We start from the raw sequence: 144179 nt of genomic DNA, 5'->3' as shown, positions 1-144179 counted from the left end.
GTACATAACCGTCCTGCCGATCGTACAAATAGGCAAACCATCGGCAAAATTGAGAATGATTTTACATTATTGGGTGATACTCGACAGATAGGACCAAATGAGAGTTTTGTCGCAGACTCGTAAGAATCGATTCGGTTCCGATCTGACCAACTTGGCCTGTCATACGGCATAACTTGGGCGATTTTACGCAAATATCTTGAAACCGTATAAAATACAGCTAGTCCAAGATTTGTACCTGGCCGATTCTCCAAAGTGTCATAATTTCAGCCGTCGGGCACCTGAAAAACTCGCCGAAGGCCCGCATATTGGGACCTGAATTTTTTTCAGCGATCAGGTCCATTCTTAGTTTAATGGCTATGTAAATATAGAAATTTCCATATTTGGGCTATAGATCATCCCGAAGCCATTCAAGAATTACCATTATATCCATTGAAAACAACTGTTTGGTGCGACTTATGGGCTGGAGGAATCGTCAGCCTATATTTCTTCAAAGACGCATATGGCGCCAATGTAAGAGTGGATGGCAAAATCTATCGGCTATTGCGTCATGATAAACTACTCTTTGATGCCGGATTCCGGCAAAATCTAAAACTTCTAAAGACGCAAAAATATTGTTCCAAGGGCTCAGCGTGGCCATCCTCCAGCTTCTGTAATGGTTTGGTGGCTGTGTCTTGTAAAGGTGTAACATCTCTTCATTTCTGCCAAAAATGAGTTAAGATCGGGGCAAAAGTGTACCAGGATATTGTCTTAGAAAGCGTGGTAAAGCAGTTGAGCAGAATTTTCTTCAATGAAATCAATGGAGAGCGTTGGATCTTCCAGCAAGATTCGGCTCCAGCCCATAAGGCAAACAAAAAATCCAGCAGTGACTAAAAACAACATTCCTGGGTTCATAGCTACAGAATATTGGCCATCCGGAATGTCAGAATTAGAGAACGTGGAAATTAGAGCACGCGATCTCCACAACATTTGTTTTCAACAAGACGGTGCTACTTGCCACACAAGGCGTGAAACAATGGATCTACTGCACCGTCGTTTCGATGAGCAATTTACCTCTTTCCCCTCAGGCCAGTCAGACCAGATTGGCCACCAAGACCGTGTGATATCACACCTTTGGACTTTTGTTTGTGGATGTATGCAAAATCTAAATACTTTGTGGATAAACCAGCTTCGATTAAGAAACCAACGTCAGTAAAATTCTCCATGCGATACCGATCGAAGTCTTCCAACGGGACAAAAATAGTGTTCGCGTCGAATTACGGCGCAGTTGCGGTCAACATTTGAAAGTGATTATCTTAAAAAAATAAATAAAATAAGTGTCATGAGTGGTGACAAGTTGCCCAAACAACTTGAATTTTAATTTTTTTTTCAACTTAAAATCCGATTCCTCTAAATTGATTACCCTTTATAAAGTGATGCAAAGTTAATAATTCAATATATTTTTGAATAGCTGTTTCAGTAAATTACAATGAGAAATGATTTTGAGTGACGGAAATCTGAACTATATTTTGACTTTAACGAGCTTCATTGCTTGTCGGTTTGTGTACTGGTACTTCACAAGTATCAAATCTGATTAACATACGACGCCTCCTTACAAAAATCATAAATTTTCCGATAGGATGATTCCTTTTGTGCCAACTTGTACATAGCTTTGCACGCTATTACAATTACCTGCAGCCGGCTCCCTAAGGAATATTCTCAGGGATTGAACAAGCGGCTTAATGAGGAGTTCTTGGTTCACAGCAGCATTTGCTGGTAAGGCTGGTTCTACGCTAAATTTTACGGTTTCTTCTATTTACTATCGCGTACATCCTTTCTTGGGTGCTCACCTGAGCTCATCTTCCAATTTGTGATATGCGCATTGCTGTTCTTCCTTAAATGGAGGGACTTACAGTTTTAAGCAAGCTCCGAGCGGCAGATGGAGTTGAATGCAGTTTTTTATGAGGAGCTTTTTCATGGCAGAAATACACTTGGAGGTATGTCATTGCCTACCGAGGGGTGAACGCCGTTAAAAAACTATTTTTCTATCAATTGGCGTTGAAGGGAAACCAAATAAAGAAGCCCAAACAGCCCCACCTAATAACGTAAAATACTCTGCAATCTGTAAAATCGGTATTCTGCGATGTTAACAAATCATTTTGAATTTGTATGCCATTCAGTTTATTCTTGTAGAAATGCGTTAAATTACCAATTTATGCAAAAGCAAACATACAATCGTGCCATTAACAAAACTTGTCTCTATCCAAAATGTTCAGTGCGTAATTGTGACTTACCAGTAACAGACGTGAAATCCCTGTAATGACTTCGCCACATGGGTCTGCAACAAGTAGTGTAAAAATAGTCATACGCTCACCAGTTCATTCGTCGACAAACTTGCTGTTGGCAACTGGCCAAGCGTTAATTGTCATTGCGTAGTGAGCTGCTGAAGTAGGAAGGTAAAATAAAGAAGAGGAGGACCGAGTAACCAACTTAGCAAGCAACTCAATTAAATAGCAAGTAAAGATAAGAAAACATTTTTTGTAAATACATTTATTTATGTAAGAGCATACTTCCGCCTCTTTTTTTCTTCTTGCTGAGCGCTAGGCCGACAGACACAGACGTATAGTCTGTGGAGGTCAACGGGACCACCCAAAAATTTTGCCATACCAGCGTGACGCGGTAGGAGCTGGGCAGCAACATGACAGGGCAGAAAAGGTATGAAAACAGCGAACACTTAAGATAGACTCGGAAATATTTATATACATTAAATGAAATGGATCACAAGCTGGGTATGCATATACGGCATGCAACCTCATGTTGTTTTGTCTTCCTTTGTGTGCCGTGCAGAAAAGAAAAGGCAAACAATCGAAAGGTGCATTTTGGCAACCAACTGGGTCGAAATAGTGGCAGTAACACGCATACATGCGTACGTATGCGTGTATGGGGAACGAAATAAGACATTAACACGGCACACACACGGTTTTTATAAGCAGTCTGTAAGTATGTATGTACGTAATGGGTGTGTGTGGGATAACAAAGTGGCAAATGCATTCATAAAGGTGATATAAGTGTTGGCTGTACTTATTGCCCTCGACACGTGAAATGATAACTTCTTTAGTGCAATTTCACAACCTTGAAAGCAAGGGAAATGCTGAATTGTCTAGAGTGACTCACTGAGTGTCTAGAGTGCCACTGAATGCTGATAGTTTGTGGAATCGTCACCCACGTGGCTGACAAATTACACAGGCCGATAGCCCTAGATGCTAGTTGTCTTACCACTGTAATGTAATTATTGATAATAATATTTCATATAAATAAATAAATAAATAAATACTTCTTATATGTATGCATTTTTTTTTTTGTTTGCTGTTTTTTTTCGGTAGTGGGTGATTATCGTCAACTGCGTCGAATGGTGTAGCCACTAACACAATCCCTCCTCCTCTTCTAGGGAGACTCCCTTCCTGGAATTACCTTGCATTACTTCGGGTTAGCGCCAGAACGGTGTCCATTAAATAGACCCTAGACATTGAAAATGAAATTTGAAAAGGTCGAGCCAAGAAGCACCAGCAGATTCGGTGGCTCCTAAAATACTCAGGTTAAAAAGTCCATTGTATTTAATGCTCTGAAAAGAGGGTAGATAGTCAAGGGGGGTAGGAGACAAGTATGAGAGAAAGAGATAGAAAAGAATAAAGACAGAGACAAAGGTAGTTAGTCCTGTGAGAATTTTGCAGATTCTTTGGCAAATCTGTAAATATCCTCCAGTTTTAGAGAACGAATATTACTCATTTTCACGACAACGCAACCCAAAACTCGTAGCCGCGCTCTAGGATATTCACAAAAGTTTTCAGTGCTATCCGCCTCCTCCAAGCACGACATGCGCATTGGGTCTTCAATGATTCCAATGGTGGTCATATGCTGACCCCATGGGTTGTGTTCTTTAATGATACCGACCATCAACCGAACGTCTTTCCTTCCAAGTTTTAGTAGAAAATTTGACAGTTTTCTGTTCGGAACATCGAAACATTCACCGGAATATCGCTCTTTATGTAAGTTGCATACATAATCGCTGATCCAATTCGTGATTCCTGCGGAGCTGATTCCGATATTGGCGCTGGTTCTTGTGAGGGAACCGCCGATCGACGGTTGGCCAATTCATCGGCAATTTCGTTTCCTTGAACACCGGAGTGTCCTGGAACCCATACAAGTGCAAGCCTGTTTTGTTTTGCGACAGAATTAAACTTCTTCTTACATTCTCGAACAATCTTTGAGGTTTGTTCTCCAGGGCCTTCCGTGCAGCCTGACTGTCACTGAAAACTCCAATATGTTTCCCGCTCCATCTTCTCTCGATTATCCATTTCTAAACACGCAAAAAATGTTGTGCCAAGGGTTCAGCGTGGCCACCGTGCAGTCTCCGTAATGGCGGGAGTGTGGGGAGTGCCTTGTAAAGGCGTTACATCTCTTCATTTCTGCGAAAAAGGGGTTAAGACCGAGGCAAAAGTGTACCAGGTGGATGTCTTAGAAGGTGTGGTAAAGCAGTTGAGCAGTACTTTCTTCAATGGAGAGCGTTGGATCTTCGAGCAAAATACCGCTTCAGCTCATAAGGCAAGAACCACCCAGCAGTGGGTAAAAAACAATATTCCTGTGTTCACAGGTGTGAAGATTCGCCGTCTGGAAGTCCAGATCTGAATCCATTGGACTACATTTTATGGTCAGAATTGGAAAATGTGGCTTGTTGAAGACCTCAAAGAAATTTGGAGAATCTCAAACAATCTAAAAGCCGGTAACTTTGCGCAAAGTGCAAAGAAAAAGCCGCAATGAGATGAGGCTCAGTTCCACCCCTTAACACTTAAAACTTTTTTATGGGTCTTAATCTAGAGTATATGAACCTTGAAGACAGGCGCTTAACCTCGGCGCTAGACATTACTCTCAACTACTTCAGTTTGGTAGCTCAAAGCCATAAAACTTGCTCTTGAACAAAAAGCGGTAAATCTTTTTTTTTGTTTGGGTTAATACTATAGCATTCTATCAGACTACCAAGCTACCCAAGGAGTATCTTACAGTGTCGCCAATCTCCTAATGAGATGGCCAAAGAATATCGTAGTATCTTATGCTGGTGGTTACAGGCCACAGATATATACCAGGGAACTGGAAAGCTGACCAACTTTCAAGAGAAAATACCTGTATGCCAAACATGAGTAATTTTGTGGTGTTACCTCTCGCAACTTGAAAGTTTCTCATTAAGGACGCACTAATCAGTTCTGTAAATCAAAGATGGATTAGCGTCAATACGTGTGAAATTGCTAGGCAAGCATGGCCAAGGCTAAATCTACGTCTGTCCAAGAGTATTATAAAATTGAGTAGACTTCAAATTAGGACCTTAGTAGAGGCCCTCAGGATATTGTCTCATAGGAAATCATGCAAGGAGATTAGGCGTTTACATGCATGACTTCTGTCGTAGCTGCAGGAATGAGGAGGAGTTGGAAACAATTCAATACCTGTTTTGCATATGCCCAGCTCTAGCGAGATGCAGGAACAGATATTTAAGATCCTACTTCTTAACGTATATAGATGATCTATACAATTTAAGTATCAACAACCTTTTACGCTTTGTCAAAAACTCTGGATGGTTCAATATGGAAAGGGAAATGTAGCCCAGACCCCGCGGCTCACAACGGACCCAATTCGTCCCAATTGTCGCTATGTGCGAAACGGCTGCCAAACCTATCCTATCCTAATACTCTATTTTCGGACTCAGCTATCGATTTAACATAGAAAACGGATAGTTTGGATCGTGCATCTTTTTGGCTTTAAACAGGTAGGGGAGAATTTTTCATTCTATTTCTCTTTTGTCTGAAAAAATATTGCCATTTGAAAATTTTTATTACATATATTTTTCTTCGAAACTTCAATACTATACGGGGCTTCAAATACTCGATCTCAAAAAATATGGCTTTACAAGTTTCGACTGCACTTTAAGTCTAGAAATAATACTTTTTCAATGTCTCCAACCTGTTTTTTCATTCTAAAAAACAGAGCACATCGATTTCCTTTCGACTTTCGAACAAGAAATTTCTATCAATTTACAACCGCCATTCGCATTAGTAGTGCCTATGGCCAACTTCAATCCCGGCGAGCAGCTCACAGCTGCTTTGGCGTAGCCCCAATTAAAGTATCATATCGGCGTAATTTGACGACAAATACCCACATTGCGGTCAGCCTCATTAAATATTTGAACGAATTATTGCACGCACTTTGTCATACATTTTAATTTCGCTCATTTATACTCGCCTGAGAACGAGTGCAATGTGGCAATGTGGCGGCTGCGATTTACCTGTCTTGCCGTGCCGCATGCTGCACGCTTCACACACTGTGTGGCAATCGAACAATGCATGTGGCATGGACCAGCACAATGTGGCTGTGGTATGTACGCATGCGAACGAGTACGAGTACAAGTTAATTCCAATTATTACTTTTTAGTTAAAAAAAGTAAATTATCTTCTGTTCGAAGACGTTGTTCTTTATTTGAACACTTTATTGGAACTGAACTTATTAATTAATTTTACAATAATGAAACTTAAGAGCTAAAGTGCAATTCAGCAATTTTATTTTTTTGTTTATTCTTATTTTCTATTTTGCAACAACCAGCTTTTAATATCAATTCCTGAATTGGCACAATTTTTATTGTTAATAATAACTTCCGTCGACTGGTAAACAATTCCCCAGAATCGACATAACTTCCGCCAACTGGCAAGAATTGGCACAATTTGTTTGCTGAGCTTGTAATATTAATTTAGCAATAACTCCCGTTAACTCTTCCACCCTTAAATGCGTTCGTCCACGAGCGCTCTAAAAGTAAGGTAGATTATGTAATCTTGCTGTTGATGTTGGACTAATGTCTTTTGGGGCTGGTATCTCTGTTTCGGGATTCACGATTACTGTGGTTAATAATTTTTTATTTTTTGCTTTCCTAATAGCCAAAAGTGTTAAACTAAGTGTAATAAGAAAAGCAATAAAGATAGTAGCATTAGATACCCATGTTTCTCTTCGTATTCTATGAATTATTTTTATGTTCTTTAAATGTAGTTCTTGAAGTGACTCTAGAGATAATAGGTTAAGTCTCTTCTCTTCTATTGGAGATTCTTGTATTATGGCGGGTATAGGCGTCATATAAGATGCTTCCAGATTCTTATATACTTTTTCGTTGATTTTTATTGTAGTGTTGTCAAATCTTATAAGGAAGGTTCCACTTAGCTCATATCTCATGGATTCTGTTCTTATAGTTTCGTTTACATTATTGAGAAGAATAAGTCCTTCTGATATTTCTTCAATGCGTTGAACATGGTGAATATTACTGGTTGTGCAAGTTGGTCTTTGATTAGCCATGATATTTTTAATACATTTATCTTTACTTAGATCTATAATTTGATTTCTTTTACAAATTTCAATTTTATTATATTTTAAGCAATTATTATTTATTGCATATATTTCGTTTTCACCTACAAACATTTGTTTAAAAGTTAAATTTATAATATAATCATTTTTAATGATTGGTTTTACAATAATATTATTATATAAAATAGGATTTGTCAAAGGAATTTTAATTATGTATAAGAGGTTTGTGTTATTACTTAATATATTAACATTTGCCAATTCTAAAGCTTCCTCTATATTGTTAAAGGGCATGTTTTCTTTTTTCAATTTTTCTATAGCAATAGTCATCTCTTCTTTATTTAATAGGAATGAATTTATAATGTTATTTTTAGCCCATTGTATGGCATACTTTATATTAACAATTGTTTCTTTTATCAATCTTACTTTATTTCTTAAAATTTCTATTTCTTCATTAATAAATGCTTCGTCCTTTCTTATTGCATTTGAAAAATCATTTACCAAGCCTGTAATGTTGTTCAGTCTGTTAGCGAAATCCGTATTTATTATCATTTGCTTCTCAGTATTGTCAGCTATTTCGTTTAGTGTCTTATAAATAAGTTCAGCGTCATCATGGTCGGGTGATCCTGCAATGAGCTTCCAAATTTTTCCTAAAGTATCTATTGATCTGACGTTCCTTTGTGGTGTCATGATCCTAAGAGTCGCCAACAGATCCAAGCTTTGATTTAGTTCAAGATACATGGTTGGATATAATGGATTTGTCTTTAAAATATTTTTATCGACGTATTTTTTTGTGTTATACAAACAGTCATAATATGATTCAAGATTAATTGGATGTATGAATTTAAAACTTCCGTCCTGAATTTTCCCGTAGCCGTTGGCTATAGTTACAACGTAGGAGTCAGTGTAGTTATGTATTTGAACCTCTGCTCTCAGCATTGGCAACAGAAATCTAAAAAGCCAAAATTAAAATATAAGTTTATTCTTTCTTTGCCTTTTGTCTATCCTAGCTCTTTATAAGATCTTTATGTACAATTCTGTTTGATTCTGTTAACACAGTACTTTTTCTGTTTTCTAAAACGATTTCCTCCTTATATCGAGGTGACAATTTCGTACCCAGTCTTCTATTGATCCTAACATATATTTTTTTGTCCTTTTGGATAATCTTTAAATGGTTTTCTGCTTTTGTTATGAACCCTAATATCTTTCTCTTGTTTTTTTACAATTGCCACTATATTCTCTCTCCTAGCTCTTTCATATTGCTCTGGACTAGTAGATACTCTTCTTCCAAAGAAAAGTTCGATTGGCTTTTTTCCCGTAGTGGAGTGAATGGTGTAGTTGTACTCATAGACTGCTCTATCTAACAATTCTTCAAAGTTTCTATGTTTTTTCTCTGTTTTTAAACAACGCATAATTTCTCCTAAGGTCGAATGGAAACGCTCCACCTGTCCGTTTACTGAACTCTTGTATGGTGGAGTTTTGTATATTAGTATGTTTAGTTGGTCTTCTAGCATAAATTGGATTGAATCGGAATTTAGTGATTTTTCGTTGTCTAGCACAACAATTCTAGGTACTCCAAAATTAAAAAGTATTTTCCTCAGTGGTTCCCGAATATCCCCGATTGATCTTGATTTTATGGGCGTTGCCTGAACATACTTTGTGAGTTTATCTATCGCAGTGAGTATAAAGTTTTTTTCGGTAGTCCAAATATCTACATGAAGTATTTCTCCCGCATATTGAGGAACTGGAGTTGGTGATATATTGAATTTATTAGGATGACGGTCATATTTGGCTTCTTTACATATTTTACACTGGCTTATTATTCTGTTAAGTTTTTCACTCATTTTTGGAAAGTAGAAAGTTTCTATCAGCTGCATTTTATTCTCCCTAGCATTACGGTGTGCTCTATTATGAACTCTGATTATCTCTTCTTCCTGCCTTTCAGTGTCAGTTAAATCTTCTACTTTTGTCTGCGTATGTCTGACCCTATACTTTAAAAAATGAAGTGGATATATCGCCTGAATTCTCCCCAGTATACCCTCACAAGTAAACAACCCGTTTACAATAGATGGATTAAGGTATTTCTTCAGGATCCTTACTAATTCATCATCTGTGAAATTTGGAGCTGTTATAATATGTCTATGGTATGTTGGAAATGGTAACTTAAATTGGTATTCATTTGACTGGCCTAAAAGAATTAAAATTTGATTCTTAAATGCGTTAATAGGGCATTCCACTGAAGGAATCAGGTTTTCGCCTGAACTTTCATCACTATGTACCGTGGCTGTTAAAACATTTACATCTGCATCCCTATTACATGGAGGCCTCGAAAGGGCATCTGCTACCACATTACCCTTTCCGGGTTTATAATGGAGTTCGTAGTTGTACTCCTCCAGTATTGCTTTCCAACGCTTCATTTTTGCGTTGTTATTTTTATTGCTTAAAGCGTACGTGAGAGGCTGATGATCGGTATATATGATTACCTTAGCGCGACCATACAAATAGTTCCTGAGCTGATTTAAAGACCAAATAATGGCCAACATTTCCCTTTCATTGGCCGCATAGTTTTCTTCGGTCTTATTGAGGGATCTTGAAATGAAAGTGATTGGCCTATTTTCCTGGCTAAGAACGGCTCCTATAGCGTAGCTAGACGCATCAGTTGTAAGTTCAAAAGTTTTATTAAAGTCTGGGAATGTCAAGATCACGTCCCTCGATGACAGTATAGCCTTCAGTTTATCAAAAGCTTCTCTTGCAGACATATCGAGTTCTATCTTTTTTTTGCTGGATTGGTTTCGGGACACACGACCCTCTTCCCCTCTTAAAAGGTTTGTCAGAGGTTTTGCTATTTTAGCATAATCCTTGACAAAACGGCGGTAATAACCGGACAAACCAAGAAAAGATCGAAGGTCTTTCAATGTATTGGGATAGGGAAAATTTACTATGGCCTCTACTTTTTTCGGGTTTGACTGTACCCCTTCCTGGGAAACGACAAATCCTAGAAATTCTACCTTGGTTTTAAAAAACTCACATTTGTCAAGCTGAACTTTCATGTTAGCTTGATGTAAGGTTTGAAAAATCTTATTGATATCACTGCTATGTTGATCCTCACTAGGGCTGAAAATGATTATGTCATCAATGTAGACATAACACCTAACTCCAATATGAGGGCGCAGAATTTCATCCAGTGCACGCTGAAATATTGCCGGTGCATTCTTGAGTCCAAATGGTAACCGAGTGAACTCGTATTTACCATTATTAATGGAGAATGCTGTTTTTTCTATATCCTTTGGCCGTAATGGTATTTGGTGAAAGCCACTTTTCAAATCTAACACTGTAAAATATTTACTTCTTCCCAATTGTGCTAGTACCTCATTGATTTCTGGTAAAGGGTATTTATCCGCTATGGTAATTGCATTTAACTTACGATAGTCGATGACCATACGAAATTTCTTTTCCCCACTAGCGTCAATTTTTTTTGGAACAATCCACACCGGTGAATTGTATGGGGATTTTGATGGCCTAATAATTCCATCTTCCAATAAAGCTCTCACCTGATCTTCTATTTCGTCTTTCAAGCCCATAGGATAAGGGTATGTCTTAGAGTAAATTGGGTCATCAGTCTTCGTCCGAATTTCTCCTATTATTTTTGTGGTATAAGTTAGTTTTTCGTCCGGAGTAGAAAAAAGATTAGCGTAAGTCGATACAGCTTTATTAAGCATGGCTTTTTGTCGTTGTGTCATGTGGTTAGTCCGAATTGAAGTCATATTAATGCTATCTGTTGGAAATTGTTTCAAAAAAATTTTCTTATCGTTTCCTAATTTCATATAGTTATGTTTGGTATAAATTATGGCGTCAAAGGTTTTGAGAGTGTCATTACCAAGGATGCCATGAAAAGTCCTTAGTTCTGGAAGTAAAAAAAACTTAATTGGTAAGTCCGTTCTTCCGAATAATGTGGCGTTCGTGTGAAATTTAATGTCTACTTTACCTGCAATTGAATTTGCATAAAAGTTTTTTTTGTTTGGAATGGGATTTTTTACAAGATCTGGTCGTATATAATTTTTGTTCGAGCCCGTATCGATTAGAATTTTAAGGATTTGTCCGTTGTCCCTCTTACACTCAAAATATGGAAGAGTGGACGAATTTAATCTAAAAAATGAATCTCGTCAACGTTGTCATAGTCGTAATCATGTAATGTTTGTTCGTGAGAAATGTCTTCTGTTGGTTCCTGGTAAATTTCGTCCGTGTCCTGCTTTTCCGTAGTATGGTCAATCTCGGCTCTTAAGTGAAAGTTTCTGCTTTGTTTCCGGGCTTCTGTATTCTGTAGTGGTGGTGGTCGTTTGCCAAGGAATCCATTGTTTGAAGGTCTGTTCATGTAATTAATATTTTTCGTCCTAATACTTTGGTCCACGTCCATGGGCTCAGGCCTTGGTGGTGGTTTCGGTGCAAAAGGTCGTGGTGGTATATAATTTTGATATTGGTTATATTTAGGAATAGCACCTTGATGCTGATAATTTCTCTGTCCTTGGTTGAACATATCTCTTTCTTGAATTGTATCTGGAATTCTATTAGGTCGAGGTGGCGATGGAATGTATGCCAACTCAGGATGAAAATTATTCTGATTTCGTAAAGCAGATTGATTTCGTGAAGAATAAGAAGGAAGTTGGTGTCGCGAAGAATATAGAGTAGATTGATTCCTTGAAGGAATGGTACTAAAGTTCCTATTTGATCTCAAGTTATGAGCATAATTTGTCCTAAAATTCTGGTTCTCTAACTTTAAACATAAATGCAAAGCATTGGGCAAATCTGTAGGTTCCTTTATTGCGAGAAGTCTTGGTAAATCGCCTTTTAGGCCTCGAACAAAGGTGTCCAAAGCTTTGTCCCTATACGTCTGAGTAAGTAGACACATAGATTCATGTCCTACATCCATTGAACTTATTTTATTTAATATCAAGGACAAATGATTATACACTCTTTGATAAAAATCTTGTATTGTTTCTGCACCTTGAATCAGAGAAGTCATCTGATATTCCAAAGTGCTGACGTCCCTCTTGTCTGCATAATGCATAGTAAGGCAACGTGAGATACTGTCCCAGTTGAGAGGTGTGTTATATGACTCAAGTATGGCGTCCGCATTGCCAATGACCTTATTCCTTATAGTATTCAATATGCCAAAATACTTTGGTGTACCCTTAAGATGTTGGTATATGCCTAGTATTCTATCAACAGATTTTCTCCAGGAACTGTATTCCCCTGGTTGACCAGAAAAGTCCCTAAGACATCTAACGACGTCTGGTATCTTATCCAAGTCACTCAAAGTTCCCCTGTGTTGAGGGTCAATCACTTGATCCTGATTAATTTGAGCAGCAGAAATCCTAGCCTGCTCCTGAAGAGTCTCAGTTATTATCCTCCTAATTTCTTGTTGTAATTCCGCCATATTAACTCCCTGATTCTGTGGCGCATTCAAGACAGCTGGCCTAACAAGGTTGTTTGGGTTTGACATTATTAAATTTAACAAGGACCTCACTATGTTCGTCAAAAAAAAATTTTTCCGTAAAAAAATGTTTTTGCAGAACTTATTTGTAATTTGTATGCGAATGAGTTAAAAGGTTTCTCGAACAGGCACAAATATACAAAACAACAAAACAAACGAGGCAAACAAACACATAAGAACTTCAATGAAAATAAATTTGCATGCTATTGATTGTAATCTTCTTGTAAATTTCAGTTATAAATTTTAATTTCTTTATTTTTGAATAATAACAAAAATTTTACTTCATATTAATATTTCGTTAATTAATTTTTTTAATTTTATAATATTCTTTTTTTTTTTAAATAACTTTATATATTTTATTTGTATTTATTATTTAATTTATATTCACTTTTATCAAAAAACAGTTTTTGAACTTATCTTTTTCTTTGTTTTAATTAATTTCTTCAATAATAATATTTTAATTCACTTTCTTTTTTTTTTCAAAAAACAACTTTTTAATTTTCTTTTCCTTTTTTTTTATATACTTAAATTTAAACTTACAATAACATCAGCATCGCGTTCTCCTAATTGGTGATTAGTTGGTGACTCCAGTTGTTCCTTTTTATCCCACGAACGGGTGACTCAGGCCTTCGGTACACACTTCACAAGAAAAGGACGGCGATGGGTTAGTGGTGTTGTTCTTTGGAACCCAGTCAGGAACAAATTTTTAAGTGTAGTCGGATGTAATGGCTCCTATGGAGGTTTTTATTTTACACACTCACTTTTTAATTTCTTTTTAAAAAATTACTATTTTTTTAATACGATTATCCTGCTGGGCCCCACGTTGGGCGCCAGTTAATTCCAATTATTACTTTTTAGTTAAAAAAAGTAAATTATCTTCTGTTCGAAGACGTTGTTCTTTATTTGAACACTTTATTGGAACTGAACTTATTAATTAATTTTACAATAATGAAACTTAAGAGCTAAAGTGCAATTCAGCAATTTTATTTTTTTGTTTATTCTTATTTTCTATTTTGCAACAACCAGCTTTTAATATCAATTCCTGAATTGGCACAATTTTTATTGTTAATAATAACTTCCGTCGACTGGTAAACAATTCCCCAGAATCGACATAACTTCCGCCAACTGGCAAGAATTGGCACAATTTGTTTGCTGAGCTTGTAATATTAATTTAGCAATAACTCCCGTTAACTTACATTAGCAATTACGCTCATTAAACTTAATTACCGCGCCAACCGAACTGTAGTCGCTGTGGCGAGCAAAACGCTCAGCTAACTCAACGAGGATATTGTGCGAAGGCGAATACATTGCGTAGGAAAAAAATAAAAGTACAAAAAAAAACACAGCCACCACCAATAAAGCAACAATGCGTACCGAGATGCAACTAAAACGGCGGCAATGTGTGTCGTTACAGCCGTGTGGTACGTGTGCTTGAGTTGCAGCTTGGCTATTGACAATAAGCGTAACAACTGCCCCTTGTTGGCTGGCTAGTGTCACCGAAGCAGCACCAGCAGATGCGTGCAACTGTTGAATGCAGTTAACATGTGGATGCCACAGCGCAACTGTGCCTCAGCGGATGCGCTGCAAAATGATGTGCGTTGATGTGCAATGTTGTTGTTTTTTGTGTTGCACAAATGAATTATTGCAGTCTCATTATGTGCGATGAGTTATGTTCGGCGCATTACATTTTCGTCAGTGCGTGTGTGTGGTTGTTGTAAAGCTATACTACCGGCGAGCTGATGCATTTGCGTTGTACGCATGCATAGCACTGCCAAGCACTGGTACTTACGAGTATCTACACACAAATATACGTACCCTGTAGAGCATGAGTAAATTTACAAATTTACAGCTTTAGCGGTGGAGCTCGGACATTTGTCGGTCGGTCGGTCGGTCGATCGGTTGGTCGCCTAAATCGGGCACTTAGCGCATGATTTACATTCCAAAAGACAGCAAATACGCCGCTCTGTTGCGGTATGCGTTGTTATGCGACGACTCCGAGCGATTGTCAGAGCTACAGCTACAGCTAAAGCTGCAACCGCAATCATCCTGAAGTCTTTGCTGTGGCGATAGTGGCAGCGAAACGCTTCCTCGCATAAATATCTCCTGCAATTACTCAGCAATAAATCGGTTGTAAGTCTTCTGGTCGGTTCGTCACTCGGTCGCTTTCAACGCGGCGTGGCCACTTTATGCCGATAGGCGCAAATGCACCATTCAGCCGCTATCTCTCCGCCTCTTCAATCGCCTGTTTGTCCGGCGGCGTTTGTCTGTCTAGTTGGTACAGTGAGTCAGGCGTGAAATATTTGTTTTTTAGATAAACTGATTTGTTATTTACATAAATCCGTAATTTGACTAGATAGTTTGCTTGAAACTCAACAGTTTACTTAAATTTAATTTTAGGTTAGGCCTTGTGACCTAAATTCATATTTACACAAAATCAAAAAATAATAATAATAATCATTTGCGCGTACCCTACTGTTGGGTGTTTGACCGAGCTCCTCCTCTTATTTGTGGCGTGCGTCTTGATGTTGTTCCACAAGTGGAGTGACCTGTAGTTTTAAACCGACTCTCAACGGCGAAAAATTTTTTAGGAGGAGCTTTTTTCAAGGTAGAAATACACTCGGATGCTTGCTATTACCTGCCGAGGGGTGCCGGCTATTAGAAAAAATCTGTTTCATGCACGGATATTCGAGCACAGACAAGCCCGAATGGTAGTCACCGACCATTGGGCTACTGCGGCCGCTGTCAATTTTTCCAAAAATTATGTTTGTCTTCATATTATTTGACCTGTGGCTATATTGAGTGCCCTGATCTACTCAAATAGATAAGTTTGAAAGTTCTAGAAGAGACTTGCGCATTCAATTGAAGTAAACTATTTTGTTCTTTGTGCCAATCTTTAGAATTCTCACCTGAAAATAACTTGCATTAAGTTTTTTAGCACATCAATCGCTTTTAAAATCTAATTTTCAATTAGTGTTTATTTTCCCAAAATGGAACGTCAGACGCTGCTTAATCGGTCAAGAAGAAACGTCTATATGCTATGCTAGTTCCTTTGATCACAGACCACTGTCTCATGGGTCGGCATGGTCAAAGATTCAACGTACCTCATTTCGACTATTTCAGAAGCTGCAAGAATGAGGAAGAAAAAGAGTAATATTTCCTGAATAGTACAGATGCCTTTAGGGATGTAAGTGCTAGTCAAATCAATGGGGTTGCACTTAAAACAAAGGAGTGGCAGGTAAACTGCTACTGTAGTATCGGGATGGATCGCTAACGGTCTAAGTGGGTTAGTTTAAAGACAGACTGCCTACCTACCTAACTACTTAGTGCTTAATTTAATTTAGTTTGTTATCTAGTCTGTAAGATGATTAATGTTATAGACTAAAGTAAATGAAATGAAATTCAGCTTATACTCAAGTTCAGTTTTTTGAGCAAAAGATGCGTTTTTCATGAAATAAAAAAAATTTTACAAACATTTCTTAACTCTTATTTAATAAGTGAGCTTGATCTCAAAGGCTGAGTTTAAGCTCAAATAGCTAAATACTTGAGAGTGGGTTAGAGAATTTTTATGCGCAAAAAGCACGATATGTCTCCGAATTTATTCAGATAGTACGTAAGTCGTTAGTGACAAATTGCGCAATGACTTGGTGGCCACCGAAAGTATGTTAAAAATTCAATACAGTGACATGGTCGGGGAATTATTAAAATATAAACAGGGTAGCGCAGAAGTGCAGTCATAGTGTGACTGTGTCACAATTTTTGCAAAATTATGTTTTAAGTTTTATATTGCAGATAGCAAGAAAATTAGCTTTAACTAATTTGACCGATTTCCGGATTGCTTTTTTATAATAGCGTGGATTTGGTTGATTTTTCGGGCCGACCCTCACTAAGTGCGCGAATAGCTAAGCTTTAGGGCTGAGCGTTAGGGCTGAGGAGGTAAAGGCATATAGAAGACTTTACGAGACCTTGTACGGACGCAACTGCAATGGTGAACGCAGGCATGACTCTCTTCGATATGTTGGTGAAAGAACGACCAAGAGTGTGCGTTCTAAAAGAGCAGGGATCCCTGCGATCATGAAAAGAGAGAAGTCTGAATCCTTACTAAAATGTCAGGAGAGTTGGAAAACTCCACAAAAGGAAGGTGTACCTATACGCTAATCCCAAACATCGATAAATGGTTAAATCGAAGTTATGGTGAGCTTAACTTCCACCTAACACAATTCCTGACAGTTCATGTTTGCTACCAGAAGTTCTTATCCCGCCTTAGGGATAAGCGTGTCTCGCTTTTATGTTCAGTATGCCATGAAGATGAAGATGCAAGGCATATGTTTTTTGTATACCCTCGATTTGCGTCTAGCAGAGGTGATTTAGCTGCACTATCAGAAAATCCGATGATACCAGAAAACATAGTCGAAATCATGATACCTCCAAAGTATGCATGGGATAAAATTTTATCGGGAAGCAGGGTAATCACCAATATGCAACATATATTAAAGCGTGCAGGCGTATACGAGGTCAGCGACGAGTTGAATAGATGATGCTTGTCAAAGAAATGGGCTCTTAAGTCGAAGTGTGACTTGTATGGTGGGGTGGACAGGCCCAACTTGAGTGGTTTTCTTCAGAAATAAATAAAACTGGCGCACGATTAAAGTACATGCAACTTTTGATGTGATGCACGTGAAGGGCAAGTGACGGTGAGTCTAGTGCTCAATCGCCTCCCGACGATTTACTTAACAATGCTTCCTCCTCATTAAAAAAAAAGTGGAGCGTTTTGTGTGTTGCAAGCGCTTATATTACTTGTTTGGCCGAGAAGTGACAAGGCAAGCAATTTGGGATTAGGGGGCGCTAATTGCGTTAAATGTTGTTGTAGGAAGCTGGATGTTCTCTAATAAAGGCCAAACCGTTTATGATCTTTCTAATATGCTCTGTTAAATCTGGTTCAATACACTCTTTCTATCGCGCCCTTTATCCAGTTTTTAGTTCAGTTCGCTTAGTTTTTGCATTCTTTAGTTCAAGTAGACGACCTTCAGGACGACTACGAAAGTGTTGGCACGAGTGTTTGACGTCTGGTTCCCGATCCTAATGACGCAATTATTATATTTTTATTTAAAAAATGGTAACATATTTTAATTTTTGTTTTTCGTGGAAAAAAACTGGGCCCAGTCCTACAAGGGTGTTTACTTTGCGCCCGATTGGAGGAAGAAAGAGAGGCCGACCAAGAAAGAGATGGCTTGATGACGTAGAATCAGACTTAAAAGCGATGAACGTTCGTAATTGGAGAAATGAGGCAAGAGAGAGACTGAATTGGAGAAGGATTGTTGATGAAGCTATGGTCCACTACAGACTGTGAAGCCAAGAGAGAGAGAGAGATGAAGAAGAAGTAGACATATTTGGGCCTTTTCACCGTTACAAAGCAATTACAAGAGGTAATCGCAGAGCTCTTGCCTGCTTTAGTTAGCAAAACTTTTGAAATGAAAATCAGTCATCTTAAATTTAGTTAAAAAAATTTAAATTCGCAACTTTTTTAACCACGCATTTGCCCATTTTGAACACTGCCTTGCAACAGCTTCACGTTATTGTTGCTGTTGACGCGAATGGTGATGACTTTGGTGATGTCGGCACCATTGTTAACTTGGCTGCTGCTGGGACTATATGCATGTGTGTGTGTGTGTACATTTAGAGCTACTCCTGTTGTTTTATATTAATACTGTGTTCGGATTGTTGTTTTTGTTGGCGGTTTTAGTATTGTGCAGCAGCCATTCGTTGCGCTGATGCGTCTGGGCGGTAATTTGTTAAAGCTTCTTTACTTTTCAACACTCCAGCCACATTGTGGTGGCGGTTGCGGCGGCGGCGGCATTTGCCACAGAGTCAGTGTTGGCGGTGAAGTGCTCGCCTTTCAGCGGCCGATGAAAAATATAAAAGACACGACAAGAACACCAACAGCTAGCGACTAGTCCGTGCAGTCCGCCGCCCGCCGTCCGCTGGCCGCAACTTAATTGCTGCTCTTGTCTGCAATTCCAGCGCCGTCGCTGCCACTGCTATTGTGTTGCCCTGCCGCTATTTGTGGCACATCGTTCAAGTGGCTGCTGGCCGTCGGTGTTGCTGCTTATGCGCCACCGATACTTTGCACATATTTATGATGAAGTATGTTGTTCCGCAAGATTCATTGAGTGCAACAGTTCGTGTCAACTTACAAATGCGGCCGCTGTGGCAATTGAAGCGGCAACTGCTTGCTATCTGTTTGAGCTGTGGCTGAGTGGCTTTTTTGCGCTGCTGCTGGTTGGCCTTTCCTTGTTTTTTTTTAATTTTAATTTTTTTTCTTTCTTAATGCACTGTTGTTGCTTTGTCTGTCGTAGCTGCCACAGTTTGAGGCATGGAGATCTCACTTTGCCCAAAGTCATTCATAATTTTGCGCCAAACTACCGCCACGGCTACGCTTGCGCTGTCGCTGTCGCTCATCAAGTGGGCGCGGCAAGGCGTGGAATAACGCGCGGCGCGGTGGCTTTGTGTGGCTTCTATAATGCGTGCACGTATACATAAATCGCTATGAGATTGAGTGCGAATGTGTTTATGCTTATGTTTGTGTGTGTGTCTGTGTGTGTGTAAGCATGCCTCGTTATACGCTGCATCATACGGTTCCTTGGGGCGGCAATTGGCAAATTGGAAAGGAACGACATGGAAAAGGAAAATGAAAGGCAAGGTATGAAAATCGTGTGCGAAATCGAGAGGCGGCTATAATCACCACTGGACGCTGTGCACCGGTATTTATTATACTCGTACGCATGTGTGTACATATGTGCGTATGTAGGTATGTACGTGTTGTGCATGGCAAATATAATACATGCCAATAGATGCATTAGCAGTGGCAAGTTGCATGCTTGGCGGTTGCAGGCGGCAGTTATATTGGCTGTGATGAAATGTGCATCATTCGTCAGTAATGTGGCGAAAGACAGTGAATGCCAAGAGAGTTTGCACACTGGTAGATGTTCATACAAATTGTGGCAAGTTTTCGATGTGGCAATACTAATACACACACACAAATGCACAATGCATATGTGAATGCATGAGCTGATGTGAGAATAAATTATGTTGTCAATGGATTAAAGTTGAAAATTTGGGTCGCTGATTGATTTAGTGTAGCCGTATGATTAATTATTTTGGCTTATTTCGGTGTCAAAAAGAAGAAAATGAATGCTTTAAATATTATACCATGTGTTGATTCGTTCCGGTCAAACCAGTTTGGTTTATAAGCTTCAGAAACCACTCAAATTTTTCATTCTTGATTTCAGTTTCATATACACAAATCGTACCCACGCACATAAATGCATATGTAAATGTTAGAATAGGAAAGTAGGTCGATGGGAATAAATATAGGGTGCCCCATTAAAAGCGGCTGTTTTGGTACTTGAAAAGAAATTCAAATTTTATGGCCACTGTTGTCACTGGTGGTCAAGAATTGTGCTAAAAATAATTGCCTTTTTATTTATTTAATATATGGAAAATAACAATAAATTATTATTTTACAAAAAAAAGGAGCACTAGCTTTCAGGGCTTACGGCTCACTGCTCTAATAAGATTATTTTCTTTACTACAATTCCCTTTTTAATAAATTATTTTTATTCAACACCACTTGCTCATGCCCGCCATCAACTAAGCAAATTTCAACATTGAATGTAAGAATGAATTCCCGAGTAGGCTGATGTGATTGACTATTAATTAATTGATATCCCTAAAATCCTTTGCCCTTTATTTACAATATAGCCATGAATAAAATCTAATGTATTCAAAATGAACATAAGGGGTTAGGGGTATCCAGAATTTTCACAAAATTTGATTCTTTTGTATTTTATTAAAGTATAATATCTTAAAAGTATTGAGTGAAAATTTCAAATGAATCCGACAAATACTTTTCGAGTTATTCAACAATTAACAAAGGGTGCTCGGGCGCTCCGGAGCGGACAGCAAAACTTTAAATGCATTTTTTTCAAAACTATGTTATTTGAACTGGTGATTACTCTAACTTAAGGGGTAGCCTGCTTTAGAGGCTTCAAAAAATCGATTTTTCGCGTTTTTCTTGGGAAGGAAAGAAATATTCGATTGAAACGAAACTTTCAGGTTTTATTGTTATATATTTTGCCGAGGCGTCTCCCAAAAAAATGTAATTTTAGTATAGTCTAGTAAAACCAAGAAAATTAAACGTGAGAAAAAAATCATTTTTTTCGGAAAACAAATTCACTTTAGATTGTTTAAAAAGTGAGCTAATCATAACTTGAATAGAAGAAAATTTAATTCCGAATACAATCAATGTTATCTCGTTTCGATAGCACATTTAGCTTTTTCTCTATCCTTCCCGCCAATTAGGAAAAATGGTAAAAAAAAACCCTTAAACTTTGAGCGATCCGGCCGCTCGTATACCTGCTCGACGCTTGCTCACAATTTCTTCTGTAACTCCGAAAATATTTTGAATTTGTTCTGAAGTTTTGAGGACCCATTTTTGGATAGTTTGGGAAGACATTTATGCAAAAAAAAAATTTGATTTTTTGAAGCCTCTAAAGCAGGCTCGCCCTTTAAAACCCACTTAGTAGATTTCAATAAAATTTATACTGCTTTTGAAAAACATAAAAAAAACTCGTCCCTGATCGAAGGATTATTTTTTAAAATTTCGATTTTCGAAAATTGAAAAAAAAAACTTTCCATCAGGCACAAAATTATTTATTAGGTAAACTAATTTCTCTTGTCCGATTGATTTTAGATGAATCTCCAAAAACTTGTGATGATTACCGCAAGGGAATTCAGAAGAAGCAGGCTCCACACAAACAGCGATAACTTTTACAATTATTCTTATTATTTTTAAATTTTGCTAAAGTCAAGTCGAAACATTTTTATTTTTGTAAAATAAAGTAACTGACTAGCAAAAAAAAATTTTTTTCGTTCCTCTGACTACCCCTAACCCCATAAGGCATCGACAAGATCCCTTCGCTTTACACTCGCTTGTCGAGTTCGTGGAAAAGAGTCTGACAGAAAAATAGTTTGCTTTGATAGCTTTTGCCATAGCGGGTGCTGCTGAAGATTTTGAAGTCGAATCTAATGTTGCTACTGTGATCGAGACTATACTTGTCGAAAGAAAGGTAATTGCAAGATTAGGCATCCAAATAATTAGCAGACAGGTCTGAAGAGGTGCTCTTCAGAGAGTGATCCTCTTCCCTCTCTTCTGAATTTTTGCAGTCAACCCTCTGCTGCTGACCCTAAAGAGAGTGAGTTGCCACGTCACAGCTTTCGCTGACGATTTAACAACCGCTATTAAAGTCAAGTATCCCAGCACACTCATAGATATTCTGCGCTCTAATATGGCTACGCTTAGTAATTGGACAGAGAGTAGAGGACTCGGAATAAGCCGTGGTAAAACTGAATTAATTCTCTTTACAAAAAAAACATAGAATGCCCACAGTCTCCCTCCTAATTTTCAAGGGCGTGGAGATTCCTTTGAAAGATAAACTTAAGTACTTAGAACTCATATTAGAACGGAAACTTACGTGGAAACCTAATATTAAGAATAAGTTTCAAAAGGCAAACATTGCATTGCACACATGCAAAAAAGCGATCGGAACCAAATGGGGATTAACACCTCGTATTACACATTCGATTTGCGCTTCGGTAGTTCGGCCTATTTTACTTTATGGCATACTTCTTTGGTGGCCATCAAATCAAAAGGCAAGTTATATGAAACTGCTGAGCAAGGTCCAATGAACTGCGTTTTTATACATCACCGGCACTGTAAGTACCACACCCAATAAAGCGCTCGCCATGCTTGTCAACTGGCCTACTCTAAATCTGGTAGGAAAACACGCGGGTGCCGCTTCAGCGCTCAGACTTAATAGTTTGGCGCTATAGAAGCCCTAGCGGTTCGGCTCCGCTTCTATACTAATATACATCCCATGAGTAGTTATAATCAAGAAATGAAATAAGGAAATTAAGAAAATACGTGTGTTACAACCAGGCTAATTTGGACCCAAATGATGAAAAACGTCAGAAAAATTGCTCAACCTCTCAAGAGAGAAGATCTGTAAGGTCGTGGGTCGTGGCTTGGTTACCGGTCACTGGCTGTTAGGTTGGCATTCTTCTCGCCTAGGAGTATTTTCGCGTCCATACTGCAGAAGTCGTGGAGACGAGGAAGAGGAAGGAACAATAGAACACTTCCTCTCTAATTGTCCGGAATATGCAATGCTTTTTTCGCTAAGCCTGGGCATAAGTATTATTTTTGACGCACGGTGTAATATTGTAGTAAAAATTATCCTGAAGTATAATACAAAAAAATTTCAGGAATATTCTACTGCTATGGTATTTTCTTATTAACAAATAGTTTTGTGCTTTTTATGTATTTTGTTTAATAATTTCAAACAAAAACTAATTTTTTGTGTGAAGGAGGGAAAATCGGTATTTTCTTCTCAAAATAGTAAATAGCGGAGGGTTTTAAGCAAAATAAATATGAGAAATTATATTTCCGTACCCGAAAACCAATTGCACATATTTTGAATAAAAAAAAATTTTACAAACATAAAAATTTCAACATTTGATTTCGTTTTATCATTTCAAGAAAATCATCGGGTAGATCTAATTTTGTAATACTTCATCTGGCTTCCATATCAGGAACTATAGCTGGTTTGCGCGCATAGGCTACTATTTGATTTGCTGTCATAAAAAGTTGTTCAAAGGAGTTCCCATTTAAAAATGGCACTGACGCCATATTGCAAGAAAAAATAACCACAACGAAAAGCAAATATAGCATAGAAAAATGCAGTTTTGTTGCACATATGCGAGCATATCAAATTCACCTACAAGCGCCTGCGGTTGGTTGGTTGACGCCAAAGTCTTTTTTGATGTTGTCTTTGTGATGCGGACATGCAAAGGATCAAATGTCATTTACCTTTATTGTCGTACGAAACCTCGAAGAAGGGTAGCAAAAGCGGCAAGGTGTTAGTTGAGTAGAAATTCGTTAATGCATTTGGTGCGCTATAATATTACCAAAAATATGTAGGTATGTATGGTGTGTATGCACACGCGCACTTGCCACACATTGGTGGCATATCAATCAAAATTTCCCAGTTAGGTGATGGCGTTTATGGCCGCCATGTGGCAAGAGTTGCGGCCGATGGAGTTGCCTCTATATCGCAACATGTGTTGATGGCATCCAGTGACAGCAGTGTCGCATTATTAAAACATCAATTGCTGCGTGTGGGAGTGACGTAAATGTCACTTTCGATTAGATATAAAAAATGTAACGATGAAATGTTCGTCGATCGCTGTTGAGGAAGAAGATGGCAGTTTGAAAAATATTGGATGTCCACTAACAGTTGCAATTGATGATGGGTTATACGTACGTATGTAAATTTATAAGTATATTAGGGAAGCCACTATTAACGGTTTTTGGAACATTTTTAGTATAGACCCGAAAATCCGAAACATATATATATATTAGGGAAGCCACTGTGAACGGTTTTGGGAATATTTTTAATATAGTCCCGAAATTTCGGGGCTCATCTCGGAAAATTTATTTATATTAGGGAAAATACTATTAACGATTTTTGGAATAATTTTAGTATAGTCCCGGAATTTCGGGATTCGTCCCGAAACGTATATATATATTAGGGAAGCCACTATGAACGGTTTTTGGAACATTTTTAGTATAGTCCCGAAAATCCGAAACATATATATACATATATTTGGGAAGCCACTTTAAACGGTTTTTGGAATATTTTTAATATATTTTATATCAGTCCTGACTGATCCCAAAACATAACTCCCTCTGTAAAAATGCAACGCACACTTTTTTGTTGTAAGAAAAAGGCTAGAAACATGTTGAGGTATCATGTTACGATATACAGGGCAAAGTCCAAAAAAAACATCAAGACTGAGCTTAGATAGAAACGACAGGAGTTTTGTTCTGATAACTTCGAGTTTATTTATTCAATATAGTCCCCTCTGGCCTCGATACACTGTTTTGCGCTATCTTAAAGCTTTTCGAAAGAGTGTTTCAGGTCATTTAAAGGCATTTATAGTAAAAAAATCAGTCACAAGAGTGGACCGATGAGATGGTGCATTATCATGTAATAGGCCCCATCTTCCTCCTTCGCGGTATTCAGGGCGAATTCGACGAATGCGATGCAACGAACGCTTCAAAATGCCAAGATAGAAAATTGCATTGATGGTTTGGCCCGTTGGCACGAACTCCTTCTGGACAATTCCCTTGGAATCGTAAAATCAAATGAGCATCGAATTGGTTTTTGACTTCTCCAAACGGAATTTTTTGGGTGGTGGCTCGTCTGGGGCCTTCCATTCGGCAAGTTTCATCACCAGTTACAATGTTGTAAAGGAAGTTCTCGTCTTTTCTCGTCTCTTTAATGAGGTCTCTCGAATCCAGAATTCTGAGCAGTTTTTGGTCCCCAGTTAACTTGTGCGGAATGAAACGTACACAGACCGTTCGTAAGCCCAAATGATCAGTTAGAATGCGACAAATCGATGTTGTGGAGACATTCAACTCTGATTCCATGAATTTCAGCGATGATTTTATTTCATTCATTTTGATAAATTTAGGAACAATCTCGATGGAGTTATCGGTGATTACTGATTATAATTGCCATTTATGTCGTCACAACCATCTCTGAAACGTATAAACCACTCATGATCGCCGCTTTTTTATCAATTCAAATGTTTCGATACTCATTTTAGTACCGAGGACACAAACATATTGGCACTTTAGACGTAATAACTTCGCTTGCGAATATCACCAAGCCTTCACTGGAGGTCAGCTAGGGATAAAACTTCCAACGCACAGAACTAACTCATTAAAAAGATGGCACCATGAAAAACATTTTTATGACTTCGGTCTTGTTTATTTTGGACTTTACCTTCTGTATGAAAAAAAAAATTGTGCTGAAAATTAAAAACAAATAATTTTAATTTAGTAGCAAACAGCAGAAGCGAAGAATACTTTAAGCAGAAGCTACACCATAGATTTATATATTTTGGAAATCGTATTTACTTAAATTAAGCTTCGTGCATTTATTTATTTAAATTGTCTTTTAACGCAAAAAACCTGCCAACAGGCAATCAAGTAAAATTTACATTTGAATAATTTGAATTTTTTCAATCAAAATTTTTGTCTAAATCTTTCCTATACTTTACTTTAAATACTGCGTTTTCCAATGCTTAAACAACATCGAGATCCCGAAATCTCGTAATCGTGTAGTCCCAAAATTTCGGGACTTCCATTCCTAATGCATGCATCATTGAGTACAAAATTCATATTGTAAATCTGATTTCAGTTTTTAGCTTCCTACTTTTAGGTCTTATTGATAAATAAACTTGTAGGTATACAAATATCAAGTAAATAAAAATTTACGATAAGTAGTCTATTCCGCTGCTTACGGGTGGGCCAATTAGCATTTTTCTCATTATGCATATAAGCCAATTTGCTTAAGCGCGTAAATGGGAGGAAAATACGTTAAGATGAATAATCTATAAGTAGTTGCCACCAGTGAAATACTCTCGCATTAAGGCATCTGGTTTTATTTGTCTATGCAAATTTTAGTTAGCACTTGGCTGTGGAATAGTTTTAGGCGCCGAAGAGAGGTTTTCATAAAAAAATATTACTCATAATTAAGTATAAAGGGTTCTTCCAAACGGGTGGACCGTACTTGAAATATCATATGGGCAATTTTTAGGACAAATTTTTGTATTTGTGTTCCGAAAAGTTTAATATATGAATAGAATTTTTGACTAAATCAGAGATTGCTTAATTCGAAAAATGTACCTACAGAGTCACTCATGAATTGTAATAAAAAGTATTCGTGTCTTTTGTATTATTTTCGAAGGTAATATGAACTTATAAGCGTTTATCAGCAAAGCAAGTTTTGAGTTAAAGTATTAAGCAGACTCCATTAAGTTAGATGGTTACTCCAAGAGGAAGATGTATGGTTACTCCAAGTGCTAAGAAGCCGGAAATCGAAAAGAGGAGTTTTAATACATTGAAAGAAATATAGTACCATGTGCCTGTGATAAAATTCCGCAAGTGTTTATTATTCAAGTCTGACAACTTTGTTGGTATATCTAAAAAGTGAGAGCCAAGATTACCGAATTGTGGTTTCGCGAAAGTTTCCATTTTTTCTTTTTTTACCACACATTTCTTCCACACAACTGGAAGTCATTTAAGTTTCACTTCGGGGATACCTAATAGGTAGTGTTCGGTTAGCATACCATCCACTATTGAGAGTTGCAGCTCTTCTTTTTCAGCCTTAGTAGCTTCCCCAAGCGACACACGCTTTGCCTGCATGACTTCGCAACCTTACGTTTTAATGTTCTTGCTCAGCATTGAGACCGAAACTATTCTGTAACCCTCAAGCATAGTCCAAATTTACAATTATCGTCCAGTTTAACTCATAGCAGTAACTGAATGTTTTGAGTCAGCTTATCCAATTCGACCTCTCTCTGACCGGACTCGCGTTCCTTGGTGGAATCGAGAGCTCCAGATGTTGACGCGTGAGTCGGGGAAACTCCTAAGCTGGGCCCTCAAGGCTAACCTTGCTAACGACTAGGAGCGACACCGTGATGTTCAGAAGAACCAAAAGAGGCTTATTCGGGAATTGAAAAGAGCCTCCTATAGGGAGGCGTTATTGAACCTCTGAGTGACACGGCGAAATTGGTTAAGATCCTAAAAAGGGACCCAACTGCAAAGCTGGGGTCACTTAGGAAATCTGATGGCTCCTTCACGGAGCGGCAAGAGAGACACTCAGCTTGCTGATGGAATCTCACTTTCCAGGTAATCAGATAAGCGTCAGCCGGCAACAGCCCTTGTTGATAGAGTCGGCTGTCAGAGCTGCTACACCTTCTCTCTGGTAGGTTAACAGATCTCTCGGACCAGTGGATTGGCCACCAAGACCTCGTTATCGATAACACACCTTTGGAATTTTATTTGTGGGTGTATGTAAAGTCTAGACGCTTTGTGGATAAACTAGCTTGAGGCATTGAAAGCCAACGTTACTAAAATTATTCACGAGACACCGACCGAAGTCCTCCAGCGAGCCCCGAGCCATTCAAAATCGGTGTTTATAGCCGAATTACGGCGCAGTTGTGGCCACCATTTGGAAAGGATTATCTTTAAAAATAAATCAATTTGAGTTCTCGTTATTTTATTTCAATTTAAAATCCGATGCCTCTAAATTGATCACCCTTTATAATGAAATCGACAAACTTTTTGAAACGATTAGTAACTGGATATGAAAAATGGGTCACATACTAGAAAAATCACCGAAAGAGAAATAATTGAGGTTCGCAGCGACAGTCATGAAGGGTTTGCTGAATATTCGGTGTGATTGGAAGGGAATCATCAGCTATGAACTGCTTACCGATAGACAAGTAATTAACTCGCACATATCTCCCACAATACCATATTTTCTATGCGTATTTTTACTCAAAGTATATTTACGCGTTAGTCATTTCATTCCCACAATAAAAAATTTATTTATAAACACCTTCAGTGATTTGCTGAAATGTGCAACTCAATCGCGCTACACCCTGTATGTAATATTTGTAACATTGCGGAAGTTGTCGCTTCGCAAGTGGTCTGAGTAAATATTTGTTTGCTATTAAAAATTCAGCAGCGAATTCACTTTCGCAGCCACTCAAGCATTTTGTTGTTTACATTTACCACAGCTCTAAATATAATAGAATGATAAAAAATCACAGCCACTTTTCTGACAATTTCTGCTGAATTTTATACAAAAAAAAATATTAATAAATTTGTCAATTAATTAAATTTGGACAGCAGCTGACAACATTAGCATTTCTGCATATTTTTTTCCTTCTGTTATTGCTCAGCGCAGCATTTTCACTAGGGAAATAATTTGATGCCAAATGTAAACAAGATTTGCTTTGTCCACTTCTCAAGCCAAGCAGAGTTTTTTCATTATGCCTTCATGCATTAGCATCTAAGCGTCTAAGCATCGGCGATGTGTCGCAATTGCGCTCAGCTGTCACCAGAGTGTAGGTGTATGTATGTCAACTGTGTGGCAATCAAGTTTGTGACGATATTTCTACACCGCTCTAGACTGCTGAAGTGTTCTAAAAATTATTTTAAATAAATAAATGAAGCACTTAATAGATGATACAAACAAAAACTTTTAACACTGATTTTTTACTGTCGGAATGGGTGTGAAATTTTGCAATGCAGCTAAAATACAGTCTTGCGCAAAGTTTAACGCTACTAAAGCTTATAGAACTTTGTCAATTTACCTTGTGATCTCATCAAAAATTTTGAAGTGGGAAACTGATAAAATTTTAATGAATTGGGATGGGGAAGAAGTTCGTAGCGTTTTTACTGAAGACTTCTACAACTTCTTCCCAGCTCTCGACTAATTTCTTAATGCCGTTCCTCCAAAAATCGCCTACTCTGGTGTCAAAAAAATTGTTGAGCCAGTTTTTAAGAAAATCTTTGCTATCGAAGGTAACACCCTTCATATGCTTGAAGAGGAAGCGGAAAAGATGGTAATCGGCCGGTGCAAGGTTCGGGGAATACTGCAAATGCAAAAGGACCTCCCATTCGAGCTCTTGGAGTCGTCTTGGAGGCTTTGACGACTTGTGCAACATGGAACCTGGCGTTGTCGTGAATGAGTAAGGTTTCACTACGTCGATCAGGTCTTTTCAGTCGTACAGCCACATTAACTTGGTGTAGCTGGACAATGTAGAGCTTCTTGTTAAGCGTGGCATACCTTTCGAGCATTTCCCAGTGCCCCATGCCCTCCCAATCCCCCAAAACACATATCATTGGCGTATCTCCTGTAGTCACCCACTCCTTTCTTTGCTTCATATTGATGTATAGGCATCATTTCTCATCTCCCGTAACGATTCAGTACCAAAAGCGTTGTTTATGATCGTGTCTTGCTCAATGGCGGGTGCGATGTTGAGACGGAATATGAAGGCGATTTTCTTTTTTTTCGTTGAGATCGTAGGGCACCCAGGCTCCCAATTTTTTGGTTAATCGCATTGAATGAAGGTGATTGAGAATCGAATGCTATCATAAACGTAGTTCATTTTTTCCGCAAATGCACGACTGGTTTGGCAGCCGTTCTCCTCCAAAAGTGATTTGAAATGTTCTTCATCGAATTCAGAAGGCTTTCCGCTGTGGGACGTAAGGTCCCGTAGTTCTATAGAGCATTCCATAGGCAGGACATCACCTGTAAAGAGATCGGGATCCAGAATCCAGCAGATGGCTTTCCTGAGGGATAGACTCTCCTCGCTGTAGACCGCGAAGCGAGTGGTCCTCATGGGGGCACGTAATTGACAGCGGTCCTGATCCACTTGAAGTTGGCCAGAGACGCGCACGTCACCCTTATGGTGCCGTTCTTTGTCTCATAGCCCTTCGCTTTGACTTCAGGACTGGGGGCAACAACCCGACGCCTCAACCGGCTTTTGCAGTATTTGATTTCTGCATGAGTCAGCTGATGGCCAGGCCCCATTTTTCCGATCACAGCCACAGGTCGTGGCCCAGCAGCCTTCTCGCTATAGGATGGCTAGGCTCCACAGTTGGATGTGCTCGGGCGAGACAGCTGAGTTGTAGTTGTTGTTGACGCGGCGGTTAGACTACGGCTTGGCAGAACCTTCGCCCGCCACATTGATTGTGACCTCCCAACTTAGGCCCTCCGAAACCGGGTAACGTTTTTCAGTCTCTGAAGAAGAGGAGATTGCAATAGCAACCCCGTCTCCTCCAAGATGCGCTTTCGTTCATACAGCTGAGAGACCTGGGTAATGGTTGGGGCCTACAGAATCCATGCCCCTGCCGCCGAAGTGGATGGATTGCCACTTCTGTTGGTACCACCTGGAGTAATCAATCCTTCGATTTCCATTACCTTTTTCGGTTTTTGTTCGGGACTCCTCCCTATCCAGTTTAGTTCGCGGTTATATTTTATTACTTTCAAGTATCTGCTATGCGTGGAATTCACGAGTTTAGCATAACTTTCAGGGGCTATAGACTACCACTCTCTTCGCATTCTATATCCCCCAATATTGTTTTTCTTTGGTATTCCCCATAGACGTTCTATAGGGTTAAGGTCTAGTGACTGTGAAGGTCACTACAAAAGCTTAACTCTATTTTGAGTCATCCAGGCCTTAATAACCGCTGACGAATGTTTGGGGATCATCATGGTGCATAAACTCCCTATTTTATATATTTATAGCCATCGCCTCTCTAGCAAATGGAAGCATGGCCTTATTTAAACTATTTTTGTAGCCCGTGGTTCACATCTTGTACTTCTTGCCGACAAACTTGGCTCTTTTAACATACATTTGATTGTTCGACTTGTCCTGCATATTTTTTTTGTATCTTCTCTGAAGTTCTCCGTGGATCCTTTTTGATTTGTTGTGTGCTCAATTTATCCTGACGAACTGTGGTTATTCGCTTTCTGCCTCTTGGGTCTTGGTCATCATAGTTATTATCGATAAAGCAATAGAAGTCTACTGACGGTTGGAGGTTGCCAATTCAGAGCCTTTTACTTATTTGCACTAATTTAGACTACGGAGGCGCAGAGTTGAATTGTTTTAAGAAGATATCTCTATTCTTCGCCAAATTTCTCACATTTATCAAGCAGCCAACGAAGTTTCGAGTCGCGTAATACCTTCGCCTCTCCACCCGTTTTGCTAATTCATGCTTCCATTTTGTTTTTTAAGGTCAGACGCACAATGGGCATTCATTTTACTTTTTCTCGAATCTACATTAATGATATCCTGGCTGAGTATCCATATTATAAATAAAAAGGAATTGAAGGCTGCTCATAGTAAAGTTTTCGAAAGGAAGTGCGCCTAGGCGAACTAGGCCTACTGTACTTGCTGAAAATCAATTTAAGGTAAAAAAATTCAGAAATAGGCCAGATGCCTCTATAAGTCATAACTGTTTTCTTATTTTTCGTTTGCGTTGCTAACCTCCAAGTCCAGCATTAAATTTTTAATTCTTATACCAATGACTGTGTGAATTTCGTAGCAATTTTTTTAGACAAAGCCGTAAGAAGCAATAAATTGCACTCGTTTTCTTTGTGTCCACTCAAAATATTTCCATTGTCCAAAGGACAATAAAACTAAATCGCTGCTCGAGAACACAACGATTGTCGGTGTAATATCAAAGGCGTGAAAATTCACATTTTTTGCGCCTACTTCTAATCAAATACCTACAAATACACACACATACGCACACAAATAAATTTAAATGCATCGCACGCATACCCCCTGATGATTTCGTGGCATACGAGGCATATCGACCAGAAGTGACACGTCTCGCCCATAAAGGCAGATGATATTTTGGCTGCAATTATCCTGACGTTGTTACAATTGTACTTAGTATGCGATCGACTGATAATGAACATATTGAAAACTCTCTTCACTGTTTTTCTGCTTTGCTACTTTTCTGCTTCCCACCTCTTCACTCTCATTTCCCATTTCCCAACCAATACAAACCAATTTCGATTTTTAATTGTCAATGGAGTGACCTAACTATCGATCGATCGATCGACCAACAACTGCTGTTTTGAGGTATGTTGTCTATTGTTACTTGTTGTTGTTTAGCGTTGTTATTTTGCTAGGCTCCCTATGACAGCATAAAGGTCACGCAGATTTATAACGCTCATTATGAGTAAAATGATTGCGAGCATTTGAAGAGGCCAAGCTGAGGTGGCAACTGTTGGCTTGCAACTTGGGCTCGCATAACGATACATGTGCACACATACTTACATACATATGTACATAGCACATAAACATATTCATACACTCGTGATTGTTGCAGCAGTCTGTCCGGCTGCGTTGTGTGGAAATTCAGCAAAGGTGTAATATACTTGCTCAAGTCGAGTGGACATAACAAAAGGCAAACAATTGTTGTGTAGAGAGCAGAAGATGCGGCGGCAAATAAATAAATGACGTTCCTGGCGCCTGTGTGGCCAGGGCGCGTCAATGGCAATTGAATTGAAAAACTCTTCGAGATTTATGTTGCAATGTTATTTTACTTTGTTTTCTTTTTTTTTTTTGCCACGCGGCTGTGAAAACGCGTGGAATGTTTGTGTTTGTGACTGTACTTTAAATATATTTATATTTTTGGTTATTTGCTTGCTTGTGAATTTGAAGGTAACACATTTTTTACACAAACCGTACACCTTTCAGGCCAACAAATTTTTGATTTAGTTCCATTTTTTTGTGTTCTATATCGACAAAAATGCGATAGGTGCTGCGCGATTCCATGCCAGGTGATTCAAGTATTTTGGACAATAGACAAGGTTTGAATAAAATAAGAAGTAAACTGAAACAATTTTTATAATATTGGGATTTAGTCAGTTTTGAAAATTTTACTGCGAGGTTGTTAAAGTGAAATATCTTAGTTTTTTATAAATTTAAAAAATTTCTTTAGGAAAAAACCTTCATCTTTATCGGTTATTTAGGATCCAGTTGGCGGGTTAAAGTGTGATTCATCCAGAATCCTACTAGCGCTTCCGCATCAACTTGGTTAACGGTTACTTAAAGCATGACTACGGGGTTTGTTAAAAAAATATCGCGAATTTTGTGTTTTTCAAAAATTATTTATTTATTTATTCATTAATATCTATTTTGTCCCTTTCAATTTGTGCCAACGTTTCTTCCAATCTTCGAAGCACTTCAAAAAATATTTTTTTTTTATCTCTTTCGATGCCGTCTTAATTTCGTCAATCGTAGCGTAGCGTCGTCCTTTCATGGGCCTCTTCAGTTTCGGGAACAAGAAAAAGCCACAGGGGGCCAGATCTGGCGAATACGGAGGCTATGGCATCATTAGTGGCATCAATGATGTGTGAGCAGGGGCGTTTCTCGTGATGCAAGAGCCAATTTTTGTTCTTCCACAAATCCGGGCGTTTCTGGCGGATTTCTAAATTGCAGGTAATATTCCTTATTAACCGTTTTACCCTGTGGCAAGAACTCATGATGCACAACGCCCCTGCAATTGAAGAAAACGGTAAGCAAAACTTTTACATTCGACCGAACTTGGAGCACTTTTTTCGGTCTTGGTTCGTGAGGCAGCTTCCATTGAGATAATTGAGCTTTGGTTTCCACTTCATAACCATAAACCCACGATTCGTCACCAGTTATGACCCTCTGGAGCTAATTTGGGTCGCCGCGGACAGAGTCCAACATCTCAATAGCAATGTTCATGCGACGCTGCTTTTGGTCGAAATTGAGCAGTTTTGGTATGAATTTCATGCCCAAATCATTGAAAAAAATCGAATGGCGCGATCCAAATGATATGTCTAGGTCCTCAGCAATTTCTCTAACGTTGATTCGATGATTGGCTATTTTCTTCACTTCATCATTTTTTCGCCTGTTGTTGAAGTGCGTCCGGCACGCTCTTCGTCGTTCACATCTTCTCGGCCTTCTAAGAACATTTTGTACCAACGGTAAACGTTGCTTTGGCCAAAAATAGCTTCTCCGTATTCGGAATCCATCCGCGCACTTAAACTCGTTTTTCACACAAAATTTGATACAAGTTCTTTGATCCATCTTTTTGAGTAGGTGCAAGAAAAGCAGCTGCCAACAATTAACTGAACATTCAAAATGGCCGAACTCGTCGGCATGAGTATTGATGTCTCAGCCGGGCAGTTGTTCGAGACTCTCGAATAGTGATTTGCCTTGGGTTAATATTCTATCGTTCTATAAGGCAAAGAGGAAATGGAATATCATTTCCTTTTTCTTTCACTGTTTACAACTGTGGCAGTGTGGGTGGTGAGGGATGCCCATTTTGGCTGCTTGTTCTCCGACAGACCAAAAGCCCGTTATGACTGCCGTAAATCTTCAGGCGTCCCATCGTTTCATGTTTGTCAATGTTGACGATTGTTTGCGGTTGTAGGATGGCCATAACGTTTTGCTAATTTTGCTTGTCGTCTGGTCTCTCCATCTACAATCCGCGCTTCGAAGGTGCTTTGATGAAATTTTATTCTGAATTGAACTCAGTGGTGTAAATACCGTTTCTGTAACAAAGCCACTCATGGCAGATCCCCATCTTGCCAGTTCACCTGCTTTTTCGTTACCTTCAATGTTCCGATGCGCTGGGACCCAGATTAAGGTAACTTTATGGCTTTCACTCAAGGTGGCAAGGCTATTCCTACTTTGTTCCACCAGTTTAGAGGCTGTTTTTGCCGAATCTAGTACCTGGATTGCAGCTCGGCTATCCGAAAGAATAGTGATATTGCTCTTAAAAGTGAAATAAGGGATTAGTAAACTACAAGCTTCCCCCAATCGCCGGTACTTTCGCCTGAAAGGCACTGCAAGTATAAGGAAGACGTACAGACTTTTCAATTTTATATCTGCTCCAACACCACAATCCAGTTTAGAGCCATCTGTATAGACTGTAGTGTCGAAGTTTTTTAGTGAGAATCGCTTAGTTCATTCCTGCTTAGATGGAATGAGAGTGGCAAAATTTCTGTTGAAAGTAATCGTCGAGACAATAGGGTTAGTCTCTCCGAGGTAGGATCCAGTACTCATGCCAACGTTTTTGTGGTCTTCGTGGTGGCCTACGTCGATTAGTTTTGTCGTCTAATGCTATTTTCGCTAAGCGTCCACACGGCTTTCCTTGGATGTGGTCTCTCCTTGCTTTCTTCGAGTTCGGACTCATCTCGTTATTTCTACAATGTTGCAAATGTTTCTTATTTCTTCATTTGTCTTTCGGTCATAGATGGTGTATCCAGCTATTGCGAGCAGTATTTTCTTTTCAACCGTTGCCATTTTTCGGTTACAGCCGTGTTCGCATTTGTTTCCACAGCATACGTGAGAATTGGTCGAATAGATTCTTACTTTGTTTTCGGTTCCCATGTGCTTTTTTCTCCATACAGCAGTTCTTATACAGTCAGATAGCGATCCTGCTTTCTTTGCCGCTTGCTTTACTTTAATTCTTACATCTCTCTTGCTGATGATTCTGGATCCGAGATAGGCAAATGCAAGAATCTGCTCTTTCGTCTTGTTGCTGAGTGCCAATTTGCATCTTATGGGTTCTTTAGATACAATCAATCATAAGGGTTTTTCAGCAGATATTTGTATGCTGTATACTTCGGCAACTTGCTGAAATTTGAAGTCTCTGCAGGTCGTCTTTCTGGTTGAAAAAAAAACCCGATAAGCAAACACGAGTGCTGTCTTTTAAATTTTGCGCTATTGCAATATTACCGGTGATGAGCTGTAGTTCGAAAGATCGAATTGATAGGTCCTCCACCTTACAGCCCTGATTTCGCATCTAATGATTTCTTTTAGTTCCACGATTATCAAAAATAAAATGCGAGGTAACGCTTTTCAAGGCGTAAAAATCGTTTTGAAGCTTTTAAAGAGCTCGTTTTGGAGGTATCCACTTCTGAGTGACAGAAGTGCTTTGGGAATTAGTTCAAGCGAATGCAGAAGCATGCTGATTTCCAGGGAGAATGTTTTGAAAAACAATAATCCCATTTTCATTATTATTTTACTGAGTTTTCATTATGGGGTGCAAATTATAAAAGCACTCATTGTTTTTGTTTTTTTCCTTGTTCCCTCTTCTCGGGGGCATAGACAAGACTCTTCCATCGTACACGGTTCTGTGCTGTTGTTTTCGCGCAGCATCGACCTTCTCCAAGAGTTTTTTGGTCGACCGCGACCTCTGCTCCCTTGCGGGTTCCAGTCCACTGGCATTCTCGTGATGCTATCTGGTTATTTTCTCAATGTGTGACCTATCCATCGCAACTTTCTGCATTTGATTTGCCTAAGGATGGGTTCCTCGTTCGTTAATCTCTACAGTGCATCATTACCAATGCCATGTTTCTCTTCCGTACAACACATTTTCTAGCTTACATGCAAAATATATATTTTCACTAAAGGCACTTTGAATCAAGCTCCGAAATCTATACTGGGTACTTTATCGTAATTTTCATGCTTTCTAGCTCAAGCTGAAGCTCTAACTCTATGCAGCCAAATTGGATCTACGACATACAACCCTAATGTCGAAATACTCCAAAGATTCCCATCAAAATATCCTAGAATGATTACGAACTTTCCATATTATATCACAAACGCCCAAATCTATCGTGATCTCAAATTTCCCACAATCATCATCATAAATTCCTAAAGTGTGAAACATAGGGCCAGAGCGAATTTCAACCATTCGGGTCTGTTTTGTGCCAATCTCTTAACTTCATTCCAGCTAAGCTGCATGGCATGTGTTTTTGACTCCAGCAGTCGCCTCCTGGTATTCGCTGGTCGTCCCCGATCGCGGTTTCCTTGGGGGTTCCAGTCAACGGTGGCTCTTTTTAGTCACCATTTTCCCTGCGTAGAACATGACCCATCCAGCTTAATTTTCTATTTCGGATTCTTTTTGCTTCTGCTGAATTCTGTCCCATAAGCCAGCATTCGAGATAATATTTGGGCAGAATATTTTGAGAATTTTTCGAAGACATTTGCTTGCAAAAACTTGTAATGAGCCTGTGTCAGCTGACGTCGTATTCCACGTTTCACAACCATCAAGTAAAGTAGGCTTTAGATTGGAGTTAAAATTCGCAGTTTTGTGCGCCGTGAAATGTGTGATGGAGTTCCAAATCGCTTACAGAGAGTCAAATGCCGCCACAGCTTTCTTTATTCGGCTTTTGATATCAACGCCCGAGCCTCCAGAGATCGATATAACGCTGCCTAAATAGCAGTAAGATTTTACCCCTTGATCAAAAAGTACCGAGAAGGTGAAGTTGACTGTTTTCCTCGATTGCTAAGCCGTAGTGCACCATGAGTAACCTCAATCGGGTCGGACAGTCAATAAAGAATATTACTTCTCCGTTTAGAAGCGTTTGAGAGATGTTATACGTAGCACATGGCCCAAAATGTGAGCAAACCGTTCTTGGATTTTGCATGATAATAACGTGCCATCGCAACCGAGCGCAATTTGTGCTAGATTATTTGTCCAAACATCAAGTAACTACCATCGTGCAAGCACCGTATTCTCCTGATATGGCAACGTGCGACATCGTTTTGTTTCCCAAGTTGAAGTTACCACTTCGTGGAAGGAGATTTCAGTTGATAGAGCAGATCAAAGAGAATGCGACGAAGGAGCGGAAGGTCATCTCTTCGTCGGCCTACCAGGGGGGCATGGAGGACTGGGTTAAACGTTGGTGCATGTGTGTTGCTTCGGACGGGTCATATTTTGAAGGAGACCAAATAAATTTGGCTGAAATTTACGATAACTTTGTTTTATTTTATTTAAACATTCCCGGGTTTTTCTGATCATAGGTTCCCTCATCTTCTATATCGATAACATCAATTGTGATCCCACAATATTTGAAGAAATAAAAAGCTGCCATATCACACAATATAAGACTCCAATCGTACCAAAACCCTTAAATTGCAGAAATAATTCTTAATTTCATCTCCCTTATACAGGCTAGAGAAGAAATCAACAACGGGTTTATAAGGCTAATAAGCAAACATCTAGTAATGCGCTAGTCTTAAGTACAAATCAAGTGTTGAATGTTATTGTAAAAGAACAGATTGCAATAAATAAATGGATTAAAAATGGAAAAAAAACTTAAATTCATTAGAAATATTTTATTGATTTATTTTCCATATATTTTATTTCTAATAAATGTTTCATTTATTTTCATATAAAAAGTATAAATAAGTACATTCAATATTGAAGTAATTACATAATTATGTTACATAGTGTACAAAATCATGGTGTAATATCACAGCATAACAATTATTATGACGTTATAAATATTTACGTTTACTATATGAATTAAAATATTGAGCACGACGAATGGGACAGATTAAATAAATATAATACTTGGTAGGATATAATTGACGACAAATTAATGATTTACGATTAAGTGACTACTAAACCAATTAATGACTAAATTAGATGAGAAATAGATGTGCTTGTCACATTAGGGTAGACCAAATTATTCGCAAATTAAATTTTTGATGGAAATGACTTAGAAAGTATAAGTAGTGTTGTCTCTAGTACATGTCGCGCGTTTGCTGGAGGAACTTCTCCACTCAAACAATAAAAAATTCGAGAAAAACGGTGAGAAAGCTTGCAATTCACTAGGCGCATAGTAGTAGTAGTAGTAGTAATAGTAGTAAGACGAAGTAAGGACAGGGCTACTGTCAGCAAATATCGCCATGCATGTTTTACACAGCATACAAGAAGGTATCGTGATCGTTTCTGCATAACTACCTAAAAAAAGTGTGCCTGAGTTTTGAAGTTCTTTCCGCAAACGCATGAACGAATGTATCTATGCACTATTTAATAATGCCATTTGGTATGACAAAGTGTGCCATTTTTGCTCTAAAAAATTATACCATTTTTGTTGTAAAAAAATGTTGCCAATTTTGTGGTCAAAAAAGAAGAAAATTACATATTGAAAACGGTACATGCGCTAGATAAGTGACCCTAAATTTAACAACATTCAATAATTCCTGAGTTGCATTCCGAAATGTTAATTTATGACTGCCCTAGCGGGCTTAGTGTCCGCTTTTCTTGATGGCGCAGTTTGTGTGTTTGGCGCTGCGGATTGATTGATGTACTTTTATCAGCCTGCTGCTTTCTTGCCTTCTTCTTCGTCTTCCTTATGACCTCCTGTTCCTGTTCCTGTTGCTGGCCGCCTTGCTGCACAGCTTTTTCGTCCTGCTTCTTCTTCTCTCCCCGCCGCTTTACACCTGGTCTACCCTTGCCACATCGGCTTTTCAGCGTCTGTCGCATGTGCAATAGGGATCTCCGCAGTCTCTGATAAAGCATATTAATATCAATAGGATCCACACCTTCCCCAGCCGAACGCTTATCCGATCTGAGCCGTATGTATGCTTGCATTGCTGCGGTATCGATTGTAAAAGCTTTGCTTGGTAAATGACGCTTCGCCAGTAAGTTGGCCGTCACCTCGAGATCGCATAGAATGCTGCGTGTTGTGAGTATAAGATGTCGCAGGCGCTTGAGCGCCTCGTCAATCCTATTGGTTTGCTCGTGTGAGCTAATCCATGTGTTTTGCTGTAAAGTTTTGTAATTGTAGGCGCGTTCGTAGAGTTGATCAGCGGCGGCGACATAGACTTGTAGTTGTTTGTGCCAAGTGCGTAAAGTGACCTGGAAAATTTTTTGGGTAGGGAGAAGTGTTAAATATTATTTTATGCATGTCAATTGGCGTGTTATTTTGATGTGGTGCTTTACTTAGAAGATTTTCCTTGTGCTATGCTATGGGTTGAGGGAAAGTTCTGTTGTATTTTTATTTAAATAGGCAGATATTTTTTCTTGTAAGTAAAAAAAAACACATTTGGCTTGCGAGTCATTGGGTGCTATTTTTGTTTTTTTACATACTGTATAATACACAATCCGTTACCGTTCATCATTTACTTGTGTTATTTAAGGTGAAAAATATATCAGTAGATAAGGTGCATTTACGACACTGCATTTTGTATGAATTCCAAAAACGAAGTAAGGCATCGGCTAGGGAACCAAACTGGTTAGGGAGGAGTCCCGAGAAAAACCGAAAAGGTAATGGAAAACGATGGAACCCACACGAGTGGCAATCCACCCGCTTTGGCAGCAGGAGCATGGATTCAAGAGGCCCCAACCATTACCCAAGTCTCATCTCAAGCGCATCTTGGAGGAGACGGGGGTTGCTATCGCAATCTCCTCTTCTTCAGAGGCTGAAAACGTTTCCCTGTTTCGGAGGGCCTGAAGCCTCTCAAAGAAGACGGGAAATCGAAGAGCGTGGCAAGAAGGGAAAGAAGAATGCGGCGGGCAAGGCTCATGCGGGAGAAATCCTCATACGCCTCTGTCGGCCCTTCTGCGTCTGTGTCCACCAAAAGGCTTCGATCGGCGGAAGAGCCTCTCACAGAAGCCACGGCGACCTCGGTGGGCACTGGCGCTCCCAAATTGTCTCGCTCCCGATGCAAGCGGAGGAAGACGGTGGCTGAAAGCAGCATACCTTCCTGCCCTGAGACTGATGTTGATATCCGCGCCACGACCCCCCAAGGTACGAGCGTGATATGGGCGCCAGTCAATGTGGCGGGCGATGGTTCTACTGAGCCGCGGGCGATGGTTCTACTGGGGTTCTACTAACCCAGCTGTCTGCCCGGCGAAAATTTCGTTAGAGGAGGATGGCGAGCTTTATCTTCGCCTGAGCACATCCAAGGATGTAGCCAAGTCGTCCTATAGTGAGAAGGCTGCTGGCCCACGACCAGTGGCTGTGATCGGAAAACTGGGGCCTGGGGCGGTCTACAGCGAGGAGAGCGTATCCTTCAGTAAGGCTATCTGCTGGATTCCGGATCCCGATGTGTCCCCTGCGGATGTCCTGTTCAGCCTGCGTGTGCAGAATCCCGGCACCAACACGAGGCTTTGGCGAACCCTCTCGAACACCAAGGAAAGGAATGGGCATCTCTTGTGGTGCTTTGTGGGTGAGGCCAGTGTTGATGTCATGGGCTCTCGGTACAGGAACCATCAGAGTCTCTTCTTTGTGACTGCAACCTTCCATGTCTATCCCAAATGAGTGGCTCAGACTGTGGTTCCTGTACCGAGAGCCCACGACATCAACAAATTTCGTTCCGGTTATCTGAGCCTCCAAGAAATTGATGGATCTGGACGACCATCCAAACTCGATAATGATGTTTTGCGATCCAAATGTTGGCAAATAATTCACATTTCACAAGTCGAGAAATTTCAGAAGATTTGGCATTCATCATGCAACTTTTGGAGATCACATTAAATCTCTTGGATTTATGTTACAGCAAAGTGCTTGGATTCCAAATTAATTAACGAAAAATAATATGTCTGATCGTGTAAAAATGTATTTATCCCATGTGATTAGAAACAATGTGGAGCCGTTTTTGGACAAGCTGATTACTGGAGATGAAAAGTAGATTCTTTACGAGAATATTAAGTGAACAAAATCTTACTGCAAACCAGGAACATCATCAGCAATAGTTCCAAAGCCAAGTATCCATCAACGAAAAGTACTGCTTTGTTTGTGGTCGGACAGGAAAGGTCCAGTGTACTACGAGTTGCTGAAACAAGGAAACAAAATCAACGCAGATCTGTACTGTAATCAGCTGGCTAAATTGAATGCAGCTATCAAAGAAAAGATGCTAGCATTAGTGTCCAGAAAAGGATTAGTGCTCGACTGCATACTGCAATGGTGACACAATAACAACTGAACGCGTTAGGATGGAAGGTTTGAAGTCACCCACCGTATTCACCTGATATTACACTATCTGATTATTACCTGTTCAGATCTCTGCAAAATAGTCTAACGGGAAGTCACGTCTTTCGAAAGTATTTTTAAGGCAGTTGGTGATTAATTTACCTTCAAGGACGAGAACTTCTACAAAACAGGAATTCACAGGTTACATGAAAAATGGCAACAAGTTGTAACAAATAACGGAGCATATATAATTGATTAATATTTTTCAAATGAAATGAAATACTTTCTTTCAAATACGACAGAATTTTCCCTCCAACTCAATACATTGAAGAGAGCTGATAATTGTAGGAAAGTTAGTGTTTGGATTTTTCTCGAGAACAAGAGTTGGTAGAATAAATATAAATTAATTTAAAATAAATAAATTTACAAAATAATTAGTTTCCATATGAATTAATTAGTTTTATTTAATTAAATAAAATGCTTTAGAATAAATAAAATAAAATAAATTAATCTTTATTAATCTATCAGCACGCACAAATGCGGATTTACAATATCAATTTATGTCGGATCAATTCATGCACTGCATTGTAATTTGTTGGGGGCTTTTTTGTGGCGGTGCTATTTTTAATGAAATTAATTATGTATGCGCAGCACGTTTCGAGCACGCAAGCGCCAATTAACGTACAATTAAGTAATACTATTTTTCTTTATTTCACAATTTTATTATCTTTTCATTTCAAGTACCGTATCATATCAATCATACCATATCATACCACACAGCTATGATTTGTTTCTTTTCAAACAACAAATAATAACCAAAATTGAGAATATTTAGTTCAGAAATTATTAGAAAACTAAACAAAAAATTTATTGGCTTATAAACCAAGAACTAGACAAAATCCTTTTCAATGTTTTTCATGTGCTGAATGTTAATCTGTCCACAGAATAGGCCAATCGCGATACGGTTTCAAAATATTTGGCTGTACAAAATATAATCGCCTATTATGTTCTCCAAAAATATTTTTACTAAATAAAAGCCAAAAAACAATATAAATATAAGTTTGAGTAAAGGAAATATATATTCAGATCTTTATAATTTTTTCTGCTGCAAAAGTGCTGCAAAATTTTTGGTCGGATATTATATTGGAAGCTCCTAGGCCAGATATAAATTTCGTTTCGGAAAAGTCCAGCCGGCTAACATAGGAAATGTTGTAATTGGTTCGGTGAATATGACTGAATATATCACCGCGCGATAAACTGATGGCACCAATTTTGACTACTTTTATTTGCTATTTTTAATGACTCTTCATTATTTTTGTATAAAAGTATAGCTCATTAACTAAAAAATCCTTACGCATCTAATTTTAGAATTTCATAAAAAAATTAGAAAAGTCACATAAACTCTTCATCCCAAATCCACGGTTTTTATTATAATTAGAATTTCGAGAAAGATTTTTGGTATGCTGTTTTATAGCTACTAAATTAAAGTATAATAAAATGCAAGTTTGAAGTTGCTGAAAAATCCCGTTGATATTTTATAAATATTTTCCTTATAAATTTCTCCCTATAACAAATGCGCGAAATTTTTTAATATGGCGAAAATAGGCAACACCGGCGCAATACACTGTTGCTTGAAAGCTGTGTGTTGGAAAAAATTAAATTTTTTCATAAAAAATTGCATGCAACATTTCCTGGCTAAAATGGATTATCGAGGTCAGGCAACAATGCTAAACCTATCTTCACTTTAGGTGATAGAGCCGCCACTGTGAAAAGTTGAAATAACAAATTTAAACCCTGAAGCCGTGAGGTTTTTCCAAATCAGTGATTGTACAAAAAGAATCATATCTGTCAAGTGGTTGACGACAGTGTTGGCATACATTTGTGTCCATTTTATTGCATTTTCTTTAACTGAAGACTGAAGGTTTCCGTGGGCATTCCTGTCTAATATTCCTCTTCTTTTAAGGGCTGCAATTGCCCGAGGCCTCTTGGCATAAGCCCGAGACTTCAAGTAGCTGCAGAGAAAGAAGTCTGGGATGGTTAAATCGGGCGATCTTGCTGGCCACGTCAAATCACCAAGGCGGGAGTTAACGAGACCAGGAAAAGTTTTCTTCACAATATCTATTGTGACCCGCGCTGTGTGTGCGGTTGCGCAGTCTTGTTGAAATCGCATGTTCAGTAAGCCCCGTTCAGCCAATTTCGAGAGAAAGTCGAGACCGAATTGACGATGATGCCCTCAAAAAAATACGGCCCAATTACTGCTCCCGTGTGGGCACCGCACTACACCGTCGCTTTTTGTGGATTTCATGGCTTTTCGTGCATCACACGCGGACTATCAGTGACCCACAAAGGAAGATTTTGCTTATTGACGTAACTACATATTTGAGTGGAAATGCGCATCGTCACTCATGATGATTTGTGGTCCAAAGGGATGGCTTGCCAGTAATTCACACGCTACTGATGAAAAGTAGTCATTAACTGATGCACTGTTTGCACGGGAAATATTTGCAAGTCTATCACTAAAATTTCTAATGCTTAATTTCATGTTCCGCCGTCCAGTTGATGTTTCTTCGTTCTCAGCAACATTAGAAGCATCAGCAACAGCCGCGATATTCTCGGCTGAACGACCAGTCCGGTGGTGACCACGCCATGCGACTTTTTGTTGGTTCCAGTCTGTTCAAGTCGCGCAGCTAAGCGCCGGAATGTTTGTCCAGCTGGCACGACACGATTAGGAAATCGACGTCGATATTCACGCAGCGCCCACACCACCACAGAACTGAATATTGATCAAAAAAGTCGACAAATTTATTTCACGCTCTTCAAGAGTATAGCGCTCCATTGCTTCTTTGTTTGGATACTGCAGCTGTCTAGTTCACAAAAATGAAATATGATTGACGTACCCGACCATTTGCCCCATTAGTGATCCACAAGGAAAACCATATTTTTGCTAAAAATTTAACAGCTAAGAGACCCTCGGCTCGAGATTTTTCGAAAATTCGTACATATGGTCCATTTTGATTCAAATTCTTTATGCCTGCTATTGAGCGGCGCTTATTCGATATTGTCAAGCTGTGGCTCCTCGCTTTGACTCTTCGTACGCTAAAGGCATTTTATATAGCTTGGTAGCTTTGGAATATCTGATTAATTCAATGTCCTACAAAATGGTTTGCCAACGCAGTAACAGAGAACATACAGCGAAATTAATTTATAGTTCATCAGAAATCGCCGAAATCTCCCAAAATCTAGCGAATGAATATTGAAAGCTTTCAAAGTACAATATTTGTGTCCATATTGGGAAATAACAACGCTATTTAACAACCAATTTTCATTCAAACAGTGTAGGCGCAAAGTACAAGAAGAAATTTGAAGCTATTCAGAACAACAACAATTTTATCATTTAACTAATAAACAATTGATGAATAAATAATTCAATAAGCTGTACGCTGTATAAATATTCACGTATGAAAATAGCAATGATATTTATTTATTTATTTATTTAAATGATAATTTCTACAATGGAGTGTTTATTTACATTTTTTGCGCAACGTCATTTAAAATCTCATTCAACAGGTCTTACAATAACAAAAATAATATAATATAACTGCAATAATGTAAATGAGCAAAAAAGCGACCGAAAAGTGTCATAGCGTCATTTGTTGTTTTTGTTAATGCGATGCGTGAAATTTTGAACATTGGACGTTATATCATTTAAACAAATGGGAGCTAAAATTTATAGATGCTGACGATAAATTAGTTAAGTACCCGTATATGTATAGATGTATGTATGTATGCATATCTAAGTGGTGTATAGCGTGCTGCTGGAGCTTTGAAGACTGACGCATTCATATTTTATACTGTGTGATGTTCTATAAATAGAAGGTCATGCTTGACTGGTTTTTAGAAATTTTATCTTGGTAAATATGCAGTCGGAAAGATTGATCGCTGCTCAGTAGTAAAAATTTAGACTGTTTTAATGTTCGAGGCAAGTGTCAATTGTAACAACAAATAATGGGGCTGGTCGATATAAACAGTGTAGAAATCGGCTATCTTTGGTATGATAAACGTTATTCAGTGTATCCAGCTCTATAGAATAAGAAGAAGACTTATGATTTCTTTCAAAATCATAAAAGGTGTTTTATTTATAAAAGGTCTTTTAAAAGTGGCATTCAGATATCAGATGTGAATAAATAATCTCTAAATGCTAAAATAACGCGCTTAAATTATTGAAACTTATTATGAAAAAGGTCAATTGAGAATATTGCTGCTGTAGCACAAAGTGTGGCTGAACAACCTTCAACATCGATATATTGACGTTCCCAACAATTAGGCATTCTTGAACCACTTTTGTATTGATTTTGAAAAGTGAGGTCTATGTGAATAAGCTAAGAATGATTTCAGAGCTGAAACACAACATGCGAGTTTAGATTGCTCAATTCAATGCGATAATGTGTGAGTAAAGCCTTGAAAATTTTAATTTTTGTGTAAAAGCTTGACATTTTCATTAACATTAACATTAACATTAACATTAACATTAACATTGACATTAACATTAACATTAACATTAACATTAACATTAACATTAACATTAACATTAACATTAACATTAACATTAACATTAACATTAACATTAACATTAACATTAACATTAACATTAACATTAACATTAACATTAACATTAACATTAACATTAACATTAACATTAACATTAACATTAACATTAACATTAACATTAACATTAACATTAACATTAACATTAACATTAACATTAACATTAACATTAACATTAACATTAACATTAACATTAACATTAACATTAACATTAACATTAACATTAACATTAACATTAACATTAACATTAACATTAACATTAACATTAACATTAACATTAACATTAACATTAACATTAACATTAACATTAACATTAACATTAACATTAACATTAACATTAACATTAACATTAACATTAACATTAACATTAACATTAACGCTGAACCTGAGTTTAAAAAATAATCATAGCTCTTTGAATTTTGATGTAATGCAGTGCATGATTAAAGCGACATAAAAACCACGTTATTAAAAAAAAACTTTGGTGATTTGGTTTCTGTTTTCAGATAGGCTGTGCACTTATAAAATTGGAAGTGATTATAAATTTTCTTTTTGTTTTTTGCAAAAGTGCATTGTTTCACACGAAATACAGTTTTAAATGGAATAAGTGCAAAAAGCCTTCAAAAAAATTATTTAAAACTCAAAATATATTAAATATTACATTACAAAATTTGTTGAACTTTTTAATTTTGTGAAAAATTTGATTTATATTGCTTTGATTTAAGAAGAAACGGTATTTGAAACTTAAGTAATAAAAAACATTTAAGTCCAAACAAAAAAAAAACGATTTTCAATATTAAAACAAAATCATCTTATACTCAGTTATACCTGCCACTGCCTATTATGATCCAGAACTTGGCAGAAGATACCTATAGACTTTTATATATCATATAATTGCCGCTTACTCCCTCTTTGGGTGTTGCTCCCATTTGTGGAGTGCGATAACTTTACACGCTCGAAAAACTATACTTAAGAAACCACACAAAGAATTTCTGGATAAAATTTAAAGCGGTGTACATTTATTGTTATAATAATAAATAGAAAGGAAAAAGGGTTACCAATTCCATTTTTCGATCATCAGGAGTTAATAACCTCGAAAATATCTTTCGATATTGCGCTGCAAAATTAAATGTTTGAATTGAAAAAAAAATAATAATAATAAATAAAAAATTAAAGTAAAAAGAAAAACACGAGGTGCTTATTTTCTCAATCCCGACGGTACATTATTATAACGTCTAAACGAAATCAAGCTTGGTTGATGAACTTTTCCAGTGTCATACAAAAGAAAGGAAGCCGTCATTATAACTCTTCGCCACTAGAAACCAAATTCATATGTGTTACACTCACAAAGTCCCGACGTCTCTATGATCGAAATCTATATCCATACAAATCAAAAATCACCCCTTTGAGAAAAATTACATTATGTATCCGGAGGTTATATAAGTATATTAAAAATGCCTTTGTCTGTGTATTTGCGCATTTGAAAAGTGTATTTTCGGAACGAATGAACTGAATTTATCAGGATTTCACTGAAACGCAGATGAGTTTTCCTAGAAAGTTACAAATTATTTTTTATAAATGATGAATTGAAGTAAATTGCAAGAGACGACCTGAATGGCAGGAGACGTTCCCACGACAGTCGGTTCTACGTAACCGGAACGACCCTGATTTATATCCGGCCAAGGACTGTCACTTCACCAGCATTCCTCGCATATGCAGGGGAATGTTTATGCTGCTACAACAACAACAACAACGACCTGAATGGCAAGCCAATGAACTACTCTACCCGATTTAAATAGTGGTAAGACCGCGAGCTTGAATACATTTATATTTTTCATAAGTGTAATTCATTAAATTTAACACTGGCTCGGAACTATTGAAACAGATTGCAAAGCATACTAGTTGCCATTTACCGAATTTAGCACTAATTTCGAACAAATAAAGACATGATAGAAGAGGGGGCCAGGTTACACCTTCCAAAACATTATCGTAAAATTGCTTAGTTGCTTTCGTGGAAAAGAGACGGAACGCGAAAAAGTTATGGTGCTAAATTAAAAGCGAACCTGATCGGTAATTACTGATTTCTTATTGTACAAATTCGAAAAGGAAAAATATCTCTAACGATACATATATTGATAACGATAGACGGAAGTAGCTATTATGGGTAAAGAAATTGCAATGCAGCAGGCATTATGTGGGATGTCTTACGCCTCAGTGCGCGTCCTCCCAAGTTTAGTTATTTTATTCAAATTCATAACGAATGCCACCATATCCAACTCACTCTTGTATCAAAATGGGCAAAGTACTATTTAACATTTTAACTATAGTATTTTAAACGGATTTTTACTGAAATTACTCTACGATGTATTGAGACATTAAGCAAATATCTGCTACAAGCAAAAGCTTTTTAATTAAAAAGTGGCATTTTCATAGCGGCTCATTCAGGCTCATTAAATTATTGTATAATACCATATTTCCTAAGTGCTTACATTCACACTTACATACATACGAATACCATATATGGAAGCACATAGTAGGCACGAACACACTTATGTGTGTTGGTATATCGTATACGAGTATATGCACTCTCTTTTTCGCGCGTACATAAAACATACAACAACAATAACAATATAAAAATAACAATAAACCAAAAAGCAACCGTAGAGCTTTACAGCAAATTAAACGCTACGTACTGATGCGCTTATTTGCCGGCACGTCGACCTTGTCGCTCACCGTCCCACTTGCTCTCCCTACACCCATTAACTGTCGGGGATTCCACCGGCACGTCGATCGTAAATATTTCGCAGCAGACGACGTATGATTCATGCGCTCGAAATGAAATTCGCGAAATGTAGTGCTCGCGCGACGTAAGCGCTTCGAACGCTTCGGCATGGTTGAAACGCTTGAAATGCTGCATAAAAACTGACTAACGATCAGCTGCGCGCAGCGTGTTTAGTTAGCATTTATGAATACGTATCAGCGTTAGACCGCTTGTATGCGGTTCGCTTCAAATTCGTCGAATATTTGTTTTTTGCTCCGGTTTTGTGACGTAAATTTAACTAATGATGATATTCTACGAATTGCCGATGATGTGTATACGCCCTGGTGGCCGGTGGCCGGTGGCCGGCGCCCGGAGTGTACTTCAAGCAATTGCAGTAATTTAAGCACAATAATATCGTGAGTTGATTGTTTGTTGTTGTTGATTGCTTTTATCATTGCTCAAGTTGTTGCTTTTCTTTCATATTTACTTGTTTATTTGCATTGGGCAGATACGAAAGCAATCAGTTAAATTTAGGTTCATGCTGTCATGATGTGTCTCAACACATTCCGACTGGAAATTCCCGCCTGCCTGATATACCCGTATACTAACTACCACCCAGCAAATTCGTATGGGGCGTGTGATTGGTGGGGCGTGCGATCTCCACATTGTCACGGGCGTTCTCATTTTTCTGCAGAATTTCCTATTTGCATTATTTCTCTCGTGGAAAGCAAGCGCGAGCTAGGCGCGAATGAATAAATACATAGAAATGGGTGCTCGCAAGAATGTAAGTACTTGGAATTCCGATGGACGCAAATACAAGCAATTAATTGTATAAATATTAAACGTAATAAATACAAGTTGCTAAATTCAGGAAAATCGATATTAGGTCATCTACAAAAGTACAGATTAGCATAAGACGTCAATTATTACAATAAACAAAGTTGCTAGATACAACGCCACCTATGGGCGAATGAGCGTACTAAAGAAAAGCAAGAAAGGGAAAGCTCAGATGCTACGTGGCGATGATAGATCAGCGCATTTGAGATTCGGAAGCCATGCCACTATTGATTGTTATAATTTTGAGTTGGATTAAAAAGATATATGTAAGATATAAGTGGACACCTTAGGCAAACGAATTGGTGCGTGACTACTATGCGGAAGTTTAGAGTCCCAGCTACAATAAACTAATTGATAGAACAATTTGTTTCTGATAGTGGTCGCTCTTCGGTAAACAATCGCAAACCTCAGCGTGGATGTCACGAAAAAACTCTTAGTACAAAACCTGCTATTCGAAGGCAGTGTAAAACTATAAGTCGTTCCTTTTGAGGAAAAACATCAAAACGTGCACCACAAATAGGAGAAGGAGCCCTGCCAAACATCCATTAAGAAAATTACATGCTTTTTGTACCTTATAAGACTCTTACTCTATCCGCCTCATTGAATGTCAAAATAATTTGTAAATGACAGTTGTTTATATGAGTTCGCTGTTTCCGGAGATAAGCGGGTTTAAACTCGAAATTTTATTTTCACAAATATGACAAAAATTTAACAAAGTAAGTGTTATTTATGTGAATTCGTGTAGTTTATAAGATCTTTATTTATAGTTTGTAAAGTTTCCCGAAAACATCGGCCAATTATATATGCATAGAATTGTCGCCTCCGAACGGTAGACGGGTTTTAATGAGGACTTTTTTCATGGAAGAAATACACTTGGGGGCTTGCCAGTGCTTGCCGAGAAGCCAGCGCTATCAGAAAAAATCTGTTCTATTATTTCTATTGTTTGAGACTTTATGCCCGGAGTTTCTTTTTCATTTAGGACCAATAAATCGGTCTATCTGTGGCTCGTTCCAAATAAGTTGAAGCTTTTTTCTTAATTTTGTATTTTTTAATTGAGCTATTTGTATAAAATAAACACCGATCAGTTAAATGGTACCTCCAACCTACGAAGAATTTGATAAGCATTGGTTATTAAGCTTTTTGAAGTACTCAATAATCATTGTAAGCTTTTAATTTATTTAATGCTGTTGTTGTTGTTGTAGCAGCAAAACATTCCCCATACATGTACGGGGAGTGCTGCTGGGGTGACAGTGTTGGGCCGGATATAAGTGTATATTAAACCCGAGTTGTTCTGTTAACGTAGAACTGACTATCGGGGGAGTGTTTATTTATTTAATTATTTAATATTATTTGTGTTTGCTGTTTGACAATCTATGTGTTAGTCATAGTGTTTCCCTCTTATTGCATAGTATCTCATTTCATGAATGAACCACTACATTGCAAGCTTTCACAGTTATTGACGCAGGTCAGTAACAATTACGACTCATTAAAAATTTATTTGCATGTACATATTTTTGCTGCTTATATCATACCAGTTTTACAAAAGTTCACAATTAATGAGCGATTTTTTTCCCGGAAAGCGATGGAGCTTTTGTGACTTTTGTTATCATTTCTTCAATGAACCAATAAAAAAACACATTCAGTGGATTGTCAAGTAGGAGGCACTGATAACTTTAACAAACAGCTGATATTCTCTAATCTCAATGCACTCGTATAACATTTAATCAAAGGACTGAGTATTTGGGGGCTTATACTGATTAGGTAGATAAGTAGAAATGGGCGTAAGTTTTGAGTTGCACCCCTTAAGTGCACTTTTTATTATAAGAAATTTTTCATTTGAAATTCATCAAGTTTCTTTGAATTCTTACTTTTTTATAAAAATAATGATTTTCCTCTAACTTTGGGAAAAATAAACCTGTGTTCAAAATAACGATGGATTAAAGGTAGAAGACCGCTAGCAAAAAACAAAAATTTTAATCGCGATTTGAGCCACCAAAATTTAGTAGGCTATACAAAATGTCTTCATTTTTTTATAAAGGGTGGTTAAGTTTTAAGGGCCGATATTGAATGTAAACCACACCTAAGCGTTAAGTTTTTTCTGCAATTCTTTTGACATTTTTCACTCTCAGACCAATTCAATTTGAACCATCGAAAGACACCTAATCGGGAAACGCGTTAAATGTTTTTAAAGACCCGTCCACCTCAAGTCGTCGTCGTGCCCAACAATTGCAACTCTCACGCTCGTCGTTGGTGAACATTATGCATAAAGACTTGCATTTACACGCTTACAAGGGGCAATTGACTCAAGAACTGGTGGTTTCAACAGGACGGTGCCACTTGTCACACAGTTAACGAAACAATGGATCTTTTGCGCGAAAAATTTGATGGCCGATTAATCTCACGTCGTGGCGATGTCAATTGGCCGCCAAGATCATGTGATTTGACACCATTGGACTTCTTTCTTTGAGGTTATTTGAAATAAAAGGTGTACGCCGATAAGCCAACAACAATTTAAGAGCTAAAGGATGAGATAATTCGGCACATAAACGGCATAGAACCTCAATTATGCCTCAGCGTCATCGAAAATTTGGACCATCGGATGGAGGTGTGCCGCCGAGGCCGCGGTGGCCATTTGGCCGATATTTTGTTTCATGCGTAATTGAGCCATACCAATATTATCATAATATTGAAAAATGATATTGTAATAATTTTTTAAAAAATTGTATTTGATTCAAAATCAACACCGGCCCTTGAGACTTAACCACCCTTTATATGAAGCTTTACGTTATATGGATTTTGTTGTAGTATAAGTTATGATTTAAAAAAAAAAAAAAATTTTAAAATTTTATAAAAATGAAATAAAAAAATTTAATAAAACAAAAATTAAAAAAATTTTATCCAAAGAAAAAATAGTCAAATTCATTGCTATTACTGCTAATATATATTCACATTAGGGCAGTTCAGAATTAAGCGCATTCATTTAATTAAATATCAATGCATTATATAAAATATTTATTATTGCAGATATACAAAAGAAATAAATAGCAGTTTTAACACATTGAGTGCCACGTCTTGGACGATACCTAATACTTCATCGGATGCCACGACGAACTGAAGCGTACGGCACTTGCGCTTAGTTATGAGACTACATGAAATGTCTTACGTTTTTAGAGTAGTCTAGAGTTTGAAAAAAAAAATGTTCCAATTTTTAAGTGTCGTGAGGATTTTCACGATTCCATGCAGGACCATGGCATAAAAGGATATGCAAAATAAAGATATGAAAACCACTATAAAATAAAAAAATATATAAAAAGGCGCATTAGTGATGGCTCAGAAATTAATATATTTTACTCTCACATCGCTATTTAACAAAACAGCTTCTTGGTCCTTGATAAATATATTCGTCAAATCCATTAGACGCTCAACGGGTTCATTTGTGTATATACAGGGTGGCGCACGAATCGTGCTACAAAAACAAAACGTAATAATTTTTTTTTGTGTGAGTAATCGGCTTTTTTTTTTATTTTGCAGATTAGTATTTAGATTTACAAAAAATGGAGGCTTGGGATACCGAAAAGAGGATTTGGATAGTGCAGCGGTACCATGCTTTGCAGTCCATCATTTCCGTCCAAAAGGAATTTAGGCGGGAGTTTGGCGGCACTCCCCCGAGCAGATGGACCATTATGAGGCTGGTGAACATGTTTGCTGAATCTGGAAGCATCGCACGCAGACCGCACCATCGAGATCCCCATGTTCGGGTCGAAGCCACAATCGCGGCTGTAGCATCGTCAATTCAGGCAAATCCAAGAGTTTCGACTCGTAACTTGTCGGCGCAAATTGGAGTTAGCAGACAGTCATTGCAGCGGATAGTTCATGATGACTTAAACTTGTTTCCGTACAAAGTTCAAATCACAAGCAAATTAAACCCTCTGGATTTGCCTATTCGCCTGGAATTTTGCCAAAAAATTATTGAAATGGCCGAAGAAGACAACAACTTCATAAATTGCTTGTTTATGTCTGATGAGGCCCATTTTGATCTAAACGGTTATGTAAACAAACAAAATTGCCGTATATGGAGTCAATTAAATCCGCAAATACTCCATGAGATGGAACTGCACCCAGAACGAGTCACAGTGTGGTGCGCAGTTTCATCAAGGTGCATTGTCGGGCCATACTTCTTCGAAGAAAACGGTGTAACAGCGACTGTAAATGGGGACCGTTATTTAAACATGTTGAAGGAGTTTTTTTATCCAGAACTGCGGCGAAGACGTATCCCTTTTAACAGCATTTAGTTCCAGCAAGATGGAGCAACTGCACATATAGCCAGACCGGTTATGGAGGAGCTCCAACGAAAATTTAGAAATAAATTGATATCCAGGAATTCCACTTTCCGCTGGCCCCCAAGGTCACCTGACCTCACTGCACCAGATTTTTTTTTATGGGGTTATCTCAAACAAGAGGTGTATAAAGCAAAACCAAGTAATTTGACTGAATTGAAGTAGTCCATCACAACAATAATTGAGGCGATCCCGACTTCAACCCTTCAGTGCGCAATGAACAATTTTCTCATCAGGTGTCGCATATGCGTGAATGACCATGGAGGTCATTTACGTTCTATTATTTTCAAAACTAATTAGTTACATAAAATAAAATTTAATTATCTATACAATAAAAAAACAAAAAGTTATATTAAATACATTGATTAGAAAAAAAGTTATTACGTTTTGTTTTTGTAGCACGATTCGTGCGCCACCCTGTATATATATGTTTGTAGCAATAAGAGCTGTTTATGTCTATGTTTATGTTATGGCTTTACTCACATTTTTTCCTCTCGGCACTTTGAGAAATGCATATGACTTGTTGTGTTTGACCCAAACTTTTGAGAAATTCTGTGGACCCATGAAGCTCCGTAGACTTTTGATTTGTTTTGTAAGATTGCCACGTAGCTCGCAAAGTACCTACAAATATATTAAGAAAGACGAGTGTGCTTAAAATGATAGTTAGGTAGTTAATAATAAAGTAAGTTCAGTTGAAAAATTTATAAAATTGCAATTTGAATAATAATTCTTCAATACTCTTAAAAGTGTTACGGCAGGGGTTGTACCATAAGAACCCGCAGAATGCAAGAAATGCGTATTTTTCTAAATTCAAAATATTTATGAAACTTTAATCAATTTCATCAATCATAGTGGACTTGTCACAAAGAAACATAAGTCAGCTTAAGCCTTTCTTCTTTCAAGCACTTCAACTTAAGCTGGGTTTTACTGCAATATGGTACTTTACATATTACTTTTATACTTGTATAAGTACGCAATTTAATAACCCATTTGATTATTAAAATTACAATAAAAATATTATATAAGACTTTTTTATGTGAGATCGAGTTATCAAACAGCTAGAATCAAATAGAAACATTGGAATGCTTCATGAAAAAAAGTTTATATTTTTCCACCGGAATTATAATAATTTTTATATTTTCCTTATTAAGAGGTACCTTAAAATCAATCCACCTTACGGAAATTATAATATTTTTGCGAAATATTTTGGAGAAAGTCTTAAAATACAGTAAATTTGATAATTTCGATGGAAACACAAAACTCATGTCTATGTCTATGTCTATGTCTAATGTCTATTTTCGTTACTTTGCGCTGCATTCAATTGCAGTCTCTCTTTAGCTTTAGCTTAGTGGTGAGGAACTTATTCAGACACTATCCGATGGAAATTCAGTAACATAACTTTGAGTTCCTTGTACGATGGAAGCTGGTGGGATGGAGTTATATCAGCATACATTTCTTAGCTTATTTGCTTTCGCGAGGCTAAGGCCCAGACTTCTTTGGTTTCACATTTTCACTGAACCTGAGGAGCTGTGGGACTTGGATATTGGCCACTTTCCGCTTCGGAATTTTCTTACTGGTACTAGTAACATCTTTTTAACCACATTTCCTTATCCTTTATTTCCTCTTTTTGGTACTATGGTACTACACGGGACGGTTTCATACTACCTGTCCTACTTCCGTGGACAGCCAACTAACCCAACCTAACATAACTTCTCTGCAATTTCTTGTAAGAAACATTGGAAATTGCGAATATTTGTTGTTCAAGTCCGCTAGGCGTTCAATGAAATGCTTCTTAAATTAGTAATATTTTTGTTTGCCTACATCGAGATAGTGTCAGAAAAAATGCCCGACACTTTCTATAACTTCTCTATAGTTCTATCAGGCAGTACCCTCTTTTCTTAAACAAAAATCGGCCAAGCCTAGTACTTTTGCTATAACTACAACTTTGGACCATAGATTCAAATATGCTGACTTGAAAGCAGGGTTGGTCATTTAGCACTTTCTCTAAATTGCACTGCCACTAATTTTTTAGTTGAAGTAAAATAAGGGTTCCATTATCATTAAATCTGCAGTGTTTCAGTGTTTTAACTATCCGCTTATTACATTACGTGAACTACGCTCAACCCTGCTTCAAAGATTCCGTAGATAATTCAAAACGCAGCTCACAAGGATAGTAGGCTTGCTATAACCGAAGCTCTCAATACTTCAGGCTGTAGGGAGTCGAAGAATGGCATTGCAATGACTTATGATTTTTGAGAGCCGCACGAGATCCCAAAGGGCAAAAACAAAAAAAGACGCACAAGATTCTGACGAACTTTCGAGACAAAAAATGGCACGAATTCCAGACATTGTCATCAACTTGTATTGGGAGATCGCATCTTTCTCCATCCTCCTCATGTTTTTACTCGTAATCAGCTCAAGCAGAAGAGACATTTCAATTGTGTCGATTAACGTGTTCTCTTTTGTTGCGATCGTTTCCGTTTTGGCTTTTGCTGTGGTGGGAGTGACGAGCCGTTTTGCCGCTGCAAGAATGCTAGTTACCGTACACTGTGCTCGTTGTAGCCCTACAATGCTGGTACTCTCTTCCTCTGGATGCTGGTGTTAATGAGCCCATTGCCGTTTGTGGGCCCATCAGTTTTGAATTTTTGAACGCGATGCCGGCTGGTCCAATTCCTTGCATTCAGAATGGGTGCGTTCTTTGCCGGCGAGAATCTTAGCAGTAGGCTACTTCTTCTGAAGGCCACTCTTGGTTCCACGTTGTCATTTCGACCATCCCTGCTAACTTCTTCTTTTTTTGCTAGGTGGTTTGATTTTGATATTGGATATTCATTTTCAATTCTTTGGAGTCCCGGATTCAGGCTGATATCCTTAAACGAAAGTGTAGTTACTCTATGTGTCTCCATGGTTATCTATGCAAGTAGGTAGGCCATGCGAGGGTTGACTATACACTAGTTGACTATACTGTAATAGTACTGCAATAGAGTTTCGAGCCAGGACAGGAACTAGTCTAGATTTCTTAACTGAGCCTGCATCCCCAACTTAATGGTGACGTGTGAGGAACGTACCTGAAGACTTCCCAGAGTTTTAACTGGACGGAAGCGATTATAGTAATAGCCTATCAGTCATTTCAGTGAGGTGTCATCCTCCTGTACAGAAGTGGTAGAATACCACTTTCATCAGAGGTGGCAGAATACTACTCTTCAATATTTTTCAGTATGCCGTGAACAGGATCTTACTGGTTTCGATCTTGATGAGCTTTACAGCCCTGCGGCTGGAGGTTCTCAGGGTATACGAGGCCTTTCGAGCCAAGTTCTTCCTCTTATGTCGGATTTTAGTCGCTTCTTACAACAGGCATGGCTTACCGCGAATGCATTATTTTCCCCGTCCCGCTGGGGCGGTCCTAAGGGGTAAGCTGTCATAAAAGAGGGCCTTTTAATATTTCCAATCTATTTTAAAGTAGCAAAGAAGTTCCCTTGAAAGAATTTCAGAGTGAAATCGAAATGTATAAGAATCGAGTACTTCCCCCCGATACTTTTGTAGCATCGATAATTTTCTTTGGTTCTTTTACGCATGGCACAAGGACATTATTGGCAAGTTTTTATAATTTATTTTTTTCTAATTTAATTCTTATAATTTTTTGATTAAAATATAGTTAATTCTCTCACAAAAACCGCATAAGTTCAAGTTTCAAGTTTTGTGCAAAATAGTGGAAAATTCCAAAAAATTTCGATCAAAATTTAAACTTTTTAATCAGTATTTTTAGAAAAATGTTTATATATACATATATATGAATGGCGCGTACACCTTTTTGGGTGTTTGGCCGAGCTCCTCCTCATATTTGTGGCATGCGTCTTGATGTTGTTCCACAAAATGAAGGGACTTACAGTTTCAAGCCAATTCCGAACGGCAGATATTTGTGTGGTATTTCGCGGAGATTCGAATCTACGTTCTCTCTGAATTCCGAATGGTAGTCATGCATCAACCCGTTCAGCTATGGTGACCGCGATTATTTTTAGAAAAATATTTAGTAAGCAGTTTTATAGCACATTAAATTTTGGGCACATTTAAAGTTTCTCAAAAATCGCGTTAATTTTTCACAATTCTTTTTCTGCCTGCCTTGTGTATTTTCTCTATATAACGAATGGTCGAATTTTTTTTCATGTGGAATAAAACACCTAAAAAAGCAAAAGTTGCCGAATCCAACGTAATTTGTAAGCCAATTTGTTACACCAAAATTAATTGGGCTATAAGACTGCATTCTGGATTTTTTTTAATTTTTAATTTGTGTGTTTGATGGACAAACAAATAAGTAAATAAATTGGGAAAAAGTTTGAAAACTGGATTTATATGAGTTTTGTAAGTTAAAAAAAAAACTAAAATTAAATAAGAAAAAATAAATTGTCAAAATTTTTTTTCTGCGTTAAAGTTGTTAAACGCAGTGTATATCAACCAGTTTTTATTTAATATATTTTAGTCTTTGATTTTTTTTCCTTATATCTTTAGTTAGCTGAAGTTAGCACTAAATCGTTAGTCTCATAAAGTTTTCTTTGCGTAAAAGTTTTCAATTTAATTTATTAGCTATCCACCACCTTCCTGAACACTAATAGGCATATTTTGTTTTATCTGACTTACCCTCTCCCTTTCCACGCCATGAAGCGGTTCATACGAAAGTTGTTCATCCGCGCTGGCATACATGCCACAAGTATTACTCCAAGGGGTGGGCGCTGCTGCAACCAATCCATAGACAGGCAACACAAAGACGAATAAGAGCATTGTAGTCACAGTGAATAGCAGGAAGTTTTCGAAAATGAGACAAGTGTAAGGCCCTGCACAGGTTGAACGACACTCCTTTGCTGCATAAACGTTTACAGAACTATCAGAAGCGGCATTCGTAGGCAAACTTTCTGCTGCTGGAATTCTCGTATTCAACTGCACACATTTGCACTGCTCCTTGCTGCTTATCACCGTTGCAGCGCTTGTCACTTTGCCATTGCTTTGCTGCTTCTGGGTACGCGATCTTGTACGCGCTAGACACATTTTCGATTGAACACCAGACACCAACTTATCAGACCGCCCCGTAATGCTTGCGAGTTGCGCACCAATGACTGCAATCAAACCACAATTCAATATAACTTCGAAATTCTATAAAATACTTTGCGCAGCAGCTTAGAGTGGAGTAGCCGCACGCGACTCTGACAATTTTTGCATTTAATTTGCAACTAATTACGAACGCTGAAACGTTGTTTACACAGCGAAAAACAAAAAGTGATTTCTAACAGCCAGCCGCTGGCAACAGGTGAACACCGAATGGGGAAAATCCCACAATGGCGCAGGGATTTTCCGTGCGCGCGATTGTTGCGATTTTGTGCGCACCGCATACAATTAATGATCTGTCAGGCCAAGCGCCAAACGTCAAACGTCAAGATTTCAGTTGGTAGGGGTCAATTTGGAATGTGTGCAAGTATGTAAGTATGTGGCTTCGCGAATATATTGGCAAAACAGCAATAAAATTAATAAGTAATTAAATGTGCGTTGCCAGTGGCGTAAGTAATTGTGCAACCGGCCGTTGTTTTCGGGGATTTTTTTTTCGCAGCACACCAGCAACTCCTACAAATACGACATTCTATTTAGTTAGTAATGTATTTTTGCTTAGCTATTGAATAATTCATTGCGCTATTACCCAAAATGTGCCGTTGTGTGTGCGTTGTGTGTCATCACTGCCGTATTCTTTCAGTAAAAACTCATGAACTGGTATTTGGGGGAAGAAGTCGTACTAGTACGAGATGGACTAGAACTGTACTAGTTGCAAAATGAGTAATTATAACTGAATGTAAAACAAATATTATCCTACTATCATAAATACCCTGCAAAAAATGCGACTTGCCTCGGATGTGACCGGAAGCAAGCGCAAAGGAGCATGCAACTGCTACCACTTTTTACCTATTTATATGTAATGAGCGGTTCTCTTTTCATTGCGCGTAACTTAAGAAGATACTGAAATGAAATTGAAATTTAAAAAGTAAAGCCAAGAAGCACCGAGAGATTAGGTAATTCCTAAAACAATCAGGCTTATGGTATTTTAAGCTCGGAACATTTAAAGGGAAGATTGTCAAGGAGGAAAGAAGAGAAGTAACAGAAGGAAAATGATAGGATAGAATAGAGACATAGAGGTAGCTAAACCTGGGAGAATTGCCCATATTCTTTGGTAAATCTAAAAATACCTTCCAGTTTATCGTTCTCATGACATCGAAATCCAAAATTCGTAGGAAGGCTCTAGCAAATGCAGAACACTTACAGAGAAAAAGCTCAGTGATATTCGCCTCCTCTAAGCAAGACATATAAATCGGTGGTCATCTGTTGACAGCGTGCGTTTGATTGTCCTGTTGATTGTGTCCTGTAATAATACTAACCGAACGTCTTTTCTTCCAAGTTTTAGAAGAAAGTTCGACAGTTTTCTGTTCGGACTTGTCACAAAACACTTTGCAGTTCTGCAGCGTTCTAGACCGGACCATCACTCTTTATGTAGATTGCATACATATTCGTTGACCCACTTTATGTTTCCTGCAGAACTGATTCCTATTATTGCCTCAAGCCCCTGTGCAGAGGCTAATTGTACACTTTTGTACCAGAATGCGTATGAAGTGAGTCTGGTTGTTCGCGAAATTTAAAATTTATATCTATACGAGAAGAAACTGAAATGTGACTCGTTGTATTGATGTATCAAAGTTGAGGCCCGGAGCTCTCATTTTGGTACAGGAAAGACAAAATTTATTTGTTACTGTTTTTGCGTTTTAAATGTTTTGTAAATCTTAGTTTTTCATTTTTTTCAACTCAAATATTACAAGGAAAAATCCGCGAAATCTCAATATGTAGTCTTTAGGTTCGGTTAGTCAGGTTGTATGCCGAAGACAAGACATTCGGTGGCTCTAAAGCCCATCACTTAACTAGGTTGCTTAGGTCGTTTTAAGAAGGTAACGAATCCCTCCGGTGAGACATTTTGCAAATTTCCAAGGTCTTCAAAGAAATATGCGTCAAGATATTTGGCACGGTTCCTTTGAAGTGCAGGGCATTCACAGATAAGGGGTTGTACCGACTCAATTTTGTTGTCTTTACATTACTGGCTTTGGCTTTTCTTCTCGGGGTTGTTAGTTTGGAATTTCGAAAAAGCGATTCTCGATCCATGGATACTAATCCCGGAGTACTTATTTTAAATACTCATTTTTTTGCAGAGTACGAATGCTTCTCACGTTAGGAATGCACGCAGTGAGGATTAGACGAAAATAAATGTTGATGCAGTCAATCTTCTGCGTGGAGTTAATCTTCTGCTAAAAATTTAACTATTTAAACAAATTAAAAGAATAAATAGTTAAATTTTTAGCAGAAAATTATTCCATGCAGAAGAGTTTAAATATAAATTTAAATTTCTAGTGCCTTAACAAATGCTTTCAGTGATATAATATAGAAAAAGCAACGGGTAAAATTGGATTGTGAATTAAGGAGGAAAAACAAAATCTATGTTGATGTCCAGAGAAAAAGATGTGGTACCTGGTTCAATCCAAATCGGGGCATATGAATTTGAAGCGGTGAAAACTTTCACATATATGGGGTTTAAACTAAGCTACGACAACGCAATGATCATCACAATCGACGAGAGAATACAAGCGGCATATAAAACATTCTACTCACTTACTAAATCTTTTAAATCAAAGTTGCTGAAGAGATCTTGCAAAATTTCGCCGTATAAATATATAGTCTGACCAGTTCTTTGCTAGGGATTAGAGTCTTAGACAATAAGTGAAAAAGACAAAAACAAGCTTTTGGGGAATACATTTTGAGGCTATTCTTCGGGGCAGGCAAAGACAACGGCGAGTGGCGTATAAAATGGAATCATTAACCAAAGACCAACTTATAAGAGAGGATAGTTTTGTGCAGTTCATCAAAGCTCAAATGGCTAGGCCATACCATGAGAATGGACCTCACGAGAGCTCAACGAAAAATAATTGACACTAAAACATTTGCAACGAAAGCAAGAGGCAGACCAAGAACAAGATGGATTGACGAACTGGAAGGCGGCATGGGGAAACTCAAGGTCAACAACTGGAAATAATCAAACAAGCATCGGGCCAAATGGAGACATCTTGTGCAGCAGGTCAAAGTTCACACAGAGCTGAAACGCGAAATGATGATGATGATGGAATTTTTTAAAGTAAAATTAAATAGAGCCCAACAACAAACTTGTGTATACTTGTAAACTTGTAGATAGGAAGCAGTTATGTGCAATGCTGTAATTTATAATTAAATAATTTTGAAATTTCTATTTGTCATTATTTAAGTACTTTTTCAACAAGTCCAAAACTGGTGTCGAAAGTCGTAGTCGACGAAGCAGTTATGTGCAATGCTGTAATTTGTACAATAATTAAATAATTTTGAAATTTTTTTTAATCATTATTTAAGCACTTTTTCCACTACTCCAAAACAGGTGCCCAACTGGACCAGCTGCTTTCATATCTATAATGAACCAGTTCATCAACTGGTATTGTTCTCACCAACAATTGACAGTTACTTGAATCGAGTTAGCAAATAAACTACTTTAGCTGCAAAGCAAACTAGTACTAAAGTCGTTCAGAACTGGTAGGTTTGACTGCAGGGATATTCTGGCACCAATGATGCCGGTAATGATTTTACGAAAACCTAGCACATTGGCATTTAGTTTTTAGCTATTCAAAAATGTATATTAGCATATGTGTTTGCGTAGAGAAAAACTAGTTTTATGTAGGCTAAATAAATATTATATAATATATAAATCACTTGTGCACGGTCAAGAGACTGTGGCTAACTAGGCATGAAGCCAAAGCAATTTTTCGACGGCTTAAACCGGTCAATAAGTATTGCTTCCATTACTTATAGAGTAGAGTGTCTAAACATAACTGTATATAGAGATCTTTATTTGCTCTTTGTATCAAATTTAACCATCGAGGTGTTGCGCGCATTTAAGCTTATTCCAATATGACTTTGCGTCATACGTCGCGAAGTGTTTATGAACAAAAGATACAACTGTTACTGGCCGACAAGGTGCTAAATATTGACAATAATTTAATGTCACGTCACGTCACGTCACGTCACGTATGTATGTATGTTTACTTGTATATGAATTTAGAATTACTTTCGTAGTTTTAGCTGATGTACCTATAGGGGAGTAAATGGTGGGGAATTTTGGCAGGTATAAAGCAAGCAAAACTTTTAGGGAATGACGTAAACTGGTTGTGTGTATGTAATTTTAAGTTTCTTATAGGTAATAATCGTAATGTAGATGTTAGACATGCAGCTATGAGGGCCTTTATAACGAAACCTGAAATTGGATTAGAGACTGCGTTTCCAGTGTCTATGCATACGTTTTTGTGATATCTGTGATATCCGAAAGTAAAAAGAGTGTTAACACAAATTTCTAACCCATCACGACTACCTAATTCTGGAGCCGAATGTGAATGATGTCAGCATCACCGCGAATTACATCTGGTTTGCCAGTATTTTTGGTTTATTGTCCATTAATTTATTACGATCTGTTTAATAACATTTAACAACATTTATACTTTAAGCGAAGGTTCTCTACGAGACGAAAGCACCTAATGGTGTAGTCATTCCTCATTTTTTGCTTTTTAGCCTATGAGATCTATTGCTGATTTCCTCTTCAATCCGTTTAAGAAAATGGTTTGCCAGTATAGCATCGATCTAACTACGATACTCTAGAAAAGTCTAGTGGCATAAATAACCGTTCAGTGGAGATCAATCAATACGCAAAAAATGGCTGACTGCTAAATTAATGAACTTAGAGCGGTACAACAGCGCTATTAGTTCTTCCTTTTCCAAACTTGATAAAGTAGCAAAGCGAATGGGTCTGACCGTGAACGAGGACAAAACGAAGTATCTCCTGTTATCAAACAAACAGTTGGTGTATGAGTACTCGCGTATCGGAATCCACGTCACTGTTCGCAGTTATGATTTCGAGGTTGTAAGATACTTCGTTTATCTAGGAACCAGTACTAGGTAAGGTTAGCTTAGCCACGTTGCTTGTCAAAGACAAGAGAGTCGGTGGCCCTAAGGACCTTGTGATACCTGCAATTGATTTTCATCCCCCAACTAAGTTGCTTAAGAACTAACTAACTTACTAAGTTGCTTACGAAGGTCTTCTACTGAAATATTTTACAATTTTCCTAGGTCTTCAAAGAAATAATCGCCAAGATATTTTGCACGGCTTCTTTGAAGTGCAGGACTTTCACACAGGAGGTGTTGACTTAATTTCCTCTTCATCTCCACAACTCCTGCAGAAGTCATTATGAGGTACACCCATTCTGCTGGTTAGGGTGTCAATAGTGCAGTCCTTTTAAGATTCAGTTGAGTTCAAAGCGCTTTGGAGACCCTGAAGTTAGTAGTCGGAAACCACCTTCTATTGGTTTCCGCGATTACGCTCAAGTCAATCGCAGTGTACAATTAGCTTAGAGAAATGCTAATGAATGACCTCTACCACTCGCTGAAGGAACAGTTCAGAGCCTTTCATTGCGCACTCATCCACTATTTTATATACCTTTACTCCATATGGCCGGTGACCAAACAAAGCACTAACGCCGATAACAATGCCAAACTTGAAATCCAATGTATCATAGAAGAACTCTTGCCAACAAGTGCTACTTTGGACTAAGCTGATAGTTGAGTAGTAAAGTCCTCGATGAACAAAACTAACACTTTATAAAACTCTCATCATGTCCGTCCTAAGATATGGCACAAAAGCTTGTGAGATGACAATATCTGATGAGGAGTTTTTCGAGTGTTTGAGAGGAAGATTCTGCGAAAGCTTTTTGGATCTTTGCACGTTGGTGACGGCGAGTATCTTAGGCGATGAAACAATAAGCTGTATGAGCCTGACGACGTCATAGACATGTGCAGCGATCCAGCGTCTTTCTTTGCTGGGTCATGCCGTTCGTATGAATACAAACGCTCCGGCTCTGAAAGTATTCGATGCGGTACCAGCTGGTGGTAGCAAAGAAATGCTTTGGAAAGATCAGGTGGAGAAGGACTTTGCTTCACTTGGTGTGCCCAGCTGGCGCCAGTTAGCACAAGAAAGAAACGACTGGCGCGCATTGTTAAACTCGGCGAAAATCGCGTAAGCGGCTTATGCACCATAACGCGTATGGTTTCTTGCGTAGGAGTCCCCGCAAGTGGGAAAAGTCACTGATTGCCATTCACTTGAGAGTGGCCAGGACGAGTTTTCTGTATATAACTCAAGCAGTTCAAAACTTCCGGGCTTAGCCTAAGCATCCTCTAAAGTGAGAAGGCGAAACAACTCCGGACAGTTGGGCGTGCGCTGGTAAAATTCACACCCAATGAAAACAAAAACGAAGCCCAAACAGTCGCACGCTAAGGATAAGTTGGCTTCTTTAAGACCAAGTGTAACTTTTCGGTTGCCTAAGTAAGGCAATTTCCTCATTAATGTAGACAACGAAGTGAAAGTGCGCCTCATAATGGAAGATGAGTTTTGAGTAAAATCGCCAACAATTTTCAGGTATTACAAAATGCACAGAGTGAAAAATACATATAAATTATACGTAAGTAAACTTTGACCAAAAACAGAAGTAATTTAATTTTACTATATGCCGTCACTGTGACGGAAGGCGTAATTTTTTACGATTTACTAGTCAGTCCAATAAGTGATTAAATCTGATTTCGTTTATTGCTAGGCCATACGAGTAGCTTGCCAGTAGTTGAAGGCACGTAATCGATGCGTAAAAGTTAGTACTGCAATACTCTTTACAAAAACATGGCGAGAACTAATAAGTTTCTTATAAATAATATACATACTTATATGTGTGTATGTATTAAAATGATAACGAAAGTGGGCGATCAGCACCAATAAATATTTGTAAAATTCGTCATCTCTTCGAACAACTGCCACTAGCGCAAAACTTTCCAGCCAGCTGAACTTTACACCTACTGGGGAAATTCGCTGGCATGCGTCCACCTGTCGCAGCAACTTTGTGAGCAACAACAATAAGCTGGCATGAAACCATGTCTTATAAGTGTCGTAGAATTTTATAGCAAGTATTTTCCTCACGAAATGGTTGTCATTTATTTAAGATAATATTAATTGTTTAAAACTAAGTATTAACCGCGAGGCATGACATATTCACAGAATAAAATATGTAAAATAGTCTTGTGACTTTTGCTTCAAATTAGTGAGAAAATTGTGTGTTAATTGCCAGCGCGTGTTTAACGTCATAATTTCTGAAGTGCGAATTTTTGTTTTGCATACTGTTATTTTTGTCTCACTTTATAAATGCTAATGCCCAATGCTAAATGCTGGTTTTAGTTTTATAATATTTCACTAGCAGACATAATGTCGCCATCACGAAATAATTTTGGCTTATTCGGTTAAAAACCAGAATTTTCAGATATTTACTAATAATAACTCGACAGCTGTGCTATTCTAACGAGTTTTTGTCAACTCGAATGACTAAAGCCGGTTGAAGAGACTTAGCCTAGATGTTTTGTTTTGATTTAGTTGCCAAGTGAGTTATACGGGATTTTTTATTTTATTTTATAATTTTTTTTTTTGTTTTAAATTAAGACGTGCCAATTAATAGAGTTCGTTCGATGGACCTGGAAGGGAAAATTTAATTTAATTTAATTATGCAATTTTCTGTTACTGTTGTGCCTTAAGTGATGAGTCAATAATATTTTTGTTCCAATTATTCCATTTCATTCCATTGGCATATTCAAAATTGTTGGTAGAAACTAATAAACTGTATTTGAAGGCGAGGTAGCTAACTAGGAAAGAAATCCATTTTTTCATAAGATTTTTGCGCAAATGGTGTAAAACTGTTTTATGGTCGATCTTTGCCAGTCAACTTCGATTATTTCTGTATGTATATTAGTTTTATCGACAAAGTAATTTTTTTGATATGATTTTTTTTGCCATTACCTGCGGATGGGCGATATAGGAAAAAAAACTGTTTCTATCATTTTGGTGTTTCATGCACGGAGATTCTAACAGACGCACTTCCGAATGGTAGTCACGCACTAACCATTCGGCTACGGTGGCGTTTAGGTAGGTAGGTGAAATTATAGAAGTGCCGGTCTGGCCGTTTAGATCAAAGTTTCAAACTTAAAATTAATTACAATTATTGTTATAATTATAATATTAAATAAAAATTATTAATTATGTAATTAATTTACAAAAAATTGGCAATTTCAAACCTTTTAGTCCAAATAAAAAAAGTTTTGGCACGCAGTTTTTTAGACCATTACATTTTTATAAAATAAGGCATACGATTGAAGAGGCTCAAAATTTTCGTTGATTTCTTATCATTTTTATCTGATGGTCCTGAGAATTTTCTCATATTTGCCCCGATGGATGGATGAATGGTGCTACACTCACGTATTGCTCCCCGAATCGCATATGACTCAGCTGTATATGCAAACCGACTATATATGTTACTGAAGTCAGAAAAACCACGCCCTCATTTTATAGGCTATATTAAAATTTCCTTCTTTCCGTTTGATGTCACAATCTAAAATTCTCATTACAGGAAATTGAATGTCTAGAACCATAGGTGAGATGACGTATGCAGCTCTTGAGAGTTTTAGAGAGGGAGAAAAAAAAAGAGAGCAGAATATGCCCGAATACTATAGAGGTCTCCGAGTTCTATGCAAAAGTTTAAAGATCGCTATCAGCGACAAGGAGTCCAAGATAAAATCTCTATTATCATTCAAGCCCAATACTTGAAATTCAAATGCCAAGTGCTACTCGACGGTGCCCTCTCCGTGCTTATTGGACCTGTGGCTGGTGTCAAACAAGGGTGTATACTAACCGCTCTTCAATTTTTAATAGTTATTGACGACGTTCTAAACAGCGCTTTTGATACCAGCTCAGGCAAGGGAATTCTCTGGAATGCTATCAATATGGAACATTCAGACGACCTTGACTCGCACTCCTATCACGGAGTACCGGGCTTATGCAGAGCAAACTTAATTCCTTAAGTCCCAAACCAAAAACTTGAACTACGAATCAATGTCGGGCAAACTAAGTTCATCGAAACCAACACCTTGCTACAAAACAGGTTCACAATTTCCATTGACACTGTAAAAAGCTTCACTTATCTAGGAAGCTAAATTACCCTGGATGGTGGAGCAAGATGCGATATCGTTGCGAGAACCCAAAAAGCCAAATCCGCTTTTGCAAGCCTCCAAACCTACCAAACTACAAATTTTAATTCGAATGTTAAATCTATCCAACTATATGGCTGTGAAACGAGGTTGGTGTCTATATCTGCAACGCGGAAACTGCAGACATTCGTAAATCGATATCTATCAATAATTATCCGTAACCACATACGTAGGCCCGACCATTTGATTGCAAACGAACAACTCTTCAGTCGAAGAGATAAAAACCAATTGACATTGAAATACAAGAGCGCAAATGGATCTGTAATGGCCATACGTTGCGCAAGCCAGCTGCTGCCAAAAGTAGAATGGCACTGCACTAGAACCCACAAAGATCGCGCCGCAAGGGACGGCCACAAGGATCTTGGTGACGTAACATTAATGAAGATTTTTTACAAATTGACGAATCTCTCTCATGGACATTTTATGGCATTTGTTTCGACATCAGGCGCTCAAAGACGGCGCGATAGCAAGTAATAATAATATGATAATAATAATAATAGCAGTTCATTGAATAAATCACTTGGTTACTAAAATACGCTTCTGATCGCTTAAGGTAAACGACGTGGTAGTGATAATGCCGAAGCTAAGAGTTGCATACACTGACGTGGCCACGTCAAATAAGTAAGCACTTGAATTTGCTTGATAGTTCGCTTTATAGTTTCCCGCAGCAAAATTTGTAACTGGAAGAAGTCGTTTCTTTAATTAGATAAAATCATTAGATAACATCAATTGGTGGAAAAAAGTGAATTATATCAAAGAAGATCATACAAAATTAAGACTATTATGAAATTGTACTAACTACCACATATTTCTGCTATGAAAAAGCTCATCATTAAAAAGAGTTGCCGTTCGGAGTCGGCTTAAAACTACAGGTTCTTCTAGAACAAGCATAACAGGCACACCACAAATAGGAGGAGGAGGTGAACGCGTCAATTATATATATATATAGATACACTTATATATATATATGTATTATATAAACCGCATAATTTCGAAAAAATTATTTGCAATCTTTCAATCACTAAAACCCTTTCTTTATTATTCGCACCCAAATAAGAAACAAAACATAAAAAAAAAATAATAATAAAACAAGTCAAAAAAAAAAACGTATACGCACCAGTATCCATGACGACTGTCAGCTATTTGGTACTTAACTATGTAATAATTTTTCGAAAATACTCAATTAACCCAAAATACTATGCACACACACACAAAATAAGACTTTCATTCTCAGTCTGAAAATTATTTAAAATTTAAAAGTTTTCTATTTAATTTTATTCTCACTTTCTCTTTCTCATTTATTAAAAAAGAGACTTCTTAAGTTTTTTTTCAAAGAACTTTATTTGTTTTTTTTTTTACAAATAAACCACATCTGCACAGGCTCTAACAAGTGCTAACACGTTCAATACTTTTGTTATACTGCCAATTTGCGAAATTAGAAAATACTAACACAAACGCAAATTACTCACTCACACGCCTGTCGCCGTACTCATGAAACAAAAGAGTAATTTTTAGGCTTTTGAAGAGAATTCTGTTTTATATTATATATGTACGTACGTACGCATACATGTAAAAGTGAAGATGTGGTAGAATGGAGTGAAAGGTGCCTGACTTCGTACTAACGCGTACAAATAAACGGTTAAGTGAGTTTGTACGCCACGTTGTTGTGGGTATGTCAAGCAGTTACTTGCTCGATGAACAGTAACTCTTGAACTACAAACAGCTGTCCGCAACAGAAAATATAATAAAAAAATTAAAAAAACAAAAAAATAAATAAATCAATGTATCAACAAACTAAAGTGGAGTTTGCTGGTGGCGAAATTCCGTAAAAGTATTTACGTAGCTAGCTGGTTGACTCATTCCGGTCTCGTGCTGCTTGCACTCGTACACATACGCACAAAATGCAGATAGAAATATTTTTTTTTAAATAAGTTATAATTTTTTTAAACTTCAAATTTAATTTCAGTTTTATTTTATTTTAGTTTTGTATGTTATTTCAAATTATAAATTTTATATTAATTTTTATAATAATTTTCATTTTAATATAATTTAAAATGTTTTGTTTAATTTTATTTTATTAATAATTTTACAATGAATTTTAATTTTAATATTAATTTTAGTTTTTCTATATTATTAATTTTAATTTTATTTTGTATTTTTAATTTCAATTTTAGTTTTTTTTATTAATTCTATTTTTTAAGTTATACACATAAAGTACAAGTAATACATTTTTAATTTTATTTTGAAATGTGTTAACATTTTTAATTTAAATATTCATTTTTCTAGTAATTTTCATTTGAATATAATTTAAAATTTGTATCTTAGTTTTATTTTAATTTAAATTTAATTTTTTATTTTAATTATTATTTTATTTTAATCTTAATTTTAGTTTTAATATTTTATTTTAATTTAATTTTAGTTTTAATTTTTATAGTAATTATTCTTTTAATATAATTTTGAATTTTAATTTTCGTTTTATTTTAATTTGAACTTTAACATTTTAAATTTTAATTTAAATTTTAGTTTTAATTTTAATTTTAATTTTAATTTTAATTTTAATTTTAATTTTAATTTTAATTTTAATTTTAATTTTAATTTTAATTTTAATTTTAATTTTAATTTTGGTTGGTTGGTTGGTTTAAGGGTGACCCCGCATCGGAGTGCCACATAGACCGCAAGTTGGGTCCGTTGTGTTGCCCTAGAGCTCATTATGTTACATGATTTCCCCACCTAACCGAGATTTTTATTGTGGATTTTGGTCAAAGATATTAATTCGTTTCGAGAATTTGATGAGAGATTCGATTTTCAGGTTCGAGAGTACTGAAAGATTGTCAATTGTTGGAGAGCCAAGAAGAGCGAGGCGACTTCTGGCTAGACCGGGACAACTGCACAGCAAATGTCTGCTCGATACTTCCTCATCTTCGACCTCGCAGTATCTGCACAGGTCGTTTTGAGGAACCCCGAGCCGACGTGCGTGAGTGCCCAACAGGCAGTCGCCGGTGATAAGAGATATTATATGCCTTAGTTCGTGTTTAGAAAGACTTATAAGGGTTTTTGTCTGTTTCAGATTGTAGGATGGCCAGATTTGTCTGGTCGTAACGCAAGTAGTTTCCACTCGCCACCTCCGATCAGCAATGCTGTGAAATTCTCGATCAATGAGTAATTTACATGTTGAGAGCGGAATGTGGATTGTGGGTAAGTTACTAACATTTGATTGCGCAACTCCAGCTCTTGCGAGCTCATCAGCTTTGCAGTTACCTTCGAATCCATTGTGACCCGGTATCCAGATAACTTGGACAGAATTCTGAACACTTATCTCGTTAAGAGATAAGAGACAGGATCGAACCACATCTGAGTGGGTATAAGAGGAGCTGAGTGCTCGAACGGCCGCTTGACTGTCGGTGAAAAAGCGGATATCCTCTAGTGATATTCTATTTTCTAAGAGAGTTTTCGCAGCATACCAGATAGCGCATACTTCCGCTTGGAATACGCTACAGTAGTCGGGTAATCTAAATGATAGATTGATGTGTGGGGAATTGGAAAAGATTCCAAATCCCACTTTGCCGTCTTGTTTTGAACCATCTGTATATATAGTCGGAGGGCCATTGATTTCGGCTAGATTTGTCTTCCATTCTTCCCTAGTTGGGAGTGAACAGGAGAATAGCAAGGGTGGTGATGGAAGACTTACATGATAGTCTATGTCAGAAGAGATAACAGTGTTCCTGTTCAGTATGGCCGAATGGCCAAGATACTTATTTCGATATAGCATTCATGCGTGTCGCAGCTTTCGCTGCAATCGCTTTGCCAGCCAGATCGATAGGGAACAAGTGAAGCAACGTATTTAGAGCCTTAGTAGGTGTTGTACTTAAGCATCCTGTTATCAGGAGGCAGGCTGTTTTTGAACTCGATCAATTGTGGCTACTCTACACCGTTTTTCGAGTGCTGTCCACCATACAACCACACCGTAGAAGAGTATCGGTTTGATGATCGAGGTATATATCCAATAAACGATCCGAGGTGAAAAACCCCAGGTTTTGCCTATAGCTTTCTTACAAGTATAAAGAGCTATGAAAGCTTTTTTACATCTGTTTTCGATGTTCAATTTCCAACTCAACTTCCTATCTAAAATAACTCCTAGATATTTAGCTGAATCAGATAGGAGTAATGATTCCCCTTTTAAGGTTATTGTTTGCAGTGGAGGAGATTGTTGTTTCCTATTGAAGAGAACAAGATCTGTCTTTGCTGGATTCGCATTTAGTCCGCATTCGGTGCACCATTTTGACAGAATATTGATTGAGCGTTGCATGAGCTCAGTGAGGGTATTCAGGTGTTTGCCTGACACGCAGAGAGCAATATCATCTGCATAGGCTACAACCTTGCAGCCTGCTTTTTCGAGATTTCGAAGCAAACTGTTTACAGCGAGATTCCAGAGAAGGGGTGAAAGTACTCCGCCTTGAAGAGTGCCTTTGACGGCGTACATTCTCATGCGGCTTAACCCAAGCTCTGAAGTGATTATTCTATTTTGGAGCATTTGTTCGATAATCTTTCGGATGGAGTAATTAATACCCAATTTGGCAATTTCAGACAAAATAGCGTTGGGTTCAATATTATTAAAAGCACCTTCTATGTCCATAAATGCGACAAGAGAGTACTCCTTATTGTGAAGGGAAGTTTCCACTGTTTGCACCAGTGAATGAAGTGCCGTTTCAGTCGATTTCCCTTTAGTGTAGGCATGTTGTGCCTCAGAGATCAACTTAGTATCAAGTTGGGTTTTGATTTGCTCATCTAAGACTTTTTCAAAAGCCGTTAAGCAAAAAGAGGTTAGTCTAATGGGCCTGAAGTCGTTTCCTTTGCAGTGTGAAGGTTTCCCCGTTTTCGGAATGAATACTACCTTCGATTTCTTCCAAGTTGTCGGAAGGTAAGAGAGATTTAAACACTTGTTAAAGATCCTTGTTAACCAAGGCAGTAGAATTTCCAGTCCTTCTTGAAGTTCTGCTGGAATGATGTTGTCAGGACCTGGTGATTTAAATTTTTTAAAGCTTAGTATTGCTGTAGAGATGCTATTAGAGCTGATTAGATCTGATCTATTCCCATAATTACTCTGAAGAGTGCTGGGAAGTGCAGGTAAGTTGGCAACACAGCCTGGAAAGTGAGATTCTAGAAGTATTCTAAGAGTGTGGTCAGTTGAAGTAGTCCAAGTTCCATCTTGAGTCATGATAAAACTGGGAGAGACTGGGTTTGATGCAAGAATCTTGCGTAGTCTGCTTACTTCTGAGGTGTTCTCTAATTCTTGAGTGTATGATCGCCAGGATGTGCGTTTTGCACTTCTGACAGCTTTCTTAAAGTCTTTGAGACATTGTCGATATTCTTCCCATTCGTCTGTTATTTTAGATTGGTTAAAGAGTTTCCGAGTTCGATTGCGAAGTTCTGAGATTTCTGGAGTCCACCAAAAAGGTTTATGCTTGCCTCCTGTTTTTGTCAGGGGACAAGATTGTCGTGCTGCGCTTTGACACGTCTTCGTTATCATGTTGACAGCGTTTTCGATATCGTTTTTATTTGCCATTTCAAACTGCCTGATATCAGGAAGTCCATTGGCAAGATGTTCTTTATATTTGATCCAATTCATACGTTTTTTGTTAAGGTACTTCATGGGTTTTGCCGTTTCGGCTTTTAAAGTGAATGTTATATATTGGTGGTCGGAAAAAGAGTGCTGTTTATCAACGCTCCAGTCCTGCACCAGTTGTGTACATGATTCGCTAGCAAGAGTAATATCGAGTACCTCTCTTCTAGACGAGTTAAGAAACGTAGGGACATCACCTCTATTACATATATCAAGCTTATTCGCTAGAATATAATCAAAAAGTTGCTCACCTCGTGTGTTGTTGTTTGTACTGCCCCAAACAGTATTATGTGCATTAGAGTCTGCTCCAATAATGACGCGTTTCTGGATCAGATGCGCCGTATTGACGAGCCTCCTCACTGCTTCAGGAGGAGGCGCCTCCGCTGCGTCGTAAGGCATGTAAGCCGACACAATCCAAATCGGGCCGTGGACTGCTTCAACCTCTATGGCAGTGGTGTCAGCATTGCTAAAGGGAAGAAGAAAAGCATTAATATGCTTTCGAATGAGAATACAAGAGCGCGATCTAACGTTAGCCTCACCTTGAAACAAGGTGTAGTGCCTATCTTTCAGGCCGCATATCTTGTTGTTTGATATCCAAGGTTCTTGGATGAGAATGATGTCTTCTCTGAGGTCAGAGAGACGAAGAATGAGGGCTGCCGAGGCAGCCTTAGAGTGGTGCAGATTAATCTGCAGCACTTTTAGACGGACATTCGATGACTGTGGCGTTCGCGTCATCACCGCTATCTAAAAGACTATCCTCGTCCTCGAGTTGAATGTTGAATAAGCTTCCCACAAGTTCGCTGTTTGATTCCGAGTCGGACTCAATCGTCGAATCTTGTGAGAGAGGCTTATCGACATCCATCTCGGGGGCCGCCGTACTCTCTTCGCTGGGTGCGAGGAGATTTTTCGGCTGATAGGTCCAAATGGTAGTGGTAGTGAACCCGAATGCCACAATCCCCTTGCGGTCGTCCAGTGCTTGAACGCTTTCCTGGTCCAGGAGCAGCGTGACATGACTGGAGTTTCCTGAAGGCTCTTCCACCTTAACTACCCTCCAGTTTTCGGTGGGTAGGTTCGGGTTTCCGATCTTCAGTAGCTCCAGGATGGTTTCCGGATCGGATGGCTCTACAGGTATTCTTGCTCTGCCGCGGGGTTTGTTGGGAATTTCACTGATGAGTTGGAGATTCGCTCCGGGCCATACCTCGCCGAGTCGGTCGAGGGCCTTGCCGTACAGGCTGACCGAACGTTGATCCGAGCACGCGATCAACTTGACCCTTGCCTGGAACCATCCCGCGTCAGAGCAGAAAGGAGGAGGCCCTGGGTTCTGCTTCAGAACGTCCAGGTATCCCAACTGGAGTTTTCTCTCCACAATCTTCCAGTTTGATGGAGAGATGAAACCGTCAGGGTGGCTCTTATCCACCACAGCCATGACGAGACTATCTCTGGCAACTTCGCAGAACTTGCGTAATTTGACCTCAGAGGAAGCTTTATGCTTCTTGGGGTCGTTGGAGCTAGAAGGATCCTCTGAAGACCGCTGCCGCTTAGCTGCACTCGGTTTCTCTTTGGACGCCTCATACTTCCGAAGGAATTCCCGGGCCCAACCGAGAGTTGACTTTTGTTGGTCGGACAGCTCCTCCTCAGGGGTTTTGCCGAACTTTTCCATAAGGAAAGTGGCGCGTCTTCGATCTCTGTATCGACGGAGATGAGGAGGGATGGGTTTTCTGGAGACTTCTGTCCGACTTGTTTTCCCAGTTTCTGGCAAAACAGATTTGGTGATCAATGGGTTCTCCGCAGCCGAGTCGGTTTTGGAGGAAGTAGAAGCCACCTGGGAGTGCGGTGGTGTCTCCTTGACGGTCTTGCTCTTAGTGAGCACTTTAACCACCGAAGGGGTGGTTTTTGACCCCGCCATAAGTTTGGTGGAGCCAACGGGTCTTCCGCGTCGGGAAGGAATTTTTTGTTGTGTTGTTTGTTTTGTGTTAGTTTTGTTCATTTTTTGCGGGGCGGTCACTCAGCTGACGAGTCAGCAGTCGTAACCAGAGATATTAGTAGGGAAATAATGGGGTTCGCCACGCCAGAGCCCTATGCTGTGGTAAGTCGAATTTAAACTGGGGTGCGACAGGTGCCCCAGAGTCCGCATACTAGCGACTAAGCTCACCCTAAGCCATGCATCCCTCGGCGTATGCTGTTCCACCTTGGATTGGTAGCCTTTGATATAAGGAAGTGGCCTTCTCCCCGTGAGTCCATGTTTATTCCATTCGTATTAGCAGAGACATGACCTACTAATACGAGTGGCTTCTCGCCTTCCACCGAAGTGGATATGGGTCACTGCCAGCAATTATGGCAGTTACGGCACGCGTGCAGTAACACTGCACAGCATGTTGCTCCCCCTACCATAGTTGTTGGTTGACGAGAACTAGGCTGGTTCGCGAGTAGGCTTTTACCAAGGCTATGACCTACTTAACCACAGAAGATAACTGTGGCGTACCCTATCCACCACCTGGGACGCGCCGCAATAGGTGCCCAACCAAAGGGAATTTTAATTTTAATTTTAATTTCAATTTTAATTTTAATTTTAATGTTAATTTCAATTTTAACTTCAATTTTTATCTTAATTTTAAATGAAATAGAAATTTTAGTTTTGGTTTTAATTCAAATGTTAGTTTTAATTTAATTTTTAATATTATTTTTTATAGTAATTTTGCTTTTACTATAATTTTGAATTTTAATTTCAGTTTTATTTTAACATGAACTTTAACATTAATTTAATATTTTAATCTTAATTTTTCTATTATTAATTTTAATATTAATTTGAATTTGAATTTGAATTTAAATTTGAAATTGAATTTGAATTTGAATTTGAATTTGAATTTGTATATGAATTTGAATTTGAATTTTATTTTAATTTCAATTTTAATTGTAATTTTAATGTTATTATTAACTTTAATATTAATTTTAGTTAGAATTTTATTTTGAGTTTTAATATTGTATTATTTTAATGTGTTATTTTAATGTATATTTTATTGCATTTTCCGATATTAATTTTAATTAAATTTTCACTTGCTAATTTTTAAAAATTTTCATTTTTATTTTATTTATTTATTATCACTAACTTTCAATTATATTTATTATTTTTATTGTTTACCTCTCTTATTAACTTTTATTATGTTTGAGCACATTTTGCTGTTTAATGTCAAATTACAGTAAACGGTAACAAACTTTCGCGTAGGCACATTCCATGCAAACTGCTATTAGTAACCAGGTAAGCGGGAGCTTTTATACGCCTAACCTTCCTTTATCTATGCTCGTCAATCGATAAGGTTTTTATATTGTATATTACACATAAGTACATATGTAAGTGCGTATTTTAATTTCGAGCTAATGAGTTTGACAAATATCAGCGATATTCTGTTTGTGTGCAATTTTTTTTTAATCTGTCGATAGGACAAAATTTTTTGAATAAAATAAATATTAGGGCAAAAATTGAACGATCTCATATCAGAGCATTTTTATGTACCCAGAATACCGCCCAATAATTCATTTATTTTATTTCTACAAATCATTTAAATAAGAACATAATTTACAGACATCCACAATATGTGTTTAATATGAAAATAAATTTAAATATTAAAAGTAATGAAAAAAATTGTATTCATGATTTCAGGTTCAAAGCAACAACTAAAATAGAGTAAAAAATAAAATTAAAAAAAAATGTATAGAAAGTAATATCTAGAAAGTAAAAAGCTATTCATGTAACTTGATTTCATTCAAGTGATCATTTTAGCTGGGTTCGCTGTAGCTTAGCCTCTCAGCTCAATTTCAGACCTTACAGACGGTTTGTGGTTCTACCTCTTGCACAACTTAAACTCTATTCGCTTAAATGACCTAAATCGTTTTTTTTCAGATTTTTCGTATGACATGATCCTTCACTGTCTTCAAGTAAAAACAGACGGTTTTAAGTCCAAAAATTATATCCCCAAACTGTCAAAGATCGATCTACTCGTGCAAGTACTCGTGTTTGGCTACAGATGAGATAGCGGAGGAGAGTTGACACTGCGGTTGTGTGCTGTTACCTGCTGTTACCATGTGAGCAACTCCTGAGGCTTGATGTCATTAGATTTTTTCAGTGATTTATTTTGAAAAGCAAGAAATATACCATTATCCCAAAGGAATGGCTGTTCTGGATTGCTCGATTTCATTTACCATTAATGACACCGGCTATGAGAGTTGGGTGTTACTCTTTTTTTTTATACGACTTAAATTTCAGCGGACGCCGTAGAGGAATGTATTGGTGCGTGCCTACCATTCAGAGTTGAGAGAGAACGTAGGTTCGAATTTCGGTGAAACACCAAAATGAAGAAAACATTTTTTCTAATAGCGATCGCCCCTCGGCAGGCAATGGCAAACCTCCGAGTGTAATTCTGCCATGAAACAACTTTTCATTAAAAATACCTGCCGTTCGGAGTCGGCTTGAAACTGTAGGTCCTCCCACAATGTAATCTTTATGTCGTGTCTAGCTGGATAATAAGTATTGTACAAGGTGGCGTAAAATTAATTATCTAACTTGGTTTTTGAATCATTTTTTTACTGAATAAAATAAAATAGTTTTGAGTTATGGACATCTTTACTGTTCTTTTTTACTTTCTCTTGGTGAACGAATATTTAAGTCATATTTTTCCAATTCATTATTTACTAATCTGTAGTTCTGTTCCTATCTGCCGCAATTTAATAATTCATTCTGCCAAAATTGATTTGTCGAACTTTTGGACATTTTCGTAAGTAATGCTCACTATCCGAGTGGGGTCTTTCACACAGCCGCCTTCCTTGTTGAGAAAGGCGCTCCCATTTTTTGTAACATTGCATATGAGGGTTCAGAATTCCTTCGGAACCCATGATATCTTTTCAAAAATGTATGGGGGAACATTCACTTTTTTAACATGGAATTTAATTATGTACAGATGTTGCTTATTCCAGGGATAACCCTAAAAACACCTATAAAGAAACGGGGTGCAACTTATACCAAAATTAAGCCACCCAATTAGTAATGTAACCGTAGGTCACAAACATATCATCCAACCCTCGTACACATCTTTTTATGAACTCTCGAAAATGCTTATTTAATTTTTTAATAATTTTTCATTGTTGCCAGCGACATTCCTTGCCACAGCACTGACAATGAAACATAAAAGACGCAAAATCTTCACTCGTATTTATATATGCACTTATATGTTTATGTGTGTGATTATTGAAAGCGATCAATATCAGATTTTCATGTATATCTTTAAATCATTTGATAGATTTATTTTTTTCTGTATTTTGTATTTTTATTCAGGCTTTTGGTGTTATTGTATGCTGCCGGCCGAGATTAGTGTGAGGATTAATGTCAAGTCATTGATCAAGTGTGATATTCACATACGCATGTGTGTATGTGTATGTTATACGAGTGAGTATTGTACTCGTAGTTAGGTGGCTGTGTATTTCCACATATGGTTTATGTGCTTGCGTACATTGCTGGTATGCACGTTTGGGAATCAAAATTCCTGTTGTTCAATTGACACATTTATGATTGTTCATATACTTACACATACACACACCTATTTGTATACACATTTGAACAAATGTCGGTTTCTTTGATGAACTCTTTTAAAGCATCCTTACACTGGAGGTGCTCTTCCCTCAAAAAAAGTGACGTCATTTCGTTTATAAACTTTGTGCCATATTCGGCAAAGTATTTTGGTAAAGGAACAACTTAACTTCGCGGGTGAAGTTTCCCTTTTCAGTTGTAGTTCCTAAGTCTTCTATGATTCTTTATAAAGAACATTTGAGAAACATTTGGGTACGTTGCCCCTCATACCCAAAAAAAGTGGTACTATTTTGCATCAGAATTATAAAATTTAATAATAAACATACTTTAAGATTTCCACCAATATATTAGGTCGGGCAATAAGTTCGTAGCGTTTTCACTGAAAACTTTTATTCAAACAAAAAATAATAATTATTTCAATAAGTTAATCAATTATAATGGGGTTTCCAAACAGAGGTGTTATTTTGATTTTCAAAGAAAAATGCTATTTTTTTAATATAAATGATCGGATGTTTATTTCATTTTAAAGAGGGAGGTATGCCGTTAATAGTGGAAGATAACATCAGGCAAATGACCATCACGACCACGCTTACAAGACAATATCCTTTTCATGAAATTTTCCATAACCGAATTGCAAAGTGGCTGCCCCATGTCCTCGATAGCCTAACGAATTCCGTCTTTGAGGTCTTGCATCGACCCTGGGCTGTTAGCGTAGACCTTCGCTATCACGTGGCCTCAAAGAAAAAAGTCACAAAATGTTAAATTACAAGATCTCGGTGGCCAATTGTGATCACCTCTTCGAGAGATAACACGATCCGGAAACTTTTACTGTAAAATATCAATGGTTTCGTTGCTTGTGTGGCACGTAGTGCGGTCTTGTTGAAAATAAACGTTGATAGCGCAACTCATTCCAAAACAACACCTGTTACTGGAAATTTTTATATTCGCCGTTGCTGTTTACAACCTCTTCCCACCTCTTTACCAAATTTTTAATGCCGTTGCGCCAAAAATCGCCTGATCTGGTGTCAAAGAAGTTGTTGAGCCAGTGTTTAAAGACCTCTTAGTTGTCGAAGGTAAGAAAGACCCTTGATATGGTTTGGCAGGGAGCGAAAAAGATGGTAATCGGACGGTGTAAGGTCCGGAGAAGTGTGTGGCTGGAGTGTGGCTTTTACATCTTGTACCCCCATATTGGTCTGGCGTTGTCGTGGAGGAGTATGTCTTTTCAGTCGAATAGCCTCGTGGACGCGATATAGCTGGAGAATATAGAGCTTCTTGTTGACCGTCGCATTCTTTTCCAGAATTTGCCAGTGCAGCAGCCCTTCCAGTTTCACCAAACACATATCATGGTCTTCTTTGGATGAAGATCTGGCTTAACTCTTGGCTTTGGCGTATCTTCTGGAGCCTTTCTTTGCTTCATATTGATGTATGGGCACCATTTCTCATCTCCCGTGACAATACAGTATAAAAAGCGTTGCTTATGACCGCGTATTGCTCGATGGCGAGACGTAGATTTAACATTTTAGGTGTATATTTTTTTAATTAATTGGAAGATCTCAGTACCATACAGAAGTACAGAAGTACTACAAGGATCTTCTAAAATTTGTGAAAAATACAAACTGGTTTTACCAGAGATAAGGACAAGTTTCCCAAGGGACATCGCAATGGGCTTTGGGCCTGAGTGTGTCCATAGTGAACAACAGCTTGAACCTACCTTAGTCCAACCTAGGAAAATTCTACTTATGTAGCTTTCTCATTAATATTTTGGTCACAAATGCTCATATACCAATGATTATCTCGATGAGTGCAAACGGTTTTGCAAGCACTGCTCTATCATGATATAAAAATTGCGGATGATGGTTTCCTCATTTCAAGTATAATATATGAAGAAGATATCGTTCTTCCACAAACAAAAAAAATTTAGCCTCCACGATTAAATATCCGCTACCAGACTGATGCTGTTCGATGTCGCCATTATCCGAAACATGATAACCTGCAAGGGGTTCAAGCGTGAAGAAGATAATCAATATACTTGGCAGTCCGTTAAACGAAATACGAGAGATCAAATTAGTCGTATTAATATATGTAGACGAAATGCATTCCTAAGACAACACTGATCAATAGAAAATGAGCAAATAATGGCAAAGGCATATGTGTCTTCTGTCTCACAGCTATCCGAACATGGCAGCGAAGATTCAGACAGTGCGAGAAGCAGCTGATGAAGCCGTCCTGAAGAGCGATATCCAGAAAATCAAAGTCATGCGTATAAACACAGGAAATACGCAAAATTCCTCAATTGTGGCTTCAATCTCAAAGATGTACAATTTTTCTGCTATTAGGCAGCGTTTCATCGGTCTTTGGAGGTTCGAGCGATGATATCAAAAACCGAATAAAGAAAGCGGCGGCTGTAGAAAGTGGCGGCATTTGGCTCTCTGCAAGCAATTTGGAACTCATCACACATTTCACGGCACACAAAACTGCGAAACAGATCCGAATGGAAGAAATTCGTTTTGGCCCTATGTTCCACACTGGAACTCTGATGATGAGAATGATGAATAACGGCAATAGACAGGTCTGATATCAGCTTTTCTTCTGAGGTCGGAAAATCAACTGTTACGATGAAGAATGTTACCTCCAAGCAAAAAGAAAGTATCTCCCTTTCCCATCCAGAGACAACACGAACTATTTGGGTTAAAAAGTGAAGTGAATGGTTAAAAGTGAAAAGTTGAAAAGGAAAAAGCCTGGTGACAAAACCTACTTAAATTTTTCATTGGCGAAGAAATCAACGGAAAATTTGAAGATCTCGGTCAATGTTCTATTAGTACACTGGAGCCATGGAAGTTAATGTTTTCTCAATAGATCTGTTTAAGTACGGAAGCGACACGTAATTACATCTCGACACTCATGTAATTGTAGACAGTTAGGATTTTGAAAAGGACTTTGTCTACTTTTGCAGAAATGTCTACAGAAATAACTCCATAAATAGTGATGGATAATCCCTCCTGCTATTTTGTATTTTCTTGACAGCAAAAACTATATTTTATAAGTCTCACGTCTGTTCCATTGTCTGTACAATAGCATGGATAAGCACAACTTTTGGAATTAAAAATTCGGTTATAAATTAAAGATGCACAGTACTTTGAAACAACACTTGAAGTGGACAAGAGAACAATTTTCCGAAAGGTTCGTGGGCCGTATGTGTTATTATGGGCGAATAGCGAATGCAAATGTTTTAGCCCTGAAATTATTTGATGGATTACTATTTGGTTTAGGAGGAAGAATCTAGTTTGAAAAGACCAAGCGGAGTAAGACTTAGGTTTGGTAGTGAAGGCTGATCAGTAAAAAGATTTCACTTTGGCCTCTAGGGTCTATTGTGTTGACAGTGCTATGTATCTGGAGTCGAAGATATCATTTTTGGTAATTCATAATGCACCTCTTCGCGAGTTTTAACAAGCTGTTCAGCCTTCTGTCAGCAATATCTTTCAAGGATGAAAAATATGTTGATCCTAGGTATATTTGTCGAGTCCTACAAAGAGCAGATCAGTGGTGTTAGAAAGTACCCCAAGCATTCGCTTCGTTGCATGTTTTGTACGCATGACTCAGGACCCGCCTGTACTCTAACTATTGTAATATTTTTCCTAGACAGTGATAAAATAAAGTTTGCAGTTTTGGTATTCCAAGTCTTTAGCATAATTTTGGCAGTTTTGTACGCACTCGCGTTTTCAGAGCTCGTTCCTCATTCAGTTCCGTTTTCAGAAAGGAGAGTGATGGGTATATGGCTGACGTGCTCAGACTCGGCAAGCAAATGCGAGCTCATTGGCTAACTCATTTCCTGCTATTCCTTTGTGTCCTGGTATCCAGTGGCCTGTGCATTTCCGCAAAGCTTATCTATTTTGGATTTATATTGTTTAACACATTCCGAGTTAGTGTAAGGAGCCATAATTGCTTTAACAGCCGCTTGACTAACAATAAAAATACTTGCCCGAGGATCTAATTCCAGAGCTAATTCAGCTGCTTTTGTTCCGGCGTATATTTCAGCTTGAAATATACCACAGTAATTTGGGAGTCTGAAAAACATTTGGAGATGAAATTGCGGGCCCAAGACAGCCGCTCGTACTCCTTTCACTATTTTGTACCCATCTATGACGAAATTGTATGAATGGTATGTAGATTCTAGACCTTTCTGTCATCCATTTTGCTCTGTAATGGAGATAGGCTTCTTGCCAAATATGACTTATGGAATTAGGTAGCCTGACCTTCCGTTTGCAGACCAGAACGCCTCTGTGAGAATTGTCCTGACATATTCAGTCTTAGAGCAGATCTTTCGGCTGAGTTTCTTACTACTAGTTTGATTGGATGCCAGTTACGACGATATTCTATTGCCGTTGTTGGAGTTGTGCTCAAGCGCCGTACACATATGCCTGCAATCCTTTGCACGCTTTATAATCTTTAAACGTAAGTCACTTTATTGCATGCCGTCTACCATACTACCGAACCCAGATCATTATTGGTCTAATGACTGCCATGCTACGAAATGTGTGAGTCGAGTAAATAAGCGCCAAGTCTTACCGAGCATTCTTCTGCCTGCGATTTCTTCGTTATTTCTTCCACATTTAATCTGCATTACAGTTTGCTATCCACAACAATACCTAGGTATTTAGTCGATATTTTTGGTGTCAACTCAACTCCTGACAGCCTCGTGGGTAACCAGCTAGAAATACTGTACTTCCTTGTAAAAAGTACTAAGTTTGTCTTATCTGGATTTACTCTCAGTCCGACCAATTCCGTCCACTTGTAGACCTCTCTAAGTGTCCTTTTGAGTATGTCACTCATCGTTTGTGGACACCTAAAAAATAAAATAAAAAATAAATAATTGGCGCGTACACTTCTGTTAGGTGTTTGGCCGAGCTCCTCCTCCTATTTGTGGTGTGCGTCTTGATGTTGTTCCACAAATGGAGGGACCTACAGTTTCAGGCCGACTCCGAACGGCAGATATTTTTATGAGGAGCTTTTTCATGGCAGAAATACACTCGGAGGTTTGCCATTGCCTGCCGAGGGGCGACCGCTATTAGAAAAATGTTTTTTTTTTTTTTTTTTTTTTTTTTTTTTTTTTTTTTTTATAAATTTTTGCTTTCACCGAGATTCGAACCAACGACCTCTCAGTGAATTCCGAATGGTGATCACGCACCAACCCATTCGGCTACGGCGGCCACCTACGGCGGACACCTACCTCAGATAATAACAGCCAAGTTGTCAGCAAATGCCGTCAGTTTCGGTCCGCTATTCCGAGGTCTGATGAGAATCCACTAAGTTACATAGAAGTGGGAAAAGCAAAGTAAAACTTGGTCATACTTCGTATTCTTAATTGACGCCTGTTTAAATGGATATAAGCGGCCCTATTTGCTGAGCTCGGCTAAAAACCACTTGAAAGATTACAGCGCCAATAAACAAGAAGAAATAATAAAGGCGCAGCTCCATTTGCACTTTTTTCTTTGCGGTCATTGTCTCACCCTCATTTTCATTACTTTGGCGCACAACTACATATTCACACTTATTCTCTTGCTTCTTGCAGACCAATTAGAGGACCTCACACTGTTCTCTACGTAGTACGTCCAACCATCTTCGGTGGCATTTGAACACATCTCTGATTACGCGTTGAGGCAGTGAAGACGAAAGAAGCTGGTAAGTAAGTTGAGTGATTGGTATTTATTTCGAATGATATATCTTTTCGTTTTCAATTTTTTTCATTCATACATACATACGTAGTTGGGTGTGTATGTGTGTGTGTGGGTATGTGCCACAACATTTTCATTTCGTTAATCATTAATATCATGTTATTTAATTTTTTATATTTTTTTTTTTGTTTTAAGTGTACGATTTCACAGCATTTAAGGCCGTGCGACAGGTTCAAATTCCAGACACTGTGGATGTATGAACCAAAATCAAAAATAAAAGGAAAAATACAAAACAGAATTAACAAAAATAATAATAAACCATCAAGAAATGCCTATAAACAGGTAAAACAAGGATACTGGCGCTGGGATGAAAACAATCTTTGATAAATGGATTACAACAACAACAAGTAACATCACAAAGTGAAGGAGTAGACGTTGAAAAATTTGAGACCTCCCGCACATGTAAAACATGCCAATTCATAATTCCGATGGCAAGCAGCAAGCGGCAGCAGTGAGGTGGAGAGCATCAGCAATTTAAGGAAGAGTTGACAAGAAGCGCGGCGGCGCACAGCAGTTCGAAAAGGGTATGCGATCGCAAATACCATACAGCGACGGCGCACTCGGACACCGATCGACCGGCTGGACGTGGATGAATAAAATGGATGGATGGACGGATTAGATCAGCGCGCAAGAGCTGACAGCTACAGAGACGCAAGTAAATGACAGAAAATATGTCGAACAAAAAATAAAAATAAATGCGATATGACAATCAAATGAAAACGAGAAGAAGCGCATTAGTTTACCTATATGCGAGCATGCACTTATATATGTATGTGTATGTATGTATGTATGTATGTAAGTGTTTGTGTGCAGGAAAAAAATCATGACATTTCAGTTTATTAAAAGATAATTGAGATCTTCGCATATTATACCCACGGCGATGGCTTTGGCAATGCCTTATGGCAACAGACAGTCGGACTGGCAGACAAATGAATGTGCAGGCGGACAGCTACAATACATATTTTTATATATTAGTGTGCATGTAGATGGTGCGGCCAATAAGCGTTGTTAGATTAATGAAATATTATTCCACTTTTGAATTTTGGAATTCGCATTGTCCTCTGATTATTTATCCTTTTTTCGTTTTTTTTTTTTTTGAGTACTCTGAATAGTTGTATCGAGTGTCTTACGTTGAAGAAGTAGCGAATGAGTGTTCTTTTGAGGATATGCAGAATACTTTTGAGCTCCTTCTTTTGCTGAATGAATATAAATATATTTGAATGGCCTTTGTTAGCAATATACGTATAGAAACATGTATGAAAATTAAGATTATAATATTTATGGTGAAAAAAGAAATATATTGCTTTCTAGGACTACTCCTACAAGCGTAAGGTTATCCAAAAAATCTACTAGGTATGATAAAGGGTTTTTCAATTGGCGCGGGTCGATTTTGGCGCCCTGTGGCAGCCATTTTGTTTTGGTGACATCTGTCAAATCTTTTGTTTATTATTCAGTTGTTTATGCCAAATCATCATGGCAAGTTACACGATTGAACAGCACGTTCAAATGATAAAACTTTATTATCAAAATGAGTGTTCATTAACGCGAACGTTGCGCGCATTGCGCCCATTTTTCGGTAGACGTGGTGGCCCTTCCAATTTCTTATGGCCCATATTGAACCATATGGACCTAGACGACATGTGGTTCCAGCAGGACAGCGCTACGTGCCACACAGCAAACGCCATTTTATTCCATTTCAACATCTACCCGCCCTTATTGAAAAACCCTCTATTTAAAGGAGAACTGAGCCGAGTTTGAGGTTCCACTACACCCGCAAGCTCGATAAATTTTTAAGAAGTAGTATTTTTGCAAAATCAAAAACGTGTGAGGTAGAATTTAATAGAATAATTTGAGGTCTACACTTCGGCCTAAAATATTTTTTTTCCCCATCTCATTACAACAAGCCAACCCAGGTTACTCAGTTAATCTAAGATGGAGCAACATGTGAGATTAAAAACTATTTTTTTTTAAATTCTTGTTCACTCTGCACACGGTTGTAGACGGTACTCGGCTGTTGTTTTTGCGCCGTCTCATGTGATGTCTGTATCTGGTAGTTCGCGCAACATCTACCTTCGCCAAGTGATCTTTGGCCGACCGCGACCTCTGCTTCGTTGTGGGTTCCAGTCTATACTATAGCTACTAAAGATTACTTTATATTTCTTGGCCACAAGCAAAAACCGCCGAAGCCGAAAATCATGATTTTGAAAAACTTACTTTTTATTTATTTTATGAAGTCAATTAAAGGCAAATTTCTTACTGATTACTTCAAATTATTAACTATGAATTAAGATATACTCAAATACAAGTAAAAAAACAAGAAAAAATTAAAACGAAAAATCAGAATATAGCCAAGAGTTAAAACAAGTATCTTTTGGCGAACATAAATTTAAGACAGAGTTCGAAGTTTTGTTAAATTCATTAACTATAAGGAAAAATCAAACTTTTCCAAAGTAACAGAGTTGCAGCAATGGAATCTGGTAGAGTCCACGCGTATATCGGTGCTTTGAAAGTTTACCTCTGCAATATTTTAAGGAGGAGGGGAGGGACCAAACTCCCACTTTCTGTATATTGGTAATTCCGCATAGAAAACCACCTTATCGGACAACGGATTCCGGTAGAGGGGAGAAAAAGAAGCCAAAAAAAAAATGTATCTTAGGGGGAGAGGGGCCCGAGCTTTAAGCTTTTTGCACATTTTTATGGCAGATAGACTTCAGAAACTCCTAATATTTTCCTCTTCTTGATTGACGCAGTTATCTGTATTCAGCGGTTATCTGTAAGCGATTTTGTCCGAGTTTAACAAAGCACGCCAGTTGTTTCTTTCTCATGCTAACCGGCGCCAAATGGACACATCAAGTGACGCCAAGTCCTTCTCAATCCGATCTCTCCAAGCCAGAGGGAGCCTTCCTCTTCCTCTGCTACCACCTGCTGGTACTGCATCGAATACTTTCAAAGCCAGAACGTTTGTATCCATTTGAACGACATGATCCAGCCAACATAGCCGCTGCATTTTTATTCGCTGCGCTATGTCTATGTCGCCGTAAAGCTCATACAGCGCATCCGTTCCATCGCCTCCGATATTCGCCGTTGCCAACGAGCAAAGGTCCACAAATCTTGCCCAGAATCTTTCTCTCAAATACTCCAAGCGCCGCTTCTTCGGATGTTGTCATCGTCCACGCGTTTGCGCTATACGCTAGGACGGGCATGATGAGAGCCTTGAAGAGTGTCAGTCGTCGAGAGAATACTTTACTACTCATTTGCCTACTTAGTCCAAAGTAGGACTTGTTGGCAAGGGAGATTCTACGTTGGATTTCCAGGCTGACATTGTTAATGTTTATGTTAATGCTGGTTCGTAAATGGACGAAGTATTTTACAACATCGAAATCATAACTGCCAACAGTGACGTGGGTGCCGATACGCGAGTGCGCTGAATGCTTGTTTGATGACAGGAGGTACTTCGTTTGACCCTCGTTCATCACTAGACCCATTCGCTTTGCCTCTTTATCCAGTTTGGAGAAGGCAGAACTAACAGCGCGGTTGTTAAGACCGATGATGTCAATATCATCAGCATACGCCAACAATTTTACACTCTTATAAAAAGTTGTGCCAGAAGTCACATGACAGCGGGTCATCCTGTCTGAAACCCCGTTTGGTATCAAACGGCTCAGAGAGGTCGTTCCCAATTCTGACGGCGCTGCTAGTGTTGAGCAACGTCATCTTGCAAAGCCGCATTAGTTTTGCGCGTAAAGGTGACTCCTTTTCGTACTGTCGAATGCAGCTTTGAAGTCGACGAAAAGATGATGTGTGTCGATTCTCTTTCCTGGGTATATTCCAACACTTGGCGTTGTTGTTGTATTTCTACTGAAATAATCCTATTTAGCGACCAGCACCGTTTTACTGTAACTGTTCCCGTATGATGATGTCATGGGTTTTTTTGTTTTTTGTTTCTAAGTCAGATCCTTTTTTGTGGGATCCAGGTATAGCAGCAAATTCTTTATTTCGATGCCTGAGATATCACTAATTTGCTGTAAGAAAGGCTTACTGAGAGAGCGAAGTCGTGCCCTAGGTAGCCCTGGACATGACAGCTTCTGCAAATGGGATTGAAGGGGAGGTTGAGTCTGGCTGCATGATCCCCAACCTTCCAGTGACCTGGAAGGGTTGCAGTGATGCGAGAAATCTTTGGTTGAGAACATTCTAAGAGGTAATTCGTCCTTTGGATTTTGTACGACGGCCATGTGTTTTTTGTTGTAACACAGAAAGTAGTTAATTGCTTCCATCTTCTTTCGGCTAAAGCATGATAGTGTGAAGCAATGGATGCTTTTATTGTGTTCAGTGGGGTGGAGACTGTCACCGCCTCTGCTATGTCTAGTGTCGAACCTCTTCTTGCTATCTCATCCACTATCTCATTTCCCCTTATGTTCCTATGACCGGGAACCCATATCAGAATAGTTTCAAGCCAATGACTAAGAAATTTTAGTTCCTCTCTGTGAGACTAGTTTGGATGAAATGGAGTTGGAGGCTAAGGCCTTGATAGCTGCTTGACTGTCCGAAAAGATAGCTACTCTTGCACCAACTTCCTTGTAGAATTTTAGTGATTTCTCTGATTGATAGTAGTTCTGCCTGGAACACGCTGGTATAGTCAGGAAGTCGAATTGACTGAGATAGGCTGAACGGCTCCGAATAGAAGCCAGCTCCCACATCACAGTTGTCGATACTGCTGGTCAAAAGCCGCTCTGATAAAGTCCAGTCAGTTGGTTGATGGTGCGCTAGGACCTCATAGGCGATATTTAGGAGTCTAATCCCACGGTAATTGGCACAAATTGCAGGATCACCTTTTTTATGGACTGTGCAAAATACACTTAAGTTCCAATCGGCAAGCATGTTTTCATCTGACTAATTTTGCATAGGAGCTGACGCATGCAGCTTACCAACTCCTCGCCGCCATGTTTGAATAGCTCAGCCGGCTGTTGACCTTCGCGGCTTCGTTGTTCTTTAGCCGCGATATCGATAATCTCACCTCGTAATGGTCGAGAATGTAACTGAATACGTTTTTCTTTCTTAAATTTTGTAAAATAGAGGCCACCAAAATAGTGACAATTTTTGGTTTGAAGACTCATTTTCACTTTGGGTCGGTTATAAATTTTCGAAAATACCGCAATTTATATCCCGCACTCTTTTATCTTATATTCGGCGAGATTTCCATGCATTGATGGACAATTTTTGTTACAGCATCATGCGTAGTTTATTAATGATAAGTGGCCCACCAGTGAAGTCTTGTCACAGAATAAGGATTTGTTATAGTAGGTGAATGCATCACTACTGTAGTAGATCAATTCGGAGCGCCACAAATTACTTTCCTATCTACGACTAACCTAATTATCCCATTGCATGAAGTTAGAGAGTTAACGCAAAATCGATTCCTCTTTTCTCTTGGAACATTTCGGTCAACAGATGTGTAAAATTATTTTGATACTGATATGCTGCTCAGTTATGTGAGCAAAATTAAAATACTTCAATGCTCTACTAGATATCTAAGATAACCAAAGAAAATTTTCAAAGTGCGGGGCTTACAGGCACACGCACAAACACTTAGACATACGGGACATATATACAGGTATCCCTCGTATAACGCGATAGTTACGTTCCAGAAGAATTGCTCGTTATGTAATTCTGCGTTATCTAAAACATAGTTTTCATATAAATTTGGGGGTTATGTTCCAATAGGTTTTTTTTTAAATCAAATACATACAAAATAACAGATGCACATATATTTCAACTCAATACTAAAGTTCAGACTTTCTCATACAATTAAAAACCAAGATATAAATAATAATACATATGTACATACATATTTCATAAATAAAAATAAAATAAAATAAATACATATGTACATACATATTCCAAAATTCAAAAAACAAAATTTAAATAATTATGTGCACATTAAAAAATTAAAAAAAAACAAACTAAAACAAATTAAAGGTTTATTAAAAACTTTATTGTTATTCTTCAAACTTCTTATAATTAATTAATCTATTTCACTGTCTTCAAAGATCTTTGCACGTGGGCGTTTTGGGGGAGCAATAGCAATAGATATTTCTTCAACATAGTTTTCGCTATTGGATAAGAAACTAGTTGTGGGACCTTGTGGTTCTTCTACTGGTTTTATAAATGCAAAACCTGTTATCAGTCTTTGGTGGGTGGTTTTTTTAAGCTCCTTTTCTGGTATACTCACACATGCTGTGAAGGCAAAAAAGGGTAATTCCCGGTTTACATTAAAAATACATTACATATTATATATATGTAGTACGCAAATTAGTGTTACCAGATTTTATAATTATGTATTTTCCCCTTCGCGTTATATAAGCCTAAATTTCGCGTTGTACTGAAACCTAATTTTTCCAAATCGCGTTATATCGAAACCGCGTTGCATAAGACCGCGTTATACAAGGGATACCTGTACATACATTAAATGGTGTATGTATATTGGAGGAAAAAACCCAGAGCAAGGAAATCCTCTAAAACAGCAAACCATGAAATACATTCGTAATAAGAACTTACGCAATACTCTGATTACATTACATTTTGCATGGCTTTCATTGTACCAACAATGCAAAAGTACAGTGGCATATTACTTATCATCCGGGTGCATATGCATGTAATATGTACGTATGTGCGTACTCGATCGCAACCGAATTTAGTCTTCTCTTGTTATTGCGATACTCCACATCAGCAATCGATAATTATACCCATGCACGTCAGCTGTTTGGTCAATTTGATTCAATTTTTTGCAGCTTAACTATGACGGTTGCAGTTGCAGAGATATCCATGCGGATATTTTTATATATCTGTACATTTGTGCGTACGTATACTCGTACATATTATCAATGCGAATTATTTCTGCTTCTTACATCAATAGCTTAATAATGCCATCAAACTCGAACAGAGCCCGTATGCATACTGTCATATTCACAATCCTTCCAACAATCGCATTATACTGCCATAACTACTGTTTGAGAGTTCAACATACACATACTCGTAAATATGCACATAGTATCTGCCCTGTAGGAATAGTTAATGAAATAGTGAAAGAAATTTCCACTTCCAAGGGGTCTAATATACGCTTTTCGATAGACCATGACAGACCTCCGAGTGTACTTCTGCCATGAAAAAGCTACTTATAAAAAACCATCTGCCGTTCGGAGGCACCGATCACCACAAATGGGAGAAGGAGTTCGCTGAAACTCCCTATGTATGCCTACTTCCAAATGGTTTGCTCCTTAGTAGTGGTATAGAAACCATTTTTAATTGAAAGCAAGCAGCTCACCACAAATTGGAATAGAAGTTCGCGCACAAATTAGTTATTCCATGGAGTCCTTTATGAAATCACATGGAACTAGTCCCGCTTTCCTATTTAAATCGTTTTGTGCATTCAACTTAAGAAGCTATGTTCAGATCGTGAAATAGATGAAAGAAATTGGGTACCCGAATATGCTTATCTACGCCTCTCCTAATAATATATATATATTAACTTCCTCAAAGATTCACTGTTTTGTGTGGTTTATAGGCTGGCGGAGTCTTCGGACTTCACTTCATAGTTTCCCCCAGCGGGGCAGGAGTTAAAATTTGCTCGAGGTAAGATATGCCTGTCGCAAAAAGCGACTAAAATCTAGGGTTACCAGTCTCTGAGTAGTATGGAAACTCAACTGGTAGTGTCTTCGGGTATAAGGTCTGACCGAAGACTTAATCTCTGTACCATGGGAAACAGGAGCCCTCAGAGTTCGCTCTGACCTGTTCTTGGACCTTCGGGAAAGTTTTCATGGTGGCTGTGGTTACTATCTAAAATGCGGGTAAATCCTTTTTGGTTGATGTGAAGCTGTATTGCAACCAGGTGCCCGGAGCCATAAAACGGTAAAAGCTTAGATGAGCCTTGAGCCCTACCAAGGCGGTTAGTGCGTCCAGGCTACACCGCCAATTGGTAGCAATTACTTAGAACAATAAAATAATATTTGCATAAACATTTGCCGACGTTGTACTTCTTAGAAAATGATGCCTTGGTAATTATCGATTGCTAATAACGCTTTAACGTAAACAACTTCCCCTTGTATGTCTTTGTAGGAGCAAGATCCCCACTATGGATTCCCTGAGCCGCAAGGTACATTCTTTGTTTCCTCGAATCACTAGCGGGATATAGGGCACCGCATCTTCTCGTCCGATTACTGGATAACGCCTTCACCCGCTTGCAGCTTAACCCGAGTTGAGCCGTCTCGTGATCCACAATTTTTTAAAAGACTTTCCTTGGCTTTCCTATAGCTGTGAGTGGGCTCCATTGTCTTCTTCACTATGTTATCGTCTTCCTTGCGTAAAGTGTGACCAATCCACTTCTATTTCTATCTTCTACATAATGCAAATGTCTAGCGGCTCCATATTCACTTTTTCGAACAATTCCTTCTTTGGGATTATTTTTGGCGGGAAAATTCGGAATAGAATCCTTAGACAGCGAATGACAAAAACTTGTAAACGACTGGTTATAGCGGTGGTGATTTTCCAAGTAGGGCTACTGTACAGCAGTACCGACGGCGCATTCGACTTTCAAACTGGAACTCAGTTTGTTGTTTCGACACACAGAGTAAATCATTCCGAATGCCCCTCTGATTTTTTCGATTTGTATGTCTATATCCGTGTCACTGCCCGGGCTAACTTCGTTGCCGAGTTAAGTAAATTCCTTCACTGTTTCGCGGGGGTTACATGCAATCTCCACACACCCACCCATCTTATTTGCCAGACTCATCACATTCGTCAGGATTTTAAAGCCAGCAGACCTAGCTACCCTATGAAGCGTGAAACCCATTTCCTTAAGTTCGGTTAGGCGATGTGACAGGACGCGTTGTTGTAGCGTGCTAGCCATGGCCCATTTAAGACAGCAGTTGTGAAGAGGGCTTAAGGCTGCTTGGAGGATGTCTCCTATTACTAAGAGGAATAATACGGCCGAAAGAATATATCCCTGGCGAACTCCGCTTCGAACTTCGAATTGCTCCGATAGCTTACCCTTGTGCAGCACACGGCATGTAGCGCCATCAATAGCGCACCATCCCAGTCTAATTAATGTACATATTCTATTCCACAATTGATTTGAATAAAAAGAGGTTGAATTTGAAATGGTTCCAAAATCACTAGTTGTCAATCAGTTTGAAGTGCGTTAACATACTCGCAGGGTAATAAATCCACTTGCATAGGCGAAGTAAGCCGCATATCAAGCACTGTAGACTTAAAACCAAGCTTTCAGCTACCATCGGATTGATAACGTCGATATCATGGCCACTGGCGTTATTCATATTGTAGCCAGCGGCTATTGCAGCAGTGGTGGCAGTAGTATGAAATTGATATAATTAACAATAAACTACAACCGGAATGGCTAACAAGTGGCCTTTGGTGGCGTACACGCCGAGGAAGAAACAAATATAAATACGAGTGTGTACATACCATATATACATATGTATGTATGTATGTATGAATATTATTTGCATCAAGTGTTTTACTTGCTACTGCTTCGAATTGTAGTTGTAGTTTAACTAGTAGTAATACTTTTTTTGGGTTCAATATTTTGATGTATAAAATTTGTGAAGATGCTTGTTCTACTAAAGGCAAGGGCATGATTTCTAGCTCGGATTTGTATGACCAAAAAATGTGCCCTTGGTTGATTGGCGTCGTCGAGTCATATGAATTTCAGGTTCTTCCGCTGAACAGTTAGAAGAAATCTAACTTATGCAATCGCGCTCAAGCCTTCAATGGTATCTGGCATAACTGGTGCAATATTACGGTCTTTTTTACTACCTCGTCGATAAGAAGAAAACTAAATTAAACAAAAAACTTCCTTTGATGGGATACCTGAGATAGTTGTGATATGGATTTTATAGACGAAAGTTTATACAGAAGTTTATAAAATTACTTATGAGACTATACATGCAGTGAGTGCCACTAAGATATATAAAAGTTTTATACTAAATATTTTCAGATCTGACTTTTTTTTGTTTATTATAAAACTATTAAATTAGTTGAACGCTATTGCATATCTACATCTGATTGCATCAAACCCAGCACTGCCAAAGAACTTTAGTTTGACTCAATGTAGTGTTCGAGGTATTAAGGAAAGCATTTAAAATATTCAAAGAGTTAACAGTGTGAATCAATAGAAGCCCAAAAGTGTCAATATGCATGGGCCCGCCTAGTAACATTTTAAGAGATGTGAAAAATTGTTGCTCTCTGAAATATACATGCAGTTAAAAGGTCCACTGAATTGGTTTCAGAGGTCTTCCACCCGGTCATCGGCATCCGCCTTATTTTTCATAAAAGCGCAGATCAAATTTCTTCATGTGCCATTTCGAAAATTCTTTGGCCCCGGTACAATAGACACAGGACGCAGTTAATCCTAGGAGCTGCTGTTATTCAATTTCCAAACTTGTAGCTGTTCTTACCGGTCTTTGGACGATCAGCACTCACGCAGAAAAGCAATCCAACTTAACCATTTGATCCCCATTGCAGAAGCTGTGAGATCATTTCCTAGAAGGAGCCTATGGACCACTTTCTCTGTAAATGTCCGGGTCTAGCAGCTAGACGATTAAGGTCACTGGATACTTCTCTCTTCGAAAACCTGGGGCAGTGTTCCAACCTAAGTTCCACCAACTTTCTGCGTTACATGAACAGCTGTGGTTGCTTGTATTTATCTGCGCATTGGAGGTATGAAAATGGTGTCAAAATGGCGCTTTGGTGCTACTTGGGAAATGCTTCAAGCATCTCGTCTACCTACATATTTATTCACTCCACTATTACCTCTTTAAATATTTTTTTTTTTTTTTCTTTTCAAGCGATTTCTCAAACTTTAACTTACTAACTAAATATGAAAAAAATAATAATGCAGACATTACCCAAAATTACAAAATTACAATTACCCAAAAAAACATTTACATTACACAAAATAAGCTGTATGGTTTTTAGTTATACAAATAGGCACAACATTAATCGTCCAAATTTGTGTGGTTTTATTTATGAGTGATGAAAATCATTATTTCGACCTTTATGTGCTCCATTGCTTGCCTGTTTGTATACTGCAGCTGTCAAATTTACAAGTGTCAAATATGATTGAAGTGCATACGGCATCATTTTTGAAAACTAGAAATCTCCCGATAGGCTGATTTATTTGCGCCACCTCACTGCTTGTATTTACTAAAGAAGCCACGGAATTCTATGTTTTTTATGAACCGAAAATTCCGGAGTCAGTTGACATGAATACCGTTGTACGGTTTTATATTATTTTATAAAATTGTCAAGGGATTGTACTCTGGTGGAACGTAGTCCAAGTTCTACGCCCATGCGATTTCTTTTGCTTAAATATTTAAAAATCTTGCGATTAACAGGCACCACTATATCAATTGCTTCGATTGTTTTATTTTTCTTGTAGAACAACATAATGTCAGGTTTGATGGCAGCTGCAGTTTGATCTGTGGACATAAATCTGTCCCAGTACAGATTAAAATTTGCATTTTCCAAAATTGCCTTTGGTTCATATTTAAAATACAAGGCTTCCTCCTGTATCAGGCCGTGTTTTATCGCAAGTTGTTAGTGGAGGATCTATGCTATATTGTTATGTCTCACAACATATTCACGGGGGGCAAGTACGCTACATCCAGCAATTACATGGTAAATTGTTTCACCATAAACGCCGCTCCTTCAGCACCTATCACCTATTGCCTCGCCACATATCGACCATCGGAAATGTATTGTTGGAATAACTCGGTCCTGGATAGCAATTGCGAAACCGTCTGCCTTGCACTCGTATCGGAAGTCAGGTATCTTGATGTAACACTTGACCGCAAGCTCCACTGGAAGCTGCACATAGAAAATCGTTAATCTATGTTCGGCAAAAAATGGGGTCTCAAGCTACGTGTCGTACTTTGGATGTACAAAGTGGTTCTGTCAATTTTGACGTATGTTTGCCTAGTTTGGTGGGTAGCTCTTCAGGAGGGCTATAACACCACTAAACTAGAGAGAGTGCAGAGAACTGCATATGTGGGCATCACTGGTGCTTGTAGAACATGTCCCACTGCTGCGCTCAACGTTATTCTGCACGTACTTCTTAGATCTGCAAGTTAAATCCATTGCTGCTCAGAGCGCTATTAGGTTGAAGGAGCTTGGCCACTGGAGATAATTTCCTATAGGATATAGTAGCATCTTGAAGCAGAACTCCTCTTCTTTCTCTGTTCTTCGCACTGATCTCTCCAGAGCTATCTTTCTAAGCAGGCAATATTGGAAAGAGGGGAGAGTCGGCACGAATATAGGTACCGCCGTCTTCACTGACGAATCCAAGATGCAATCTGGAGTGGTAGCGGGGGTTTTCTCTAAATCAGCCAGCATTTCGGTCGCCTTTAAACTGCCGGAAACGAGCAGCGTTTTTCAAGCAGAGGTCTTCGAGATCCTGCAGGCATGCAAAATGCTTCGGGATCGCTGTTGGGAGGGAGACTTTCATATTTTTTCCGATAGCCAAGCTGCGATAAAGGCCCTGTCGTCGCCGTATTGCAGCTCTCTTCTGGTGAACTCCTGTAAGAAGGAACTCAAACATCTCGATCGAACAGGAAATATCTCCCTTATCTGGGTTCCTGGGCACAGGAATATAGAGGGAAATGAATTGCAGACGAGCTTGCCCGTAAGAGGTCGACAGAACCGATTTCAGCTCTCCCCCTCTCAGACATCGGTGGGTGATCGGTACTCATGCGGAGAAGCTTGGAATTACGTTCAACCCCTATTGCAGAAGCTGTGGGGATCTTGCAGAGAAAGAGACTGTTGAACAGTTTCTCTGCAAATATCCGGCTCTGGCGGCTAGGCACTTGAGATTCCTTAGCATGCCCTTTATGGATGACTTGAAGAAATTCTTCAGCCTAGATCCCTTTTCTCTCTTCCACTACATCAACAGCACTGGATGGCTGTATACGGTTTTTCCCTTCCCTAAGTCTTTTCACAGGTAGTGGTCCACATTATGGTATCAAAACGGCACGTAAATGCTGGTTGAAGTGTGCCTATGGCACTCTTACCATTTTACCTACCTATCTACCTATAATATTAATTATTCATTGGTCCATAAACACTTCGCTTATAGTGTGATTAGGAAGATTTGGATTAGCGAAATACTTCAATAAATTGCGTAAGTTCACGCAAATTCTACTTACGTACTTAAGTATGTATATATTGGCGTAAATACTCACCTGCGTCATAGATATTTCCCGTATATTTTGTCTGTGGAAATATGTATATAAATTTGTATGTATATATATCCTCATGTTGTTATTGTATGCGCAAGAAAAATAAATTGGTATTATTAAAACGCACCATTACCGCATTTGGCTGACATGAATACCACACACGCATACACTCACAAATAAACAATGCACACATACATAGTTGATTGAATATTTTTTATGCAATTACAAGGCTTCTCTGCAATAACTTGCTGCGCGACGGTGGCCAGCGGTTGTTGGTGATATCTGAAAAATTGTATCTGGTGTAATTATTGTTCGCAATTGTACGTATGTATGTACTTTTTTACAATTCACAAATCACAATTGAATAAATAGCAAATCTAAAGGCTATCACCTATGCAAGCATGCTGACTAGCACAAAAGTTAGGGTGAGTTATTTGGTTTTTCTAAGCGAATTTTGGTTTATTTAAATAATAAAGAGTTTGGTTTAGACAACAGAGACTCGCTTCAGGTAAAGGGGGTGCACTCAAAATAAAACTGTAAAGTGAATAGTCTACCTTCCACTTCTTTGAACTGCTTACACTTGTAGTTGCAGTTGCATTCCTATTTTACTAAAGATAAAATATGCGATATCTGTACTGAAATGACAAGAATGGGTCGATGTTGACAGGATTTTGCTATGTTTCTTCGAGTTTCTGAAATCTGTTATCAGTCTCTCTGTCTCCATGACTAGTCACACGACTGAGCAGTACGATGGATTCAATTTTACCCACACGAAACTCACCTTGTGGCACTGTATTACCATTAACTTACTGCTGGCACCACTACCTCATGCTTCATCCAAGCAGAAGCCTTAAGCGCCATCTGCAGGCTGAAAAATAATGAGGCCGTACCAGCTCTGTCCGGCATTAGAAAACAGAGAAGCACTTCAATCCAATGATTCCCTGCATGACCCTTGACTCCATGCATTCAAGAGTCGTACTTGAAAAGAGATACAGTGTGGTGCTGCCAGAAGGTCAGTTGTAGTCAAACTCTGAAAATGAGGTCGGCAAACACTGTTTTCGCATTTTCTCGGATGGCTTCAAGACCGAGCACGACTCCGGCTCTGGGGTCTACGTGGAGTTCAGCAGGACAAAACTGCACTTTGCTCAAGAAGCGATGAATTTTGTTGCGGAAAACATATGGAGAGGCAGATCTATATGTGTTTCCAGCGACAGCTAAGCTGCGCCCATGGCTTTAGACAGCCCCCCAACCACATTAGTGGTAGTCGAGTTCTGTTAATCCAGGCTAAGCTATGTCGGTAACATGGGTCCCGGAACACCTGGCTATCATGGGTAACGAGACTTTTGAGTCCTTAGCTAGGATGGAGCCCGTTCTGCCACTCCCTTCTGAATCCATCAAAGCCACGGTTAGCAAATGGGTTGCTACAAACCACAAGCGAGCTTGACTGACTGAAAGAGTCTGCAGATGGACTAAACTGATGTGACCTATCATGTCCGATCGACTGTCGCAAATTCTCCTGTCATTAAGGAGAAGGGGCTGCAGACAGCTGGTTGGACTGGTGATGGGACACTTTCTGTAGGCGAAGCACATGGAAAAGGTTGGCATCTCAGACAGTGCACTCTGGCGGACCACTTTCTGTGCGTCTGCCCGATATTGGCTCGAATCAGGCTTGAGGTCTTTAGCACTGATGTGTTAAGAAGCGACCAGCTTGGTTCCTTGGCACCACAACAGCTACTCAAATTTCTTCGGAGGGAGAGGATTCCAAAATGCTGTATATCGTTAAAAAGAAAATGTTGAGTATTTTGTATATTTCCTCCTGCTCCTCCTTGAACTGCAAAATTCAAATATTAGAATTTCTAACCTATTAAATACAACTTAACTCTTTATAAAATTTGACGATTTTGGCTGCTTTTAGGACTTGCCAAGGACACAAATTTGTATGACCCTAAAATTAATTAAGATGGTAAAGGCAAGCTTACTTTCGCGGCCCCGTCTAATGACCATTATTAATTTGTAACACTTTAAATTTTGCAAAAACGCACCACTCAAATAACCAACAGCCGAGTTTTTGAAAACAGTCAAAAAATTAAGCTCCCTAGTATGTACGTTTGCCAGTGCCAGCTGTTTCAACTCACGTGTGTAGTTAGCAAAGCAGAGACAAAGGCAATTGAAAATCTATCTGCGAATGCTAACAACAGTAAAAACAAATAATAATAATGTGACTCTATCCAGGACGCATAGAGGTATATATGCATGTACGAGCAGGTACATGCAAGTACAGCAAACCGCCGCTACAAGTGCCACTTATGTCAATTAATAAACTCCAAACCGTCTGAGGCGATACGGCGTTGGGAGCAACTCCACTACTACCACTTCCACAGCCCCTCGTCCACAGTCATCAAATTTTGATTTTGCCTGCCACCGGCTTACTTACATTACAACTACGAGTATAAGTACATCCACGCTTTGCCGGTCGACTCCGATTGATAATATCATCATTGGGGTATCTGTGGCGTGCATTTGCGTTTGTGGCGTTAATTATGGGTTTGTCGATTTCTTGATTGTTTGTTTGTGTGTTTCTATGATTATTGCAAATCTTCAGTGTAGATATTTGGTTTTTTTCTAGTATACGAGTTTCCGAAAGTCTGCGATTGATATATCTTTAGATGAATATGTAAATGTATGTTTGTGTAAATAATCGAATGTGTTAGTGATCGCGTAACTTTTGAACGACCTAAGCGACTGAGGTCACATTTCCGCAATTACATTTTTTATGGATATGTTGATTGTTCGCAACATCCGATAAATGGCGCTCTAGTCAAGATTATAATAAATTCTGTATTTATGAATTAAAATGAATCATATCAACAACATAGATTGGCTTAGCGCATAGAAAAAACATATTAGGAAAATTCATATCTGGAATAGAGGAATTCGAAGCTTCATGGCTCAATTTGGCCTTGACTAAAGTTAGCCTCGTTAGCATTGGGGTTGAAATACTTCGATGAATACTTTATGAAGTGTGATATGATTTGGAGCAAATTTTGTATGAGGAACAGAGTAAGGTCCTCTCCTTATTCTTTGTACAATTCTTGTTTAAGTAAATAAAGAAGGATATCGAATCCTTCAATATACCTACCGCTGTCTTCTAGTTTTTCATGTTGGCTATGACCATTAATGTATGCAGAGTTAATTCGTCCTTTGTGATACCATTGTGAAGGAGGTAAGGTGAAGCAGAAAACCGATGGGTTGAAAGGAGAGGACGGGGAGAGGTGGTGGTGGGATGGTTAAGAGGATGGGTTTAGAGTGTGTGGATTATGAACGATGACTGTGCTGCGTTTACATCAACCGCTTTATGCTGCTGATGAAGTTCATCAGATTTTTAAAGTCAATGCCAGCTACATCAGCAGCAAAGAAGTAAAAGTCTAGATGCCTAGATCTGAGCTTCGCCAGAGCAGGGAAGCTGAGGAGAATGTGCTGAGATGATTCCACCTCATCCCCCATACATCCGACGGAAAAAGGACTCGAGGTATTTCCAAGTCTTACAGCATGAACTCCTCACGCATAGTCTCCTGTGAAAGAACCTACGAGGTTCGAGAGCTTAGATTCTGTCAGCCTCAGACGCCCTCCCGAGACCGACAGAAGGATTTCGCGACCTTATAAGTTAGTGTACTTGCCCAGCACTCGCTGAGTTGGCGCGAAGCCCATCTTTCCAGGAGCAGACCGCAGGTAGTCAGGGGGATCCCAATTCTCTCCATTCTCGAGGAAATTACCTCACATGTGCCTTGTCTGACCAGCTCATCCGTCTCATAGTTTCCCGCCATGTCGCTGAGACCAGGAATCCAGATGAGGCTTATTTCAAAGAATTCGGACGCAGTCGAAGTGAGACCAGGCATTCCTTGACCAGTTTTGAATGCATCGTCACTGACCCGAAGGCCCTAATTGCCGCCTGACTGTAGGAGTAAGTATTTACTTTCTTGATTGTTAGTACGCATGTGAGCAGCCAATCAGCTGCTTACTTGATTACGGACCTGCAACACACGCAGTGGTCTGGTAACCTAAATTTGAGTCTGATGGGGAGCTCCTCGCAGAAAACTCTCATAATTGAGGTTGAGCCTATAACCCGAACCCCGCAATCCGATTGCGGTACGTGCAGCGGAAATTCTGCCAGCGATGTCCATGGGCACTACATTTAACATTAAGTTGAGCGCCAGAGTAGGAGTAGTTCGAAGCGCCCCACTGACTCCAATGAGGGCCGACCATTGAACTCTCTCCAGATTATTCGCCAATGTCATTCTCTCTAGTGAGTTCCACCAATAGGTGCGTAACTAAGTTCTCGCGGCTTTTTTGATGAAAATACAACTTTATTCTGAAAAAATGGTTACAAGTGAATCATTGAAAGTATTTCCCTTCGCTGGCTACTACTTTTTCCTATCTTTCTGATAGATATCGCATACCGTCGCAGTAAAACTGTTCATCTTTTAACCTTATCCACGGATCAAGCCATTTTTTGTTGTCTTCATATGAATGGAACTGCTGGTCAGATAGACCATGTGCCATCGATCGGAACAGGTGATAATTGGACGGCGCAATATCTGGAGAATATGGCAGGTGGGGTAGGATTTCCCATTTCAGTGTTTCCAGGTAGGTTTTAACGTGTTAGGCATCATGAGGCCGAGGGTTGTCATGCTGTAGAATCACTTTTTCATTCTTCTCCGCGTATTGCGGCCGCTTCTCGGGCAGTGCTAGGCTCACTCGCATCAATTGAAGTCGATACCGATCCCCAGTTCATAATGAATAACACCAGCATGGTTCCACCATGCCTTCCTTACTCTCTCCTCAATTTTGGCCTTCCATGTAAGCTTACTGTCAAGGATAATACCGAGGTACTTCAACTTGTCAGAAAGCATCAGCGGAGCGCCCCCTAATGGGGGAAATTGAGCTCTGGGTATTTTACATTTCTTCGTAAATAGGACTGGCCCCGTCTTGAGAGGATTCACCGACACGCCACAATCTGTTGCTCTTCTAATAACTACGTTCAGATATCCCTGCATCAAATTGTATAGAGTATCCATAAATTTTCCTCTAACATTTAGTGGTACGTCATCCGCGTAGGCAATCACCCTGCAGTCTCTTTCCTAAAATAATAAATTGTTGAAAAAAAAAATTACAAATATTATTTAAATACTTTTAGGTTATAATTTTTTGCGGATCTATATTAGTAACACCAAATTGCAGCCAAATTGGCCAACCAACTTTCTGGAATGATACTCAATATTTCGTTTCTAAGATCTAAACTGATATCGATGTGTTTTGCTTCAATCCAGACGTAAAATTCTGTAATTAATGATTAAAATTCTGTACTATAAAAACCAATGTTTCACACACAGTCGAGGGAATTTGCTTCATGAGGCATTTGAATTACCCTTCGTTTAGGGTATTTAATACTTATTCGTGAAACGTACCGAATTGACTCAATAAACGCACTTACCCTTGACTCTGTGCACACGGAATATCAATCACTCAGTACCTAAAGATTTTGAGCAGCTACATATTTTGTTGTTTTTTTTTTAAATAACTCAGATTTTTTTATAAACACATACTACACAGACGAGTTGCTATACAAGTATATGAAATCAGCATACACCATGGGAAAAATGAAATCAAAAGTTCCTATATAATATGAAATCCTAGTAAAAAACATGTGAACACCCGCATATGGCCATACACACCCATTCTTACATAATGAATACACACATACATGTGCACTTTTGCATTTATGTAAAAGCAAAAATTTTTACCAAACGATGAATTCATGAAGAAACGAAATCGTGACTTACCAGCATCCGATAAATTGCATACCACCGCCAGGAATACTCTTGATGAATGCAAAACCCAAAAAGACAGAAAAAAATAACAAAAATCAAAAAAAGTCGTTGTACCACTGAGAGGCATTGCAAATGAATGAATAACGAAAAATGATAGTAGCCAGTGGATAGTAGCCATAGAAATCGGCAAGCAAAGAAAACGATTTATTTCTTTCTTTTTTTTTTGACCCACCAGCAGGACATTTGAGCTGATGGCCTGCGAAAAATTTCAACTCATACAACAGCTCCACCGCCGTAGGAGCAATACGATCCACGTAATATGACGTCTGGCGATTGGCATTCGTGAGCAAGTGAATGCAGCGCGGAAATATGTATGCATAAATATACATATACACATATATACGTAGATGTGTTCGCATGTGTCATATGTGCCACACCGGCGTAGCAACTGATTAAAAGCACAAAAGTTGCGCAATCAGGCGAAGAGTGAAAATAAACGGAATAAATCGAAACTTGCATATTTCATTGAGAAGTTCAATCAAATGCAAAACGATGCAAAGAATAAAAATGGCAAGAAGACATGACAGACTGGCGATGTGAGATCCTTTGGTGGCGTAGTTGGGCGACTATCGCAAGCCGCTGACTCGCCGAGCAGCCGCTGAGTTCACGAAAGTTTACAGGGCGATGGCTCGAGTGATGATTAAGAATGGAATAAGTCATACATACGCAACTGGTGCACAGACCACAGTCAGATATACACAAGATACAGATGTAGGTAAGTAAAAATAATCATGCACATGTGCTCCCACACACATACACATACTCGTACCGCATAGATGGGCGTATATAGCCATACAACGCATACGAACTTTTGCATCGCAGTGATTAAGTAAAAGTGTATTCGCGTTTGCTCTTGAGAGCGGATATGCCTTAGTGTAATCTCAAGAATTCCATCTGTGCAATGCTTCGTGCTTCGACTCTTGCTTGCATAGAAACATCGATTGAACACCACTATATGGCGGAAAATTTGGGATGACTTGTTGGTGGATTTCTCGCTGTCGCGAACAGTCGGAAATCGAACGCGTCAGTGTCTGCTGGTGGCATTTTTAACTGTCTGGCAAGAGACCTGAACACGATGGCGAATCTATGGGACTGCAACAACAACAGCAAGCACAACAAAAATGTTAAGGACAGCAAAGATGGCGCAAATGATGCGGCCACAAACCGCAACAGAGCACAGCAGGTTTCATGCATTTGCATAACGAAATTTGCACACATACAAACATATAAATATGATATTTAAAAAACAAAGTCTGTGTGTTTGCAGAAGGGTTTCGCAGTGTTGTCGGACAAAATGGCGCTGCTTCTAATTTGACGCAGCTTTGTTTTTGTTGTTGCATTACTTGCAAACTTGTAAGGTTTCGCTCATTAAGTGTTCAAATCCAGCCAGCTAAAGGATTGATTGGTCGTTGTATGCAGTTGGTGTAGGGTTGCCAATTGTACACTCTAAGTTTTGCACTCATTATTTTTGTTTTTTAGGTGCAGTTCAGGGAAATATTATGTTAAATACATAGAAATGAATATCTCCTGTGAGGTGTTTAACGTAACTTCTCCTCAAATTTACATCTAAAAGTTTGTCCCACAAATGGAGGATCCTAGAGTTCTCAGCCGCTTGTTTTCATTAGAAGTTTTTCCATGACATAGCGGGCTATTCAAAATAACACTTGTTATTGGAAACCCTTTATTTAGTTTGACAGTAGTAAAAAAAAAAACCTCTTCGAAAAACTACTTCCAATATGATCACCCTTCACCTCACATAGAAGAAATGATGTATCTACTCAATCCTTTTTGCAAAAAAATATGTGTGGTAGTTTCAATTTGAGATGCATTTAAAATAAAACTTACATGTTAATTAAATCATTTCTTTGAGTGATCTTTACATTGATTAGATCGGAGTTTGTATAGTCCCCATAGGTCTGGCGAAACACGTGAATCACTGATGCGGCTCTTTAAAAATGGTAATTCGTCGAAAAAGATAGCAGAAAATTCAAATTGAAACACCTGACAATTCATTATATATATTTAGAATACAACGTCTTGGCCGTGAAAATAGAGTATTCGAGGAAGGTCGCGAGGCTCCAAATAAACTTTTTGCAGAGGCTGATAAAGGTGGATATGGAGGAAAATCAAGAAAAGCCCATCCAAACCTGCACCAGCGTTGACGAAAGAAGTGAAAGTTAACTCGCAAGATACTCAGAAAGTATTGCAATCCGGGAATTATTAGAAGAGTTCTCGGCAATGCCGATTTTCAAGGGAGAACAGCTCGAAACAAGCTATTTTTTGGTGTGCGAAATATGAAGTTCATAGTGCAGTTTGCTAAAAGACATCTTAATACGGAAGAAATTTTTTAAAATTACATTTGCTGAGAAAATTTAACCTGTTTAGTTCCGATAGTAAAGCCAAAGAACCTGCGGCTGGTTGAGGTCAGAATATGGTTTGGAGTTGTATGTCAGCTACATAAGTCGGAAACTTAGCTTTCACAGAGGAAAGTAATGGGTGATTTTTTCGCTATTATCTTTTTAAACAGTTAGTTTAAACAGCTGACGGACGTTTCGTGTTTTGTTTCACTGTCAAAAATCTTCAATTTGGTCTATGATTTAACCATGAATCGTCTTACAAACGAACAACGCTTGCAAATCATTGAATTTTATTTTAAAAATGTGTGTTCTGTTAAGAAAGTTTGTCGCGCGCTTCTTCCATTTTATGGTCAATTTAATCGACCCACTGAAGCGGCTATTCCAGCTATTGTGACTAAATTTAGAGTCAAATTTACATTATTGGACATCAAACCACCAACAGCTTACGTAGAGTGCGAACTGAAGAAAATATCGCAGCTGTATCGGCCAGTATTAATGATGACCATCAACTATCGATTCGTCGCCGTTCGCAGCAATTGCGTCTCTGTTACTCAACAGTTTGGAACGTGGAAAATTTTGCGAAAGGATTTAGGTGTGAAGCCTTTCCAAATACAGCTGGTGCAAAAATTGAAGCCGAACGACCTACCGCAACGCAGAATTTTTGGTAAATGGGCTCTTGGAAAGTTGGCCGAAGATCCACTTTTTTATCGAAAAATTGTGTTCAGCGACGAAGATCAGTTTAGGATCAATGGGTACGTAAATAAGCAGAATTGTCGATTTTGGAGTGAAGATCAGCCAGAAGAATTGCAAGAGCTACTAATGTATTCAGAAAAGGTCACAGTTTGGTGCGGTTTATGGGCTGGAGGTATCATTGCACCGAACTTCTTCAAAGATGCTGCGAATCGTAACGTAACTGTGAATGGTGAGGGCTTCCGTGAAATGATATCCAACTTCTTTTTGCCCAAAATGCAAGAGCTTGATTGCATGACATGCGGTTTTAGCAAAACGGTGCCACATGCCACTTGCCACACAGCACGCGTAACAATGGACTTGTTGAGAGGCGAGTTCTTAGCTCTTAAAAAATCACCCTTATAACATATTTAAATATCTTGAAAAGTAATTTATTGCAAAGTGTTGGAAAATTGTATAATCAGATTTTCGATTCTAACAGAATATTTCTTAATCATGGCTTATCTGAAATTGCCCCAAGTGGCTGAAGCGCCAGCGCAATAGATTGATTTCAAAGTAATTCAGAAAATGTGGGATGTTATCGAATAAGTATGGAAGAAAATAACACCCGAATACAACAAAAAAATTGTACGCTCTATGCAGTCTCAGCTAAAATCAGCTTTAAAACATAAAGGTTACCCTATAAAATATTATGTCAATTAGTATAAATCTTCTTAAAATTGGTATACATTTTGAAATTTACATACCTAAACACACAAAATAAGCTCTTAAGACGTTATGCACATCGCTATAAGCCACCGTATGTAATTCTCTGAAGTCACTTGAGTTGGCAACCCTATTCAAATTGCACACGTCACTTATTTGAACTTGTCATTTAACACCGCTCAACAACGCTTAACCAAGAAGCGTTTCAAGTGGCGCCATACGTGAAAAAACCATCACCATCCGCATCACTTCCACCACAAACAACCAACACCACCGATGGATGATATTAAATTAAGGTTATATGAACCTTATAATCGTCCCAACGAGCGCCAGTCGCACGCAAGCAATGAGTTGGAAATTAATGAAGGCGGACGACTAAGCGAAAGGGCCACGTGTGAAATCTAATCGTGACAGAAAAAAGGCTTGAACGGATGACACCATCTTTGCCATTTTACTTAATACTTATAGGGCGACCATATGTTATGCGCTCGCAGTATTGGTGGTAGCCTATGTTAAAAGTTTACTGATGTGTTAATAAAGTAATAGCAGGCAACAGCAAACGATAGGTAGGTCCTTTAGTTCGTTTAATGGTGGTAATGAAGATCAAATGAATACATGAATATGAGAAGCGGTGGACTAAGTGCGATTTTGGAGAGCTGGCAATATAGGTTAGGTACGTATTGAGGAAGACAAGTCGAAGAAGGCAATGGGAATTTAATTCTAATCTCAATTCAGTTTAGTTGAATGTTTACAGAATATTAGCGCACTCTGTCATAAATAATATGTATGCTTATATTTGGCAATCATAAGGTAAACGTTAGTAAGCCGCATGAGCTTTATAATGGCGTGAAAGTGTCAGAAAAAGTAAAAATACAAGGACTGTGCTGAAATCGTCATTCGCTAAGGCTGTGCACAATTATGCACCGACAAAAATATGCAAGAGCGTGGAAGCATTTTGCCGAGAGTAAACGCGAATGAAGAAAGTTAGTAATGGATTTCAAACGTAAAAGTGCGATTGCATCATATTTGGGTGGAAAATCACAACCAGCGATTGTTCGTGAGCTGGAGCACCTTAAAGTTAATACAGTTTCTGTTTATCGCACCATTAACCGTTACAATGAACTAGTAGCATCGCGAAACGTCATGGAGGTGGTCATTAAAACACTGCAACGTCAAGTGAAATGGATCAAAAACTAAAGAAACGATTTGAGCGAAATCCCCAATCAAATGGCGAAAGAACTAAATTAAAGAAAATATCTGACCGTAGCATCCGTCGCATACTGAAAAATGATCCCAAAGTCAAGCCTGCCAAGATTAAAAAGGCGCATAATCTCACACCAAAGCAGTAAGAAATCAGACTTTAGCGAGCGAAGGAGGTGCTTCGCTTGGCCGAAAGCGGTCAATTTCCGAACATTGTGATTTCTGACGAAATTTTTTTTCAAATTGAGTAATTCAAAAATTCCCAAAACGATAGGGTTTATTTGAGCGAGCGTTCATACGAGAATTTGAGTACACGATTGGCCATCAGGAGGTAACTCCCATCGCAGGTAATGGCTTGGTCCACTGTAACTGCAGATGGGCATTCTCCAATCGTTTTCATCGAGCCTGGAGTCAAGGTAAATGTAAAATTTTATCGGGAAAGTATTCTGGATGTTGTTTTGAAGCCGTGGGCAGACAAACATTGTGTGAAAACGTGTAAAAAGTAATACAAATATTATTTTATTATAGAGGAGTCTTTTTTCTGGAACATTGCAACACCCCCGCTTCACTTCTTACAGATAAATTCCACCCTTTTTTTACCAGACCATACATTTTTTTTAAATAGGTCATAGATATCTACATTATTTTACGAAATTACAATATTTTTCAGTCATTTTCCAGTTGCCTTAATCGACAAAATCTACCTGCGGTCTCAAGGGATTAGCAAACCCACAGGTGAATGCTTACGCTCAGCGCTCTAAGAGTTGACTCGAGACCTAGAAAAGTATCCACGCTCATTGCACAGCATCTCTCAGGAACTACCTCAAGTGTGTCCTTTTGAACTTATCAGTCATACTGTTTATTGCGCTCTCATTGTGGATACGACGGAAAGAGATGTGAAGATATTCTTCCATCAATTCCAATCGTACAATCAGTGAATCAGTGAAAAAAAAAATAAATATTTATCTCCCTGATGGCTACTGTACTATTGAGCAGCCTCAGTTACCTCAGCTCCAGTGATCGGGAAGCCTGTATTTGCGCTTAGTGAAGAATTTATCGCAGAATATCTCTCCACCAACCTTTCCATCCATCCATATCCGAGCCCGAGCCGAGGGAGCAGACTAACTGGGCCTTGTTGCCAGACTGATTCGGAAAGCATCAGATTGCAATTTGTTTTAATTAAAATTTTCTTGGTTTACATAAAAATGTTCAAAAAATAATTATAACTTTTAAATAAAATTTCAGTCTGAAACTTTTTCAAAACTGTGTGGATTTTAAATTGAAATAAAACAACGAAAATTCAAATTGATTGTGCAACCTTTATTGGTTTTGTGTAGAACCATTCATGGAAGTTACTTTCTCATCCATAAACACAATTTTGAATGACTCGCTGGAGGGCTTCGATCGATATCTCGTGAATAATTTTAGTAATCCAATGCCTCAATCGAAGCTGGTTTATCCAAAAAACGTTAAGGCTTTACATACCCCCACAAATAAAAGTCCAAAGGTGTGATATCACATGATCTTGCTGGCCAATCCAGGCAAGAGATAAATTGCCCATCGCACCACGACGCAACAAATCAATTGTTTCGCGGGCTGTATGGCAAATAACGCCGTCTTGTTGGAACCAAATGTTGTCGAGATCGCGGGCTTCAATTTCCGGTACCAAAATATCGTTTATCATAGCGCTATAGCCTTCACCATCTACTGTTACATTGGCGCTAGTCAACTAGTCTTTGAAGAAATTTGGATCGATGATTCCTCCCATCCCAAACGGTTATTTTCAATAGGTGTAATGGCTATTCTTGACTGGATTCGGGTGGCTCTTCTACTTTCCTTGCCCAAGTAAGGCAATTTTGCTTTTTGACCTGGCCATTAAGCCAAAAATGAGCCTCATTGCTGCACGAAATTAGAGTCCCCACACTTCGAGTGAACACTTTTCACAGAGCGTAAATTTTCGTAATACCGTTGTTCAATTTTGTAAACGTTTCAAACATTTCATTCTTCCCATGATGAAATGTGAATGAATACTGAAAAAAATTATGTATTTAGTTTGACAGTAGTCACGCGTGATCTGTTAAAAACCCCTATTGGAAGAAGTACCTCCAATCTGATCACCTTTTATATGTACACACTGCCTGTTTCAAGTTGCATTCAAAATTCATTCAAATATGTTTACTTGAAAAGCAACAACAAAAATACGTTAAAACAGATGAGCTGTAGAAATCACCCAAAAGTAAAATGAAGTTTTTTTTTTGAAACAGGGCGAAGGCGGGTGGACAGGCAACGTGCGCACATAAATGTCACAAAAATATCAACAAAATTTGCATAAAATCGTCAAAGTGCTACAGAGCATAATTTACGTGGCAACTGCAACAACATATAAATGCGAGGCGGATACCTACATATTTACTAAATACATATGAATGCATGCGACGAGCCTACAGAGACTGCAACAGCAACCGCAAAACCACATATCCACAGCGCATATCCGTGAAGCTGAAGATGCTTTTGGTGCCACTCAGTTAACAAGTGTCACGTAAAGCGTATAAATTTAAATAACTACAAAATAAAAAAGGCGCAAACAACAACAACAATTGCAACAAAGTTGCCAACCAACAGCAACATGAATAAGCAACAGCAACAAAATGGTGAAAAAAAGCGAGGAGAAATATCCCAAAGGTAGCACAGCAGTTGCATTTCGATCAAAAAGTTAGCCGAGACAAGATAAGCAGATAATTTTGGTACGCGACCGACTCGAGGTAACAACGATTGGGCTGTTAAAACAACAATAACTATTAAAAAAATCCAACAAACAATGCCACACGTAGCACAACAAAGAGAAAAATGAAAAAAGCAAATGTGAAATGAGAAAAAGTGTAAAATGCGGCTAAGGGAGCTTAACGGCGAGTCGCTCCTATGAACGGGTATAAAAATTGGATCACAAACCAAACACGGCGACTTTTGGCAGTCAGTCAGTCACAAAAAAAAGAAACCAAAAAGAACCAAACAAAACACACTAAAAAATCGTTCGACCAAGCAGTGATTCAATTCAACAGTCAACTAGACGGTTTTTGGTGTATGACTGCATGAGTATGCATGTATGCATGTGTGTGTGTGTGAGTATGTGCAAATTTACACCATGTTTTACTAACCACAACAACTAATTCAACAATCCCAAACAAGACAAGTCTGCGGTGGTGGGCAGGCGGCATGGATCGACACTTGCAGGAGTAAGGAACGCGCGACAGGATCACACCGCCATCGACGACGCCGCCACCGCTGCTGTCTGCGCATGCGAGTTGCCAATTTGATTACGAACACAATACCTACAAGCAATTCAACAGATTCATTCATGTTTTGGCAGGGTTTTCGCTTCTCTGTGGAGTAAAAATAAATATTTCCCTTTTTTTTTTTTGTTTTTGACCTCTGTGCTTACCGCGTGCGAACTACGCTTGTTTGTGTCATGAATTTAATTCAACATTTTTTCGGCTCTTTTACGCACCGACAATGATCGAGCAGCCGCCATCGTTCGTCATTCAAAAATTCCCAAAAAAATCGAAGAAAAGGAGACTCTAGTGGCAAGGGTTCATAAAATCGCTTCATTCGTAGGCTGTTAGTCAGTAGGAACAGTAGACAGCGAGCGTGATGGGACTTGTCCTTTGTATTGACTATATATATATAAATAGGTATGTATATATGAACATTTTTACATACTTTTGTACATGCAAATATAAATTTGTGCCCGGTTTTTTGCAGACAATCGTTCACAATGCGTCAGCTCAATCGATTTGTTGGAGCGGCGCATCGCACTTCGCGCATGCCATTGTTATTTGCTTAGCCATGGAATTTTTGGCGGTTCTCGAATACCTCAAACAATAAATTTACCAATGACAATGTCGACAAAAATGTTGTTGCGCGAAAGTAATTGAAAATAAAAGTTTGCAAAAATTTCGTAAAGATCGGTAAAGTGATGCCAATGAAAAGAAATAGAGGGATAGAGGTGATAAAAACATTCCATACCGCCAAACACACGAGTACACACAGACTGTGTATATTTACATATGAAACATAAATTTCAAAAATCTGTAAAACCATAAAAAGTGGCACTTAAAATTTATATCAGGCTTTCAAACAGATTCTCACAAAAAGCGGTTTATATATGTTCGTTAATCTAAGTAGTTAAATTGTTTATCGTAGAAAAACTTCTGTTAGTTCTGACTTTTCTAAGCTAGATAAAGAAGCAAAGGGAATGGGTCCCTTGGTGAACGAGGACAAAACGAAGTATCTCCTGTCATCAAACAAACAGTCGCGTACTCGCGTATCGGTTGACGTCACTGTTGACAGCTCTGATTTCGAAGTTGCAAAAGACTTCGTTTATTTAGGAACCAGCATAACAATAGCAGTCTGGAAATCCAACGTAGAATCCCTCTTGCCCACAAGTGCTACTTAGGAAGGATCAAGCTTAGTAGGATTTGGTACATGTAGTGATCCTAGCACTACTTTGGACTAAGTAGGCAGTTGAGTAATAAAGTCCTCTCTCGACCAACAAAACTGACACTCTACAAGGCTCTCTTCATGCCCGTCCTAACGTATGACGCAGTGGCTTGGCCGATGACAGCGGAAGATTTTTGGACCTTTGCATATTGGCAACGGCGAATATCGCAGGCGATGGAACAATGAGCTGTATGAGCTTTACGACGACATAGGCATAGCGCAGCGAATAAATATCCAGCGGTTGGATACAAACGCTCCTGCTCTGAAAGTATTCGATGCGGTACCAGCTGGTGGTAGCAGGGGAAGAGGAATGCCTCCTCTGCGTTGGAAAGATCAGGTGGAGAGGAACTTGGTTTCACTTCGTGTGTCCACTTGGCGCCGGTTAGCACGAGAAAGAAACGACTGAGGCGCTTTGTTAAACTCGGCCTAAAATCGCGTAAGCGGTTATCGCGCCAATTAAGAAGAAGAAGAATTAATTTGAGGTACATGCAAGGCCAATATGTTAAAGAATATCCTTTAAAATTTGAAGTTGATATCTTTATTACTTTTTGAGTTGTATTCGACAGCGCAGAAAAAAACGTTTTTCGAGAAAAACGCGATTAAAGTTTTTGTTCTTACTCATTTTTCGTTCGACGCTCATCACTTCACTGACTTTTTAGGGACTTATTAGACTTTCTATTAAGCTTAAGACGCTGTAGAGATATTCTTTAGATTGTAAATGAATTTTAAAACAACAAAAAAATATGGGGAATTTTAAAGTGATGGAGGAGCTGCCCTCCTTAAACTCGGCTAAAATCGCGTGTCCTCGGATATTCCATTTATCACAATATGATCGATCTGGTTTCGCGTTTTTCGAACAGGAGACAGCACGTATTTTGACAAATTTTTTTTTGGAATCTGCTGCTGCAGACTACCATGTTTCGAGCCCCGGCGAAGTTGATCAGACTCTGCCCGTTACTGGATGTTTTGTTGTGCAGGCTGAATTTTCCTACTATGGTACCAAAAATTTCCTCCTTGTCCACCTTGGCATTGAAGTAGCCAAGCACTATTTTTATCGGGGCGTGTACGTATCGGGATGTTGAAAAGTCTTGCCTTGATGCGGATTATTGCGAGACGCTCGTCCACCCGAGTGAAGAACAGTACTTGGCGACGAAGTCTCTCTCCCACTAGTAGACGCCGCAAGATCCAATGCTCTTCTTGCTTTGCCCCGTCCATCGCATCTCTTGAATGGCAGTGAAGTTAACCGCGGACGGAGGCACATTGCCCATTATGGGACCACACATTGCAGGGAGTGTTTGACGCAGTTGACGAACTCACAATAAATGTCTGCTTTTTCTCGGGCTCGGTGGTTGTTCCTTCAGTTATGTTTGCTGATTGCAACCTCAAGGCTTTTACATTACTTCACCTCACGGATCCATCAGCCGGAAAATTCACACTTTCCTTTCTGAGCCTCTTTTTAAGAGTGATGCTGCTCCACTTTTTCTTGGACCAAAGAGTAGAAGAATCTATTTTCCACCATTCGATGTGTTATGTAATTAGGGATCAATAGGGTATTTGGTTACCATACCAGAGATGAATGAAATATTTAATATCACGACAGGTGAACAGAGATTTAAACCAAATAAGAAAATTTCCCGGCCGCAGGTGAGGTACTCATACTGATTGTTCAAATACCGCATTCTTCGTAATCAAAATGAGTTTGCTGTGATCCCAAAGAATATTGGTGTAAAGAGAAATTCGGCCCTTAACAGCGCAATCGGATGGTGAGAGTAGCTTTGAGGCTGCTTCATTTGTTTTGGAAAATATTTAAATAATACGTGATTGCGTAAAGGGACACTTATGCCTACCCAAACACTAAAATTCTCACGTATCTAAGGCAGTAGGTTCTTGTATCTCTACTGTGTGCGAAAGAAAATGAGACACATGCAGAAGAAATGTAAATCAGTATGATTTTAAGCAAGAGCAATACCTATAATGGTTGACAAATGTCCGGTGAAATTTGTCGAAAGCTTCTGCTACCTCAGCTGCACTACTACGAAAGTCGGCGGATAAGATGAAGATGTCAAATGCAGACTAAACAAAGCAAGGGCAGCGTTTGGGAAAATGCATACAGTATGAGCGAGTTCGCAAATCTCCATGTCCACTAACTGCGAATATTTAGCTCATGTCTGAAATAAGTATTGTTGCATGGAAGTGAAACATGGCTGGTCTCTAACACCATCATACGCATCACCTATAGAACCCGCAAGGGAACAGAGGTCGTGGTCGTCCAAAGAATACTTAGAGAAAGTCGGAGTTGCGCGAACTAGCAGATGCCGACATCATTTGAAACGGCGCAAAAACAATAGTCCAGAGTCGTGTATAATGGAAGAGTCTTGTCGGGGCCCCCTATTCTCCCGAGCGAAAAAAATAAAAAAATAAAGCGCCTTATGAGGTATAGCGAATTGTTCGTCCGTACGTTTTTAAGGTGTTAATATTGGGTAGTGGAAGAAGTCTTTTCGCATTTCTAATCAAACTTCAACTCATTTGTTTTTATATTTATAATGAACTTTATTAAACCAAATATGTACCATTTTGGTCGACCACCTTTTGCCATTTTTCTTCTACAGACATTATTCTATCAGTGTAAAACTTTTGTGGTTTCTCGGCGAAAAACTGCGACAAGTAATTTTCACAGGCTTCTCTTGAAGCCAACTTTACTCCATTAAGGGAGTTCTGCATTGACTGAAACAAATGGTAGTCCGATGGTGCAAGGTCAGGGCTATATGGTGGATGCATCAAAACTTCCCAGCCAAGCTCTCCCAGTGTTTGCCGAGTCATCAAAGATGTGTGTGGCCTAGCGTTGTCCTGATGGACGACGACGCCCTTTCTGCTGATCAGTTCTGGCCGTTTTTTTTGATTGCTTGCTTCAATCTCATCAGTTGTTGACAGTAAAGTGTAGAATGAATCGTTCGAGCAGGCTGGAGCAGCTCATAGTGGATGATACCTTTCCAATCCCACCAAACACACAGCATAACCTTTCGAGGCGTCAATCCTGGCTTTGCGACCATTTGCTGAGCTTCACCACCCTTGCACGATGATTTTTTTCGCACATTATTGTCGTATTTGATCCACTTCTCGTCTCCTGTTACCATTCGCTTCAGAAATGGTTCGATTTCATTTCGTTTCAGCAAAGAATCGCAGATGTTAATTCGGTCCATTAAATTTTTCATAGACAATTCATGTGGTACCCAAACATCGAGCTTCTTTTTGTAACCAGCCTTTTTTAAATGGTTCAAAACCGTTTGATGATGAATGTTTAGTGCCTTGGCGATGTCATGGCAGCTTATGTGACGGTCCTGGTCAATATTTTCCATAATTTCATCGACTTTTTCAACGATAGATCGACCGGAGCGAGGTGCATCTTTCACATCGAAATTTCCAGAACGGAAGCGAGCGAACCATTGTTGTGCTACACGAACTGATACAGCATCGTCTCCGTAAACTTCACAAATTTCATTGGTGGCTTGCGTGGCATTCTTCCCTTTTTTATACAAAAATTTCAAAATATAGCGAATTTCTTCATTATTTTCACTCATTTTCGAACAGCTGTGACTTTTTTCAACTTCTCCGAATTTAATATTTTTTTGGTTAAATGAAGCTTAAAATGTCACCTTTCTAACACCATATGATATGACACAATGTAATTGGTAGCACTGGAGATAGATGACTCCAACGACATCTATTGACAAAATAAGACTTTTTCGACTACCCAATATTATCCGGAAATTCATTTAAGATTTCTGTCTGGACAGATTGTGAAGATTTTTTCTAGGATTATCGTTGAGTTCCTTGTCTTTTACTGTGTCGTTAGTTTCTTGATTGAAAGAATTAGGTCCAGAGAAATAGGTCAAATAGAACTCCAAAGACTTAGCGGAATGAAACTAAAAAGAGATATTTTTCAACACAAATAACAGTTTATTCCACGAGCATTGGTAAATTGGAAACTAAAAATATTCTTTTGAATTGAAGAAACTGAACTTTGTCATAGGACATGGGGAAAAATTATAAGAACAATCCATGTCAAATAACTAACTGAAGGAAATGTTGTAAAATAAAGAGCCTAAGAAACAAGACTAAAAGCAAAGCATATGGAAAGGTGTACGAATTTATGAGACGGAGCCAAATTGTTAACGCCATCATATTGCCGAAATACTCAACAAAAAAAAACATGTAAATACTCAGCCTCCAGAAGTAAAATGTCTGCATTTAGATGAAAGACATAAAAGCAAAGAAGCGCAAAGTAGGAGCGCAGTCATCAACAAGCTTTGAATTATAGCCAAGAGCCACCGAAAATGAGCAAGGAGCCATCGAACAAACGAGCTAACCAAATAAGTAAGCAATTGCCAGCAGCTACTACAAGAATAATAACTACTACACATAGTTATAATGCGAGTATAACAACGGCGCAGAACAGGCTATGAAGACTGCATGAACAGTAAGAACAGCGGGAACCCGTGAAACGAGGCGCTCGCCATCATCACCGTCGCTCATTGTCAGCCTCAACGCCACGCTAAGGGCCACCACATAACCACACACACACACACACACACGGAGATGCATAAATGAATACACGAACACTCATTTGCTTATAAACACATACATAGGCATAAAATGGCGCTATCGCATTTGATCTCATTTAGTGTTGTAGGCTGAGCACACACGTACAGAGGCCGATAGCGATGCCGATGCCAATGTAGGTAGCCCTTACACTACGACGCCAAGCCACAAAGCGTCGATCCCCACACCATTGGAGCCGCAAAGCAATAACAAAGGGAATTACGTATCAACTGCAACGGCAAAAGCAGCAGCAGCAGTAACAGCAATAAAAGTGCCTAGATGGCCAAATAAAACGACATGAGATCATTCATCTGATCCTTTCAAGCCGCTTAACTGACGCGAGTCGCGTAGGACAAATATTCAGATACCCGTCTTATTATTAAGCGGTGGCGGTGGCGGTGAAGCGTTCTTTAGCATTCTTTTCTTTGCTTTCTGCCCCAAGTTGATCTTGTAGGGGTAGCAACATCTAGAAAAGTAAAATATATGACGATTTAAGTATAGGTAAGTGACGAAGGCGCGCGCGTTTCACATAAGTGGACTCTATGGTATGCGGCACATTTCCGGTCGATTGATGTCTCGCTGGCTGACTGCTTTCTGAGTACTTTGCTGGACTGGCTGGCTCGTTAAGGACTCGTGCGGCGCATTTGCTCTGATGTAAATAAACTACTATAAAACAAGATTGCTCCTTTATTTATTTTTTTACTTGTTATGTGCACTTTTGGGGGTGTCGCAGCCAAATTAAGTAGAAGCGGAAACGTGTTGCCACACAACAGGCGCGCAGCATGCCATCAGCACTCATTAGTTGGCGCATACTGCGTGAAAGGGAGACTGGTTGGCGATTTCTGTTGGGGATAAGCAATATCACTTGAGGATTGGAAATTGGAACAGACTTGCGAAAATGGAATTATGCAAAACCGCACTGTAATTGGTATATCACTTTTGTGAGAGTTTGAGTAGAGCTCTGATACGCAAAGGCTACCAGATTAAAGAAATTTGACCACTTGAATGTAACTGAATTGTATTTAAGTGCGGTTGGAAAGTGGAGGAGGGTACCATAGTCGGTATATGGTATTCTGTAACATATCAGCGGTTTTTTCTAAGCGAAGATTATTCCTATTGAGAAATTGGCTAGCCGTTTGCAAGATAGAATGTTTCCAGCTGTTGTCCGTAGGCATGTCTCGAAAAATAGGATCAAATATAGTGAAATCAAGAGATTTGAAGAAATGTCGTGAGTTGTAGACTGGATACTATGTTATTGCGTTTTAAACTCTCACTTAAGTAGTTATATGTATATATATACATATATAAAATTGGCGCGTCCACCCTTTTTGGGTGTTTGGCCGAGCTGCTCTTTCTATTTGTGGTGTGCATCTTGATGCTGTTTTCCACAAATGGAGGGACCTACAGTTTCAAACCGACTCCGAACGGCAGATATTTTTTATTAGGAGCTTTTTCATGGCAGAGATACACTCGGAGGTTCGCCATTGCCTGCCCAGCGGCGACCGCTATTAGAAAAAACTTTTTCCTCATTTTGGTGTTTCACTTAAGTAGTTTGTAAGGTGATAAAGAGTAGAACTCGATTCATCACTTTCACTCGTAAAATTCATATTCTGAGCTGTAATCGAAACGACTCATAGATTTCAAATTTCGATTCTTTACTAGAATCACAACTATTATCAAACGAGATTCAATATAGTTGGCGTTGAGTAAAAAGGGAGCTCCCGCTAAGATAATTCGCCTCATCAGAGTCCTTTACTCCGATTTGGTAGTGCTCCACAACATCAACATCAGCCTGAAGATTTGAGAACTCGTTCATACTGTATGCATTCTCCCGAACGCTGCCCTTGGTTTGTTCAGCCTGCATTTGACATCTTTGTCTAATCCGCCGTCTTTCTTGGAAGTGCAATCGAGGTACCAGAAGCTTTCGACAAGTTCCACCTATCAACCAATATAGATCTTACTCTATTGTGGTGGACTCTCATAGCCTTTGTCTTGGAGATGATGACGTCCAGTCTGACAATGTGTGCCAGCGTCATTGACTAATAACAACATTAGCGATCCATTAATCACCAACGCAGGCGTAAGACAAGGTTATCCCCTGTCGCCCGGTCTCTTTGCCATCGCTCTAGACGATGTTATGAGTAAATTGACTCTGCATAAAAGAGGCATCGTATGGAGTTTCACCAGACATCTTGAGGGCCAGCACATTGCCGATGATATCTGCCTGCTCTCTCATAAATTCACTGGCATGCAAGCGAAAGCAGATCTACTAGTCATGGTGGCACGCATTGTCGGACTGGAAGTGAACATCGCCAAGGCAGAGGCTATGAGAGTCAACCACAATAAAGTAAGACCTATAATGGTTGACGGATGACCGGTGGAATTTATCGAAAGCTTCTAGTACGTCGGCTACACTACCACGAAAGGCGGCATATCAGATGAGCGAGTTTGCAAACCTCCAGGCCCACTAAAATGCGAATGTATTGTTGTACGGAAGTGAAACATGGCTGGTCTCCAACACCATTACACAGAGGTTAGAATCTTTCGTTAACAAACGCCTCTGTACCATCTGTAGAATATCCTGGGCGAATGAGGAGCCCATCCTATGGCAAATCAAACACAGTAAGTGGCGGTGGATAGGCCACACGCTTTCAAAATCACCAGACAGCATCACAAGAAAGACATTTAACTGGAATCCACAATGGAGCAGAGGTCGCGGTCGGCCAAAGATCACTTGGAGAATTTGTGTGGAGAGAAATATTCGGGTTCCTCAATGTCATCTAGAGATATGCATCCTTTAACAAAACTGTATGCTTACTGACTTGAAGAACGTAAAAAATATTTCTTTTCCAGACACTTAAAAGAGCATATGGGCACTATGGGCATTGATGAATCCGGATAAGAATATAAAATTTCTTCATGCATGCTTTTCCAAATCAACCCAGTAATGAGATTTTGATATTGAGAAGCATGAATATTTCAGCTGAGAAAGAAGTTGACAAAGCGTCATAAAACTACGTGGTCCTCCAATTGCGAACATGAAGACGCACAACAAAATTTGAAGAAAAAACTTTTATGTCTTTACTTAAGTACCGATTCTTTGTAATAATTTGATCTTACCGGGGTAATCTAGATGTTATCATTCTATCAAATGTGCATCTTAAAGCAATGGCTTAGCAGAGCTCTATTTTTCTGCACAGTTTGAAAAAACTTTTATTCTTAAAGATAAAAACATCAATATACGTGGTCTGAAGAGACGCAATAGACGCAATAGGTGTTATCGCGGACAAACTACTAGCTGACTTTTGGACAAAGGAATGGAGTCTTCCCTATGGCAGGTGGCCAGCTAAGCCGTCATTAGAAGAAAAAGCTGCAGAGTGACTGCATTCGATGAAAAAATGTCAAAACAGATGGGGCTCGTCAACTAACGGACGCTGAAGTCATATCAATGCTGGGCGTTAGGCTTATCTCAAGTATTAGTCAATGGGTGGCCAGGAAACACGGAAATGCTCACTAGTATTTCATTCAAGTATTGAATGGTCACTATTGCTTTTTGGAGTACCTTAATCTTTGCTGGAGGACAGCTCGTTCTGCCTAAACTGAAACAACGCGATTGAAAGTGCGGAATACGAATTCTTCTACTGCGATCGTTTCAGAGAGAATCGCCTAATACTTGACGCACTTCTGGGAGGACAGGTGTGCCCAAAAAATCTAATCACCAAGAGGATCGCATCAAATACTTGCTCGAATGATATAAAAAAAATGCCGGACTTCTTACGAATTGACGATAAATCACAGACGCTTGAGCTCACAACGATATCAGACCAAGACATTTCGGTGATACTTACGCAGTTTTTTCCGATGTTCCATTTATGCAGCAAAGTGAAAGCAGTGAATACTATCGGTAGCCGATAACCTCCATACGCCCATGTAAGAGGAAAGCGGACGCAGGTACCTGTTTTGTCAGTTGACGGAAAGAGGATTAATATAGTGTTAGTAGGAGTATGCCACACATATTACTGGTGCTATGGTACCTTGGATGATATTAACCACCTTAAAAAACAAAGTCATTAAAAAAAAGTAAATGCTCGAAGTGTGGGACACTTTAACAGGAAGTGCAGAACTCTTGCCCATCTTTAATAGTCCAGTGCCCCATTATCATTCCCATGAGAAGTCGCATGCTCGGTTAAGGGAACATCGAAGTGCTTAGTAGTCCACCTGTTATTAATCGCTGCTAAACCCAGCGCTGGACTAAGCTCAGAAGGTTTTTTCTGCACTTGGTATGAATAATTGAAGCAGACTTTGAAAAGAGAGAGGCAACTTGCGAAATTTTGTGGTATTGGCATAAACGGTGCAACCTCATGAGAAGAGTTAAGTTGTTGTTTTTTATTATTTTAGACTCCACCTTAAGTTCTATCAAGTGCTCGCAAAGTTGCCGGCGTGCCACAATAATTTGCAATATTGCCCCCCTGTGTGCGGCTCAACTCAGCGCCAGTCCATATTTTTTCGCACTTCCATGCATTTATTTGCTTAAGTATGCCCATAAGTATTTGCCAGATCAATAAGTGCAACACAACATAACAGTGGCGTGCCAAAAAATTTGCATTCCGACACCTTTGAAAAGAATGCATTGTGCATGCAACAAGCCACTTGCCCCTTGCCTGTCGCCCGCTCAGCGATTGCCACACGCTTTGCACATATTGCCGGGCGCTGTGCATTTTTTCATACCATAAATATGAATGTTGCACAATATCACTTTGTGCATCGCACAATCACTTAGTCAGTCAGTCAGATGGCTGTAAAGTGCGAAGGCTTGGATGCGCGCTCGGTTGCCTAGTTGCCACGGTTGCCAGCGACGTTGTTGCACGACGTTGGTTGGTTGGGCACCCTGTGGCGCGCATACTTTAGCCGATTGCCGATCTTTTGTGGCATATGCGTTGCCACTTTTTTGTTTTTGTTGAACGCCATTGTTGTTCGTGTTTCTTTGGAGCCTTTCAATTGTTTTTGAGGGTGGCGGGGTACAGAGGGTGCACAATGGCGGCTCAGCGGGCTCATACAAATGGCCGCGATGCGACATACAGCCGTAATTGTTTGTTTATTGTGGCCCAACTTGCATTTATTCCACACATTAAACACATTGATGTTGTTGTTGGCGTATATGTTTTTGTTATTTGTCTTTTGGTTTGCTGCTGATTGTACGTGCGTAATATTTATTTATGCATTGTTTGCATTGTCATTGAAGATGCGCTAAAGTCAACCCCATGAAAAAGGCAACAAAAACTGCAACTTCAGAATTCTTCAACTCCACCTAACTTAGTGACTGCACTAACTTTATATATTAAATATGTAGTGTTGGTAGCAAGATTTTGCAGACCTCGATTTGCTTTGTGCTTACGTTTTTTTTTTCAATTCCTTTGTGCATTTTCTTATGTGCGATTTGGCGATTGGCATCACACTCGGGTCTCGTACAATGGCACAATGGGTGGAGGCTTCGAAAAGTGCCAGACACCATGCTGTGGCGCTACTGACTTATACACACACGCATACCCATGGGAAAGAAGCTTAATGCGCACCACTAAAATACGTATTACGTATGAAAGTGATCACTTATGTAACAGCGGCCATAGTTTGTCGCTGCGCGTTATCAATGCAATCCAACAAAACTACATAATTGCGGTTATTACTTTATGAGAAATGATAGTTCCACCATTTTTTTGTGCTTGACAAAGGAAGCACTGGTGATTAGTGGTCAATTATGGTACTTATAAATTATTTAGTAAAAGTATATGAAAAAGTCGACAAAAAACTAGTGGCTTTCCTAGATACATACATACATACATATGATAGAACTCTCTCTGTGGATATGTGTTAAACTTACTGTCTGAATATAATAATATTTTTCACATTTCTGCAAAATATTCTAACGATACTGCCGGTGCTATAGAAAAACGGGCTATATCAAACGCCAGCGCTCACCAGCTGTATACCCTGATGCCTTCTCTTTCGAATTCAGTACCTCTCACTTCAGCAAATACTTATAGGCTATGGTAATAACCTTCGTCCACATTACAGTTGGTTTCTAGTTTTGCTTGCAAAATGTTAAAGCAAGCTTAAATGGTGGCTAAATTTTCGCGATTCAATTACAAGAATTGCTTGCAAACTTATTGGAAATGATGACAACATGTGACCTATCACAGTTTCTTTAGTTATGTAGGATTCATATACTAGAACTACAGGGTCCGGCACTCGAAGTGTAACCAATCAAAAAGGCAATAAATTTCGTTAGGAAAATTACTTTTATTCAATTCAAAGTAAAAAATATGTGAAAATAATACGAAATTAAGAATCAATTTACTTTTGCTCGATATGATCACCTTCTGCCTTGATAATGACCTTGAGACGGTCCAGAAACGAATTGTAAGGTGCCCGAATTTTGGGAAACTCGCGGACAATGGCTTTTTTCAGCACCTTGAGACTAGTGAATCTTTTAGTTCGGGCCTTGCTCTCCAAAATAGCCCAAATAGAATAATCCATCGGATTCGCGTCTGGGGAATTTGAGAGCCATTGAGTGGACGTTATGAAGTTCGGAACGTTGTTTTTGAGCCTCGAGCTTTGTGAGACAGTGCCGAGTCCTGGTCTGCCACCAAAATGTTTGTCTGCCCACAGCTTCAAAGTAACCTCAAAAATACTTTGACGATAATGTTTCGCACTCACTTTAACGCCAGGCTCAATGAAAACGATTGGAGAGCGCCCGTTTGCGGTAGCAGCGGCCCAAACCATTACCTGTGGCGGGTATTGCCTCTTGGTGGCCAATCGATGACTATAATTTTCGTATGAACGGTCGGTCAAATAAATCCTATCGTTTGGAAGTTTACGAATCGCTCAATTTGAAAAATTTTCTGGTCAGAAAACATAATGTTCGGAAATTCACCGCTTTCGGCCAAGCGAAGTAACTCCTTCGCTCTCTCAAGTCTGACTTGTTGCTGCTTTGGTGTGGTAATCTTTTGAATCTTTTAAGGCTTGACTCTGAGATCATTTTTCAGTATGCGGCGGATGCTACGGCCAGACAATTTCAGTTCTTTCGCCATTTGATTGGCACTTCGTAGTGATTTTGTTGAAGTCGCTTCTTCACTTTTTGAACCATTTCACGTGACATTGCAGCCTTTTCAATATCATTGTAACGAGTGATGGTGCGATGAACAAAAACTTCATTTACTTTAAGGTACTCGAGCTCACGAGCAATCGCTGGTTGCCGCTATTAAGTGGAATCGCCAAAGCAGCCGCAGACGAGGAAAGTCATCGAGCACCCGGATACTATTTGGGATTTGAAAACGCGCGCCATGAATTTAAACTAGAATGAAGCTAAGAAACTGGCGCAGAACAGATCTACATGGAAGGAATTTCTTGTGGCCCTTTGTTTCATCATGGAACTACAGTAAATAATAATAACATACTAGAATAGCCCAAATTCATGCATAGCCAAATAAGCTCAAATGAGAAAATGACATTATTTCTTTTTTATATTAATTCGATTACAGAAGATCAAATAAGGCGTCAATATTTCTAGACGAAATGTACAAGAACAAGTCATGGATTTCCCTACCATACCGAAAATCTATACTCAATAAACAATTTATGAGGTCATTGCTCAGTGGCATGGTGACAAAATTTCAGAAGGTGGGGCTAATATCAGACCGTTAACCGGCTCTCAGCGAATTTGAAAGAACCAGCTTATAGGCTGACGTAACCAGGGTCTTGACAGAGGTTTGTTTACGAAAAAACTGTGGTTGTGTTGGAGATACACCAAAAAAATCAGCACAGTCTTCGCTCATGTTACTTCGTTGTCGTCTAAAAGCGACTAATTTAACGAGTGCGTTTATATGTACTACGCGTGAAGTGAGCGGCAGAATTCTGCTGTCAAATACCCGTTGAGATGTAGCTGATGTTACCCGCTTAATTTCGTTTTTAATAGCTGAAGGAAACACCTAAACATTAAAACTACACCTTTCCGAACTGTAATAGGGTATCGCAAGAATCGTGAGGATTATTCTCACTTCACATCCCTAGATGCATATGCACATACTATACATACATACATACATATGTGTAGTTAAAAAAATAAAACTTACCGCCACACTCCACAGAGAATGAAAATTCCTCATTATAATTTGTATATGTATTGTATATAAGTATGCGTTTGTAGTTTAGAAGCTTGAGACATGAAAAATCTTGTTCAACAAAATACGAACGCGAACAACGAATCGAAGCAAATACTCATATATGTATGTACGTACATATATGTGCAATGCGATTAACAAAACGACGAACAAGCACGACACTAGGCTTCTTTTTATGACAAACGGTAAGTACGATAAGTAAAATTTACTTCACTTTCACTTTCATTTTATGCATAATATTGTATTGATGTTCTTCTACAATTGACGAATTTGCTTAATTTTCATTTTATTCGGCACGCACTAAACATAGCGCTGCACTCGTTTACGCAATTTGTGAACCAATCTATTACATTTTAGTTTTCTTTAGCACAGTGAATAGATGACCACGAGCTCGTTCCATTTCTCACCGATGACCGAACGCATAAAGTTCCGATTGACAACTGAGCTGACTTTAATTAAGTGACAGCAAAGTGGGAGGCATACATTACATACATACCTACATATGTACGTACATAGGCACATACTATACATATGGTATATGGGTATATGCGTGGACAGTAGTGGAATTTTTTGCTCACATTCTACTTTACGAATCGAAAATATACAGAAACCGACACATTTTTCGTGTCGTAGATCAGCATGATGATGAATGAACAATCCATGTTTCGTATTAAAAGCTTGCGTAAAGTTACTTCTGGGGTGAATTTTAACCTGCAGTTTGAGAGAGAGAGAGATCAATGTAATAATTTACCATGAAGTATGTGCATATGTGCGCAGAATCTTCATAGTTAGCTCTGGAAGATGCATGTTCAATTGTTTGAAAGTAAATTGTGCTAACTATGTTCGAATATCCCTAGAAAAATTTAGTGGAATGTGATTGTCATATATACGAACTTATATGTACATACATATGTATATCTCACTATTTATTTGAATTTTTTGGAATCGAGTTTTATTCTTGGCCATGCATTTTAAAATCTACGAAAACTGCTGATGCTTCGTTCATTTTAAGTAACTACCATAGTTTATTTGAAGGTTTTTTTAAACTAATATTAGTCTATTAATTTTGTAAAATAGTGCTAGTGTTTATATCTCAACTTCGTATTTTTTATATTTATGCTTTATATTTTATTTTTCTTATATATTATTTTTTTTGTTTTTTTTTTATAGTTAGTTCTAATAGTTTAGTTCCCATATAAACTATTCGTTTTTTTCTCACTGTGCCGATTGCTTTCAAGCTTTCGTGTAATCTCAGTTGCCGATGTTATCTTGTTGTATGCAGTAGAAGCATTGTATGCAGGAAGTGTTGCTGTTTTGTAGTTATGAAGTTCGTGTTAGGTCGAGTCGACTAATAAGTTACATTTACAATAACATTAACATTCGCATTCACATTCGCATTCACATTTACATTTACTTGCATTCTTCTGTTTAGCAACATTTTGTTCTCAGGTGAAAGGTAAAGAGATTGTGTTGTTTGTGCTTTTGCTACTTCAGGATGGAAAATGAGTTTCAAAAAACTTAATAGACATTTAATTTAACATTAATTTAAAATTTTATAAAAACAAAGCGCGGAATGACCAAGTCTACATGTACGAAGTTCAATAAGAGCATTTGTATGAGGAGAGCAAAGGTTGAAGATTGCAATAATTGGTCTTAAAACGAGAAACGTTTTATTTTTAGTTATTATTGTGTTTATTTTGTACAACAACAATTGGGCTTAGATTCTATTCTCTTCAGTTTTTTTTTTTTAATTTAATTTTTGTTTTGTTTTTTAACGAATATTCTAATTCCGAAATTATTTATTAATGCGTTCATTTATTTTTACACCTGATTATAAAAAAAATTTCTTCTAAAAGTATTTTTGAAAATTAATTTTTAAAATTTAAATAACAAAAAAGGCCAACACTTTAATTTTATTAAACTTAAAACAAGTCAAAATATTAAACTTTTTTTATGATTGATGCTTAAGAACCGAAAAAATAAAAAAAGATCTCATTCGATTCGGCTAATGAATACGTAATCTCAGTTGATATACATTTAAGTGCATTTATGCCATGAAAATGCTTCTCAAACCAGCAATCCACCGTTCGAAGTCTGCATAAAACTGTAGATCGCACCAAAAATTGCAGAAGAAACGTCCGCAGATGGTAAAGAACAAAATTTTATTTCATCATCATCAACGCACCGTGTCACAAAGCAGTAGCAAAACTATATGAATTGAGCTTTGAATTGCACCCACATCCCCCGAATTCACCAGATTTGGCTCCCAGCGACTACTAACTGTTCGCGGACCTAAAGATATGCGCGCCGTTCGGAAATTTCACGCGAATGAAGAGGTTATCGCTGAAACTGAGGTCTATCTATTTTAAGGGAAAAGATAAATCGTTCAACAAAAGTAATAATGAAGTGTTAGAGCGGCGGGCACTGGAATGTTTGCGTTGTCCTTGATGGAAATTAGGTTGATGGGGAAAGCTAATTTTGAACCAAAAAAAGCGTGTTTTCTTTATTAGGCCAGGGACTTTTCAGCCTATGTGTTATATATATTATATAAAAATTTATTTATGTTTGCGGGTACTATCGGCTCAAAACTTGGGATAAGGTAGCCTATCAAGCTGCCAGACCACAGCAGTATTTTCCAAGCGGAAGTTTTTGCTGTGGGGAAAGCCGCGGAACGAGCCTACACTAGAACAAGAAAGAACTCAATAATTAATATAAACGTGGACAGTGGAGCAGTAATAAAAGCAATATTTTATTAAGTACAAAAATGTTCAACGGAGCTGGGAGACCATAGAAAAGCCAGCCGCATACAGCGGCAGGTACCTGGTCACAAAGGCATTATGGGGAACGAAATAATGTATGAGATAGCAAAATGTGCTGTTAGACTGCCTTTTGAACAAGAGAACGACATACCAAAACAGCTAAATGCAGTATACAACGAAATGGATGACTACATGACAAAGTAGGGAAGCTACCGCGTTTGATTCAAAAGTAATGAGCCTTTTTTTTAAGCAGTTTTATTAAATCTTTTGGCTTATACAACTTATATTCTTCAAAATAGGTCCTTCCACTGCAGGAAACATTTTTAAACTCATCCGCCGGAATCGCGTTCAGTTCGGCTGTCACAGGTTTTTGGATCGCCTTGATGGAGTCGAAACGCCTCAGCTTTATTTTCAGGCGCGGGAACAAGAAGAAGTCCGGAGGGGACAGGTCTGGGCTGTAGGGAGGGTGGGGAAGCACCGGAACCCCCATCTTGGCCAATGCAGAGGTGTAGAGGAAGGCGGTGTGCGCCGGCGCATTGTCGTGATGAAGGGTCCAATTGTTGGCGAGGTCGGGCCGAGCCCGGGCGACGCGGTTTTTCAGCCGAGGGAGCACTTCTTTGTAAAATGTCGCGTTTACAGTGCTTCCTGGAGGTACAAACTGTTAAGCTTTACGCAAAATTTGATCGAGTAACGTTGCTCCAACGATCGCTGCATTTTCGCCACTGCAAAATTATAATACACTTTTAAAACAGCTTTCACGCGTGGAGCGATGTTGACTGCACCGCTGTTGCCAGCGAACTCGGACCGGTTTCTAGTGGAAGGGACGTTTTCCAACGATCGTTTTCCCCCACCAGCCGATTCGGTTGATCGCTTGGCAGACGCTCCACGCGGGAAGGCTCATTACTTTTCAATCAAACCCTGTATGTAGGTGGACCTTTTTGCAAAAGTTATGTGTAGAACTAACGACGAAAAACGGACTCAATTCGTACTTACGCTCTCACGAAAGGACTGCAGAACTATCATAGGTATGCTAACAGGTCGTAATCTATTGACTGCAGTTGCGTCCAAGATAGGGATTGCTAACACGGACAAATGCAAGAAAATGCAGAGAGGATGTTGAGGAAACTTTAGAACACCTTCTGTGCGTTTGTCCGGCATTATTAAAAACGCGTTTAAAATGCCTGGGAGCCACACTGTTTGAGAGTCTGGAGTACGTCTCAAATGCGGATCTCCCAGCGCTGCTTAAATTCGCCAAAAGCGCTGACATCCTCCATGATGTCTACTTTCAGTATTTATAGAGGTCGGTCTCCATCTGGTATCGCTACGGACCAAAAGTCTATGCGTGGCTTGATGCCAACCAGGTGAACCTAACCTATGTTTATATATAAGAAATATTTTAATGCGTTGGCTCTCTCGACTTGTAGTCTACGGCTTATTTGAGTGCCTTATCAAGCGAAAGGGCAGTGTTAAAAAAAATATTTACTTAAAAAAAAATGACTTGCATCTACGCACTTCTGATTATTCGAGTATCGTACGTGATCTAAGCACACCATTTTTTTTTTTCTTATTTTACTCCGCTTTCTTTTAGATAAACCCCACAAAATATGCATACATACATACAAACGCCTATGTAGCCGCACTTAGTCAGATGGTTAACTCGCCTCGGGCGCATAATTTATTGGCATCTCGTTGACATTAAAATTTCCTGTCACGTCTCAGCCACAGACGCATCATCTCATGGTAATACATACGATGATGTTGTGCAGCCAAGTAAAAGTCCGCCAATTAATAAAATTTGAGATTTTTATATAATACCCATGCACATAAACACACACACAAACACACCATAGACAACATGAGTTTGTAAGTCACAGGTTCACATGCGCAGATATTTCATTTCCCATTTCCCAGGATAGCCGAGGACAAGAGCATCATAAAGAAAAAGTAATTTCTTTTTGATTTAAAAGAGAAAAAACCAAAAAAAAAAAAAAAAGAAGAAAAAAACTGCTACACAAAATCCACTTAGAAGCCGAAAAATTTCATTGGAATTAAGAACACACAAGATAACAAATAGGTAACAACAGTAACACCAACTAATAGGCGAAGGAGAAAACACACAGCAGCAGGGAACGAAAAATATACTTTATTTTCGCTGCCACCCTGATCGGCGTTGGCCGTCGGTGCTAACAAGTTACCAATTGCACGATCAACATGCAGTTAGGCAGACCAACAATAACAAAAACAAAGCCATTAACACTGTCACACTGATTTTCCCCACACGAATGTGCGTGCGTGTGTGTGTGTTTCTTTGTGGGACTTTTAAAGTGCCTCTTTCTTTGACTGCTGTTTTCCTTTATTGCCACGCAGCGCGCAAAGCATAGATGAAATGCAATAATTACGCTTTCATCTTGTAAATGGCGTGCCGCCACACATACCAAAACATGGCAAAATACAAGAGGGTTAGCAAAACACCAAAACCAAAAACGCAAAAGAAACAAAAAGAAAAAAAAAACAAAAAAAAATGCAACAAAAAAATTATTTTCTGTAAAAGCCTGCAATTGCAGAGGCGAACACAGCTGAATTGGCAGTCAAAGCGGCTGTGAGCGGAAAAAAACTAACCAAAAGTAGCAGAAGCAGAATAAGAAGAAGAAACAGAAAAAAGGACACTGCTAGCAGTTGAGGCAGCAAACAATTGCGGAGGCGGATGCAAACGTTAAATACCAGCAAACGCATTCATTCTTAAGATCAGTCGCTTCCTGGTTGGTTACGCTTCGCTATTCACTGGCTCACTGGCTTATTTGCTGCCCTTCAATTCCTGCTCTGCTGCTTCTGCTGCTGCTCCTGTTGCCAACACCGTTTGTGCATTATCGTTCTGCCTCCTCTATTCACAATGTAATCTTTCAAGTCTTATCTGCAATACAGGTTTTTACACGCATTTAGACAAGGCCATAATTCACTCATTGTAATGTCTTCATTTCGACCGCCGCTACCGACACCAACACCAATGCCAACACCCCAATCAAGCAACCAATAAACCAATACACCAACTCACACACTCACACCAGCAGCCAACTCTCTACACAACAACTCACACGCACACCACTCTCTACACACCAACTCACACACGCACACTAGCGACCAACTCTCGACACACCAACTCACACGCACACAGGCTAGCAACCAACTCTCGACACAATGAAGACACAATCAATGGCACCCACAGCGTCTTCACTGAGGGTCCAACAACAGGATTCGCATGGTCATGCTGCTGCTCCTTTTTATCACTGCTGCTGCTACTTTGTTGGTGCTCATTGTCCTGCGAGCATAGGTACTATGCTCACCTTCTTTGCCTTTGTTTTCAGGATGTTTTTTTGTACTTATTTTTTTTTTGGCTTTCGTTCACAAGTGAAAATATACATACATAACTGTGAATTGTCAGCCAAGGATTATATTGATTTTTATTGTTCAACTTATAATTTCTTATGCTCATACATGCACATAATCACATGTGCGTAAGTGTGTGCGTGTGATTTTGTAGGTGTCTCTGGCCAACATAAATATTTTCCCATCGATTTCATGCCTTTTGAGTGTATTTTGACAGACTTTATTAGATCATGTGAATAAGTTGTTTAGCCGCACGCATACTTACACACATACATACATACACACATACTTACACCCTTCCACATTTCTTCTTGTAAGCCTGTGTTTATCTGGTGCGGCTGCGCGCTGCGCATTTCCTGTCGTTCGACATTTTGGAATGCTGAGAAACATAATAAAATTATGATTTTCGCCTATTGTTCACAATAGAATTTCTTTTTTGTTGAAAATAGTAAAATAATAAAACTGAAGCACTTCATTTTCAATAGCTGAAAAGCATTTTTATTGCTTTCTTGGCGCCAAATACTCGGTGAACAATCGATGCGTGCGAAAGAAAGCTGTATGCGGTAGGGATACTATTTTTCCCCTTCAATATTTTTTTCTTTATGCCTACATTCAAAATGCTGCGATATTCAAAATGTGAAATTAAAAATCAAGTAAGAAGGTTAAACGATAAAAAAGCTCCAGGATATGACCTACTAAATGGGAAATTTTTAAAAGAGTTACCTGAAATAGCTGCACATAGAAAATCGAGTTAAGAAGGCCAATATAGCCTTCTACGCCTGTAAATCTATGTTCGGCAAAAAATGAGGTCTCAAGCCACGTGTCGTACTTTGGATGTACAACTTAGTGGTTCTGCCAATTTTGACATACGGTTGCCTAGTTTGGTGGGTAGCTCACCAGAAGGGCTACAACACCACTAAACTAGAGAGAGTGCAGAGAACTGCATGTGTGGGCATCACTGGTGCTTGTAGAACATGTCCCACTGCTGCGCTCAACGTTATTCTGCACTTACTTCCTGTGGATCTGCAGATTAAATCCATTGCTGCTCAGAGCTGCTTGCTAGGTTGAGGAAGATTGGCCTTTGGAGAGAACTGCCTGTAGGACATAGTAGCATCTTGAAGCAGATCTCCCCTTCCTTCTCTGTTCTTTGCACTGATCTCTCTCTGATCAGCAAACTGTGTTTTGAGGGTTGTGCTAGGGCTATCTTTCCGATCCGAGCAGGCAAAATTGGAAAGAGTGGAGAGTCGGCACGGATATAGATACCTCTATTTTCACTGACGGATCGAACATGAAGTATGGAATGGGAGCGGGGGCTTACTCTAAATCAGCCAGCATTTCGGTATCCTTTAAACTACCGGAAACAAGCAGAGTTTTTCAAGCAGAGGTCTCCGCGATTCTGCAGGAATGCAAAATGCTTCGGGATCGCTGTTGGGAGGGAGGCATTCATATTTTTTCCGATAGTCAACCTGCGAACAAGGCTCTGTCTTCGCCGTATTGCAGGTCTCTTCTGGTGAACTCCTGTAAGGAAGAACTCAAACGTCACGAGCGAGTTGGAAACATTTCTCTTATCTGGGTTCCTGGGCACTGGAATATAGCGGAAAATGAAATTGCCGACGAGCTTGTCAGGAAGAGGTCGACAGAACCGGTTTCAACTGTCCCTTCTCAGACAGCGGTATCCTCTTGACCGTTGTTAAAGGGGAACTACACAATTTCTTTCTAAAAAAAATCGCTAGACAGATGGGGGTCTGTCTTATCGGATGCTATTTCGAAAACACTATGGCCTCAATATGACAGAAACAGAACGCTTAAGGTGATGGGAGTCCCCCGCCATTCAATTTCCAAACTGATTCCAAAACTGTGGGAATCCTGCCGAGAAAGGGACTGTGGAACACTTTCTCTGCAAATGTCCGGCTTTGGCAACTAAGCGCTTGAGATTCCTTAGCGTGCCCTTTGGGGATGTCTTAAAGAAATTCTCCAGCCTAGATCTCTTTTCTCTCCTCCTCTACATCAACAGCACTGGATGGCTGTAGATGGTTTTTCTCCTCCCTACATTTTTATTTTCACAGGTAGTGCTCCACATTATGGTAACAAAACGGCACGTAAGTGCTACTTGAAGTGTATCTGGGGTACTCTTGCCATCTTACCTACCTACTTATTTGAAATAGCATTTCTTATTTCATAAGAAATATATTTAACTGCTTATTGGAGACTAAATATTTCTCACGACTTTGGAAAATTGCTCAAATTATCGTCATACCCAAACCCGCAAAAGATGCTGCCAAAACTGCCTCATATTGACCCATCAGCTTTTATTGTCAATACTCTCAAAAGTGTTCTACCGACTAGAACCAATTCTGACGGCAAAAAAAAATGATACAAACCCATCAGCTCGGATGCAGCTGGCAACACTCAACAGTCCCACAAATCGACAGGGTACAAATCAATAAAATACTTAACCATATGAAAAACAAAAAATAGTGTGTATACTTGGACATTACAAAAGGATTTGATAACGTTTGGCATAAAAGATTTTTGCATAAACGAATATTTCCACAAAACTATTATGAACTTGTGAAGAGGTAATACATGGACTAAAAAGTCCCGGGCTTAACAAAGAAAACACATTATTTTTGTTGAAAATAAGCTTCATTCATCAACGAAATTTCCATCAACGCAATCATTCCAGCGCCGCTCAAACATTTCAAGACCACTTTTGTAGATCTTTTGTAGATTTATCTTTTGCCTCAAAATAGACCTCAATTTCAGCGATAATATCTTCACTCGAGCATTTGCACTGCATTGAGGGTGCAGCCGTGATTATGTCTATCAACCACAAAAGACACGTCTATGCTCTCTACCTATGACATATTGAGGTTTTACGTCACTGATTGTCTCCATTACATTTGTTGTGAAGCAGATGAAGCTTTGAAAGTGTGCGATAATGTAATGTGCATTAGCACCTTCTCTTCGTATGTTATGGCCGTAATTGTAGTCGGTACATCTGAGTCGACCTCTTCTGAAACACTACTTCATGTTAAATTCGGAAAGCTCGGTTGTGACCAGACGCGGTACAGGGATATCACTTGGCTCTAGCTGCCGTTGCTGAAACATCCCCATTATTCGCCTTTCTACAACCTGCTTGCGTAGCGTACGCAACCCTTGCTGGGCACACTTCTATGTAGCAACCCAGCAGCGTTTTGAACTGCACATACTTCTAGTTAATTGTGTCTCACTTGGCTGTCTTCCAAAGTTCGTGGCTAACTCCACATGTTCTCTTGCGAATCTTCAACAGTTCAAGAGTACATGCCGCGCGTCTTCAAACTTCTTTGGGCTCATAGGGCTGTGTGGTGAAGCGGAGAGACCAAACCTATGCAGATAATATCGTGTACGCTCAACATCTGGGAGAGGAAATAATCCACTTCTCCGTGTCTTCGTCCTAGCAAGGTTAAGGATGAGTTCGTGTGTCCAGTTGCTTTTAAAAGAAAGCTCCCATCTTCGCTGCCATTCCCCAAGTGACGTAGTTCGCTGTTCCAACTTTTTACCCCTTGCTGGTTTTGCATCTTACCTTGGATAGAGACAATTTAGTTTACATCCTCGAATATCCAGTGAGATTTTTCCTACAATCACGCAAACTGCATCCTCCGGTACTGTCCGGTAAGTACAGGCTACTCGCAAAGCACTCCCCTATTAACCTGACTGGCCTCCCGTAGGTGTGTTTCTCAGGCTTGGGACCAAATGAGAGTGGCTTATAACAGAATGGAGTATGTCACAGTTGACAGAAGCCCCTCCTTGCACCTTGGGCTCCCCCAATGTTCGGCAGTAACCGTGTTAGAGCATTTGTAACTATGGCGCCTTTCGTGCTCACTTTCCCCGCGTGCTATATAAAGGTCATGCGCGAGTCATTCATAAGCCCTAGGTACTGTATAACAGCTTAGGACTGGATGTTGCGGCCTCCGACATTTACCGTCAAACTTTCCCTCTTCTTCCTTTTACTCAACAACACTGCTTCTGTGTTTTGCGCTGCTAGCTGGAGTTTGGCATTGTACAACCAGCGCTCAATCCTCGCTATCGCATCATGGCAAGTGAGTTCTACATCAATGATATGTGTTCGCGCTACAATCAGCGCAATATCGTTTGCGTATGTCACCAGTGTCGCATTCATGGGTAGCTCCATTTTGAGGATGTCATCGTACATTGCATACTACAAAGAAGGCAAAGAATCGAACCTTGCGGTACACCATCCGACATTGTTTATCTCTAAGGCCAGTCATCGGTGTCGTATTCACGAACCCTGTCACCAAAATAGCTCCAGATAATCCGAAGCAGGTACGAAGGCACTCCAAGACCATTCAGTGATGGAAGAATTGGCGTACAATTTGCTGACAGCGCAGTATTTCATAGAGCCGGAGGCCCTACCTATCCTATTAATAGACTCGCTCGCTATTTCGACCACCAGTCGAATGGCGTCGACAATGGATCTTGCTCGCCTGAAGCCAAATTGTCGCTACGCAAGTCCTGTTGGCCCCTCTAGGTATTCCTGCAAACGCTCACAGATGATTCGTTCTAGTTCCTTCCCCACTGTATTTAACAGACTTATGGCTCTGTATGCAGATGGATCATTTGGCAATTTGCCCGGTTTTAGCAGTAGCACCAGACGCTGTCGCTTCCATCTCCTGGGAAATATACCAGATGCCCTCTCTGTAGGGTTCAGTAAAACTGTCGGGACTCACTTGCACCGCTGCTTTGAAAGCAACATTGGGCACACCATCTGAACGTGGAGTTTTCGCGTCGTTGATTCTTTTTTTGAGATCGTATACTCTTCTGCCTGCGGGCAGTGAAAGGTGTATGGTAAATCCGTTACCTTTACAGGGCTCTGCGGTGGAAATAGACGAGGGACCACCTTTCCCAGCAAGACAGGGTACGTGGATTGGGGGGTTTTTAGTCGTCTCACCTTCTTCATAACTGTTCTATATGCTTTACCCCATGGGCCGTCTCTGCGGAGTTTCTTAACTCAATAAAGCAGCGAGATGTGCTTTACTGTATTGCCTGTTACAATGCGTGTCGGGCTACGCCTCGCTCCAGATCGCCAGGAAAGATTCTGCGCCAATAGCATTCCTATTCAAAGACACGCTCTGCACTTTGATTGTAGGCTTAAGCTCGCGAGCCCATTATGATTGCGCAGTGATCACTATGCGTTTCAAGCATGTAAACTTCCAATACACGCGATTTGCCGTAGCCCTATCGGCGAAGGCAATGTTTATGACTGATCGTCTAGTCACAGTATCGAACATGTGCCATTCTGGTGTATTTTGAAGTGTCAGATCCAGACTAGCAAACGTTTCTTCCAGTATTCTCTCTCTGGGGTTGATTCGCAGGCCTCACCATTTGGTCGAACGTGCGTTAAAGTCACCTGGAATGATGATCCTGGAGGATCCGGGGACATCCTGTGTCCGAAGTCCGTTGCCATCCGCGTCAACACATAAGCCGTCTTACTTTCGCACATGTGTATTCCTTCTGCGAAATAGCAACTGTTTTCCAAACGGAAGTTTTTGCCATCCTGAAAGTAGCCGAATGGATAATGGAGGGGAGATGGAGCGGGAAACAGATTAGAGTTCTCAGCTACAGTCAGGCTGCACTGAAGGCCCTGGAGAAGGCGAAGAAAACCCCAAAGATTAATTCTGTCGCTAGACAAAACAGGCACCCCGGTGTTCAAGGAAACGAAATTGAAGACAAATTGGCCCACTGAGGATCAGCGGTTCCTCCACAAGGGCCAGAACCAATAATCGGAACCAGTTCTGCAGAGACCAAGAAGTGGATTAGTGATTATATATGCAATCTATATAAAGAGCTATGGTCCGATCTAGAACAATGCAGAACTGCAAAGTGTTTTGTGACAAGTCCGAACAGAAAACTGTTAAACTTTCTACTAAAACTTAGAAAGAAAGACGTTCCTGCCTTTGAGTGTCCTGCCTTTGTTAGAGCACGGCTACGAGTTGTGGGTTCCGATGTCGTGAGAACTAGTAATATTCGTTTTCTAAAACTGGAGGATATTTACAGATTTGCCAATGAATCTGGAAAGTTCTCACTCTTTTCTATCTCTTTCTCTGACACTTTTCTCCTTCTCTCCTTGACCATCAACCCTCTTTCCAGAGCTCTAAATACAATGGGCTTTTTAGCCTGAGTGTTTTAGGAGCCACCAAATCTCATGGCTCGACCTTTTCAAATTCAATTCCTTCTGCGGACCATCTGGTTTGCGTTGCAACACTTTATTTCCCGGTATCCAGATCGGAGCCCTGTATATTTCATCAGTTAGCCAGTTATAGTCGTCGATAGCAGTACAGATACTACACTTGGTTCAGGGACTAGGCCGATGTCAGCTTAAGTTCGCTCATACTCCTCCACAATACTGGTATATCTTGAGCGGTTCTAGTAAGGTTGGCTGGGAGGCTGTTAGGCCACCACAATCTATTCAATTCCTCATTCCTGGTAAAAGCTTTTCAAACCCTTTCGATCTTATTTATTTGGGAATGAAAATATGGTTTCCATATTAAAGAACTATTCCTAGTGGCTTCGTTGCAGACACAGCTAAGGCGAGTACGCGCGCTTAAAATATATCGAAAGCAGTTGCCACTTGATAGATATACAGTTTCACAATGGACCCCCCTCCTAGCCAACTCTGTGCCACCCTGCCCGTTGCAAAATCATGCTTTATGATCGTCCTCTAAGCATTGGCTCAGAAGCCTAGGTAGGGCTCGTCCTCTTGAAGCCTTGCTGCGAACAGATTCCCATTCAACATCCCAAATTCTTACGAATTCATCCCAGTCTCTTATCGGTGTTTAAGAATTATGTCTCACAGTGCTAATTGTATTGAAATTTAGCAACCTCTAATTTGCAATACTTTTCGGTATTCAAATAGTTTCCACACATTCCAATTTGAAATTTCTTAACCGCATTTGTGGGCGTTCTCAGCGAAAACTAATGCCAACAAATCATCACAAAGGCCATAAAATTATTGAAATTATTAATAACTGCCAATAATTTGCCAACGCATACGCATACAAATGTAAATACATGCATACATACATACAAACTTGCATGCATTCACGATGAATATAAATACAACATAAAATATTTCTTATGCCCCGCGCAGCTGAGTGAGAGGAAATTTGAAATATGAGATTAATAAGACTAAAACGTAAAAATGCAGCCAAAAAAGGCAACACTAGCGCCAGTTAACCCTGAAACATATTTATTTAGCTTTGAGCAAGCGATGGTAGTTTTCTTTATTTTTCAGTTTTTTTTATTTAAAATTTTGTTTTTTTTTTATTTTTTGGTAGATGGTTTGCAAAATTTTTGCCAATAAAGCGGCAATGAAGAAGGCGGTGATTAAAAAATTAGCAACTTCGTTTGCAGTAACAACGTGTCAGCGGCAATGCATACAGGAAGACGGTCAAGCACATCAACAGCAGCAGCAGCAGCAGCAGTAGAGCAACAACAATAACAATTACAGTAACATCAAAGTTACTCGTATAACAACATGCTTTGAGCGGCTATAACAAGGGAAAACATACCGCAAAACCCATTTATTAATTTTACTGCTTTGCTTAAGCTGCCGCTGGACGTTCTCATTGCCACAATGCGCAGCAATTGTTGTTGGCGCTGGTGCGATGAAGATACTCCACGAGTGGTGGCGACCGCTGCAAGACATCATCCTTCCTGCCTGAATGCCTGAATGGCTGAATGGCTGGCTGGCGCGATTGCAGGCAAACAAAGCAGCCACAAGAAGATAACAACAACAACAACAACAGCAAGAAGAGTGAACACCGCCACCGACACTGCCGCCATCTCCATAAAATGTGGTGATTGATGAAGCCGAATTAAGTAAACCGTACCGCCAACTATACAACCATCAAAAGAGTTAAGCCAAAAACACAAAAGCAAAAACAAAAACAAAAACAAAACAACGCAGCAAAGGCAACAGTAAGCAAAAATGCTGAGGCGCTGAAGCGAAAGAAGCACAGCTTCAGGGATTTTGAAAACAAAAAAAATAAGCGCACACCAAAAACAGATTTGATGTCCGAAAACGCAGGCGCAAAAAGTGCGCTATGGCTAAAGCTATGTTTGTAGGTATGAAACACGCCAGAAATCTGCAATTTAGTGGCGCGTATTGTGTGAACTCATCATTGTCAGAGAGACGGCAAAGCGGCGCATGCAAACACAAGCGCATGCATACAAACACCCGCAAGCTCATATGCATGTGCGTGTGTGTGTATGTGTGCATGTCGGTACATGTCATGTAGAAACGCAATTGACGATGCGAATCAATGCCCAGCCCATGTGCCAAAGGGCTAAAATACACACACACACACATACGTAGGTATGCATGTGTATATGCATATGAGTAGAGCTGCTGCATACTTAACTGGTTAGTTAGTTGTTGGTTGGATGCATCAAATCCCAAAACCACCTTCGCTACCGTCATCGGTGGCACCACCATCGGTGTCGGTGATGGGCTACAGTGTTTTGAAATGGGAGCAATTGTTTTGGAGATTTTAAAATTTAACAAAACGCGGTTAATTTTCACACAACTATATGGTACTATTGGCCAGAGAGTCAGTAATTTACTAAAACTCGCGAAAAAGTTTATCAAGATTTGTATTAAACATTGGCAACACTAGAGACAAGCCCTGGTTTAAGCAAGATGCCTGCTGTTCAGCCCTAACCTATCCCAGTTTGAATGTATGATAAAACCGTTGAAGGAATTATGGCAAATTATAGTTATTGATATTTCGAGAATAATACACAACAATAATAAAGTCTGTTGTACTCCTTTGAAGCATTCGAAACATGTTCTTTAATCCTAAAGCATTCTGGCGATATGTAAAATCCAAAAAGTGCTGCTCTTGCTTTCGCTTGGATGTCTTCTTCAATGGAAACTATGCTTTCTCTACCTAGGAGGCTGTTGACCTGAACCATTTCTCTGTTGAGAATAGGACGATGATAGGAAAAGTAGGAAATGAAAGGGGGTGTTTCGGGTGTAAAGTGTCTTGAAAAAGGCAAATTGATGATGTTGCCTCTTAGTGTTGTTGATGCAGAATCGAAATTGAACATATCTTTCAAGAATTTGATAAATGTTTCGTAATTTTTCACGTTTGTGTAAATGTAACTTGATCAATTCCATTGCGATTCCATTTACCTCCTTCTCTATATCCATACAAAATATCTATCAAACAAATAAAATTAAAATTTTCTTTTGAAAAATGCAACCAATCCATCAGTATTTTCTTATGACGTTGTCACGTTAAACTATCGTTAGTAAACCGACTTTACAGACAACCTCTTTTTGTCAAAAAACGCTCTGCTCTTGCCTATCCGCTTCAACTAATTTTGAATAAATCGTTAGCTTGTGGATAATTTATAGGTGCTTGGAAAGTTATTTCTATCACACCTATATTCAAAGCTGGGAATAATCGCGAACTACAGACCTATTTCCAAACTTTCAATGGTTTGAAAGCTCTTTGAGTATATTGTAAAACAAAAATTATACTTCGCTGTAAAATGCAATATATCAGTAATAAACATGGTTTTATGGCTGGTAGGTCAACTGCCATTAATCATGCTGTTTTCTCAAATTTTTGTACGTCGGCTTTCGCTAATAGCTTTGTTGCAGTTTATACGGATTTTTCCAAGGCCTTTGATAAAGTCTGCCACGCAACTTCAATCTCTAAACTAATAAGTTTTGGGTTTCACTCTACCTTCCCTAAATGGATAAAGACGCACCTTTTCAATCGTGAATGTGTAATTGTTGTCGATAATGTATCTTCTTATCCCTTTATTGCCTCTTCTGGTGTCCCTCAGAGCAGCATTTTGGGTCCATTGTTATTTGTAATATCTGAATGTTTTTATTTCTCCGAGTTTCTTTTATAGGCAGACGACTTAAAAATTTTTAAAACTTTACGAAAACTGTCTGATTCATACGATCTTCAACCAGACCTTAACAACGTTGTGGCATAGTATTTAATTAGGAAATGCTCTCATGTGTCATTTTCTAAGTTAAAGCATTTAGTCTCTACCTCATAAGAATTCGCGTCTAAATACTCTTAATGAAATTACTGATTTGGGTGTAATCTTCGACATCACCTTTCAGTTTCTTAGTCATTTAAATTTTGTCATCGCTAAATCGTATTCTACACTTGCCTTCATTCGGTTTGCTTCCAATTTTACGGATCCTTATACTTTGAATTCACTGATTACTTTACTCGTACGGTCCAAGTTGGAGTATGCCGTCTTTATTTGGAGGCCTTATCATCGGTGCCACAACAATAGACCTGATGGCATTCAAAAGAAATTTGTTCGTTTTGCACTCAGATCTTTGAACTTCACTTATCCGTATCCTTCATATAATGCAAGGTGTGCATTTCTAAACTTAAAATCGTTACAAAGTAGAAGAAGTAGACTGTCACTCTGCTTTGTTTTCGATCTTAGAAATGGGACAGTTGACTCGCCTATACTCTTAGAGCTCATTCATTTTTACATACCTCGAAAAAATCTTCGGAGTAATGATTTATTCTTCCTAGAGCGGGTTAGAGCTGTTTATGCCTCAAAATCACCTACGATTAGAACACTGAATGAGCTCAACCATATTTCAAGTTCTTTGACTTTTGATTTATCGATATCTAAATTTAAGTTTAAATTATCGCTTAATGATTTCTTTAAAAAGTACCGAAACATGCACGTTCATATATATAATTCTTACAAATACTCTTAGTTCTATGTAGTCTGCAAGAAACCTTGTATTTCTGGACTTACTAAATGAGTAAATCAATAATCAATGATGCTCTAGCGTGACTTCTCCCTAATATAGCTCCAAGGCTCCAAGGTAATAGCAGGCGATTACTGCCATTGGTTGCTGACTTCATAATCCTTTATGCAGCAACCATCTGGGCAGGAACC

At 39.0% G+C, this 144179-nt stretch overlaps 1 protein-coding gene across 2 annotated transcripts; it reads right to left on the bottom strand.

Annotated features, from left to right (window-relative positions):
* Window positions 1–38587: 38587 nt before the first annotated feature.
* LOC128857024 (uncharacterized) lies at window positions 38588–127509 on the bottom strand. Of its 2 annotated transcripts, none has more exons than XM_054092541.1 (4): window positions 127036–127509; window positions 59209–59681; window positions 55060–55197; window positions 38588–39983 (listed from the first exon to the last, which is right to left on the bottom strand). In XM_054092541.1, the coding sequence occupies exons 2-4, from the start codon at window positions 59611–59613 to the stop codon at window positions 39351–39353; spliced, it is 1176 nt and encodes a 391-aa protein (XP_053948516.1). In that variant the 5' UTR covers window positions 59614–59681; window positions 127036–127509; the 3' UTR covers window positions 38588–39350. The 2 variants fall into 2 exon arrangements, with proteins under 2 accessions (XP_053948516.1, XP_053948515.1); XM_054092540.1 differs by lacking the exon at window positions 127036–127509 and adding an exon at window positions 69911–70021.
* Window positions 127510–144179: the final 16670 nt, after the last annotated feature.

Source organism: Anastrepha ludens, chromosome 3, assembly GCF_028408465.1.
Source record: "Anastrepha ludens isolate Willacy chromosome 3, idAnaLude1.1, whole genome shotgun sequence".
Taxonomy (NCBI): Eukaryota; Metazoa; Arthropoda; class Insecta; order Diptera; family Tephritidae; genus Anastrepha; species Anastrepha ludens.
The sequence above is the reverse complement of the archived record's forward strand: the minus strand, read 5'-3'. Positions and strand labels throughout refer to the sequence as shown.

What these genes read in the sequence shown, in the direction of transcription:
- LOC128857024 (XM_054092540.1), bottom strand. An exon ending in ATGGCGTGGAAAGGGAGAGG is followed by an intron (nt 55,198 to 59,208) that starts GTAAGTCAGATA and finishes ATATATTTGTAG; the next exon opens with GTACTTTGCGAGCTACGTGG. An exon ending in AAGTGCCGAGAGGAAAAAAT is followed by an intron (nt 39,984 to 55,059) that starts GTGAGTAAAGCC and finishes AAAATTTTCCAG; the next exon opens with GTCACTTTACGCACTTGGCA.